This window comes from Phragmites australis, chromosome 5, assembly GCF_958298935.1.
Source record: "Phragmites australis chromosome 5, lpPhrAust1.1, whole genome shotgun sequence".
NCBI classification, from domain to species: Eukaryota; Viridiplantae; Streptophyta; class Magnoliopsida; order Poales; family Poaceae; genus Phragmites; species Phragmites australis.
In genome coordinates, this window is record NC_084925.1 from 45661795 (window position 1) to 45798148 (window position 136354).

Here is a 136354-nt window from a genome sequence, read left to right on the forward strand (position 1 = left end):
TCGGCTCCTCCTCCTCCTCCTCGAATTCTCCGGTTTCTAAAAAGCGACACACAAACAATAACACAACACACAAATAAATACAAATAAATTTGAAATAAATATGAGACTAGTATGAATAGATTGGATTTGAATTTAGATGAATATTGGTGGAAGAATCATCGAAATTGGAGTTGAAACGGATGAAATACGGGCCTCAAAAGTTTAAATCTAGGAAAAAGGAAAATATTACTATGCTGAAGTTACGTTGCATTTGGGCTACACCGTAAGTGTGCTTGGTCCGGCTACTGTTCACTTGGGCTTTGTGCTGAGTTGGGCTCCATAGGCCACTGGGCCGGTTGATGTTGGGCTGTGTGCGGCTGGGCCTTGCGGGCCACTGGGTTGTGATGGCCTAGTGTGGCCAAGAGGGTCTTAGCGCCCCGGCTGAGCGACGTCATCGCTCGATCGACGGCTCACGACGGCAGACACACCGGAGCCTCACCAGAATGGCCTTCCCGACCATCGTTCTCGAAGACGAGTGCACCAGGAGAGAGAGGGAGAGAACTGCGAGTTGATTTTGAGTGGAGTTTGGGCAAGGGAGGCAACAAGGACGACTGGCGTCGTGTCGTCATTGGAGCGGCTCAAAGAGCTCGTTGGGAGGCTGGAGAAAGGGAGTTGAGCACATGGGAGGGTGGAGGTGGTTGAGGTGGTGCTCTTGAGTGGCTCATTGGTGGGCAATTTGGCTCTGCCAAGGAGATCGATGGAGGGGAACTCGATGCCTAGCTGAAGAAGAGGGAGAGCAGTGTGGGAGAGAGAGGTGAGGGAGGAAGTGGCCAATGCTTGCCTTGAGCTTCGGCGAGTGGCGGTGAGTTGGAAGGAAGCGCGAGGAGGGGCTTTTATAGCCGAGCGAGGGAGACCGGTGGAGACGACGGTGGGGTCTGGCGTGTTGCGCGTGCGGTACGGCATGAGGAAACATCAATTGGAGTCATTGCCGGCAGTGTTGCATGGTGGACTTCGCACGGTGCGGGGAGGGAGAAGTCATGCTCAGCAGTCGAGGTGGCGACATCTTTTTCTTTGTGGTCGTCGCGCGTAGAGGAAATGGCAGTGGGACGGCTATGCTGTGGTGTGAACTGACGACTTCGGGGCGATACGAGGCGACGATGGAGGCAGGTGGCTGGTGGCGGGTGGCTTGCTGGCGAGTCCAGTGGCCGACGGCTCAGTGCAACCACATGTGTGAGTGGGAGCGAGCGCGAGAGGAAGAAGGAGAGAGAGGGTCGGGCTGGCTAGGTGAGCGGGCCGCGGGGGAAAATAAGGGAGTGGGCCGGTTGGAAAAGAAAATAGAAGGGAGGAGTGGGCCGTAAGGGAAAAGGTGGGCTGGCTGGGAAGAAGAAAAGAGGAGGGAAAAGGATGGGCTAGAAGAAGAGATTGAGTCGAGAGAGAAGAGAAAATTATTTTAATTTTTTTGTTTTTTAAATGATTTGAAACAGGTTTGAACCGAGTTCTTTTTGCAAAGTTTTTTGGAAATTCAAGCTCTGAATATTAAGATGTTACAAATATAAGGCATATTTTGTAGTAATGTAGCTAGAATAATTACCACGCTTGAACTGTACCAGGCGTACTACTTGAATATAGAGAACGCCCACACGCATCCCAGGTAAAATGTACGTACAGTAACTGCACTGCACGAATAATTGAAACCTGACACATCTTGGTGCCTACGCATAAACATACCGCTCAGCGTGAATTTATACTGGAGTAAGCAAACTCTAACACACGGATGCATCGAATTCATTACGATTACTAACTTCTGGATTAGTACTATAAAGCCCGTGAACGTCAGAATATTATCGGAGTTGAACACGCTTCTCGTGAAGTTGCTATAAATCCACGAGCACATTCCAGCGTTCTAAACGGATGTGGTATCAAATTCAATGTTACCTCCTTTAATTATAAATACATATTATTTTGAAAGAAAGGGTTGATCAAACTTTTAAAACTTTAACTAAAAATAGTTTTAAAAATATTTAGTTTGAAATCTTAAAATCATATGTGTATATTTACCTTAAAAATGCTTACATAATATCACAAATTCAATTAATCTTATAAATATATTTTAATAGAAAATAGTAATCAAATTTATGCATTATAGATTGTGTTTTATTCGAAAGGAAATGTATATTATGACCGGAGAGTATTTGTGAGCAGCACCATTGAATAGAAGAATATATATATAAAAAAAAACTAGTGCATTTTGTTCTTCCCGGATTGCTAAATCAGCGTGGGAATATGTTTGTGCTTTTGTGCCCAATCTGAGGTTTCTTCGCGCACACTCCTAAAGGCGTCCTCGGAGGCGTGCGGAAGTGGAGTTTTCCAGCACGAATCTCCGCGTGCTGGCGGATGCGGTGGCAGGAGGCTGTCAGGCCTCGGGAAGACGCAAGCGAGCGACGGAGACGGAGGGCCGCGATTCTCTCCAATGGGCGGGGCAGCCCGGATCAGACGGTGCCCTGCGCGCTGCCGGGGGAGCACCCGTCTGACCGCCGCCTCTGTGTTTCCCTGACCTCTCGCTTCTGATTTCACTTGGTTTCCAAGCAAATCTGATAGGCTGGTCCCTAGTCCCTAAGCTATACTGGAGAAGCGAGCACACGGGTTGAATTGAAGATAAATCAGCAGCTGCCAGAATACTCACGAGAGAAGCATATGGGATACTCTACTTGAGGCAAGCAACAGTGCCATCCTAGAATGAAATCAAACCGAAATAAGTTGTATGTTTTTCTATCAAGAGAACTGATCACAAGTTGTGTTAAGTACATATTCAGAAAATGCAGCACATTGAAGGAGCTACCTCTCGTTGCTATTGGCCAGTGACAACCAGCCGCCGGTAACTTCGACGATTTGACACTCATTCATCGGTGCACGAGAGCTTGCCCCTTGATATTACTGACATATGGCCAGATATCAATTAGACAGTCGTTACAAACTCATCCCTGGAATAAAGCTACTAGCATTTCTTAGATTCTTAGTCCATCTTAATCATATTTCTTTTATTTCATTCTCTTCCTAATTACTCTTTTCGTTCCCGTTCTCTTTATTTTCTCTCATCTCGAAAGAATTTATAAAAAGAAAGTAAAGAAACCCGTTTAAAAAAATGATTTTGAGAATCCCTTCATCACGTAAAAAAACCCGTTAAAATGCTGAAAAAAATAAAAATCCAATAGATCGGTCCACGAAGAAAATTGCTTGAGAATGTTCTTATGGTGGTCATCATCGGGATCGGGCTTTCGCCGTAGGCTGCCTGACAGGAATGGACGGCTCTGTAGCTCAGCGGCGCCCGCGCCTCGGCGATGCGGATGTGCTCATCCGCACTCTCAGCTGCGGCCAGCATGGGTATGGGCCGGGACGAATTTGATTGGCTTGTATGGCATGGCAGCTGGGCGCCTGAGATGCTGACCCGCTGTGCCACCAGAGCTCCCGGCCTGCATTTCCCATTGGATGGAAAAGTGAGGCGTCAGTTGAAACTTGAAACAGAAGGAAAATGTGGCTTCACGGACATCTCTCCATATGCAAAACAAATCTCTCCAAATGAACCCCAACCCGTATCTCAAGGTATCATCGTTACAGGTTTCTGTGGAGTGGACAACGCTTCAATGGGATCATACCTGCAAGACTATTAATCACAATTGCACAAACTACCGCTTTCAGTGCCACATAGATGAACTGAAAAAAAATTTGGCTATCAGTCAAGATTCTAGTGCTCTACCAAACAAGCAAATTAACTGTCAAAATTCAGATATAAGCCAGGAGAACTCCTTTGATCTAAAAAAACTGTGAAAATTAAGAAGGATAGGCTCGAGTGAAGGAGCGTCAATACTCAATACATCATATTTGCAAGGCTTCTGATCAACATTGCACGGTCTGATCTCACTGCTAGCAATTTCAGTGCCCACACAGAATAAACTGGAACAAACTGGACTAACAATCAGATTCATGTGCTCTACTAAACGAGCAAATTCGCTGTTTAAAAAATGCAGACGAACACCTAGTCGACATGTTTCCAACATTCCAGATAACCAAAAAGATCACCACCACAGGCAACTTGATCAGAGACACTGTCAGTTTTTGTCTTTGAACAGGGGGCGAGGTGAGGCGTCAGTTGAAACACGAGAAAAATGTGGCTTCAAGAGCATCCCTCCATATGCAAAACAAGCCAATCAAAGAGATTTAAACTCAAATCTCACCACCTTCAGATTTGCTGTGAAACTCTCCATAACCAAAACAAATCAGACGCTAACCTGTTTAAATTTAGAAGCAAACAATTCACTAGAACAATCTGTGTCACATAGCCAAACTAACACACACGGCTGGTCATCTAGGCATATTATCACAGGTTACTGCGTAGTGGAGGGCATCATATGATTCAAAGGTAACATCATACTTGCAAGACTACTGATCAAAATTGCACAATCAGATTCCACTGCTACCAATTTCAGTGTCCAAAGAAAACAAACTGAATCAAACTTGACTAACAATCGAATTCCCGTGCTCTTCTACACAAGCAATTTGCCGTTAAATTCAGACGAAAACGAACTACTCGACATCTTTACAACATTGCAGATAACCAAAAAGATCACCACCTGATCAGATACACTGATTGTCATGTACTTCTACTCAACCAAATGATGCAATCATACTGAACAAGATTACAGTACCATCAATAGAGAAGGTTGCTTAGGTCTTTTAACTTATATCAGTAAAGCACCAAAAACTTGATTACTCGAACGAAACTACTAGGGAATAACGGAACTACTAGGGAACAAAATACCAAAGGGACAGGAAGCCATGCGTATGAAACAGATGGCCGGGGGTCTAGATCTACTTCTCGGAGGAGTTGGGGCCGCGCTTCTTGCCGAAGCCGACGACGGCAGTGACGAAGCGGCGGTTGTACTGCATGCGCTTGTGGGCACGGCCGCGCGGTTTCTTTTTTTTATCTTGTTTCGCCACCTTGGGCGTCTGCCCCCGCACCTTCCCCGCGCGGGCCAGCGATCCGTGCACCTTACCTGCAGAGAACTAAACGCTCAGAACGGCGATTCATATACAACTGTAACGCGAGTAGAGAACGAGAAGAAAAGGGGATCATTACCCATGGCGGCGGCGGCGGAGCTGGGGTGTTAGGGCGATTTGGTAGGAGACGAGGGCGCTCGGGCTGGTGGCGGCGGCTGCTGCTGGTTCGGACGATGCCCTAGACGGGTGGGAGTCGTTATATATGCGACGCGTAACTGGGCCAGTTGTTCTTTTGGGCTAGAGTTTAGGGCCCATATTTTTGGGCTGCTAATTTTTCACTCGACTGAACTTCTAGATGGTTTCAGTCGACGATCGTGAGCCGTCTGATTACAATAGTACGATCATAACATCATCTTCAACCTCCGAATAACGCCGTCGTGACGCAGCCATCTCGCCCCGACTCCCGTCTCCCGCCATCCCCTGTCATGCTAACCAAGGGTGGCTTGATGCCCCCGCCCCAGTGTTGGCCCATAGGAATTCCTCCACATCCCGCAGCCAGCGACGTTACCGCTATCTTGCCGCCCTGCCCTTACGCCTGCTTCCTCCACCGTGCCTACCTTCCTCCCTCAATCCCATTTCTAAATCTGACAGCAATAACCCAACCTCGACAAACTCCCTAACCCTAGCCCTTGGCAGCTGTTGGCCGTCGACTAAAATCTTATAAATCTTTGGTCAACTGTCCAATAGTAAATACGATATCTTTAAGATAATTTTGGAATTTTGCCATTCTAGATGGGTAGGCCTGGGCTTCGCAGTTTTGCCACGGCATGTAGAATTACCACTCAACATTGTTATTTGATTTTTTTCTACTATGCAGTTTTAAAATAACATTTTTAAGTGTTTTATATATACTATTAATTGACATAACGACAAAAACAAAAAGGCAATGTTTGAGGGGTAATTTTGCTAAATCAATTTTTAGTATGACAAATCTGCAAAGCCATTCTTTAAAGTGGCAAAAATTTAAATCTCTATTGTAAGGCGTTTTCCTCTAGAATAGTGCAAAAGAATGGCCCGTTGCGGCCCATTAAAAGCCCACTAAAACGTGCAGCGGGAACCACCTCCGCGAGAGAGAGCCCTCGGGTGCACAGCGGCGTCGCGGCGCGCGAGCACACCACCCACCTCGGCGGCGGCGGCGGTTGCGCGCAGAGAGGAACCGAGGAGAGGGGAAGGGAAGGTAAGAGAGAGAGGGGATGCCTCGGCCGGAGGTGCAGGCGCCGCCGGACGTGTTCTACAACGGGGCGGAGGCCCGCAAGTACACGACCTCCTCCCGTATCATCGAAATCCAGGTGAGCAAGCGAAGCACCTACCCGTTTGATTTGAGCTTCGCCGATTTCGCTGTGCTCATACGAAGAATCATACCTTCTTTCAGGCGAGGATTTCCGAGAGGGCGCTGGAGTTGCTCGCTCTCCCCAACGATGGCGTCCCCAAGCTGCTTCTTGACATAGGTCAGCTTTCTCTCTTCGACTCCATGACATCTCGCGTAGGATAGATTGCGCACTAAAAAATGTGTTACTTCGACAAAAAAAAAGGTCTTTTTTGTTAGAGAATGCGTGACTTGCAATCGCATAGAATAGAACATACAACCCTACGTTGCTTTGATAAATGAAGGGGATATGGATATGGGATTTTATTTTGTAAATTCTTTACTTACGTTGGTAATTTGTGTGTTGTGATTGGCAGGATGCGGTTCTGGACTTAGTGGTGAGACATTGACAGAGCTTGGCCACCACTGGATTGGCTATGATATTTCAAAGTCGATGCTCGGTGAGGAAATCTCTTTGTTCCTTTCTTTTACTGCTTGTTTGGCAACAATTGGAAAGGAGAATGTGAGTTTAGAGGAGGGAGCTTTGTCAGTGTCTTGGTCTGTTGCCTGCTTCCTTTTCTACAATTTCGTTATTGTGCACAGATGTTGCCTTGGAGCGTGAAACAGAGGGCGACCTCCTACTTGCAGATATGGGCCAGGTATGATGAGCATTATACCAGTGAACTGGTTAAGAAATTTCAGTTTCAGATGTTATGTTCATGGTGTATGTTGTAAGCCTGCAGGGCAATGCTTGACTTGTACAATTCCTAATACTAGTATTGAGTCATATGTGAAGTGCCAGAAGTCATCCTTGGTAATAATAACATCGCGCGTCACTTGCATTATATACCATGATAGTTCTCAGAATCAAGTCTAATCACACTGTAGGCATAAAAGGGCCTTCAAAGTTCAATTTATTTGTGAAATGATAAAAATATTGAATCCAAGAACCTGAAAATTGTGTAATTGTCTTGTCGCATAAGCCTAAGTCTGCTAAATGGTTTTCTTTATATTGCACATGCTGGACTTTCTGAATTATGAATTTTATCATGTTTGTTGGTATTTGCTTAATACAACTACGCCACCTGTTCACAGTTGCTTCGCCACACTCTGTTATTTGTCGTACTTTAGGTTACTATATTCATATTAATTCATATTCCAGGGCTTGGGCTTGCGGCCAGGAGTTATTGATGGTGCGATTAGTATTTCAGCAGTTCAGGTAATCTTTAACCTTTCAGTTCTGCAACTAACTGATAATGTTTTATCTCATTCCTAATTCTTTAGTTCACAGCTGTGCCTTTTGTTTGTCTATATGTGCAGTGGTTATGCAATGCTGACAAGTCTTCTCACGATCCAAGATTGCGGTTAAAGTGTGTGTTTAAAGTTATTTTGTGATGTTTTTCTTATGTTGTCTGCAACCAATTTTTAACCTCGATGTGTGCATAATTTGCAGGGCTTTCTTTGGATCATTATACAGATGTCTAGCAAGGGGAGCAAGAGCTGTTCTACAATTTTATGCTGATAATGTGAAGCAGAGTGAAATGATTGTGACTTATGCCATGCGTGCTGGTTTTGCTGGTGGAGTGGTTGTTGACTGGCCTCATAGGTAAGGATTCAATTGCCTCATAGCACAGAAAGTCCTATATATTTCGTGTTTTTGCAATTATGGGCATGCCTTTCTTCTGACAGTTCAAAAGCGAAGAAGTCCTACCTTGTCCTCACTTGTGGTGCACCTTCTCTTCATACATCGCTTCCAATGGGTAAAGGTGAAGATGATGAGATGTGCAGTGATGATGACGAGAGCAATGACGAAGATGGCGACCGAACAGTAAGCTGGCACTTAACAGAACTCATTTATTGTTCATACATCACAGACCTATTTACTGTTTTGACGAATTCCCATTTTCTCCATTGTCTATTGCATTACTTGGCATTTTTATTCCGAGCTTCTTTCTTTAATAGAATCAGATGGTACTCTATGTTTATGAATGAAGCTCAGATTGAAGCAATCCAGTTAGTATGAACTTGCTACACCAGAAATTATTGTTACTTGATTAAACAGATCATATAGCCACTTGTGGATAGGAAATGTCAAATGTAGTCTTTGAAGGTCTTTCTAATAATCTATAACTAGCTTCTTTGGTATTACCTAGTAGTTCCTAGATGTTTAATTACTATAGATACCATTGTTGCCTTGGATGTGGTAGCGAAATAGTTGTGCTTGATCAAAGTCATCACAGGATCTCCTAGATGTTTAATTACTATAGATACCATTGTTGCCTTGGATGTGGTAGCGAAATAGTTGTGCTTGATCAAAGTCATCACAGGATCGTAGTCTTCTTGTTCTTCGCCATTTTATGTTACCATATCATATGATTGTTCTACCATGTGATCGTGCCCTGTTGTTTTACCAGCAATGAGCGAAATGTTAATCTTGATGCAGGTTGGCATATACGAAAGAAATAGGCCAAAGAAGAGACAAAAGACGAAAAAGAACGGCAAAGGAAAGGATTGGCTCTTGAGGAAAAAGGAACAGCTGAGAAGAAGAGGACATGATGTACCCGCAGACACAAAGTACACAGGGAGGAAGCGGAAAACCTACTTCTAACTCTGATCCTGTGGGATGCAGACGCCCGGCCGTGCTTGTTATGCCGAGCTGTGTACTGGTAGTTCATTAGAAGCAGCATGAAGGTTCTGTAAGAGTGAGGAATGTGTTTCTGGTGTACACCACATAGTTGTACCGCCGTCTAGCAGTTTTGACAATGTTGTGATAAACTTTCAGTTTTGTAGAACTTCTGTTGAGGATAAATGGCTGGTTGTTTTCACGAGTTTATGTGATATTGCCCAGTTTGTTTTCTTTTGACCCCAGGCATGATTCATCAAGTGCAGCAGTGCATTGTGCTGTTGGGTGGAATGGAAACTTTTGGGACTGTGGCTTAGGTGCTCACTGGTTGTCCTCCGACAAGGGTGTTGGGCTGGTGGCTCGGTTCTGGATAACGTAAACCAGCGGCGCCAAGCCATTCTTGCCTCGATGGCGGGTGCCTGCGCTGTCGCCGTGGCCAACTCCAACTTGGCGCCGCGCCACAGCTTCCTCCGCGTGAGCTGCCGGCAGAGCCCACGCGCGGGTGCGCCCGCTGGCGCGAGGAACCGCGCCGCCCGCGGCCGCGCGCGTCTCTCCCGGCGCGACCCCGCCGAGGCCGAAACGGAAGCGGGCGTGGGGCAAGCCCTGAAGGTCAGTACGGCAGTACCTCCTCCCTCCCCCGAATTCTCTAGCCTTCTCTCGAGCTCTCGCATGTTTTACTGCCTCCGCCTCCGTTCCCAAATCAATTCCAAACGCCTGGTATGCTTCACCTTCTCTCGCGGAGTGGCTTGGCTCTCAATTCTATCCGCTCGTCATCTATCGCACACTCGCAGTGGTTACACTGCCCATTCCATTTTTTTATACGCATAGGCCACAAGCCTCAGGTAAAATTAGGCATTCTCATGATTATGTAGCGCGAATTCGCACTCCAAAACAACCTGTTGGAGTCCTGACCTGACTGGCCCTAGGATCCAGGTGCCCTTTCCTTAAAAAAGATGGTGCATCTCACTGTATCTTGTGAGAATAGTTTTTTTTAACGGAAAACAGTGGGTGAATCCCCTTGTAAAGATTTTATTGAAACGAACGAAGCCAAAAAAAAGGAAGAGAAAGAAAACACAAGAAAGAAAAGAAAAGAAAAGAAAAAAGGGGGAAGAGACACTATACAATAATCTGTAACAAGGCTAGGAACAGAGAGCTAAGGGGGGCATTCATTCTAAGTTTGAAGATAAGCTGTCTCACGGAAACACTCCTTCCGTATCTTGTGAGAATAGGAATAGTTTCACCTGTTGGTCGGATTCTACACGGATGAGGCCATATTGTATCAAATAGGCACCTATCTAATTCGATAGCACCTATCTAAGCCAAAAAAAAAAAAGTGGGGGGATAGATGGCACTTTGATCTCTAGTGAGCATAGATCTCTGAAGCAACGAAATGTTTTGCTCGAGACCTTCAGTTTCAGTAACCATTCCCTAAAGTTTAATTCCAATTTTGTATACTAGGATTCCATACATTTTCATGCCCTGGTGCAGTGCTGCCTTGGTATGCAAACGGCAGCTTAAGGCTGTTGCTTATTGCCGTTCGTCTTCCTGCCGCCATTAGCGATGTTTGAATATGATGATATTTTGGCCTAAACTAAGCAAAGGGTCTTGACACATGTTTAAACAGGACTCCAGCTACCTTTGGACATTGCTGCTCGGATCCGTTGGTGGTGCCGCGGCTATAAAGTACGGAAGCATTCTGCTCCCTGACATCACGAGGCCAAACATCGTGCAAGCTCTGCTAATGGTGTCCCTGCCTGTAGTAGCTGCAGTCTTGCTTTTGCTCAAAGCGAGCTCCACTGAGGACTGATTCAAGGACTCCTTGTCCAAGTTTGAGATTACCGTAACTTCTTAGAGTTTTACTTTAATGGTATCTTGTAAGATGAAAATTTGAGACTAGAGTTGAGTAATATTTCGAAGCTGTTTGGTGTGGTGGTCATGGCCACAGCCCACAGTCAGTAAAAACACTTGATAAGTGCTGCATATAAGAAGCCTCGTCCAAATATTTCAGGGGTACACGGTCTCACCTACTCGCTTGGCATACTCACAGTAGGCGGCACTCTTCTGAATCACAAGGTTTGTGGTGCCATCCGACCAAAATCCCATGGAATTCACACCAAGTCGGAGCCATATCGCACCTGAAGTCCTGAGCCGATGCTTTTAGCTCGTACCTGAAGTCCTGAGGCCGCACCAGAAGGCAGTGCCCCACCCGCTGCACCACCGACTAAAAGCGACTTCGAGTCACGCATCCTTAGTAGGGCTGGACGAAAAAGCTCGCAAGCTAGTTTAGGTCGTGCCTGATTTGGTTCAAAATTTAACGAGTTGAGTTAGAATTTTAACTCATTTAGATAACGAGTTAGCTCGAGCTAGCTTGTAAGCCAAACAAGTCAGTAGGCAACCCATATAACATTATGCAGACTATTAGTTCTATTTGCATAACCAAATATATACCTCCACTCCTATAAACCATAATGTAGCAACCTCTTTCTATTCTCTCGCAACCACCACAACTAGTGCTCGATGGATGAGGTTTCGACTGCTCAAGGCATGGACACCAGGGCTATGAGACCCAGGTGCTAAGTCACCAGCTGCCGATGACCCGATGAGCGTCGAATCGGCAACCGCATCATCCCTCAATAGCAGTCCTCAGTCCCCCGGCCACAACGTCCGTACCGTCAGCCACCCAGATCCCTATCCACCTCGACTGCTTGGCATCATCGCGGACCTCTGTTCACGTCTCCGATAGCCCGTCCACGTCATCCTCCATCATGAGGTACCCTTTAACCCTTTCCGTCCCATCTCCCGTGCTAGTCCTACTAGATCTAGTGCAACAACTGTAGTGATTTGAGATACATATGGCTATAGAAAATTGTGTACCCGGTTACTAGTTCGTCACAAGCTGCAACAACAACAACATCTAAGCAAGTCCAAGTTAAAGTTGTAATTGCTAGTCGCCTTAGTGTCATGGATTAGAACTTATTGTTTGATACAATCAATTTGTATGAATCAAATACTAAACACTCATATACATGTACGAATATAGGCATATGATGTATGTCTATATACCGAGATGGTTGACTTGTATAATGATAAGCCTGTTATAGAGAAATAAGCATAAGTGAATTGTTATTAACTGGCCTGCGAGCCAAACGAGCTGGCTTGAGATTTTAATGAGCTAAGTTGAGCCAGCATTTTTGCTTGTTATATTAACAAGTCAAGCCGAGCTGACTTGTTATCCAGCTTTGACCCTAAGGGGCAATTAGTCGTAACAGATGGGGCGATTCAATTTTATCAAATGGGATGATTTAATTTTTTATTTGGTAGTATGGATATGCCGATCTAATTTCTTGTTTGGTTGGACGGATAAAACTTAGACAGAGTTAGGCAAAATTTTATAGGATATATGTATCATATATTTATGTTTCCATCAAAATAAAATCATGCAAGATCTTTTTTTTTATTTGATTACAATAAATATCGGATAGCAAATCAGATAAAGTGTTTAGAAGAAAATATCATTAAAATGTGCTAATAAAAATACATTTATTCTAACCAAACAGAATATACCATATTTGATAAAACTTATTCAGAACATAGATGAGTCTATCCGTTTTTAACAGATGAACTCATCCAACATCTAATAAAAATATTATTTCTAAATGATGATCTCATCCAACTTACCCTTTAACTAAACGCTTATAACGTCCTTCAAGTAAACACACCCGTGATAAGGCAAACCTTAAGATATTCAAATTTCGTCAGGGTCACGCATGACCCCGATAAACAGGGCTGGCTGGTGGCTCCGCCGATCTCTCCGCAATGTCAAATACTCAAAATGAACACCCGTCAGTCAAGGCGCCAGTGGGCCGAGGGTGACGGCTGCGGCGCGCGTGATTGCTTGTAGGCGACGTGACCCGAGAGGTCTGCCGGCTGCCGCTCACTGGAGCGTTGGGGCGTCAGAACAGAACTAGGAAGCAACTGCAGCCGTCTGAATACTGACTTGCCTCATCACAAGCGTCAGAAATCAGAATGTGAGTGTCCGTTTATTCTGAATTTTGTCAACGAAAAGCCTCAACAACAGTACCCGAAATTTCACGATGCACTGTTGCAGGAATCAAAAGATATATTTACAACATTGTGGCTTCTCTGCGTTTGATGTCAGCAACCCATGACTTCAGACTACTATATGCACTTGGAAACTGGAAGTAACTGCAACTGCAACTGCATCAAAAATCTTGTTTTACAAGAATGACGCTAAAGCATGGGCCAACTAGATTAGTTGACAAGTCTCAAGTCTCTCCGTTGCCACTGTGCAGACTGTAAACCTTAAACCTGTCCAACAAAAAGAATGAACAGCTCGTGGGGATCCCAATGAATAGAAGAATTGCAGATTGGACTACAGCAAGATGGTAATTGAAGATAGTGTATCCCGCAGTAAATATTTGCAGCCTACAGGTTGTCTTTCAGCCACTTTGCGATGCCATTGGCAATGGATCTGAAAGAATTCAAGAAGGAAGTAGGTCAAAGTACAGGAGATACCCCAAACGCAAATGTTTGATGAACCAAATCAATCAACCAAATTATAATGTTTAGTTACGTTAGTCCAAATTTCAACAGAAGCAAACATCTACATTCAAACTTCCTGTTGCTACACTTGTACTTTTCCCTTTTAATGAGTATTTGGAACTGTTGCTACATTCAAACTTCCTGTTGCTAACTGTTGCCATAACCAAAAATATAGTTTATGCCAGAAAGAGCACAGTCAAAGACTTTATACCACCAGAAACATGAAAACGGGGCATAGTACATCACCTATATGTTCAGCATAGTGGAAAACCATTTTCAGCATGTAACAATACAAGATCAATGAAAATAAATAAATGGACAGAGGACGGTTGTCACCAGGGCTTTTAAAAATATCATACAGCCTTCTAGAATGACACATGACCCAAACACCATATCAGCAATGGCATTGTAATGAAATCAAGTTTTTAAAGTTACCCTGCAAAATCTGGAACTTTCTTCAACCAGTCAGCATCTCCTTCATTAGGTTTATCTGTATCTTCTTGACTAGCACCAACTTCTTTCTCTTGATGTACGGCTGCAACACAGATGACAGATGTAAGTCTTTAGTTTCTTTTAAGGAGTTTTCATTCCTCATAAAGCGGTGATGACAAGACACCAACAAACTTCTGATAGAAAAAACCAAAATAGGAATGAATTCTTTGCTGTGGGGAGGGAGGGAAAGAAAGAGATCGAGTTATCAGCATGTGCATGTTTACTTTTTGGCTTAGCGGGTTTTGGTTTGGCAGGTGCACGAGCAAAACCACCATCACTCAAAGATGCAAGTTCCTCAAGTAACTCCCTTTCGCGCCCACTGGAAGTAACAACAAATTTAATAGTTCAAGAGATAATAGTTGAGTGATTACGTAGCTCAATAACTCCAGGGTACTGGTAAAGTATTTAAAAGGTAGGCTCAAGTCAGAAAACATATTTTCACCTTACACGTTTGGGTATAGTGACCTTAACAGTGAACAGATGATCACCACGTATAGATGGCTTATTCAATTGTGGAACGCCTTGCTTCGCTAAGGCAATTACATCACCAGGTTGGGTACCTGTAGGTATTCGAAGTTCACTAGTTCCATCAACAGTTCTGACCTGCTCATGAAAATAATTTGAAAGGAATGGTCACACAGATCTATACATCAAAAGAACCATTTCAGGGACAGTTCTTTTCTTATTTGAAAAAAACATCTAGCAGCAATTAGTCTTCTTTGAACCATCCATGTTAGTTAGAATGGCACAAAACTTGTATCAGTTTGAGCAAAAACCAATCAGTTCGTTTCAATGAACATTGTGAATGTAAAGTAGGCCAATAAGACAATATATACACCTCCAACTCCAATTGAAGTTTGCTGATTACATCGGAGCTGGAATAAGGCAACCAAGCTATTTTGCTTCAATAAGCTGTCTCAATTTTTGCATGTTTTCTAATCTCCAGTTATCAAGTGAAGTGAGAAGTTCCAGGCATTTGTTTCTGTTAGTCTATGGAGACGAAATAGTTGCTTACTGAACAAGCCAGTGAACCTCCAGTGAACTATCATTGAAACTAAAAGTCACAATTGTTTAGCATAATGAGAAGATTTTACCTTTTTAACAGTGCCCAAAATAGCTTCAACGTAGCTTATTGATAATGTTGAATACAAGTTTATGCCATCCCTTTTAATATCTGATGGCTCCTCTATATCGAGGCAAACATAAAGATCTCCCGGGGGTCCTCTGTTTTCCAAAGGATGAAAGGGTTAGGCATGGGGTTTATTTGGACACCCATGCAAAGGGAGATATAGAAGGCAGGAGATGAGGAGCTTGAACAAGACAAATTGCATTCAAGCTAAAGCAAGGAAGGACATGCAGACATAAAGAGATATCTGAACATATTTTTTGAAGTTTTTTCTAAACTGCAGTTAGCATAACTTCCTTTAATCTTATAGCCTCCTTGAAAATGTAAATTAACACATACACAATACAAATTTAGTCTGCATTGATGTATGCAACTGATGCAACAAAATATCTTCATGCAAAAAGCACATGCATAGATCTAAAATCCAAAATGACAGCAACCATAAACTCAAGAATCCAGCATACATCTTGCGTGCCTTCCATTGACAAGGTCTTGTTTGACCCTAATCAAACACCTCAGTTGCATGCAATTTACCATGCCCTCAACAAAAGTTTAGTCCAAAGGTGTGCAACAAATGGCACAATACAAGTAAGCCTAAGCATCGCAAACCAGTAGCGCAATACAGAAGATCCATTTAACTGACTCTAGGACCACAATGAACTCTTGCGAGTATTTCAAAATGTTCAAGTATGAAGATAAGCAAGTTATACATTCAGTTCTGAGTGCTTTGCTTACCCTTTTGGTCCCGCATCACCTTCCCCACGCACACGAAGAGTACTACCTTTACTAACTCCTGGAGGAATTTTTACTTTGATCTCCTTTCTAACACGAATACGCCCCTCTCCAGAACATTTCCTGCAATACTCTGAAATGACTTCACCCTCTCCTACGCAAGTGGGGCAAATAGAAACCTACAAAATAAGAAAACTTAGTTTAATGTAATCATCAGAAATTGCAAAAGATAATCAAACCGAACTGAAATTATTACATAGAAAATAGAAATACAGGGCACGGGCTACCCAAAGGCTATAAGCATAGTTTATATTCAGCTATTGTGATGAAATGAAAGCTGAGTCCTTGAGCCTGGGCAGTCTTGTACAAAGCATTATTTATATGCTAATGCTAAGTGGGTCCATACAAAGGAGCAAAATAGCATCTCAATATTATAACTGTACAGTTTCATCTCTCAGCAACCAATTATTGCTAGGCAATTCACGCAGAAGGATACCTACAGTGTTCTGAATTTTTTTTAGCATATATTATTTTCTTCTGGATGTCTTGACCATATGAATTATCCATTTTTAATGCATAAACAAAAATAAAAATAACTCTAGTAACAGAACAACCAAGGGGTTAGCAAAACTTGAACTGGTGCTAATCTCCCTGATGCAATGCCAAAGCTAGCATGCTTTCGCTTTGTTCACTATTCTAAATGGCAAAGGTGTGATCCTTCAATATAATTATATTTCAAAGCACTTTGTTTGTAGTATATTGCTTTTAGTCTTCCTTCGTTTTGCTTAATGTTGTTTATTTTGGTACATGAGACCTGCAAATAGTCTTGTCATAAGCAATTCATTGTTTCAAATGAAAGCTGACATATTGTTGCCAAGTCTTAATAGTTCAATGTAAATCTCTGGAATAACAGTATGAAATTAAATAGTCTAAATAGGGATGCTCCATTGTTACCTGGGAGAACAGACCAAATGGTGTTTGCTCAGTTCGCATTACTTGCCCTCGCCCACCGCATGTGGAACATATTCTCATCTTGGAGCTAGCCTTTGATCCAGAACCACCACATGTATCACATGTTTCCAAATGAGATAATATGATATCCTTCTCTGTTCCAAATATCGCCTCTGTGAACCCCAGAATCACATCATATCTGTTGAGGTAAGTTTGTGTCAGTTTAGAAATTGTACTGGTCCTGAAACAATTCTAGAGCACAAAAACAAACAATGTACCAGAACTACAACAGCAGTCTTTGATATATTGATAGTGCAGCAAAAATGCAAAAGACAAAGGGAAACACAGAAGTAGTTGCTACAAAGACAAAAGAACCAAACAGGGTTAGAAAAAAACTCAGGAACTGACAGCTTCCAGCCCATGCCAGGTTACTGGTTTTGGCCTAAAATTCGAAAGTCATTATTGTTGTTTTTGCATGACTCCAGAAGTACTTGATGAGATATGTTGTTTTCAGCCAAAAGTTGTAGGAATACGAGTGTACAGAAAAACAGACTACTAGTTGCCTGATTAGGGCTCAAACTCTGGTTCTCGCAAAAAAATGCCCCTCATTGTGTGTTCCCCGTGGTCGTAGCGCAGTTGCTCAGCGATAGCGTGCGGGTTGTAGCTGGCTTTCGAGGCCTTTTCTCGACCTTAATGCAATGCCTTCGGGATGTCTCTCCCTTTGGGTCAAGTTTTTTTTTTAAATAAAGATTACAATTTCATCATAGCGTACACTTCTGCCCAAACAACCTATTATCACCAAACAATACATATATATTACTTTCAGGTGATAACAATGGATCTCCAAGGTTTGCAGGGTTGATAAATTTAGAAGTTTGTATTAACCACAATAATTAGTAATCCCATTCGCACAAATAGCTTTAGCAAATCTTTTTAAATAGAAAAACAACTGGTCCTCAACATCATTTCACTTCAACATGTCTTGCAAGTAGCAACAAACCTGATGTCTTCACCCTGAACAGCAGTGCTTCCCCTGCGTGTCCTAAATGTGCTCTGGTCCATACCAGAAAAACCACCCATGCTTGCTCCAAAGAATGTCTCAAACAGATCAAATGGATTAGCCTGCATGGAGAAAAGGATCAGGGAAAGAACTAAAAACTTTGTTTAAGGAAAGAAATATGGGCAACAGTTAATAACACTTAGTATCGTTATAAGCAAAAGAACTTGAGTTAATATGCATATAATCAAGTTGAAGATTGTGTGCTGTAAATGCTAGAATAAAGGTGGAAAAGCAGTACCGCGTAAGCTCCACCCGAGCCTCCAACTGCACTCTTAACCCCAGCTTCACCATATTGGTCATACAACGCCCTCTTCTTTTCATCTGACAGAACCTGATGACAATGAGATTCAGTATTCCCAAAATGGGTGACAAAAGACAACAGAAAACCAGAATCGTTTTTTATTCCGAATGAAATCCATCAAATAATGGAGAGTCAAGACTCAAGACCTGAATGAAAATTGTAAGATAAATATTTTCATGCAGGCAATCCTTCCAAACTGATTATCAGGTTGGCTGGATAAGACCAGTAGCACAGCACTACAGGCAAAACAGTAGAAAAAGTGGTGCAATGCTGCATATTTGAACCCATCAATAGAGTGGCTCCAAACTAATGGGAAAACAATAAGAACTCTTCATGATTCTCAAGTAGATCGTGACTACTCAGTTAAAAACTGTACATTATCACATGGAAAATTCAAGTTTCCATTTTCCAATAATAGTATCACAGATTCACAATAAAATATGTCACTTAGTAGGTTGATAAATCGTGCATTAAAAATTTTAACCATCAAAATCTCCTGGGAATGTTAGAAACGGTGTCTTCGGCCCATTTCCGTAAGGGCCCTTCGCTACATTATGCTATAAGGCTAAAGCATATCATCAAGATAATCAGAACAGTAGAGGAACACGTTAAGCAAATACTACAATGAACTGCATACCTCATACTTTGTTAAAGAAAACTGCATACCTCATACGCTGCACTTATCTCTTTAAACTTTTCAGTTGCTCCAGGCTCCTTATTAACATCAGGATGATACTAAAAATAAAATAGAAAAAGAAAGATGTCATGACATTTTTAAAAAAGGCTGAATCTAATTTTCCATTCTGAGAGCATCAGCAAACTATTGATAGAGAAAAAGCTTGTCATTTGGTAGATTGACAAATCACACATTGAATTTGTTAACCATGAAATTCAGCTATGAATCAAAAGCTTGAGAGCCTGTCACAAAGGGTGCTTTAGGCCCATTATCCTAGTAGAATATAGGCACTAAATAAGATACTCTGCTTGGTCCAAAATAGTGCCTTTGTAGGCTTCTAAAGGTGTCCCAATACCTACAGTCCTTAATAAAAAATTAAACAAAAGGGGAATCCGGGTGCAAGCATATTATTGTTGTGGTCTGGCTTTATGCAAAGCATATTTTATCATCCCCTGCGCGTCCGCTTCAAGCCCTCATATGGTCCTATGTAACTTTGATGGTTCCGAAAATGGCAGTTGCAAGTGACACATGGATTGCATATGTAGCCTTTCCCTAAATAGTAGCTCTCTATGGTCCAGTCTCCTGGTGTGACAACAACCAGCAATGGTGCTAGCGGCTCCTGCATGGCACACAGATGTAACTGGGGGCTGGGTTGGAGCTTTCGCATAGCTGGAAGCAATCAGAAAGAATCCTGACCCTAGGAAGGGAATGAAGCACTTTGATGCTATGTCGAAAATGAGACCAGGAAGTTTTGAGTTTCGATTCAGACTCATCTAAGTGTAAAACTTATGTTTGTGACTAGAGCAATGAAGTACTAACTGAAACCTCCGCAAGCAAGTACCTGCCCCTTAGCCCCCTAGCATGTAATCCAGCATTCACCAACAATGCTATGGATTGCAGAACAAATGGGGCCTTCTACAATGGGTGATGGGTTGATCTAAACTTTCAACATTTTCTGTATCACAATATCGCCCACGCTACAAAAGTTAACTAAAGGCGTTTATCCACACTTTAGCCAAATAAAACAATGTCACTATTTGTTCGACTCGACGAACTCCAATCATGTGGTCCAACCTCGTGACATTAGTTTAATCTTAACGAAACATGTGTTCCAACCTCATGACATTACTCTTAAACAAACATGATAAATACTCGGTAGTCACATGAGACGAGTAAAATTGGGGTTCGGGTGGGAGGCGACAAGCGTCGAACACCTGGCGCGCAAGCTTCCGGTAGGCGGCCTTGATGTCCTTGTTGCTCGCGGAGCGCGGCACGCCCAGCGTCGCGTAGTAGTCTGCCGACGCCCAGACCACCAGGCCCACTCCGCGGCGCCGCCACGGAGCCCGCCCGCGATGCCGCGGCGCAGCACACGCAAGCGGGAGGACGCCGCTCCTACCGGCGGCGGCGAGGTGGACCCTACGAGGGGGTAACGCGGCGGGGGCGCGGGAGGAGAGCGAATGATTAGAGGGCGCGAACGGGAGCGTGGACAGCGCGAGCGCCATTAGCGAGGTCGGCGCCTTCTAGAACCTTCTGGCGCGGCTGCTCTGCGTCGGAGGCTAGTGTTATATGGTCCGCGTCGTCTCAGCTCCTGTTACGGATGCAAGGGGCCCTGCCTGTCAGTTTCGTCGGAATGTTTAGATCGTCTGTCACTCGGTTTGATTCCTGCATCTCCCGCATGTAGAAGTGGATACGTAATTTTGAAAACAGATATGTTTAGATTCAGAAATATGATTTTATCTTTGTTCGTGAGTAAATCTGTCGTCTGTTCGATGAATAAAGGGATGTATCTGATTACATATATAGTTTTACTTGTCAGTGTTATAAAATTATTTTTATATAAATAATTAAATATAATTATAATTTTTAAATCCACTTATACGATATTCGATTCAGTTAATTAAATAAAAACTTAACTTAATTTGTCTAAACCAATATAATAAATTAAATACTTTTTTTAACAAATATAATTTTATTTAGCCTATTTACTCTCAGCTAGTTTATACAATACAGCTTATAAAACTTTATTAAGAACAAATACACTATCAAAGAACTCTTCTAAGATAAAATGGTGATCAAGAAGATGGGAGCCGGCTCCAAATGATAAGAGGACGTATAAATTGACACGGATGATGCTTGTCCAGTACCGAGGCGGATGGGGATTCATAGCACGTGATAATCAGTACCTGCCGATGGAGATGTGAAGTCAAACGTCGTCGTCGTCATCAACAATGCCTAAGCAACCAGATAATGCAAGACACGATCGACCAAAAAGATAGTAGGATTAACGATCATTATTAGCATCAACCTGAGTAATTAAGATCCAAGTCCTAAGTCCTAACTCATGCAAAGGTGACTACTATTGTACTGATGCTAGACGAACGAGCCGCTTAAACGATTGCGCGAGTCAGCGCCAATACGACGACCTCGTCTACGTGTCTGCAACGTGCTTACGAGAACACTGTTACTGGTATAGTCGAGAGATTTTTCGTGAAAACAATTACAGAAAGAGATACGATATAGAGAAAAAGATTTTTTTTTATTCATCTATATTCTATAATGCGATATTTTATTTCGTATATATAATTTCAAAATTCCCTAAAAGATAAGAATCGAATCTTTTAAGAGATCGAGATAAATTCATATTCGATTGAAAAACTCTAGATTTCCTTAACACTCTCTCTGAGACACTTCTCGTGTAATGCATATGTTTCATCAAAACTCCCTGAAAATCTAGTGAAAAAATAGGAGAAAGAGTTCATAGCTCGCGACATGATTACACGAATTGTCTCATTAAAAATCTTATCATAAGAAACTTTAGAAAAACTCATTTAAGAGAAAAAGAGTACAATCTACATAAATACTTCACATAATCTTCATAATTAACTTTAGATATTTAATTTTCTTGGCTAAGGATTAATTCTTTGGATCGGTATTATGTGAAAATTCTCTCTTAAAATGTGCAACTAACTAATCTTCATCATCGTAATACTATAAACACGTCTTTCAAAACTAGATGCAGAGAGACTTAATAAATAAATCTACAAGATTTTTACATGATTCGGAATGCATTAACTTTATTTCATTCATTCTATGTAATTCATGAACATAAAAGAACTTAGTGTTAATATGCTTCGTTAAGTTACTTTTTACATATTCCGACTGCACTTGTGCAACACATGTAGCATTATCTTCATAGATAATGGTGGGGATGTTAGTAATGTTCAATCCATATAACTGTTGGATATGATTGATTAATTTTCTAAACCATACTCATTCTCATACGGGTTCATATAGAACTATTATTTTCGAGTGGTTCGTCGAAGTAGATATAAGATTTTGTTTTGACGATTTTCAGGATATTGCAGTTCCACCACATATGAAACATAGTCGATATGTGATTTTGCTGTATGCGAGTTTGACAGATACCCAACATCTATGTATCTAACGAGATTTAGGTATAATTTTTTCTGTTGAACATGCTCAAATCTTTGCTACCTTGCAAGTAACATAGAATATTCTTTACGTCATTCTAATGCCTTTTAGTATACTCTGTACTATATCATGCAAATAGGTTTCCTATAAATACTATATCCAGCATAGTGCAATTAGCCGGATACATCAGCGCACCTATTGCACTTAAGTATGGGAATTTCGGTCTCAATACTTCCTCTTCTCTTCTCTAGGTCTATAGGTATCTTGATCTGCTTTCAATGACCTTTCGACTGTGTGGGTTTTAGAGCGAAATGAATTTTCAAAACCAAACCGCTTTAATACCTTCTGAGTATAGTTTGACTGATGAAAAAAAATTCTATCTGTCATATGCTCTAACTGCAGGCCTAAGCAAAACTTGATTTTACCTAAATCTTCCATTTCAAATTCAAACTTCAAGTACAAGATTGCCTTTTCACTTTCTTCTTCTGTACCGATGATATTCAGATCATTTTCATATACATAAATTCATTCTGGGACATAATTGTTTCAACCCATATAACGATTTATTCAATTATAGCTATAATGATATATATTTCTTCTATCCTAATTTGACAATGGTGTTACTTCAGTTACCTTCATATAAATGTTCGAATCAAAGCTCCCACAAAGATATGCGATCACAACATCCATCAATTTTATTTTCAACTCTAGGTTAACTATCATCGAGATTAAATATCTAAAGGTAATATCATCCATCATCGGAGAATAGGTTTCTTTATAATCAACGCCTGATTGTTTATTGAAACCTTATGCAACTAGTCGTGTTTTGTACTTCACAATTCACTCATTTCATTCCTCTTATAAATAAAAAACCCACTTGTATTCTACTAGTTTGATGTGGGGAGGGTGTGGCATACTGACTCAAAAACCTCTCTTTTATTCAGGAACAACAGTTCAGCTATTATTGTCTTCTGTCAGCCTTCCTAATCTGACCTCATTCTACATTCAGAGAGCGATACAGGCTCAGGGCCATTATCTATAATTGTGGCAATTTTATTATAAAGTACACATCAACTATTGTGGTTGCTCTATTCCAGGATTTTTCTGAATTAACATAGTTTATTGCTATTTCATTATGGGTTGCAATTTCAGGTGCTTCTTCATCTTGCTATTCATTATTTGTTTCAGTGCACTTTCAGGTGCTTCTTCATTATTTCTTACTATGGGAGCAAGGTCCTTTAGTTTACTAATATCAAATTCAGCGTACATATTTTTGTTGGTTTCTTACTACGTGGGAAGATTCAAATCTAGTATGCTTATTTCCTTAGGTTCCATACCATTGTCAGGTCTCAACTATTCTCCCATTCTCTTTCCTTTAAGGAATTTTTATGATTGGCTGTGGTAAGCTCTCATTTCCCACTTTCGTCAGATGTCTTCGGCTACTTGGGACTCGAGGAACTGAATTTCTTATCTTTTTTTTTGAGCTTCTAGGATAAGATGAGGGGTACCTTCTTTTGGTACTTTCACCATCTCCGATGTATTTTATGCAGACACATGTGACTTAATCATGCTCTTCAAAAATCAAAAAATGATTAGGTAGATTGTTTGCTAATTTCTGAAAATTGATAATTTTCTATACTTCATCATTTGCTTTACTAGTGCGAGAATCATGTGGCGCAATTACATCCGCCTGCTAAATAATTTCCCGATATTCTTCATCAAAGGATATATTTCCTCCACCTAATGACGAAAAATTATTTTCATCAGATATGCAATCAGCGAAGCGGGCCATATGCAAGGTCCCATAGCGTTTCGCTGTGGTGGCAGTATTGGCACATAAACAATATATCCAAATTCGCAAGAGGATGATCTCTAATTGAGAGTTGTTGTATTTAAGACTACATGTCTCCAACATGTAGCAACTAGATTACAATGCTACAATAAAGATCTAGCAATGAATTTTATTCTTTTTATCAGTGATTTGGCTACTCCATTCCGAGTATGGACGTGCGATATAGAATATTCAACTTTAATTTTCATACCAGTGCAATAATCATCGAACTCTTTAGAAGTAAATTCTCCAACGTTGTTTATTTTAATGGATTTAACTCGATGGTCAGAAAAAATATTAATGATTTGTATGATTTACGAGATCAACTTTACAAATGCGTGGTTGTGGATAGATAATAGATATACATGCGACAACTTCAAGGATACGTCTATCAATACCATAAAGTACCGGAACAAGTCAGAAAGTGACTGAATAGAACCACAAATATCCACTAGATTCGGTCCAGGAATACAGGGATTTCACCTTGTATCTTCAAGGTATACGGTCTTATCATTAATTTTCCGGTAGCACAAACATGACATACTAAATCTTCATGATTCAGGAAATTCTATACATTTATGCTATGACCTCGTGAGTTATTAATTATGTTTCTCATTATTGTAAGACCATGTGACCAAATCTATCATGCCATAGAGAGAATAATTATACACTACAAAATACAATCTTCAAGGTAATGAACACTTCATGTGCTCTAATGTTAGTGTAGTATAAGCTACTGCTCATGGAGGGAAGTTTTTTCTAGTATTCTTACTTCACTATCACGCTTAGTGATGTGTAGTACTCCCTACCATCTTCTTCACCAGTTTCTACATGGAAACCACTAGCGCGAATATCTTTAAAACTTAAGGGATTTCTTGTAGATTCATGATACAATAATGCTTCTTTAATATGCAAAGTAGCTCCTGTATGTAGTATGAATATGACTCTTTCAGAATCTACTATGCAATTATCAGTACCAGTGATAGCCATCTCATTTCTAGAGTTATTTCTAATAGACTAAAAATATTTATTTTCTTTTAAGATATGGTTCCACTATCCATAATACACACTTCTTCTATACATATGCCACATATATTCTATAAATACCGAAAAAATATTATTTACAATTTAGCTTGCTCTTATTGAGCTTTCATTTATTCATTTAATCATTCTAAATTCAGCAACAAAATAAATGACTGATTATTCTAATTCTAGATAGAGTCTACAAAATATCCGGCCTGTCAGAGTATTGAGTAAGGGGAGCGTCATGGCTAATGGGCCCTACGAGGGATATGACGACTAGCGGGTGATATTTCTTGAACCCTGGCCAATCACGCGACCAGGTCAAGGCTTGCTCGACCAGCGCGAAACTTGCGTGACCAATCTTCTTACGATATATTGTGATTCCACAACCAGCCCTTACTAGTCACGAGACGTCCATACCTAACCTATATAATCGTATTTATTGATTTCTACTCAAGTGTTTTCCTTCCCAAGACACCTCCTTCAGTGAATAAAGTCGTAGCTAGCGTAGATGGATAGTGCCCCATCCCATATCATCAAATGCTATAGAGTGGGGTTTTTACGGACTGACTTAGTGCCGTACGACAGATGGAACAAGGTCTGCAGAATAACCAGGTAAGTGTATGAGTTCGTAGACGGGCTCACGGAAGGCTGGAACGTAATGACTTGGCAGATAAGCTTGCAGCTCATGACGATGGGATAGGCAAGGCTCCCGAGGTAAAGTAAAAGTGGAGGCATCAAAGAGTAAATGTGGGCTCGATAATACCACCGGCGCAAGGTGCAACACGCACGCTCCGCATGGTGATAGACTGAGAAAAGAATATCTAACTAGATATAAATCTACCGAAAGAGACCTATTTGTAAGTTCTCCTTCTCATGTATATAAAGGAGGTAGTAACATGTCTAGATTTAAAGGAGGAACTCATCTCTAACTAGTTCACAAACACTCATAAAAAATTTCTCTTTTGTTCATCTGTGTTCTACAATATTTTTTTTATTCTTATATATAATTAAAAACTCTTAAAATATAAAATCAAATTTTATAAAAGATCAAGATGAATCTACATTTAATTATAACTGTTATAAAACTCTCGGTTTCTTTAACACTTACGTCCCCGCAGACATCCCGCGGCCGCGCACGGGGCGGAGAGGCCCGGAGAAAACGCGGTCGGGCGCCGCGTGGGCTAGTGAGGCCCCAGCCACTGCAACTAACTACTGAGAGAGAGCCCAACGCCTTCTTGGCCCATCTTTCGCCATTCTCCTCCTCGGGCCGAGCTAAATCAACCTCCCTCCAGTATCGCGTCGCCTCTTCTTCGTTGGCGGCGGCGCAGTACATGCCCAAACCCTAGCTCCCGTCTAGATAATAGATGCCCTTCGTTGTTTTTAGTCTTTCAACGGTTCGTTAATGAAGAGTTGGTGGCTTAAAGAGCTGGTGAGGAGCTGGTTTCCAGTGATCTGCGTTCGACGGCTAGGGGCTTAAAGAGTTGAATTCTTTTGCCGTGTGTTGAAAATCCGGGGGTTTGGATTTTTTTTGGGTTCTTACTTGGGCTGGATACGTGTTGATTCTTTTAATGCAAATTCGAGGTACGCATTACGCTATGCTGATTCTGTTTCGTTAAGATTGGATACTCCAGTGATGACTGTATTCACCTCCTTTGTCGTTCCAATTCCGGAAATGCTGCGCATCGTGTCGAGATGAAGAGACATCTGAGGAGCTTACTTTGTTTTTTCATTGATTAATGTTTGGGAGACATTTGCTTGCTAGTTTCCTCTTTTACGCTGTGCCAAATCTTCTTCATTAAGGTTGAATACTCCGGTGATGATTGAATTCACCTCCTATGTCGTTCCAATTCCGGAAAGCAGCTCCTTTGAAATGCTGCGCATCGTGTCGAGATGAAGAGACATCTGAGGAGCTTACTTTCTCATGGATTAATGTTTGGGAGACATTTGCCTGCTTGTTTCCTCGTTTACGCTGTGCCAAATCTTCTTCATTAAGGTTGAATACTCCGGTGATGACTGAATTCACCACCTATGTCGTTCCAATTCCTGAAAGCAGCTCCTGTATCGTGTGGAGATGAAGAGACGTCTGAGGAGCTTAATTTGTTATTTCTTTTAATTGTTTACTGTTTGGGAAACAATTGTTCTGAGTTTTTTTTTTGTTTAATCTTCAAACTATTCGTGCTGTTGATATTTGGTTTAATTTGACATGTATGGAGCTTGTTTTAGTATTTCCTATAAGTAATTTATGTTTCCTGTGTGCAAGTATTACACCATTTTCTATATGGTTTCTGCCTTTTTTCTTTCTTTTGCGTGATGTTTGGTACTTTACTTTGCTATTTGGGTGCAGAGTCCGAACGTTTTTTGAACAATAGGAATCAAATGCAGATTTGAACCAAAAATGTGGATAACTCTGTTAGTTCAACTGATATAGAAACATCCAGCATTGAAAAGTTTGGGGATTGATTATCCGAACTGGCACGCCTTTTATGGATTTTGTTTTTGCAATCTTTAATTCATCATTGGGCAACTAACGTTTTCTCTTTTATTTTCCTTTTGCGCAGATGAGGGCACATTATGATAAAGAATGCAAAATGTGCACACATCCTTTTTACCATGGTTATGTGATGATTATTTCATTTACATCTTTCAGTTAATATCTGTGCACATTTTTATGTTACCTGTTAGTCCTAGTTGTTTAGTCATGTTATCATATTACACTGGTTGGTAAGCTTAAGTGCTTAACAGACAAGTGCGTTATAGATCACACACAGTGTATGGACCCTTCTGTTCCAGAATGTTTGTGAATATATATGTGTATGTATGTATGTATGTATATGTATGTGTGTGTGTGTGTTTATTAAGCATATATGTATCTGCATTAGTATAAATTCAGCACTTTTTTCTTATATTTGGAAGCCATAATTTGCAACTCAATGTGGTCCTGTCCTGTCTATACCCATCATTTGGTTTTCTTTTTCCTTTTTCTCCTGATAAGTCCATGAACTAAATGTACTGGTCTTCGTCTTGATTATAATTATGACTATCGAGATAATGTCTGATGTGTTTTTGCTCTACCATGTCTGGTCCATAAATTGGAGATTTTATGTTCTCATGTGCTCATCTTGAAGATAATCTTACAAAAATTCTATTCTCTGCAGAGTTAAATGACCCAGTTGCTGTTAAGCTCCTTAGATAGGCAGGTGAGATGCCATCCCTGTCACCTGATGATAAGAGGATGAGGAGCCTGTATGTGGTCAGATGCCTGAATAACCGAGTAGAATTACCAGGGTCAGTACCCTCCATAGTCCATACTAGCCACCTTATGGTGGTCAGATGGCTCTACCTCGGACGCCTTTCCCATTGCAGTGCCCTTCATGTCAGCCAGTGCTTGGTCCACAGCAGCAGTCACAAGCAGGTTCGTTGCAGCTCAGCAGAGTCAAGATCCTCCTGGGCAGCCACCAGATCAAACCTGAAGACTGAACTCGATTCAGACTATTCAGTTCTGCGATTGAGACCTTTCTCCCGATTGCCAGCGTGCTGGGACCTTCTGTTCAGATTATGTTGTCTTATAATGATGCTACATTGGAGAACGAATTTTGAACCTTCAATGCGTATTGCAATTTGCAAAGCTCCATTGCCAGCATGCGACTCCTTTGGGAAATGCAAGACTTATGAAGGCATGATTTATCTCGGTTATTCATCTATCTTATATGATATTTATTTTTCTTATCTATCTCTTTTCTTTTCTTTTACCTAAGTCTTCGGCAAGAATCTCAAATGAATAAGTCTAGTGAAAATTTGGCATTCCTCTCCCTCCCACCAAGGCACCAAAACGGCGCGCGAAAAACTTCCCTCCCGCGCTTCCAAGCGGTTCCTCTCCTGTACTTTCAATCACGCCGCGATCACTGATTGCTCCAAGCCGTCTAAAGCTCTCGCCGCCTCGTCTCCATTCCCCTCTCCAAACCTTGCCGATCCCCAGGCCCTCGTTCGGCTGCCAGCGACGTGTTCGGGGGAAAGGCCGGCGGACGATGTACGAGGTGAAGCGCGACGGCTGGCAGGAGTCGGTCCACTTCGACAAGATCACCGCGCGGCTCAAGACGCTCAGCTACGGCCTCAGCGCGGAGCACTGCGACCCGGTCCTCGTCGCCCAGAAGGTCTGCGCCGGCGTCTACAAGGGCGTCACCACCAGCCAGCTCGACGAGCTCGCCGCCATGACCGCTTCCCGCCCCGACTACGCCTCGGTGACCACTTAACCCATAATTGATCCGTCCACGATTTGTTTTAATCTTCCGGCGGGGCGATGCGGTAGTTGTTGACTGGTTTTGGCATTTCTATGCGCTGTGAAGCTGGCGGCGAGGATCGCGGTCTCAAACCTGCACAAGAACACCATGAAGTCCTTCTCGGAGACGTAGGTGGCTGCGTTTTGCTTGTATAGGAAAGTTTTATGACCCGCTTTGTGATTTGGTTGTGTTGATGTTTTTATGCAGGGTAAAGGTCATGTATACGCATTTCAACGCGAAATCTGGGTTGATGGTACCCTGATTGCGGATGACGTTTACGAGATCATCATTAAGGTGCGATGCACAGGCTAACAATGCCCTTTAGGCGAACATGTGTTACCTCTTCCCATTTAGATAGTTTGTGTGCTTCTACTATGTGTCACAAGGATATTGTAATTTGCCCTAAAAATACAAGGATATTGTAATTAGCATCTGATTTAGTTCTTCGGGTGCTTCATGTTATACACGAAAACCATAAAATCGGCCAAAAACATGTTGAACTCTAGCTACTTGCTGTCATAATTTACATCAGTGCATAGTACTTTATTTATTTGCATATAATGCAACTTACAGAACTTCTAAGAGTGCTCAATTTCTAATATATATTTCATTTCAGAACGCTGCTCGCTTGGACAGTGAAATAATTTATGACCGAGATTTGGACTATGATTATTTTGGCTTTAAGACGCTTGAGAGGTCTTATCTGTTGAAAGATGGTGGAAAGGTCGTGGAAAGGCCACAGCATATGTTAATGAGAGTTTCTGTTGGAATACATAAGGATGATATTGATTCTGCTGTCAGAACATACCACATGATGTCTCAGCGCTGGTTTACTCTTGCTTCCCCAACCCTTTTCAATGCTGGCACTCCAAGGCCCCAAGTACTGCTCCCTTCTTCCAAATAAATGTTCAGTGTGAGTGTTAAATTGTATCTTTAATCTCATCTTTTCTTATGCAGCTAAGTAGCTGCTTCCTCATCTGCATGAAAGACGATAGTATCGAGGGAATTTATGATACTCTCTCGGAATGTGCTGCCATAAGCAAATCTGCTGGAGGAATTGGTGTCTCAATTCACGATATTCGAGCTACTGGGAGTTACATTCGAGGAACAAATGGGACTTCTAATGGAATTATTCCCATGCTACGTGTTTTCAATGATACTGTCCGCTATGTTGATCAAGGTGGAGGCAAGAGAAAAGGTTAGTAGCATCTGTAAGTTAGACCAGACCTTATTTACATGATTGTCGAAAATTTCTTACAGATGCCTTACATTTAGGTGCATTTGCTGTTTACTTGGAGACGTGGCATGCCGATATCTTTGAGTTCCTTAATCTAAGAAAGAACCATGGGAAGGTAAAAGCTCTTGAACAATAACACGCTTTCTTGAACAATAACCAGCTGTGATTTGAATACTTTTTGGCTTTTGATTACTGTCTTCATTTTTCTTTTCTGAGAAAGGTTGACCTGCTTTTATAGAAAGCATATAACCAAGTCTTACAAACCTTACCGGGGTTACCAATTTGCCAACAAAAGCGTAACAAAGAGAAAACTAGAGAAACGACACCCTCCAGAATTACAAAAGAAAATTACCGTCTTCATAGTATACTGTATAAGAATGTGTGCTCAAGTGTTTGTCATGCTATTCTTTTTGATAAATTCTACGATTTACCATCGAATAACTACTGATTCTACAATTCGTCATCCAATAAATTCTGTTTACTTTTATACCATCGAATAAATATTTCAGTTACTTATATGCCGTTGTCTTCAGATACTACCCTCCGCTGTACTGTTCATGAACAGTACCCCGAGAGTAAAAAAAATCACAAAAAATATGTCGATTTTTGTGCACGCTCTATAATTCATAATCAACCCATTTTAACTGTATTCACCTAAAAATACTGTGTAAAATTCAAACTAAAATTTCTCAAAATTTGCTACTTTTGTAATACTGTGCATTACAAAGAACTCACTTTTTCACCGTGGGAGATAATTTTAGAAATTATTACATCACATTAGAGGAATATTAGTAAATTTTCTCAGATTTTTTGTAAATTTTTATGAGGCTTAAAAATTGCAAGAATTTACAAAAGTAGTACATTTTGAAGAATTTTAGTTTGAATTCTATATAGTATTTTTAGGTGAATACAATTAAAACGGGTTTATTATGAATTATAGAGCGTGCACAAAAATCGACATATTTTTTGTGACTTTTTTTATTCTCGGATACTGTTCATAATAAGTTGAACAGTACAGCGTACGGTAGTATCGGAAGTCGATGGCATATAAGGAACTGAAACATTTATTCGATGGTATAGAAGTAAACATAATTTATTCGATGGTGAATTGTAGAATCGGTAGTTATTCGATGGCAAATCGTAGAATTTCTCATTCTTTTTAGACTACCCCACTCTTTAGTTGTAAAATGTTCCTCGTTGTGGGCAAGTTACATGAGGAGCATCGTGCAAGGGATCTTTTCTATCTCTATGGGTTCCTGATCTGTTCATGGCAAGGGTACAAAGTAATGAACAATGGTCACTGTTTTGTCCAGTGAAGTTCCAGGTTTGGCTGATTGCTGGGGAGTGGGGGGCTCTAAAACACGGATACTCTAGTTTTGTGCCGTATCCGCAGCAAACATTGTACACGATACGGATACGTATCTATGGTGTATCCACACAAAAATAAATACTTATTAACCTGATACGTGGGTCAATACGTATTGGCTCAGTTACACGATATGGATCAGCCCACTTAGGCCGATATCCATGCGCACACTTTCTGCCCTAGCCGCTCGTACACACAGTAACGCAAGAGCGCAATGAGTCACAGGTGCGTAGTAGCAGTGCCGCCTCCACACCCGTAGCAACGACCGGTGGGCGGCGACTCGGTGGCGACACCGAAGCTTGAGGGAGGTCAGGCGATAGCGAAGCTCTAGGGAGGCCAAACGACGGCAGACGGTGGGAAGCACCGAAGCAGAGGAGGCGCTTGATGCTAGCCCACTACGATCAACGGCAGACCAGCGAGGACCACCACCATGTGGCTTCCATTTTTCCTTCTCCCCGTCCCCTTTTCCCGTGTTGATTGGCTCAACAGTAGCGATGTCTAATCCAACTTGGACCTAACCAACTTCCGACGGTGAGAACTGAGAAGATGGCGACCGAAGGTTCAAATAGTGGTGCTGATGCCAGTGGTTCTGCATCATCGATAGACATTAGGGGTAAGCCTTATCATTCAATCTCAATAGAGGTAAGCCTCCTGTGCGTGATGAACTCTGGATTGAGATTACCAAGCAAGCCTTGCTTCTAGAACTTTACCATCGACTTGTGTACTTATGCTTAGGCTATTGTAAATGAATGTATGACATCAGGGGTGGATCTAGTGCCCGTGCTAGGGGCTGCAGCACGGGTCCAGCCCAGGAAGCCTAGAGGAAGATATAGGAAAATTCAAAAATAAAATGTATTATTTTAGTCCACAAGCCCATAAAGCCTAGAGAAAGAAAGGAAAAATTCAGAAAAAATATATTATTTTAACCTATAAATTATGAATTTTGTCCAATAGCAAGAGACCCAGCACCCCTTGGTATTGGGCTGGATCCACCACTGTATGACATAAATGTATAATATTTGGGATCCGCGGTTCTATTAGCAACTAAATATATTTAAATACGATGGCTTGTAGTTGTAGACTCCTCTGAAATTTGTGCACCACAAGTTTACCATTTAGCTGTGCGCTGAGAAGCCTGTGTCGTACAGCCAGGCGTAGAAGCTACAGAGTCATTTGAATCTGTTATCCCCCCGCTACACTGTTGATCGGGTTTGGAATAATTTCGCTACAAACGATGGAGGAGAACAGTGTCTTGACCCTACCGGCGTCGGCCGCGTCGCCAACGAGCGCGCCGATGCGTTGCAAGCAGTCGCGCCTCGTCAGCATGAACTTGAGGCTCAGGCGCTCAGCGTCTCGATGACCCGCTTGCTCCATGGTGCGGACAAGAAGCGCGCCGGTGAACCCCGCAGTGGCGTGGTGCTGCTCCCCGAAGCGACGCCGGTGCCGCGCAGGTTGCCACCCGCCGTCCGAGCGATGAAGAGGTTTCCCACGTCAAGAAAGACGTTGGGGATCTCCGGCGGGCCACGGCAGGGACGTCCACCCGCCGCGAGAGGATAGAGGTCCTCGCGACGGAGCGGACGTACGTCGCCAGCCATCCCAGTATGTCCAGCACCAGCAGGACGTCGTGGCTGATCTTGTCCATCTCGCCGTCGACCGTGTTTAGGTACGTACGGGGAGTTTTCTCTCCTCTTAAACCTGCGGATCATACAGACCATCGAGAGCCAGCTAGCAGGCATCTGAGCATGACATTCTGAGCCTGTTGTGGCCATTTGCTTCTCCATTGGTAGGTCCTTCTATGAACCTTTTTTCCGATCCTTAAATGAGAGATTTGAATGACACGGGAGCTGGAAAAAACTTTTCTTTTTCGATTATCCTTAAGCGTGATTTACGCCAAGTGATGAATTTGAAGATATCACAATGCTGCTGTTTAATAAATAATATATATAGGAAAAATGAACGGCCGTTGAACTATTTGCTGTAAGCACCCCGCAAATGGGGGACAAGAATGAAAAGAAAACGTACAACAGTGTAAAGAAATATCGCTCTGCCTCTAACGTCAAATTGAGAAAACTATCACAGCATGATATAAAATTATACACAAATGGCACTACAGCCCAGAAGGAAAATTGCTGACTTGGCCTTGTTCCAATCTGTCCTCGCCATTCACCTTATAAGACATCCGGATACGCATAGCAAGCGGTTTCTGCTCGGCAGGATAGGGATAGCAACGAAACATCAGCTATAAGCACGGGGCGAGAAGATACACGCAAAAGCTGAACGGGAAGTGAAGGATGCAGATCTTCATATACCTGTCCATGTTGGTTATTGGTGACATTGAGCCCTTGTGTGACTGAACCATTTCCACTAGCTGGAACAGTGTTGCCGCTAGCAGGATCCAGTTTCAATTGGATGAACTGCAATATGGTTTTGGACAGTATAAGAAACATCACCATTATATCAACCAAATCTTTTAGCCTTGCTAGAACTTTAAGTCGATAAACAAAAAAAGAAAAGAAGAGGAAGCAACTACTCCCCATTAATCTGATGTGAAAAGAAACGAGTTATATATGCATTTGTATAGGGATCTATGCAATACAGAATAACTACAAATGTCAAGCCCTATAAATTTATGAAAGAACGAACGAATGGTCAACCGCATGGGTAGCTTATAGACCATAAAATACCCAAGTTATATGACACGGAGACTATCGTGGAGCATGATCATTGCTCATCAAGTGACAATTGCAAGCCACAAAACTAATGCGTGTCGAGAAAAAAAAACCCAACTTCAGAAAGGTGAAATATGAAATGTCAGATATAATTTGTAATGTAAACAGACAGATCAAACATAGAATACAGCACTAAGATGTTACCTTTGGAACAGCGGCCTGAAAAATAAAATCTGTAAAAGTACTAGATGTCAAATTTGTAAAAGTGGCATGAATTGCAGTCTCTCGCGGGTTTCCAGGCTGCCTTTTGAAATCGAAGGTGACCTTCAAGGTTGCACTCTGGAAAGCAGTTATTGATGGATGGGCTGTGTTCTCAAGTCCTGCTCAAATAAGGAGACTTAGACACTTCATAACTATGAACATATTACAGTTAGCTCTTGCTTGCAAATATCTAGAACAAAACTAACCTGAAATTGATGTACTTGGTGACAAACCATCAAGCAGATCAATAGCTTTCGGTAAAACAGGTGTGAATTTAGTCTCTGCTGCATCAGTGGTCGACAATCATCAATAGTTATAAACAGCAAAATAGGCAAATCATAAGGTCAATATTAAACCAAACTAACCGGAAACAGATGTACTTGATGGCAAACTACCGAGCAGATCAATAGCTTCAGGTACAACAGGAACAGGTTTAGTCTCTGCTACATCAGTATAACACAATTAGGCAACAGTTATAAATAGAAACATAGACAATCAGTACAATAAGAACTACTATTACCTGGACCAGGATGAGTAAAGTCTGATGCTGGCAGGCCATTCTGTGATGGAGATGACCCAATGGACAGAAGATCCATCAGAATATCTGTGCTTGCAGATGAAGGTACACCTGAACATAAACAGAGAGAAGTTTATGAAGTGCTAAAGGAAAAAAACCCAAACGTGCGGGAGAATTGCGTGTCATTTCATTAAAGAAGAAGAAGAACGAAGTACAACACTAAATCCCCACAAAAAAACTTAAAACAGACACGCCACAGGAAAATAAGGGTGACCATACAATCACTAGGAAACAGAAACCTAGACTACCCAGCTAACAGGACCCGAAGGTCCTTAGCTCCAGCAGCACACCAAATTGCGCCTTGGTCTGTCACTGCCTGTACCACCATTCCCACATCAGGAGCTCCATTGAACACGCAATCGTTACGATGCTTCCAAATTTCCCAAGCCACTAAAATGATTAGCGAATTAAAACCCTTCTTATGCTGCTTGTTGATCTGTTTCAACTCTTGGCACCACCAGCTTGAGAATACTGCCATGTCCGGCTGTGGAGTCACAGCCAGCAGACCAACTCGCTGGAAAATGTTAAACCAAATTTGTCTAGCAACCACACAAGAAACTAGCAGATGTTGGATGGACTCTTCAGCTTGATCACAAAGTGGACATGAAGGAGGATGTGGTAGACCACGTTTGGCCAATCTGTCAGCTGTCCAACAGCGACTAAGGATAGCAAGCCACATAAAGAACTTGCAATGCAGTGGCGCCCAGGATTTCCAAACCCGTTTCCAAGGAGCAAACCTGATTGTCCCAACAAAAAAGGCATTGTAGGCCGAATTACTAGAATAGACTCCTGATCCTGACAGTTTCCAAAAGTGCTGATCTTGCACACCTTGCTGAAGAGTCATACCATCCAGCAAATCCCAAATTTGGAGATACTAGTCAATTGCCTGAACAGAGAGGACCCCTTTGATGTCAGTCACCCATTTGAGCCCAACTAAAGCCTCTCCCACGGACCTTTGGTTAATTATCCTTCTTGGAACTAGCGCAATGAGATGAGGAGCCAATTCTCCAATGGATCGACCATGGAGCCACCGATCGGACCAAAATTTAGTATTTGTGCCATCTCCAACCAAAGTCACCATGGCCATAGAAAACAAAGCACGTGCATTTGGATGAGCCAGAACTTGCAACCCTGTCCAAGGTCACGAAGGCTCGGTCTTCTGAAGCCAAAGCCACCTCATACGAAGAGCCCAACCGAGGGTCGTCAAATCATGGATACCCAAGCCACCATACTGGAGGGGCCTGGGTATCCATGATTTTCTGATAACAAGTATAAAGATTGTAACAATAAATGCACAAAAGATAATAATTGAAGTACAGAACTCATTCATACATTGCTGCAATATATGAGATATTGGAATGTATACACCACAGCATCACTGGAGCTTATTGAAAAGGCAAAGGCAAATGTAATAGACCTTTTTGTGGGCAGAATACAAAATTTTGAAGCAGATCCAATAATATAGTAACAAAACTAAAGTTAGGCTAAAAGGATATATTACTCTTTAACAAGTTACTGAGCATGCAGTAAACTCAAATTGCAGAGAAGGTAAGAGTGCATATCAGATAGAGAGAAAATGGAGGGAAGGAGGGAGGGAGAGCACAATAGGTAATAAAGCACTATTTACTCTTTTTGTTACGAGAGAAGCAAACCTAACGTGGAAAGTACATGGGAACAAGAACGGAGATACTGAAAATAAATACCTGCCATTGATGAATTTGTCCCACCAATACCCAAAAGGTCTTGTAGAAAATCACTAGGTGCTGTAGTAGTAGTAGCGGCAGTAGTAGCTGACGCACCATCAGAACTCAAGTCAAGCAAATCAGCTAAAGGAGACGCGGTAGGTTTTGCTACACCATTTGGAAGCTTAAGGCCTCCAGGAGTGACTGCCGGAGCAAGTTTATCTGCTGAAATAGTTGCTTGTGTGGTAGTAGCCCTCTTCACCAGATAACTAGCTTCATCCAATACAGGCATACGTTCAAGCAAAGACGATCTGCACTTGTACCAGGTTTTCTAGGATCAATATTTTCCAAAAGTACCAGAATACCATAGAGATCTCTGGTAGAAACATCTAGAACTTTGGTAACCCACCTGATAGACTGATGTCTTTGTATAATGGAACTGAATTCAATTGATCTTTGCTGTAGCTCAAGCACAATATTCTCTTTATTCTGGCCAACTATTTGTTTTATCCTCCTGTTAAGACAGTAACACCATATTATTTAACAAACCGGTAATATATTATAAGAATCACCAGGTAATAGTAAACACTAGTTACATGATAAGTATTTCCACGTTACAAAAAGGCACCAATTGAAATTGTTGACACAAATAGGAAGTAGTTAGAGGTAGATATTAATCCAAAAAAACTAAGGGCAGATATATCAACATATGTCAAAACAGATGTGATAAGCCTGTAAAGAAGGTGCATTGAAGGGAATCCTAAGGATGAGGAGATCATACATGTCAGCGTGTCACCAATGACTACAATAATGTACAAACAAATACAGCATCACATAGTTCTTCAGGGAGCACAAGGAAAAATATTTCCTTAATTCAATGATACAACAAATCCAAAGTTCACTGGTAATAAGAAATAATACAGTTGCCCAAAATTGAGATTTTTAAGGAAAATTGATGGAATAAGTCCATTTTACCACCCTCATTTCCTGTCCAAGTCTGACGAGCACCCCTTGGTTTCAAAACCATTCACTTTTCACTTCAACGTCACCTGTATGTTCAAGTTTTGCTTGAACGCCAAAATGGATACCACACCCCTTCCTCCCTCCATTTATTGGAAAGAAAACAATAATATAAAGGACCCACATGTCAGCCTCTGTTGCCTCCCTTATTCCCTATTGTATTCTTCTTTCTACACTCCACAGAACAAACCAGACGTACACTCTCCCCCTCTCAATGTAGGCTTGCCTACTTGGTTGCAAAAGAACAAAAACCTTCAAATTTATTGTTAAAATCACTGCAGCTTTGAGTTGGTTGGTATTTAATAAAGTATAAAAGTTATGTAGCTACCGTATGAGGTCAAGTTGAAAGATATCTTACTCTGATGTCGATGGAAATCGTGAGGAGAGCTTCAAAAGAGCAACCAGACACATAGCTCGAGTTGTCACATCTGCAGAGTAGCGGTTAAAAGCGATCTCTACAGCATCCACAGCATCGGATTCTGTTACCTGAACGAGTTAACGTATTCCACATGACGTCTGACAAGTTACAAGTGACATTAAAAGGTACCAAATCAAATGCTTGTACAACAAATGTAAGCAAGTAATAGCCCAATCTGTTGTTGGAAAAGGGTCCTAATGCAATTCATTTCTCTTATAAATGTCTAAATTATAAATAAGGCCATGTTCCATGCATAAATATCCAAACGAATTATTTGCAATGAAATCCTGGAAATAATCACTGAGACCTTGTTAGATGGGCCGGGATGGCCATCAGCCGGGCCCATTCACATAGAAGTTAGAGCAGACAACAATAGAACTTGAATATGTGACAAATTCTGGAGCACTTCAGTCAGATGGAAGCATAATCGAGCTAGTTCAGAGGGTCAGAAAAAGAACAAAGCGTGGAATTATCCACTCACCGTAACTAGTTCCTCCCCTTCCAGCATGCCAACATTGTTCACAAGCATTTCACCATACTCACCGATGCACCAAACAGCTACTCTTACTAAACTTCCCTAAACAACATAATGTTAACAAAGTTACAAACATCTGATAGGATCAAATGGAATGTCACTATAAAGAGCATAAAATTTTCCCTAACCTGTTCGCCATATGCTTGTAAGGCTGTATACAATGACCTCACTGAGTATCCTTGAAGTTCCGATGCATTGCTTAATACAACAATAAGGGCATGCCATACATCATCCTTCACATGACTTCCAGCCTGTTGAACAAGGTGCAACATGAAGTTGGATTGTTTTTGCACGTTGGCCAAGGCAAGAGAACCTGGAGGTATTTCCCAATTGTAAATGCATGCATTATGCATCAAATAACAATGTGGATTACAATTCTAATTCAAACAATTACATGTTGATCTCCCAGCTAATTTTTCTCTTAAGTTTGGTATCCCCCACCGACATAATGGGTCGCAACATAACTATGAACATTGTCCAAAATACCAGTTGCAATATTTTTCCCCAGGTCATCACTGTAGCTGCTACATCTAAATAGATTTAAAATCACATGTAGCAATACAAGTTTTTGTGCAATTCAAAAAAATTCTTTACAAATGGACAGGCTAACGGATGTGCTAAGATAGCAATCTTCGTGTGGTTCAAAAGAGCTATGACGAATTACCTGTGATTGTGGTTGATTTCTCCGAAGTGCCAGGCATTTGGAGGTTGCTGTGTGCATATTTGTATACATGAGGTAAAAAAAAAAAGGCAAGGAGAAATGCAGGAGGCCCAACTATAAGGCAAACCATATTATCATATTAGCTATATTAGCAAACCATTACTGGAAGCTTCATTTCCCGCAGTTTCTTATCTAAGTGTGCGAAAGTGCCAATGCAGGTAATACCCTCACTTGAAATTTCCACTTTGTACGATGCATACAGACTTAAATTGTACCGTATTTACATGCATGCAAGTTGAGCAGGCTTGCTCAGAAAAAGGATCAAGAAACAACTAAGACCTAGTGGCTCCAACAGTGTTGCAGCAAAAAGATGTAAGGTTAGAAGTAAGAATTGCAAGAAACCAAAAAAATGATGTTCTGGAGTGCATACTTTTCAGATATAAAAATAGCTCCATGGTACTTAGGTACTTACCAGAGATAAAACCTTGAACATCTGATCAAGGTACCATAACTTCTCTTGAGAAAACCTATTAGAGATGCAACATGTTAAACGCTCCATAAGTTCACAAGCAACCAACAAGAGAAATAGATACTAACTTTTCAACTATTGAGCATATCTTTGCTGTGAGATCTCCTTTGAAGTCTGGATCAGCTACATTTAAGTAATCGACAAGCTCTTTAGTCAAAGGCTTTACGTTTGTATCATTGACTAACAAGAAAACAAGTTCAAGGGCCCTTTTGCGAATGGAAGCATCAGCGTCCTGAAAGGTGCACAGCAATTAGAAATGTTAAAAGCCAGATTAACAGGACTAGGGTGCCAAAAACAGTAAATACCAGTGTTGATTGCAGCCCGCAAAACTGTAAAATTGGTCATTTTGCAAGAGCAGTAACATACAAACTGATTACTCTCACTCTGCCCCCATATAATATGAATCCAGCTTTAGCAACTACAACAGAAGCTCTCTAATCCAAGGGTGCAGGATTAATGAAAGTACCGACAGTTCCTGGTACAATGTTAGACTAGATATGCCAACCCCTTTGCCACGTTTTTTTTTACTAATTCAAGGATTTTTGAAAGTTGAAACCAAAAGGTGGTTCTACACTGAGTTAGCACGATACAGGGGGCTTGCACAGATGTGAATGCTTAAAATCTTGAAAGGACAATGGCATGTTGAAGCTTTACAAGTGTGGGACTGTCAGGGTGAGGTAACAGCATCATTTGGGCAGAATGTTATCAAAAAATAACAATGAGAGTTCTTAGTCCAATACCGTACATACATGGACATGAATTAATCCGTAGTATAGTAAGATAAACACTCAGCATATCGGACGGAGTAACATGCATTCTTACCTTTACACACTCTAATATCGTTGTCCTGTGTCTCTGTACTGCTTGTGCGTCTACTGTAATGGCCCTCATAAGCATGTTCAGAGCAACATATCTGAAAGAGTGATAGAGACAGTAAATACAACTCCTATGAGCAGATGGATAAACCAATATGCACTTCATTAATCAAAAACAAGATAAATAACCAACAGCAACCAATTGTTCCATGTATCATTGCTAGAAAATAGTTACAGCTGAATCAATATTCATAAGCTATAGCTGCAAGCTCAATATAATCACCTATGACAACTAGCAGGTCCATCAAGAAAGGTTGAAGAAATTATTCACAAACACCTTGGGCTAAAAAAAAGTAGAAAAAATAGGCAATCAAGACTCTAGAGCAACAAGCAATAGCAGATTGACCTTATATTGTTATCACGATTCGACAGGAATCTACCCAAAATATTGATTGCCAGAACACGTAAACCACTGGTAGCTTCAATACCCATTATAGTCTGAACACATTCATACAGAATGGCGTTTCCAGCATTCTTGTTTGACTCAGTTTTTGTTGCAACCTGTATAAACATAACAATGATGGTTAGTTATCCACTCTAATATACAAGGAAGCACTCAACTGCAAAAAAAAAAGGTGACCTATGGGGAAAAAACAGTAAATAGGGATGGACTTAGAATCCAACATATGCACCCCTTAAGGAAGGACCTCATGGAAATACATCATAGTGTAATCAGCAGAACATGAAATACATGAGTCATCTGTCTATGGGCTAAATAATGAAAAACTAGTTCTTCACAACAAAAAAAGGAAAAGTGCAAAACTAAGTTCACTGTATTATATATCGCGTCCATGATATTGTAGGTCTGCCCTGATTGGAAGGCAAATCACAGAGATATATCAGAAACCAGAAAAAGAGTAAGAATAATAAATACATGCCCAGACCTAATCATGCATGCTTTGCATGATGAACAATAAATGGCCGTGTTCTGCATGTGAAACCAAAGATACAGATTAATCAATCACCTGAGCAAGAATATCATTCATATATTCACTGCAATCTGCATCTCCTTGACCCAATATGCGCATAAGTTTAAGAGCTCGGATATGCAAGAATGGATCCGAAATGCCAGAAACGTCATACTCCGGAGCATAAGAACTATTGGACACATCTCTCAGTATTCGGACCAAACATTCAATGCAGTTCTGCGATGAAAAAAGAAATGTAAAAGTATATGAGGATAACGCATATCTCAACCTCTCAAGTATTACAGTAGTACCATTTTTAACATATAAAATATTAAGGTTAAATATTACAAACCATGACTTTTCGCTTACATACAACAAGGAGTAGTGACCAGCGATGCATCAAAGTATCAAATACAGAACATTTAGATCGATAGAAGAAAAACTTAGATAAAGAAACGATGATTTGGTTTTTTTGTGCGCTTCCGCGTGGTGCTATTGGTGATTTTGGGAGAAAATACATGGAACTAGTGGTGGAGTAGTTCACAAAATATGGTGACAGACTGAAGGCCACAAAACAGTTTCTGGAATGCTGCTTGAATTGTGGGCTGCTAAACGGTGCAAAATTCTCTTGCACAAACTTTTGGTACTAAAAACGAATAGTGGCCATTAGCTTGATCCAGTCATTTCAAAATGACCTCAGGTGTAAAAAAAATGAATGTCCTTACCTTCCTCAGATATTCCAGCGCATCTTTGCTGGCTTTACATAGTTCTGTGCTGAGCTGAATTGCAGATATCAGAACCCCATGGTGTTTTTCCTTCAACAATGAGGCGGCAGGTGCCATGAAGTTCTCCGCCAAATCTGGAACTTTTCTTACAATCCTTATAGAGCACAAAGCAGCCTAATAAACAGATAAAAGTAGACCATCAATAATGTCACACATAACTAATGTTTCCATCAAAAATAAAGCAAAGAACTCATTGCTAAAGATGAAAAGGCAAAACAAAATGAATGCGCGCCGTGTAATTTTTTGTAAATACCATCGAAAACAATTAAAAATGATCCAAAAGGTACTTGTTTGCATTGCATCCAAAAATTACTTAGATTGTTGTTTACATACAGATCAACGGATGAAAACGTACACAAAAGCCAATGATTTTGGTAGTTCCCATAAAATACGTAGTTTTTTAATCAACATACCTAAGTTTCATGACTGTTTGAAGCCCTTAAACACTACACATCAACAATTCACGTGACAGCAGTTTGTTTTGGTCATGCACTACTGGATTCACCCACTGGGATTGTATTACAGTGCGCAAGAAAGTACCTTTTTCTTTGTATTGACTTCCCTACAGAGCATCAACCTCTCCACTTCAGGCGCCAGATCCCGTGCCATTTCGGCAGAACAGATGTTCCCCAGCGCGCAGAGCGCAAGACCAACGATGAACTGGTTAGAGTGGTTGAGATCTCTGCTCCAAATTAAGCACTAACATTACTCAAAACTCAGCACAGCATTTGCAGAAACAACACTCGCAACAGCGACATTGCAGAGATAGAGTCGTGCGGGTGTACTGTTTGAGGGAGTTGGTGACAAGCATGAGCACCTCCTGCCGCTCGTCGAGGAGCAGCATGAGGCCGAGGTAGCCAACCCTCTTCTCCGGGAACCCCGCGGCGGCGATGAGCTTGAGGCACTCCATCTGGCCGAAGTGGGTGGGGTAGCCGAGCATGTGGATGAACATGAGTTTGGCCATGTTCCGGTGCCGGAGCTCCTGCTCGTTCTCGCTGATGGCCGCGCGTATTGCCGCGCACTCCCGCCGCACCACAGCGCGCTCCTCCGCCGCCGTCTTGCACGCGCGTATCGCGCGTATCATGTCCCTGCGGCAGCACACGAAGCAGAATTACAGCATTGTTCTGCAGAGCAACACGGATCCGGCGAGGGTTGGGGAGATTTGGGGCGCGGGGTCTCACCGGAGACGCGTGCCGGAGGAGAAGGGACTCATGGCGATGTCCGAGGCGAAGTCCTCGACGATCTTCTCGACGGTATCCAGCGTGAGATCTCGGGGAGGACACGCCGCCGCGCGGGGAGGTGGAGAGCGGAGAGCTCGCGGGATCTGAACGCCGAGGTGGTTGCCGCGTGGGGAAGGCGCGGCGCGGCGAGGCGACGAGGACGTAGAGGGCCCGGCCCGCCTTGGCGGATCTAGAGGAGTGGAAATGGGAAAATGCCAATAGGCCCCTGGTCGTTCGTATTTTTCTTTTGGGTCCATTTGGATCAGGGAATTTGGTGCGAATTTTGACAAAGTATGCTCAAATTTGAGGGTACAGTAAGGACATGTTCGAATGCAGGGTTTCCACTGATTTAATGATGGTGCGAATTTTGTATTGAAGTTCTAAAGCAATTTTTGGTGGATTTGTACAGAGTATGTCCAACTAAACATTCAATTGTAAATTTCAATAATGACATGGAATTTCATAAATAAAAAATAGTTCAACTCCTGTAGGATTTTGGAATGAATATTGTGATCCAAACAAGGACTTTGAGTGCGGGAATTTTCACATGTTTAACAAATGTGCGCAATGTGCAGTGAAGTTTTGTCATGTGCCTGTCCGATGTTGAAGTTCTGTCATATGCATGTACAGCCTTGAAACATTGCCACCCTTTTTTTTTGCCACGTGTCAATCTTGATGTAGTACTACTTTTATTATATCGTATATATCATACTATTGAATTTATATAGTTATATATTTGGATTTTTTACCGGATTTTTATATTTTCCAAGTGTACGTGTAAAGAGTTTACAAGGGTTGTAAGCCCAGAAAATGACCCTAACCAGCGTGCTACGAGAGACTACTCAAAACAATCGTCGTTGGTAAAGGCAAAGGACAAATAAATACTTCATTGATAAATTAGAAATGTGTGAATTACAGATCAATTACAAATCAGATGTTGTCCAGCCACAATTTGGAATTTCTAGACAAACATGGGTGCAAATTTTGAATGTGCGGTGCAAAAGGAACACATGGCGATTGACATATACGAAAATCTAATCGGATACCAACTCAATTGAGGAAAGTGTAGACGTGTACAAAATGGTACTTAGCACATTTAGCCATCCTAATTATTTAATTTATGTCACCTAAACGAACATGAATTTACATCATTAAAAAAACATTCATCTAAGTATGAATATGACAAGAGGATACGTATATTGTTTTTTAGTACAAATAAAAAAAGATCGTGTAAAATAACATGTTGTGCGAAATTACATATAGAATTCCCATTCAATTTTTGCATACAAAATCAAAAAGGGAATAAATTATTAGTTTTATTTAGGGCAGGGAGGAAATGATTAAGCAAGTGGCGATATTTAGACCATACTTATACCTATCGAATGTGATAGTCGAATAGCACTGACAACTCGTATCCATCTTACATTCCTTTTTTTTCTTGAAAAGTGAAGCTTTATTAACCCTCGTAGTCTTACATCCCTATGTAGTCTTAAAAAACAAATACTTGAATCCCTTTAAAATCGAGTGTTTGTTATAATTATGTAGCATTGTGAATTCACAGACACATGCTGACTGCTGTATGGCAGTTAGTTCACAGGATGTTGATCCCCACAATCATGGATACGATGCATAGCCATTCCTCCACAATCATGGAATTGACCAGACAGTGAAGCTACCGATGAATCTTCCCGAGCATTATCACTCATCCCAATGAACTGGACTCCGGTAGGATGGATGCATACCCAGCCAGATGAAGCTCGTCAGCCATCTCCAGGTGTTCTGTACAGTTTGCTTTTAGAATGAAAGGAACAGAAGCGGCCCTCTCGATGACATCTGGACTTGGAGAATTTATCTTTGACTGTGTATGGTTGATTGGTTATGCTGTTTCCTGCAGAACTTCAAGAATTCAGAAAGACGGATTTTGGGATTGTGAGACGTGCATGAATTTGGCATTCTAGTTTGCTCCAGGATCCAAGAATGGGAATGTAGCAAGTAGTAGCCTTACAGGGACAGTGGCACACAGATATATCTGCATCATGTTTTTTTTGGGGGTTCAAGATCTGGCCAGATATCTGCAATTCTGCATCATGTGATTTTTTGGCAGTTCAAGATCTGGCCAGATAAAGCGATATCCAGTTGAATGTTTATATGGATGCAGAGCGCAGACGGAAGCTCGGGGAGAATCGATCGAGCCGGACCCCTGCTGTGCACCACATGGCGTCAGGGAGTGCGAGAACGCCGACAAGTCGGAGTGGTTACGGGACAAAGCTGTCCGAGAGATCCGCCATGCCCGGCGGACACGCGAGATACGGTAGTTCCACCTCCCTTCTCCTCCAAGCCACCGAATACAACTATACAAATACAATCTGCAGGTTTCCTCCGTACTTTTTCTATGTCTACTTATCGGGGGCGGCACCGAGCACTGGATGGAGGCGAACATCTCGTGCTAGGAGCTTGTGCTTAAACAATGGCCGGTTGGTGGAGCTGGCGATCGTGTTGATCATGCACCCATGTCCCTGAGGACTTGGCATGTACCTGAACATCTGGCTCGGAGTTCAGAGTCTTCGGGCCGAACCGAACGAGCAACGCGGAACAATGCAGTCGGCATGTCGTCTGTTCCCGGTGGCACTGCATTGCAACGGCTGACACCCACCGCCACCGGCCGGGCGGCGGGGAGGAGGAGAGGCCACATGCATGTCCGGTGCACCACGCGCATGTGCCCTGCCCGCACCCCGAGTCGCCGACCGCAGCCGGCTTCCACGCCCGACGGCGCGGTGCCCGAGTGCCCCAGGTCGACGGAATGTCCGTGTTTCTTCAGGGTACCTATTTCGTAATACTTGTCACCTTTTAACTAAACACGCAAATTTAGGTAATGATTTTTTTAAGTGAATTAGAACTAAAATGAACCCTCATAACAGCACCAAAAAAGTACTGGTACTCACTAATGGTTTGGCTTGTTGCATTCTTGATATTTGTGCAATGACACAGTAGAATGATTTTTTCTTGGCATCATGGCTCCTACTTACCTTTAGTCCGAAATTTGAAAAGCTCGTCCAAAACACATTTGGCGCTTAAATACAGGAAATTCTGGTATCTTTTCCTAAGTCCAAAGGAGTTTTGAGAGCAATTGACTTGAATGTGGTGCCTCGCGAAGAAATGGAGCTAGAAGCTCGTCAAGATTATGGCCGAAGATTTCATACGGATATTGATTTGAATGTGATCCATGAGAAGAAATAGAGGAAGAAGTGTTGTAATACGTGCGATATAAAAAGCATATATATATATATATATATATTCCAATAAAGAAATAACTCGAGTGGAAGGAAACACATGACAAAAACATGAGTATGAGATGCATGACTGTCATATCATGAGCACGGAAAATATCAATCATGTATTTATAACTGAACTAAACTTGATGTGGTATTAAAATAGCTCTCAGAGAATTCTTGTCAGCTGGCTCCAGATCAATAAAGATCTGCTCCCAATGTGATCTATTAGTCATATCACAAATTAAACTAGGATATGAGATTACATCTATATAACAACCTTGATATACAATTCTCTGAATTCTACAAACTCCTGGATAGAATTACAAAAATATTATAACTGAGAATCAAAATTCAGCACTTCTGTTTTCACAAGACAGACGATCAGAACACTAGCACCTCCCTGCACAAGGACAAAAAGGAGTACAGAAGCTGCTCCAAGCTACAGATTGCAAAGCAATCTTCACATTGTGCTGAACTCAGAGACAATTACCACTCAAGTCCAAGAGTACAAGCAAATAGACAATGACAGATAACTAAAAACAGAATTCAGCTAGCAGGAGATCAAAGTCCACATAATCAACTGAAAAATCATATCACTGCCTATGCCAATTGCAAACAGAGAATAAAGGTTGTATCTATTGTACTCAACATCCTAATTCAATTTCAATGAAATTCATCATCACTGAGCAAGTATACCAGGCATCCAACAGTTCAGATCAGATGGAGAAGAAAGCTCACAGTGAAATATGTTGGAATGAGCTGGTGAGTGAGGCAAGGCACGGCTCAGTTGCCGCAGTCCCAGAAATCCAAACACCCGCCGTTGTCGCCGGATGGAGGGATGACGGAGATACAGTACCTCGACCGCACGGCCACTGCAGTGCGGGCGAGCCTCAGTAGCGCAGCTCCGAACACCAACAAGTCTCCTTCGCAATGCCGCAAAAGCTCCGACCAAATCACAGTTGGAGCCCGAGCTCCCAACCGCCAAAGCTCAAATCATAGAGGGAAGAGAGGGGAGACAGAAAATGTGAGATGCACAAGATTTCTCCTCAACCGAATCAAAGCACAGCCTCAGTAGAAAAAGGGGAAGGCAAGCAGCCGACTCACGGCACAGATGAGCCACCCCTTCGAACCCTACGCGCTCACCTTCCCATCAGGCTGCATCAAACGGCCAGCACCAGCCAAGACGACACCCAGCATAGCCCTGAGCGCGAGATGCCTGGAGAGACAGTTGCTGCCACCGCCATCCCTTTCCCCCCGAAGGGGATTTTTTCCTTATCTCTTCACCCTGTCAGCCGGCATCATTTAGGGCACACCAGACAAGGGCTTGGGTCCAAAACCAATAAGAAGGTCTAGCTGCAAATGAAATTTGGCTCAGAGAAGCAAATATCATATTAAAATTTTAAAAAATATACAACAAGAAGAAGGTGCTTTAAGGTGCATAATAGAGAACGCACACAACTCACTACATAGTATATAAATCTCTGCAAATACAGACGGTGTGAATAAACCACCTCGCACGTAACACATTTTGGGATTGCATTTTCCATCGATGAACGACGATCGGAGCATTTGAGTTTTACTACTGCTCCACACGGTGCTGACGGCAGGTCGGGCCGTATCTATCAGCTTTCAGCTTTACGCGCGCGGACGCATCTCGTGCGGTAACTGAAGCCTGCACTGAATTTGACAGAGCCCACAGACACGAATCCCATGGCAGATGAGTACTCCTACTACTTAGATGATGACACCGCCCATTGACCCCTGCCTCAGGCTGTCATTAAGCTGTTGCACTCCAGCACAGCACGAAAGAACAAACAGCACGAAACAACTCGATAGGCTACAAGAAACCAAGGCAAAGCATGGAAGCTTTTGGGCAGCCATGGATCGACAGACAGGCAGGCAGACAGACAGATTGGCCGCCTTTGGGTCCCCCTAAACCCCGACACCCTGCCCCGCCCCATCCAGGCATCGATTCTTCCTGATCATCTTCCGCTGTCAAGCACCGCACGTCTCTCTCTCTCTCTCTCTCTCTGTATATATATACGGGGCATCTCATTCTCATTCTTGCTCACGACTGTCATCTCATGTGAATTCCAAAGTTCTTCTCTCCAATCTGTTTAGCGCACGCCTACATCGCATCACAAGTCACAACTTGCCATCAGCGAGACAGCAGCTGCAGGAGGATCGATCAATACGACATGGAGCTGGAGCTTGGGCTGGCGCCACCGAACGCGCACCTCATGATCAACCATCTCGGTAAGCTCAGCTGTTCATCGGATTCTTCAAGCGAGAAGAGAGGATTCAGGGAAGCGTTCCAGGCGACGACTGCCACGTTGCCGCTTTTTGACGACGGCAGCAGCAAGTGAGTTGGCCTGGCCGCGTGCGATCTTCTTCTTCTTCTTCTTCTTCGAATTGGTCTCAAAATTTTGTTTTTGGAGCTAGTCGAGCTAAATCTTTGCGTGCTTGATCACGCGTGCAGGAAGAAGAAGCAGCTGGTCGGGTGGCCGCCGGTGAGCTCCGCGCGCAGCAGGGCGTGCGGCGGCGCCAACTACGTGAAGGTGAAGAAGGAAGGGGATGCCATCGGCAGGAAGGTAGACTTGTCTCTCCATGCCTCCTACGGCGAGCTCCTCGTCACGCTCGGCCGCATGTTCCCCGCCGCCAACAGCCAAGGTACAAACCATTATTCCATCAGAATTCAGAGGAGGAAATCATCCAACATATTCTGATTCCCAAATTTATTATCTTGGTGCAGAAGAGAAGGAAATCAGCAGCTCCACCAGACCTGTGGTCACCTACGAGGATGGGGAAGGGGACTGGATGCTGGTCGGAGACGTGCCATGGGAGTAAGCTCGTTGACTTCCTGTTTCCATTTGGAGCAAAGCTTATGTTTGGAGCTCATCTCATCCTTGTGGATTGGTGCTGACAACGTTCCGCTGCGAATTTTTCTTGCAGTGACTTTTTACGATCTGTCAAACGTCTGAAGATACTGGGGTAGTTACAGACCCACGCAATTCTGGCCGCACTGAGATAGTAGTACATGTTTTATCAAGTTTTTTTTTGGGGGGGGGGGGGGGGGTTGAAACCGTGAAAGCACTTTGGTGTCAAGAGGCAAGGCAGCAGTTTCCAGTAGGGTACCTCCTGTGACAACACGTATGTGACCGGCTCTTGGTTTCGAGAATATTTTCTGAGAGATTTTCCCATGTATTTTGCGCCGTTCATGCTGCAAATAATCCTGTAATATAATATAACTAGCAAGGTGACTCATATTAATAGTATGATGTTGAGGGATAATTTTTGATAATATATCCTAATATGTTGGATGATGAGTGCAAGATTAATGTTTTTGGTAGTGGTTGGTGTGTGTCAAAAGAATTCAAGAATAATAGGTACATTTAGGTTCAAATCTTTATCGGGATAATAGCACTACGTCCTATATATTTTTTAGATTGGATAAAGTTATCCAGAGTATCACCCTTACAAGTCCAATCCCTCCTTTATATAGTAGGAGGCGAGATGTACCGTGTATAAATAGGTACACTATGCCACATATGATGGTTACTCTATACCTGGTAAAATAGCTACTCTGAGGTCATCATTGATGGGATGGGCGGACACGCCTGGCCCGTCCACTAAACAATGTCACGCATGCTGCACACTCGTCACACTACCATGTCAAGCCATGTCGTAGCATTAAATGCTATAGGATAGGTTATACCGTCTCTATACCAGTCCACGACTTCGCCGATCAAAAGGTACCTCAGAAAAGAAAACACATGAGTATATATCATTAAATGTGATTAGATTGTTAGGTGAATACATACCTCGCGATCAGCAAGGGCTGGTCGCGGGATTTTCATCTGTGACCAAGGGACTGGTCACGTGAGCCCCGTCTGATCGCGTAGGGGCTATGATTTTAAAGTTATTAACTTCCAACTGACGTCTGCCGACCTGGACCCTCCAAACAAGTGATCTCATTATTCTTTACGTCAACAATAGCCCCTAAACTCTATTGTGGATTGGGTGGGCTGAGTGGTTCATCATATGGTTATGAGGTAGCCCCCAAACTCTTTGCTCACATATGCGAGAATTTCATTGGAGTTGAGCCATGTCTCAATCTCTTCCGAATTTTCTACTCAGCCTAGTCGATAACCAGACCTGCCACCGGGAGTTGCGGGTTCCATCTCTGCGACGGCATCGTGGATTCTTACATTTAGATGGGCCTCAAATCATCATTGTCGTGCTGGAGGGAGTATTGGTTCTACCTATTGGCATGCAACACCTTGGACAACATGCACGTGCCGAGCACACTGACGCTCATCACTGAAAACCGAGGGAGTGCCCCAAAGACAACTCCGAAGCTAATGATCCTCGCCACTTGGGTCAAATGACTTCGGAAAGCCGGGTTGATGGGATCAGACATCACTGTGATTTCATCGAGCGCTGATTATCCCCCTTGTGAAGGAGGGTTCATCCAGCATGCCTGTATACTAGGACTAACGACAACACTTGGGGGAGATCCATGGGTAACATTGTATCTATTTCTTTGGCATTTTTTTTCTAGACGTGTGACTCTTTACATATTCCTATTGTCCAAATCACCGATGAGGCCATCGATTCGCGGATCCGGATCCTAATGTTGGTTGCCCCTAGAAAGGATAGCCCTCCATGCAGCGCTCCTCCGCTATGTAAACTTCCTTCATTAGAGAATGAATGACTCATACCGGTAAGTTCGGCCTCTCCCTACAATCATCATCCTAAATCCTTATCAAAAGAAAAAGGATTTGTGATTTGGGCCGCTGCAGGGTCTTTCTGATGTTGATGTCACGCGTCTGATAGCAGACGAGATCATGGGGTTCATTTGGAACATCAATTTGGGCGCCCAAACGACCACCCTATCGCCCAACACCACTTTGTCAGTCACTAGACTGCTCGGAGCCAACCAGTGACCACGGGTGGAGATTCTAAGAGCGGTGCTGGATGGTAGAGGGTTGACCAACCCTGCCTCGACCAGACTCGTTCTGACTAGGTCAACACCAACCAGATACACTCTGACCAGGCCGAGGGCGATCAGGTTGTTGTTGGCCAATACCCTACGCCAACAGGGAGGAGAGCAGTGGAGGACTTGGCTTCTGTGGAAGCGTCCAAACACACTTGTGTGTAGGATCAAGGAAGCCGACTAGAAGGAGTGAATTGGTGATTCTAAAATTTTGTGGTCTCGAAGACTTACCGGTATCCCCTAATCCAAGTTGAGTTGGGTTCAAGTCTTTAACCGCTCCTTTATAAAATATGCAATTCTCACCACGAGAAGAGGCTCACTACGAGCAACTTAATCTTAAGCCAGATTAATCCAATGAACACCTCACTACCTCGATTCCACCAGAGTTGCATTTTAGCACTTTGGCAAGCCGTGCATAAAAGCCTCTCACAATCACATCGGGCCTTCTCACAGGATTCTTTGAGAAGATCACCGGATCACAACACTACCGCGCCGTCTAGGTGTTGGCAAACAATAAGAGTAATAAGCCAAGATGAACTCTATTCTCACAAAGTGCTTAAATCTCAATCACTAATGCAAAAGCACTTAATTCTTGCCTCATAACCCTCTCTATGTGCAACACATACATAAACGTGTGGTGAAGATTTTACTTAGCTCAATGATGCTTAATGGGTGCAGGAGAGACACTCCATGTTGCTATACATGATGTATGTATAGACCACAACCCAAAATGTAGCCGTTGCCCAAAGTCTAACTTCTCTGTGCATCTAGCGGTCAGACAGCGGTACAACTAGCGGTTAGACTGCCACTCATCCAATGGCTCTAAAACTAGTCGCTACAGCTTTTTAGGCCTCCGCCGGTCAGACCAACCCTCTTAGCGGACATACCGTCAGCGTGGAACAGAGTACCAAAACTATCTGTTCCTTGACAGTCAAACTGGCAACACTTGGCGGTCAGACCGCCACCCGTTCTAGTGAGATAAAAGTTTTGTGCAAGCTCCAGTGGTCAGGCCATCCATCTTGGCGGTCAAACTTTCACTCTGTGACCAGCATATCTGACACTCAGAGAAACAACGATAACTTTCTAACCTGATGTCCGATTTATATGGTATTAGACTCTACGGAAAGCTTATTTAGAGGGCTATATATCTAAATTGATACCTTTGCAAATTTAGTGACATGCCATACAAAGTAGGAATATGGACTTGAGCTATTTGCAAAACTCGTTTATAAACTATAGCATCTTACCAAAGAGAGTATCCATATGCAAGATTGAGCTTATCAACATATGACAAAACTCAAGCAATCGTTTAGACCCTTCTTAATAGTATGTCATTTATCTTATTAATCCTGTTACTAGTTATCCTGTTGGACTTGACGAACACATCATCCGAGTCTCGATGTTTCTTATAGATTTGTCATCAACTCCTCACCCGAGCTTGATGACGATGTTCATCCTCGCTTCTCATCTCGATCTTCTCTTGATCTTCCTAAAACTTGATGAAGTTCATTTGATTGCTTCTCATGCACTAAGCATGTAAGACTTTTCTTTTCACATCATTTTCATCTAGTTCATCACCGAGGTTTGAACCGCAAGCATCAAGCACATAAGTTGTCCACAAAGTTTGTCTTGATCTTGTTTTTCCAACTTGACACATTGAATATCTCAATTCAATATTTGTCTTCATATGAAATCTAATCTCAACTTACTCTAAAGCACATAGCACATGCGTTAGTCCATAATATTCAATTGATAATTTAATACTTTTAGTTACTCGATTTCTACAAGTAACTTTTGTCTTCACACTTATTGTCAATATTCTTAAGATCATCCTCAAATTCCGATGTCTCTTCTTCTCTAGCTTCATATTAACCACACGAGCATCACTTAGAGCATAATAATCTCGATGCATATCTTTTGATCTCATGGTATTTCTCAAAAAATTCATACTTTATCACTTAGGCATCTCCTATAAAATAATCTACTAACAATCCTCAGCATAATTGTTAGTTCATAGGAATTATCACTACTTACCTGAGCATCATCTAGAGTTTATTCATCTTAACGTATTTCTCTTGATCACATGACATTCCTCAATTAATCTATGCTCAATCCTCTATGCATCACATATGCAATAACCTACTAATATTTCTTAACATAATTATCAGTATATATGTATTATCATTAATTACCAAAACCACATTTAGAGAGTCTATTTATTTAAATATTTAATAGAAAAAATATAAAAATAAAAAACTCAGCAACCGAAGCGCTGCAACCTATTGGCCCAGACGGCCGATAGTGGCGCAGCCCGCACCGGCGGAAAACAAAAAGAACGTACGAGCAACCGAGCGCGTGCCAGCACATCTGGAACGGGAGCCCTACGGGCCCAATAAGTTAATGGAGGAGTAAGCGGCCTGTGGCCCGTTTGGGACTTTGGGTTCGGCTCGGAGCTTGCTCTCAGTTCAAGAATGGCAGCCTGTGAATTCTGTAGCCTTTTTGTTATCTCAAGTAGACGGTCAGGATCGAGCTCGATCGATTGATTTCGGCGTCCGGGTTTGAAATCGCCGCTCGTTGCCGTAGTCGAAAATTTTATCAACGACGGCAATTTCAATTCGTCGCCAGAAACTATATGATTTTTGCCGCAACATATGACTCTTCGTCCATTCTGTGTGGCTTCGAATTCGAATTCAAATTCAAACGCGATTGCATACAAAAAATCAAAATCACTGGAGGGAAGGCAGGAACTGGTGCACGCAGCGAGATGGCGGGAAATGCCGGGAGAGCAATTCCGTCTCCCGCCTCAGTTCCCGGAGTGCCCGCGGCCCGCCCTTCCCAAATCACAAACGCAGGGACCACCGCCATCCCCGTTTCCCTTACCGACAAGTGGGGCCGTTCCCACAAAACCACACTGGGACCCACCTGCCAGGTGAATCTTCCAGAGCAAGGGAGCGCGAAAAATATTTCGCGGCGTCGGCGGTTTCCCCAAATACTATCTCCCTCCCTTTAGCACTCCGCGTCCCCAAATGTTTCCCTATTAATCTCCCCTTCCCCTTTCTCCCAAACCCCTCGCGCCCAGTTCCTAGGGTTTCTCGACCTCCCTCCGCCGCCGCCGAGGAAGCGCCGCCACGATGTTGGAGCTGCGGCTGGTGCAGGGGAGCCTCCTCAAGAAGGTCCTGGAGGCGATCCGCGACCTGGTCACCGAAGCCAACTTCGACTGCTCCGGGACGGGGTTCTCGCTGCAGGCCATGGACTCCAGCCACGTCGCGCTCGTCGCGCTGCTCCTCCGCGCCGAGGGCTTCGAGCACTACCGCTGCGACCGCAACCTCTCCATGGGCATGAACCTCAGCAACATGGCCAAGATGCTCCGCTGCGCCGGCAACGACGACATCATCACCATCAAGGCCGACGACGGATCCGACACCGTCACCTTCATGTTCGAGTCGCCCAGTAAGTGCCCAATCAGCTGTCACCTTTCATGTTATTCTTGGTGCTGCTTTAATGGCTCTGGATTGTGACCGTGGTGATTTTGGTGTGAATGAATAGAACAAGATAAGATTGCGGATTTCGAGATGAAGCTGATGGACATCGACAGCGAGCACCTCGGCATCCCGGATTCCGAGTACCAGGCTATCGTTCGCATGCCGTCGTCTGAGTTTATGAGGATCTGCAAGGATCTCAGCAGCATCGGGGACACCGGTACATGGATCTTCCTTGATGTGTTTTCGCAATATGCTTTTACTGTCGCACACCGATGGTCCTAGTTTTTGTGGATTGAACAATTGTCATTTTTTTTTGTTTTAGTTGTCATCTCGGTGACTAAGGAGGGCGTCAAGTTCTCGACCTCTGGAGACATTGGATCTGCAAACATTGTCTGCAGGCAGAACCAAACTGTGGATAAGGTACCTTCACCCTGTCAGTGCTGCAAAATGGAGCGAATCCCATCCTATGTATATTTGACGTGCTTTTGTAATCTGAAAATGTTAGGGATGGTGATACAGGGGTGTTCCTTCTTAGCTTCTTAGTACCTAGTTAGTATCAAATGTGCACTTGTTGTTCCTCGCCCAAGTCATCTTCTGTTCATCTGCAGTGTAGTCACCATAGTTAGCTAGTTCATGTAGGATGAAGAGCATACCACTTTAGAATTTCCGTTTCAGTATTGTGCTTACACACTTTGCTTGCTAATGGTACTGCTCCATGTTTTGTGTAGTACTAGTTTGATCTGTACAATAAGATATCTTTTTCAATACTATATCATTTGTTGGTTTGTCTAGTGCTGGAGCTAGGTATTTTTAGAAAGCAGAGCTCGTCTTCATTTGGTTATTGAATTGGTAGTGGTGACACTATCTTAATCAGGCATTGTATGTTGCTCACTAATTTTTTCCAAAGTAATAGTTGAATGAGGTTTCATTATTCTAGCGTGTAAGCAGGAATTTCCGATTCCTTTATTATAAAATAAGAAATTACCGATGAAGGATACTAGTAAAATTTCTAAGCATGATGTCTCCCGTAGTGCTTTTACCATTACCTCGTTAGTATCTGTGCTACTGCTTTTAGGAGATATTGCTTCAAAAGTGGGATGTTCTCAATAGTTAATGGATGCTGTTTGTATCAATGCAGCCAGAAGAAGCTACCATTATAGAGATGCAAGAGCCAGTTTCTCTGACCTTTGCCCTGAGGTACATGAACTCCTTCACCAAGGCATCCTCCCTGGCCGATCAAGTGACAATCAGCCTTTCATCTGAGCTACCAGTGGTGGTTGAGTACAAGATTGCGGAGATGGGCTACATTCGATTTTATCTTGCGCCAAAGATCGAAGAAGATGAGGACATGAAGTCCTGAAGACTTGTATGGATATTGTCATGTTTCCTACTTTTCCTGGTCTTTCAACCATCGTTTGCTGAGCTTGATGGTGTTTGTAAGCAAAAATGGTGTTATGCTTTTCTCTCAGGCCAGACTGCTTTAGCTACTTGTATCAGTCACTGCTCTGTGAATCCATGGATTTACAGTGAATTTAGATTAGTGGAATTGTCTTTGTGCATGTTGCTTCTGTTTGTCCTTTTCAATCTGGTCATTAAATTCTTGATTGGAAGAGCAAAAATATGCCTTTTGGTACATGTATTGCATGAAGTTGATGTATGATCATTAGTTGCGGGATAAGAAGCCATGTATTGTATGAACTAAGTTGCAGTCCGTCATTTCTGTATAAAGAAATGCTGATCCCTGATAAGGATCGCCATTTTTGTGGCTTGTTTTTTCCCCTCGGCTCGATCGGTGTTTGGGCCTGTGACTGCTGATCAGTGCGACCAACCCTGCGTTGTGATTTGTGAATGCCTCATTTCGATTCCCATCTCTTTGAGAAACATTTTAGGACGTGAAGTCGTAAGTCATTGAGCAGAGTTTAACACTAAAAATGGGGAGCAGGGCGCTCTATAGCTGTATGTATTCTTTATCGGCTCCACGCAAATGGCAAAATGCACAACAGAGTGCAGATAACCTAGATAGCATTAGTAAAGAGACTAGTTTGTTCCATCAGCGATATCGATAGTTTAAGTAGGTAATCCAGTATTCAGGTAACCAACTAGCCAACGGCATCCTCCGTTGCGTAGCATCACTTGACGCGTCGGCAGAGTGTAATGCCGTCGCCGACGGGGAGCTGGCAGATCTCGTCGCGGTCGTCGTCGGCGACCGTCCTGTTGAACTGGAGCACGAAGTCGCGGTAGTGGCGGATGTAGCTGCGCATCGGCGTGTAGTCGGGGAGCACGACGGAGCCGTTCCAGAGCGTGTTGTCGTAGCCGACGAGGCCGCCTAGCCTGACCAGCTTCATCAGCCGCTCGTGGTAGTTGAGGTAGTTGTCCGCGTCCACGAACACGAAGTCGAACGACCCCAGGTTCTTCTCCTGCGGGTGCGCAAATCATCGCACATCCTTCATTAGCAAGCGCCCAGCATCAAGTCGATTGACTGACCATTGATGAATGCATGGTTTCTGAAGGCCGGGAGACGTACGTCTTGGAGGAGGTCGAGGACGGGCAGCGCGGGGCCCTCGCGGAAGTCGACCTTGTGCGCGACGCCGGCCTTCTTGATGCACGGCAGGCCCAACTCGTAGTTCTCCCGGTTGATGTCCGATTGTCCGTGGCCAGGATCTGCAGGCACGAACTGCCATGAGTAAGCCTGTGATTTAAGGAAGGGAATAAGCTAAGAACGGGTCGCACTTCTAACCGTGCCGTCCTCGGGGATGGCGAGCGCGGTGGCCAGGAGGGAGTAGCCGGTGTAGACGCCGATCTCCATGGTCCTCTTGGCGCCGACGAGCTTGAGAAGCATGCTCAGGAACTGCTCCTCGTCCCCTGGCGTCGTCATATGATGTTCCTGCAAGAAACGGGGAATTTCGCAGAGATCAGCCACGGAATCAGAACCCTCGAACCAGTTCGGACGCGGGCACATCACGGCGGCCACGCACCACGCCACGGGGTGGTTGGCGGTGATCTCGCGGAGCTCCTTCATGCACCGCGGCTCGCGCGGGTACACGCTCGTCTCCAAGATATACTGCGAAACGCGAATGAAATCGATCGCACCAAAACCATCAGCTTGGAGTGGAAAAATCTACACGGCAGCATACCTGGTAGAGCGCGTCGCTCTGGAGGAGGCTCTTGTGCCCGACCTCCTGGTGGTGCCATGTCTGCTGCTCCCCGCCGCCGACGCCATCGCAAGGCGTCGCATTCGACTCGCCGTTGCAGCTGGCCATCGCTCTGTTTCCACGCTCGTGCGTAGCTAGCTGTTGTCTTCGGGACCCGGCAGAGCTGACCGCCGAGGAATCGTAAGCTTATGCAACGAAGTGGGCTAGCGGATGCCCCAAACACGTGAGCTGCTTAGGGGCTTTTCGGTGCTTGGTGGACTCTTGTATGCACTCATCAGAGATCACGAAACCTTTTGCGTTGGTTCGTGTCCCTTGTGTGCCGCCTGGGAGATCGCGCAGCCACGTAGCGCGCCGGGGCGGCGGGTTCCTCGGAACGACGAGAGCGCAGCTGCCGATCGGGTAGGTGATGCATTGCTAGGACGCGAGTACGTGACACGCCGTGCGGCGGTGGCGGTGGCTGCGGCTGCCGCTCGGGGCTCCGGTCTTCCGCTAGCGGGCATACAGACGTATGGTTTATCCGACTGTTCATTTACGGAAAAAATTGTAAGGTAGGAGAAAAAGTTAAAGACGAATGATTATCAGAATGAACAGCTGAGATAAACTACACAGACGCAATAGCGTGCGACAAACACCTCTGCCTCGCCCTCGCTTGCGCCAGGCACCCTTTTAGCTTGCCTTCAGGGGAAAAAACATATTTTGCCAGCATTTCGACTCTCTCAAACGACCATGCCTGGGCGTTGGAAAACTCCAGATTTCCCCAAGTTAAATCTGGCCAGAACTGGATTGGAGATCGGCAGATGGTCTTGCAAGTTGCAACCATTTATCCAACTCACATCAAAATGCGGTCACCCTATGGCCTTAGTAGCTATATACATGGGACATCCCCCTATCTCAACAGCGGATATATTTGCCGTTGCCGGCAGCAGATAGATTGAACTGCTGCTTTACAGACCAGTGTCAATTCAAAGTACAGTCCTGATTTTGCTGCTAAGTTGTAGACAAGGTGTACCTGATGATTGCAGGTACTTTCTTCTCCTAGTTTTCTAATCTTGCTTTGTCCTGCCAAAATGAAGCATCACAATGGGCAAATCATTAAGAAAAGAAATCCCAGCTGTCAATTTGATCATGGAAGCTACTTTGATCCTGCCCTCAGATCTGCTTCAGGGTCACCACTTTGCATACTGCCCAAGATTAGAAAGAGAACAAATGTCAACTAATGTGAGCTTATCAGGACCTTAAAAAGTAGAGGGATCAGATTTCTGGAGAACAGCTCTGCACGGAACAACCATATCACTTGCTTTTATCAGAAAGGAAGGAAATCATGCTGTATATCTGAACACTGGTTTTGTATCACTTAACAAACCTAACTAGACTGTTCCATGAAAATGGGAAAGCCCAAGATGGATGTGGAATAGTTTCAAGAATTCAGAGGATTAGGTTAGATGATTTTCTCGAACAAGGATTAGGTTAGATGTTGCTACTTTAATCTGGTAGAAGTTACCAGTAAATCACAATCAGTAACATGAACCTAAGCTCACGGGAGATCCTCACATAGGTACACAATGGCTTTCTCAGAATATGAGACAAGTCTAGCTTGGACCACGAAACCTTGCAGCAAAACAAGTGCTAGGTAAACATGCAGACTAATCCAAATAAAGCATTGACAATCATACTTCAACCCCCAACTTTGTAAAAATTTTACAATCAGAAGGAAGCTATTACTAACATTTTGTTTTCATTCTTTTAAATCCCACCTTAAAGAGAGAACGTTTATTTTTATGTGTCAAAAAGAAACTTACCAATGCAAGTATGGCATAAATAGTACACTTTCAGTGTTTTTTGGCATCATGTCTTGTGATTGTTCTTTCCTGAGCGAAATTCTATCAAAATGATCAGCATTCACTATGGATGTTTCCTGTCTAACAGACTTCACCTTATGTCCTATCGAAGGAGAGAATTAAGGGGAGGTCCGTAAGAAGTCAAATATATTGTGTCAAAATTGACAAGGCATTATACAAAATGTAGTATCAAACTGCCAACTAATGGTTATCTGAATGTATGATAGCTAACCTGGCACAGATTGGGTTTCTTGAGCTGAAGTTAGGTGATGCTTTAAAATCATATCCTGCTGGAAGATCATCTTCGATAGGTAAGGAAAGAACAAATCACAAACAATACATGTGAAGTATCGCTACATATTTGCAACAAAGGAATTCATGTCAAGCTTATGCTATAGGCACAAGCCAAGGATTACCTCAGGGGGTGAAGTAAACTCAAACGATTGAAGGTTGGACTGTGACAACTCTTGAAGGAACTGAGACTCTACAGTGGTTCCATTAGGAACACTTGGTAAGAAAAGCGGCTTATTATGCCTTTGGTCATGATTTGGTGGTTCAAATGAATGATGAGCTGCCGAAATTTGGTTCACAGGCAGCAGGACAACCCCAGAATTTGATGCCTTGACACCACTTCGGTGATGTGCGGCAACCATTTCCGAGGGTGCCAGAGGCTCAGGTGCTCCAGATAAGTTCGCTGGGGGCAGATAGAGGCCATTCCTCGTAGACAGCATCTGAAATGAGAAATACATAAATGGTGACTGGAATGGCTAATGCATGTCAGAGCTACTAGATTATAACAATTGAATACAATACAGCCAACCAATTTGTTTTCTTGTAGGGTGGTAAGCGAGCCTTGTAATCCCGGCCTCCCGGGTGTGCATACTCCAACGCTGGATGTAACAACACTTCACTGCATCTGTTACACCTCCTGATTACCACGACTCTAAAACTAAGTAGACCAATGTGATTGAAACTGGAATTTTTTCACAGGAGACATCATTTTAGGCATAATTATTGTAGGACTCTTTTCTCATACACATAAGCTAAAGCAATGGACTTTTGATAAAAAAAAACATACGATTAGCTTTGGAGTAAATTTTGAAAGTCTAGCTAAATCTACAATGTAGCACTGTAAGTTTTTCCCTACTTGTTTATTATTAGTATTTCACTTCATGCCTTCACACTTTTGCGGAATATTAAACTACTTCACATATGCATTGTAATGCCCCCAGATATTTTGAGAAACTCAATGTGAATATTATGAAAATAGATCGTCGGCTGAGCAAGTATCTAGAAGGCAAAAATTTGACTTTTGGATTCGTAACTCGGATGGACAATTAGAGACCACGGATATGTAGAGCTCGTCAAAACGAATCCGTTTGATTATTCACGCATCCCATTTGGACACCAGGTGAATCCATAGAGAGACCAATAAATTTAGACAGTTGGATGAAAAAGAATAATAATAATAATAAAAGGAACAACCGAGTCCACATCTGCCTAGATCGATCTGTTCCTGTTCCCGTTACTCTCCATCCTGTAGTCTCCGCCCTCTGCCCTAGCTGCTGCTGCGGCCGCCTCCCACCGAGTCCACAGCACGTCGCCGCCCTCTGCCCTAGCTTGCGTGGCGTGCGGCTGGGTCTGCCTGATCTGCTGCGTTGTCGCTGCGTGTTGCTCCTATGCTTGGGCTACTGTTGCTTCTACGCTTGGCTACAGTTGAGCAGTTGCTGCTGCTATTTTTGGTTGCGTCTGTGCAGTAGCTGCTGTTGTGCTCCTGCTGCTACTGTGTGACCAAAGGAAAAAGACAACAGCGAGCAAGAAGAAGGAAAGAAGAGCAGAGAGAAGAGAAGAAGGGGATTTTTTTTTTTTTGGATTTCGTAAATTCATCAAATTTCATCGGTGATTCATCTTCCTTGCAGTGCAGGTACATCCTAATTAGTCCCTAGATGATGGTAGATCAAATTAGATGGAAGAAATAGCGCAGAGGTTTGGGATTGGTTGATCCGATTTCCTTGCAGCAACTTAATTTTAAAACTGAGAATGATTGGTTTCAAATTTAGCCATAAGATTAAACAAAAGTTGTAGGTCTCATTGATATCTTTCTAATGGCGCCAGTCTTGTTCAATTTGGATAGGCGGTTTAGGAGAGAAGGTCAAAACAGTGCTGCTGACAAGTTAAGTTTAATCTGTGTAGTACTTTGTTTAGCTGTTTTTAACATAGTTGGAGAAGGATTTTTCCAAAAAACATAATAGCAAAGTTGTAGTAAATTCCCTTTAGATTCCCTAGATGTATTTGTTTGCAGCGATCGGTTAAGTGAATTAAAAGATATGAACAAAACAGCGAGCAATGCTGAAAGTTAGATGAACTTTCGAATAAAACGAGATTGGGGGTTTTTAGGGTTTTCTTGAGAAATTAGTTCGGGTATTCATTACTTAGACTCGAGGTTATCTTGGGATAGTTCCTAAGTGTAGTTTTGCTCCTCAGGTTTGGAGAGTTTTGGTGCCGACGGAGGTTTCCGCCAAGGTTAAGGCAAGTGCATGATGGACTTGTGTGTGATGCTATGGTTTGCTCATTGGTTGATTCTCTATGGTTTGCTCATTGGTTGATTCTCAACTTGTTCGATTATGTTATTTCAATTTTCATATCTTCTGTGTTGGTTTGATTCAAGTTCCCTGGTATTGTTCCTTTCAAAGATGATTCAAGATTCAAGTTGTTCATTTCATATGATTCATGTTCCAGGGGTTTTTCCAAAAACACCGAATGTACAGTTTGGTTCTTATATTCATGTTCCTGTGAGTAAGTGTCGGTCCCACTTGCTCGTTTTACCGGTAAATGCTAAGGATGTATACAGGTGTTGTCCGTTTCAGACGGAAACTACTATTTCTTGATGTTTTCAAAAGACAAGGAACAGTTCATTCGATTCTGCTTATCTATTCGATCATGATTCACCATTTGTTCTTCCAGTTCTATATTGTACTTACTGAGTGTTTTTACTCACACTTGTGTTATTTTGGTTTTTAGGTACATAATGATTGTGACATGCATGGGATGGGAGTAGTATCACGATGGAGCTCACGCACATCCATAATTAGTTTATTCCTTAAAGCTTTGAAATGATATTTGCCATTTGGTTGGTTAAAAGGTTAATTGGACAAGTTGGTCATGCGTATCGGGTCTTAGAGTCGTATCGAGTCACTGGGTTGTGTCGGAATCTAGATTTAGGCTGTGATGTTTACCTTCTGCTCATAAATATAATGCATGTGAATTTTATGAAATTCTTGTTTGTCTAGGAAAGCGACAACAACAAGAGAAACTCTGCCGAAATTTCTAATAAATTCCAAACTTGGTGTAAGTTTAGATGAGAGGTGGTAGCATCCAGGTTTGTAAAAATCCAGGGTGTCACATGCATACGTCGTTTGCAGCTAATACTATCAAGTCAACGGCCATGTGAATTGCTAATCGTTTAGCCTTATGCAGCTACAAGGCTTTGCTGTTTTTGTTAGCCTTCTGCAGCTACATCTAGTCTATTCACATTCGCTGGATGGTACTTGGTAGTCCAGCATATCCGAAATTGTCGGTAATCATAAGCGAACCGGTAGCAGTGTAGCATCAGTTTGCTCACCTGCACTTGGAGCTGAAGCTGCTTCAGGTACTCAATGGCATCATCAAGCATGGAGGCCTTGTCCGTCTGCACTTGCGAAATCACCCCACAAAAGAAGCACCACTATTAGCTTCCGATAACGCAGAACTAACCCACACAACAAGAATCAAGAATGAATCACGAAAGGAGAGGTCTTGTGACCTTGCTCGAGTTCGGTACGAGGTTCTGCAGCGCCTTCATCTTCTCGTTGATCCTGCTCCTCCTCCTCTGCACCAATTTCATCGGCGTCAGAATCATCTCCACCTAACCAACCTGTTCAACTGGAAAGATCGTATCGAAGGAGTCAAAGAACCACGCACCCACCTTCTCCGAGAGGTTGTGAACCTCGGCGGCGCGGCTCCTCTTACCGCGCGGCCGCGCCGGCCTTGCGGGCTCTGACTCCGACGACCCCAGCGCATCCTGCACAACAGCCAACCAACTCAGCATAGCCCGTGGACCAACCAATCATAAGCAAAAAAAAAAAAAAAGCAACTTCCGTCCGATGCGCAGGCAGCCACCTCGCTCTCGCAGATGTTGGCCTTGCTCTGGTGACGCATGATCAAATCCAGCCGCTGCCCATCCATCCCCCGGCACCACCACCAGTCGACACCACGGCAGCTGAGGCTGCAACAAAACGCTGCGATGCGAAGTACTACTACGAGCCAAGCCTAAACTAATGTGAGTATGCGAAGATGGCGAGAGGAGCACGCGAGGACTGGGAAGAGAAGTGGCCGGCGCTCCCTGACCCTAAGCTTTGAGCCCATGCCTCACTGCCGCGAGCATGCTGTCACCAGCGACAGCGCCTTGCTCACTTTCTTGCCTTCTCCATCTCCGATGCCTTGTCTCTCCTCCTCTCCTCGAGTAGTTTTTTTTTTGGCTTTTCTTTGGCCCGAGAAAGCTGCAGCGCAGCAGCGCAGAGCTTTTGAGGACCTTTCAGTTGCTGCCTGCCCTTCTCCTTGCCTCGGTTCTCTCCCCCGGCCGCGTCAGTGCGCTGTCCGCCGGCCCGCTCGTCCGTGTCAGCATCAGCGAGCGGCGAGCGCGAGGACACCGTCTCATCCGGCGGGCGCATTTATGATTCGGTCATCGGTGATGGTTCGCTGGGAGGTGCTACATGTCCTACATTTACGCTGCTTTTAATTTTATGGCTTGGCGTGTTCAGTTGAGCCTCCGACGCACCCCGACTCTCAATAGCGCGCCCTGTGACTCGTATCTTGTTTTTAAAAAAATATTAAAAGTATTTTTTATTGTTAATTTTACTTACAATACGTCGTTAATTGTTATAAAATCAGAAGAAAATTAAAAATAATTTGAAATATAAATGTATTGAGACAACTTTGGTATATTAAATATGTATTTAATTTAACTAATTATCGATCAAAATTTATAAAATTTGATTTTTTTTAAACAAAATACACGTTATATGCGTTATATTACTGGACGGAGGGAGTACTTGCCACTACTCCTAGTTTGGGAACGCGAGGAACAGGTACAATACGACTGTACATGATACGTACTCTTGCGTACATACATAGTACGAGGGTGGAAATATGTACACAGAGCACGTACACGTAAAGGATTGAGTACTACTCTATCCATTGAAATCTATTATATATATTAAAGGGCCAAAAAACCAAAGTAATTCTAAGAGTTAAATTACTGTAGCTGCGGTTTACGTGCCTGCATATATGTACCATATGTATACGTGTATATATAGATGTATATGTATCTATATATATGTACGCATAATAATAGTTATATTGATAAATCGGCAGAAATACTCTAAAATACATAAAAAAATATATCTAAAACTGTTGGTTTGTATTACTGTCGTCTACATGTTAAAAAATTATGTGCATACATGAAAGTACCATTGTTTTACTCATAGTTAAATGAATGTATTAAATATTGATAAATTTATAAATAAATATTGAGATATTAAAAAATAATAAATTCAATTTTTTAATTTTATTTTGTCATACTCTATGAAAAAAAAAGCTTGGCGTAGACCCACCGATCCGACTAGTTTACAGGGGATGCGCCTCGATCTCGTGCGCTAGGATGCTCGTCAACCTATCCGCCCGGCCATCCTGGCCTCCAGCAAAATTGTACACCGGAAGGCCAGCTGAAACACCCGCCGCCGCATCCTCAACAGGCTTGTGGCCTCGACACTCCGCTGTACAGGCGCTTCCTTGGCATCCTGGCTCTCCTGCGATTAGACAACACATGCACGGGAGCCAGCATGCACAACCTGAAGCCTCCTGCAAATCATGGATCCAAATTAATTGGATGAGCCATGCACTTACCAGCAATAGAATCTAATCGTCCACGTGCATGGATGCATCGGTTGTAGAAGCTGAACAATTTGAAACCTGTAATGGCGATAGATCATTGGATCAGTGCAGCCTACATCGCATGGGGCACACAATCACAACAAAGAAGACGAACAGTTATCTGATTCTGAGAAGAAGTATCATGCTGCGTGATTGTTATTCTCTTGTGGCTGAATTGATGTGTATGAGAAGCAAGGACGATGTGCAAGGGTATATGCAGGGAGAAGGAAGGGACCAAAAAAACTGACGGAGAATGGCAGGGACTTATTGAGACAGGAACAGAGAGATAGAAATGGAGAAAGGTTTATAACTAGTACAGGAGTTTGCCAAAAATAAGGATTCGGTTTAAAGTAAACATACCAACCTATATGACCACGCGAGTCATATAGCTTTTGTGGACGAGAACTGAAGGAAATGCCTCGATGCTTTCCACAAACTGAACAGCAACGTTTATTTTGTTCAAGCTTGCTTGCCCATCGTGGCCATTGACCAGCACCTGTGACTGTGCATAAGTTTGTGGGCTCTGGACTGACAAGAAATGCCAAAATTATGAATTTCATATCTCGTTGTTAGTTTTTTTAAATGCCAAAATTAGCTAGGAGTTACTAAGATTATCTCCAGCAGCTACTTTAAATTTTCATCCTAAAAATACTATTACAACATCCTTTATTTTTTCATCTCCAGCCGTTACCCTATTTCCTTCTCTTTTACTACTCTTTTTCTCTCTATAAACAGTACTGATACAGTACATCTACCGTGTTTCTCTCACTCCGGATCCGCTGGCAGCATATGTGAACAGTATTGCGTAGTGCTACAGTAGCCCCCGAAAAGTATAGCTTTGTACCCTCTCCGTAACACTGTAGTAGTGCAGTGTTGTACCACTGAATAGATATCTGCTGGGAACACTGTAGCACTGAATTTGCGGATTTACAGACAGCGCAGTACTGCTACAGTACATAACAATATTTTCCTCCCCGAACGCACTATCACGATGATTCCCTAGTGCTACAGTACCGCAAAGTACTGTAGCGCTAGATTCTGCGCTGCATGCTGCTCGAGTTGGGCTAAGGTTTTTTTAGTATGGAACATTGAACCTATCCCAACATTGGAAACGCCCATGCACTAGTACAAACAGATTGGCTGAGCATTCTGCCCTGCTCGCTATCTGTTGCAGGATGCCATCGTTATATTCTACAGCATGGCTGTTCATGCGAGGAAGAAGACAAGCCCTAGCAGTTCGACAGATTCCACGGCGCGCCCGGAGTTTCCAACAAGCACCTCTCCTATGCTTCACTTCGATCGCTCCGTCCGCCGAAAGCCACATGGCAAATGGCACAGCCGCGATGCTCGATGCATTTCTCTATAAATAGGCACTCGTGTCGTCCTTTGCAAACTCCCCCAGCCTACCCATCTCCACTACCGGTAATGGCACCATTTGATGAATAGCACAAGGACAAGCAGCCAGTAGTTGGGTAGTACCTGGTGCAGAAGCGGAACCATGGGCACCTTGCATGGTGACATTGCGACCTCCCCGTCCTTCTCCAGCACTGGGAGCAGCAGCAGCAGCAGCGACAACGTTGGCGGCGGCGGCGTCAGGATATACGCGTGCTTTGCGCTCGGCGGCTCCAATAGCCTCGAGTGCTACGAGCCCGGCGCCAACACATGGCACCGCGTGGGCGCGCTCCCGGATGTGCCTGACGGCCACATACTGAAGGGCTTCGCCGTCGTCGCGCTTGCCGAGTCAATGTATGTTATCGGCGGCCGGATGTGCCGGAGGGAGAGTGGCGCCGCGGCCGGCGAGTACCGCGACACCGACGTCAGCGTGAGGGCAGACGTGCTCCGGTACGACGTGCGCCGAGGGGAGTGGCAGCACTGCGCGCCGCTCCTCGTCCCGCGCTTCGACTTCGCGTGCGCGCCATGCCGGGGCAGCATCTGCGTGGCCGGCGGGCAGTGCTCGCTGTCCGGCGCCCGGGGCACAGCGGCGGCCGAGGTGTACGATGCGGAGAAGGACCAGTGGTCGGCTCTCCCCGACATGAGCACGCTGCGCTACAAGTGCGCCGGCGTGACATGGCAAGGCAGCTTCCACGTCGTGGGGGGCTTCGCGGAGAGCACGTTGTCGGCCGGTGACGCCCTTCTGGCGCCGGGAACCACAGTGCCGCAGTCCTCGGCGCTGGAGCGGAGCTCGGCGGAGGTGTTCCACTGCGCGAGGGGGACATGGGAGATCCTCCCGGGGATGTGGCAGCTCGACGTGCCGCCGAACCAGATCGTGGCGGTAGCGGGCCGGCTGTTCAGCTCCGGCGACTGCCTCAACAGCTGGAAGGGCCACGTCGAGGTCTACGACGGCGAACTCAACATCTGGAGCATCTTGGACCACTCGGCACTGCCGGACCTGTCGCTGCTCGCCAACCTCCCGCCGTCAGCGCAGCGGCTCTACCTCACCATGGCAGTTGTCGACACGCAGCTCTACTTCCTCGCCGGCTACCAGGTGCCGTCGGCCAACGATGGCTTCAGGACAGTCTCTCTGGTGCACAGCTTCAACACCAGCGCTACTCCAGGATTGGTGCCGGCATGGAGCAGCTTCCAGCCTAAAATGGATCAGGAGGACGTCGAGGACGGTAGCAAGGAGCTGTTGAGCCAGTGCTGCTCGGTGCAGCTCTCCAGCTAATTACAGACTTACGGTCCAGTCCAGTCCACATCATATGCATCATGGTTTTGATCATAGCATCGTGCATTATGCCTCACCTATAGACTATTAATCTGTTACTTGTGCTCTGATGACGAATATGCTTGAACCATATAACACGAATCTGCATGGAGAAAGAAAAGGTGATCTCCTTTCTTTAGTTCTTTCTGGAATGGACTATGGAGTAGTAATTCATAAGGCATCTTTAGTACATATTTTAAAAATTTATCTCTTATAATACTATTAGAGTACTTTTTATTTCTATTTTCAGTAGCTATCATATTTTCTATATTTTATTATCTCCTCGTCCTTTCAGATTCATAATCATCCTCTATAAACAGTATTAAGAGAGTGGAAAATACCTCAAAATTTAAGATAACTCAGCCCACCCGCAATACTGTAGCTGCTGGAGTGCAACAAGACAAGCGGCAAAAGTGTCTGCTACAATAATGCAGGTGGCGTTTGCTAGCTCTGCTGGAGATAGCCTTAACGTAAGCATGTAACGAAACGAGTAGGACTAAAAGCATGATACACAACAGTCAGACAATACATCATCTGATCAATAAACCAAATATTCAAATGTTTAGACATCCAAGTCAGCAAATGATGCTGAGCAGGTGCAGATAACTGGCTTAACCAATACGCCCGCCACTTGACAGGAGGAAGTTGAAAAGAATCAAATCAGTTAGTAAACGCATGCACAGATGCTTTTCATGAACAAACACCTATACAGAATTACATATGCCATCGATGAACAAAAGCCAGCAATTTGTCAATCTCAAGAGACGACTTGTTTATGAGCAGACAAGCTATTACTACCCTACATGCTGCACTATTACCCCTCGTAGTCATAACAGTACTGAAACGAATATTTAGAACAAGTCTCCAAGGCAAATGGGAGCTGAGCTACCTGTACGAGATGTCGAGATATCAGAACATAAGGCGACAAAACGGATTTGATAAGAGGGTAAAACCAACAATTATTTGTAAAACTCACATTTGCATGCTATGAACAACACGAGGCCATTATCTGTAAAGATCTTATTGTTTGGATCATAGGGTTGATGAGTTCCAGCTTGCATCAACAGCATCTATGATTCTCTGATGAAGCAATGCTCCGGAACAAGCTATTATGCCTCTATCTAGACCTTCCAAGTAAACACCCCTTGAGAAGTCCAATGGGCGGCCTCCAGCATCTGTGACCACTCCACCAGCCTCTTCAATGATAACCACTCCTGCAGCATGATCCCATATCTTCTCCTTATATCCAGCTCTTGCAAATTTCATGAATATTTCTGCATCACCACGTGCTATTGCAGCATATTTCACCATGCTGTACACTCGCAGAGGTTGCTTCCTGGACACAAAGCACAAGGATATGAATTAACAGTATAATCAGAAGTCAAAACTACTTGCAATTCACATACACCAAAGATGAGCAGGCACGACTGTACAAGAGTAAAATTTTGGACATCATTCACTCTATTTGAAATGTTTGTCAACTGGTAGATGCCGTTGAGATAATATCAATTGTATGTCAACTGGTAGATGCCATTTGCAAATGTATGAACAAATTTTCATGCTGGTGAAATAATATCAGCAAGGTTACACGGAAAATGAAAGTAAGAAATGACCTTAATCCCACACTACGAGCAAGTCCTGCTGTGAAGGAATGGCTTGAGTTCGTTTTCTCAACAGGTTCACAGAATGTTGCTGAAACTGGATCACTGATTGACGATACTTGGATCTCCCTTGGGTGGTGCCAATCAAGCTTACCGAAGTCATGAACCAATGGCTGCATCCAAGCTTGGCCACAACCTTTCTGAGCATACATCACACAACCCTTATGCCAGGATCCCGATGGAGGAGGAGCAACATTAGACATTAATCTGTAGTACTTTTGGTGATAATTGAGCCATTCCTTCTTCATTGGATAATTTGGGCACCCAAGCACACCAAGTATAACCTCTCCATCTTCAATCAAGGCTAGAGCAATAGCATATTGGTCCCCTCGCACAAACCCAAGGGTGCCATCGACAGGATCAAGCACCCAAAATCTTCCTTTTGGACCTCCGGCAGAGCAGCATTTCCGTATGGCTTGAATAACATCATGAGCTCTGAGCTCTTTCTCTGGGGATCTCAGCCCATACCTTGGAGCTTCAACCAGGCAACCATTGACAGCCTCAACAACAGATTCAAGCAAAGCTGCACCATCGCTACTAGATAGTGTCTCATCATCTTCTTCAGCAACAATAGATACACTTTCATCATGAAAGGAATCTGAGAGCAACCAGCTTACTACTGCTTGCACACCCCAATCTAGCATAAGAAGCAAAACAAATCTCACTACTTGCAAATTACAAAGGCAAAAACTACTGCACCCAAATATCAGACAAAGTTGCTCCTAAACAAATGGAGCAATCATTGAACCAAGTTGTGTTCCATCAGATTTATGTCTGAGCTACTACTAGTATCCTGGAACAAGGAATTTGGTTTCACTCCGATGATTCAATCAAGCAACTAGACAGCAGTCCATGAGATAGCATTGTAACAGGTCAGCTAGTTCAAGTGCAAATATATCATCGCCCTTATCAAATGTTAGATAATTGTGTTACACAGAAATAATACTGCAACCAACCGAAAATCAGTGATAAATTGATAATTAACTGGGCAACATTCTATTTACAACTGAGAGTTGAGACCAAGCCATCATCTATCCATTACCAGCACACTTTTTAATTTTATATTGCAGTGCAGTTCTCGTTTACGGTTTACCTAATCCTCATTGCTAATCGAGTAATCGTGCGATAACGGAGTGAGTGCTTGTAAGGGGAGGAAAACTCATGAATTAGCAGCAGTACGAACCGGCGACGGTGACAGGGGAGAGGTCCAACTTGGAGTGGACGCGTCCGGCTCCGGCGCTAGGGAGGAGGAGCGAGTCCTGCACCCGCTGGCACAGGGTGCAGGCCAGCTGCACGACGCGCACCGCCACCTCCATCTCCCTAGCGTAATCCCTCCCGCCACCGCCTCCGATGCCGCCGCGGCAATCCCACAGCCACTCGTGCTCCGTCCCGAACCGGAGCCGCCCCGCGCCGAGAGAGGACGCCGACAGCGGCGCGCAACGGGGGCGGGCTTGGCGGCGGCGCGCGGGCCACTCCGGCGCCGCGGCGGTGGCGGACAGCGAAGCGGAGAGGCGGAGGCTGCCCATGGCGACGGAATCCCGAGCCCCGACCCGACCCGACCCGACCCGATTAACCCTCGCCTCCTCCCTCGTCTGATGTTTGGGTTGGGTCGATCCAAATACTAGCGGGAATCTGATTGTTCCGAGATGCTTCGCTTCCCACCGCTTTTGTTAGCCGCCGGCGGCGCCCGCGAAGCAGTGCAGCAGGTGCAGGGCCCCGGCCGTGAGTGGTCGCGAACTCCTCCATGTCGTCATCCTCTTCGCCGTAGGGGTGGGTGCTAGATACGCAAGATATTTATGGATTTGGATGCGAAACCTTTTTTCTACGAATGTTTGCCAGAATCCGTTTGTCCAACTGAAATCTGTACATGGGTTATACACTCTCGTGCATGCACTCCACATCTTTCTAAGTAGTATCATTGTACCATCCGACAATTTCAACGATGAGGACGTGAACTCGGGGTAACAAGTTGCTGTTGGTTAGATCATCTCCAACAGCTACCTCAAATTTTTATCCTCAAAATACTATTACAGTATCCCCTATCATTATTACAGCATCCCCTATCTCTAACACTGTAGCAGTACTGTATCACTGGATAGAGGATCTGTTGGAGATTGATTTCCAGTGCTACAGTATACCGCAAAACACTGTAGCACTAGAATCCTCAAATTTGGAGACTCCGTTGGAGATGGCCTTAGCGTACTTCCGGTGAAACCTGTCTATTTAGATTTGAATCCTAGATTCAACATGAATGCTTATATATTTTTAAATTAAGTTCTAAGAATAAAATGGTATAAGTACTTATGGATTTGTTCAATTGTCAAAACAAGCACATATAAAATATGAGATTAGACCTGCAGCCTAGTTTAGAGTGTACTATGGTACATGTGAATGCGTATGTGGCATTTAAATTGTATCAGAAAAAGAGAGCGGCTATACCTACAACCCAACAGTCCGATCGGTACTTCTGAACCATGTACTATAGCGATATGGAGTCGGAACGTATCTGGACGTCCGGGTCGTATACATAGTATTTTAGTTAGAAAAATATCACCAATGACAATCCTTAGCACGCTAACTGCCGTCACCGCCGTCAACGCAATATGGCTTTATTGTAAGTGTATTGCGGTAAGTTTTTAGTGTAGGTGTATGTCCCCATCTTATCCTACAATAATAGCTTTTTTGATAGGACTATAAAATGCTAAATACCCCTAACAACAGAAAAGATACTTTACTTTTATATTTGAAAAAAAATACAAAAATAGATCATCATTTGGTGGTAGGTAAAAAAAACTTATCGTAGGATGACGGATTAAAAAATAAAAAATATTCTGTTCTATTGCTTTAAAATTCAAAACACCATTGAAATTGTCATAATTTTTTTTTAAAAAAATCGGTAGTGTAGAGAATACCATAATCCAGCTCTCCAAATTTTTTAACTCAAACAATTGCTTTTACAATGAGAAACAAAAAGATAATTTTTATTATACAACTTTTTTGTTTCTCATTGTATAGAACATATTTTGTCTGAAAAATATTAGGGAGCTGGATCATAGTATACTCTACATCCCCATTTTTTTAGAAGTTTCCATGACTATTTTGATAATGTTTTGAATTTAAGAGTAATAAAACATATTTTTTATTTATTTTTAAACTCATTGCCTGTTAAAGGGCGTCATGTTTGTTTTTTAAACTTATCACCTGTTGGAAGGCTGAAAATTGCCTGTCACCCTTTCAGCGGCTGACGATGGCCTAGTCCTATAATTTTTCAAATGGACGTCTATTTTTGTAATTTTTATTTTCGAAATATGAAAATAAAAAAATCTTGCCGTCCAACACTCTTGGGCTGGGCCAGTTGGAGCGGTTCATCCAGTTTTGTCGACACGGCCTCGGCCCATAGAGTCTCGACCCAAGAGCAGAGCCGTAGGCTTGTAGCACAGCGGGTGGAGTGGAGCAATCGGTCAAGCAACCGCAACCGAGCAAGCGGACGCGAGGAGTGAGGCGGCTAGCTGGAGGGAGATGAGGGCGGTGGTGATCACGCGCGGAGGCGGGCCGGAGGTGCTGGAGGCGCGGGAGGTGGACGACCCCGCACCGCTGGGCGACGGCGAGGTACTCGTCGAGGTCGCCGCCGCGGGCGTCAACCGCGCCGACACGCTCCAGCGCCACGGCCGCCACCCGCCGCCCGTCGGCGCCTCCCCCTACCCAGGGCTCGAGTGCTCCGGAACCATCCTCGCGGTCGGGCCCAACGTCCCCTCGCGCTGGGCCGTCGGCGACAAGGTGAAGTGAATCAACCGTTTGCCTGCCCGCCTCCGTGCTCCTATGGTGAACCGGGAACTGCTGCTGCTGTGATTGGTCTTGAGCACTTTGCTGTTGCCTTGCAGGTGTGTGCACTGCTAAGCGGTGGCGGGTACGCTGAGAAGTTGGTGGTTCCGGCGGGGCAGCTGCTGCCGGTGCCGGAGGGGGTGTCGCTGACGGACGCAGCCGGCTTGCCCGAGGTGGCTTGCACCGTCTGGTCGACGGTCTTCATGACCAGCCAACTCTCCCCCGGCGAATCATTCCTTGTAAGAAAAGCTCTCTCCATAGCTGTGTCCAAGAGAACCCAGTAGTCTGTAGATATGCATCTTCTAGGGAAAGGAATGGCATCACGATTTCTTGATCCCAATTTTATATACATAAATCAATAAGCATCACAAGTGATTTCTATGAGCTGATTATCCACTTGCGTATTTTTTTCGCCACAAGAAATTGACATGCCTTACTAGTTGAGACTGTGAATAGTAAAATCAAGTAAAATGAAACACACTTAAATAAAGGTACTAAAAGAGGCACACAATTCTTCCGTGGCACCCAATGGGCTGCGGAGTCTCTTAGCAATTACTTAACTGCCAGGAAAAGGTGCGCGCAATTGGTGTTCTTAGCACGGGATTAACAGTGACTTGCTGTGTCTGTTGCTGGTGACTGTGTACATTCAATTTCGCAGATCCATGGAGGATCAAGTGGAATTGGTACGTTCGCTATACAGATCGCGAAGCACCTTGGAATTAAGGTTTTTGTCACTGCAGGTTTGTTCATTATAACAGAAATAAGATATAGTCAAATATTCTTGGTAATGTCCCTAATAATTCTGTTAAAATATTCTAGGAAGTGAAGAAAAACTAGCAGCCTGCAAAGGTTTAGGTGCCGATATATGCATAAACTACAAAACTGAAGACTTCGTTGAACGTGTCAAACAGGAAACCAATGGCAAGGGTATATCCTACCACCTGATTATCTTTGGCCCCGTGTTGCGTTGTCGTACGTGGTATGTTACTGGTACATGAACCGACTGTAATCTGAAAATCTCTCCACCAGGTGTTGATGTCATTCTAGACAATATTGGAGGATTATATCTCCAGCGCAATCTGAACAGCTTAGCTGTTGATGGTAGACTTTTCATTATTGGCTTCCAAGGAGGCGCTGTAGCTGAAGTGAACCTGCAAGCTGTGCTTGCACGGCGCTTGACCATACAAGGTATGCTAGTTGCGTATGTCTATAGGAAATAACACCTGTTCTACATTTCCGTGATGCTTACCTGCTTAGTACATGTTGTTTTGCCATTTTGCTGGTTGATATGTTTTGTCAGTGTTTGGCTGGTTGCTTTATAGGTTGTAGGATTCTGAAATGTCATGTCCTGTTTTAGCACTTTGTTGAACTGTCATGATCTTGTGCAGCTGCTGGACTGCGCAGCAGAAGCCCTGCAAATAAAGCTCAGATCGTCAGCGAGGTGGAAAAGAATGTGTGGCCTGCCGTTGTGGCTGGTAAGGTGAAGCCGGTGATTTACAAGACTTTCCCGTTATCTGAAGCGGCTGAGGCTCATAAGCTGATGGAAGCCAGTTCCCACATTGGCAAGATACTGCTGCTCCCATGACTCTGCGTAGTGTTTGCTGTACTACTTTCGGGGGAGCCGGTTTGAACGCAACTGCAACTTCTGTAACGACCTCTATGTTTCTCTGGCGCGACATGTGTTTTTCCCTTGTAAATTTGATCCTTGAAGTGCTGATGACATCCTTCTGTGAACCGTGATGTAATAAATTTGGTGCATGGACATATCATGCGGCTACACCTGGTGTCTGTGTGTCACCAATTCATCGACACTTAAGGTTCCTGCCGGAAGTGAGGCAAATATATCGCACGTTATTCTGAAAGAAAAAACCAGTAGATATGACACAAAAATATTCTGAAGGAAAAACCTGTAGATGAATCCACTCGATCCACTAACGATATAAGATGTCCTTTTAATATGCTACCTATAATCCAATTTCTACCTTTCCGGTCAGATGGATTAGCAGGCAGGGGTAAGTGAAATATTGTACGTATAGGAAGCACACAGAAAAGGAACTGCGGATGACCGTAAATACAATGCATATTTACATTTACAGATACTGAGAACATCACAAGCTGTCAATCCATCATTACTCGAAAATTGAAATCCTTGCGCAAAAAAGGAGATAAGAGCCATCGCATATATTGTGTGTCCTACAAGTTGCATTGCTACTCATGAAGTTCCCAGGACCACTTCGAACGAAGTGATGCTCACTATACGCAGAAATGCTACAGTAGCCATTTCTCCAGTTCTACCATTCCATATCTCAATCTAGCTGCCATCCCTCCAGTTCAAAGACAAATTAAAAAGGAAATTATGTGTTAATCTGCCAAAGAAGCTAGAAACTCCTGTCTTGTCCTTAATCTTGTGTAGTGTTCAACGGAACAGTGCAATTACATTGTTGTCTCAATGACTCAGTCTGCCTCTTCAACATCTTATTATCCTGCAGCAATGAAAATGAGCATAAGCAGATATGCGCACATAAGAGAGAGTTAAACATTAAAATGAATGAAAAGGAAGCAGAAGCAAAGATCCAAAGGAGGCTTAGAGTTAAAGGATATAATAGTGAGAAACAATAGAACTTGATCCAAAATTACCTTTTGTAACAACTCAAGACGCTTGGTTGAAGCAGCCAACGAGGCCTTAACCTGTGAAGAAACAGACACGTGCATTGTAGATGGAGTGTTGAGGAGCAGAGCTGCGTACAAGTATATAGTAAGTAGACAATACCTTCAAAAGTTCATCTTGCAACTGCCTGTTTTTGCCGAATTCAGTATCATATTTCATTCTCCATTCGGCAGATTCATCCATTGCATCTAGGTTTGCCCGTTCAAATTGCCTCCTAATGATTGATGTGGAAAACAACATCAATTTATACAAAAAGAGAAGCAAAGCATAATCTTCAGCTAACATAAACCGGCTGTTAGCGTACATACGTGAACAGGCCTATGTGCCTTGGTCTCCTGTACATGGCGCCCTCCTGGCGACGTGCGCCATCACAGGAACGGCCTCCCACGATTCCAGCAGCCAGGATCGGATACGGCAACAGCCTAAGATTATTGCCATGCTTAGCCCTGCCATGCTTAGCCTTTCTCTGTTTAGCTTGCATGCATGCATGCGTATCACGCATTGCCTTGCCATGCTTAGCCTTTCTCTGTTTAGCTTGCATGTATGCATGCGTATCACGCATATCTCTCCTAGTCTGTTGCCTTCTCCCTCTCATGTAATCTATATATGTAACAGATCCTTAGCTAATGTTAATTCATTGTGTGAGCTATTCTATTTCTGCACGCTCTCATGGTATCACGAGAGGGTTCGCTTCTGTGGCCTCTCCGCTTCCGCAACCCCTAGCCGATTCGCCGAGCAGCACGGCTGCCGTCGCCGGCCTCTCCTTGCCGCACTGCCTGTACTCGCCGGTTTTCACCCACGCCATGGCTCCTGAAGATGACGCAAGGCTCCAGCGCGAGGAGGAAGAACGCGCCGCACGCGCGGCCGCCGAGACCGAGCGTGCCCGACTGGACGCGCAGCGCGCCGCGGACATGCGTGCTCTCGCCGTCGCCAATGCGCGCAGTGGTCTCCATGCTCAGGCCGTTGCCGTGCAATCTATCAAGACCTTGGTGCCCGTCGTCCTCGACGTCGACTCCGCCAACTACAGCAAGTGGTCGAACCTCCTCCTCAACACGCTCGGCAAGTACGCCCTCGACGACCACGTCCTCTCCGACGACAGCGTTCCCGACGACGATATGTGGTCCCAACTTGACTGTACGGTGAAGTCGTGGCTCTACGGCACGATTTCATCGGACCTCCAGGAGCTCGTCATGCACCGCGAAGCCACGGCGCGCTCCGTCTGGCTCGGCCTCGAACAACAATTCCTTGGCAACAAGGAAACTCGTGCACTCTACCTCGACGCCAAGTTCCGGAACTTCGTCCAAGGCGCTCTGTCCATCACGGACTATTGTCGCCAACTGAAGGGCATGGCAGACGCCCTCGGCGATCTTGGTGAGCCCGTGCCTGACCGGACCCTCGTCCTCAACGTCCTTCGCGGCCTCAATGAGAAATTCTCCTACATGACGGCACTCCTCAAGCGACAGAAGCCCTTCCCGTCGTTTATCGAGGTTCGTTCTGATTTGCTGTTGGAGGAGCTGACCATGGCCAACAAGTCTGCTGCACCTTCTGCCTTCGTAGCGGGCACGTCCCCTGCCAGGCCATCCAGCCGTGGAGGCCAGTCTTCTGGCAGCCCCGTGCAGCACCAGAACACGGGAGGGTCGCGCGGCAGCAACACCAACAAAAACCGTCGTCGTGGCCGTCGCGGCGACTCCGGCGGCGGCAACACCTCCTATGGCGGCAGCAACTCATCCAGCGCTAGCGCCAACTCCTCCGGCGACGCGCACGTTTGACCGGGTTGGCCCACAGTTTACAATCCCTGGACGGGATCCATCCAACTGTGGTCCGGCCCTTCTGCTCCTCGCCCTGCCTCTGGATTGCTTGGTCCGCGCCCAGCTCAGCAGGCTTTCGTCGCTGGCACGGAAACTCTCGGCGGCATGCAACCGCCCGTTCCTGGTAGCCACAGTGGCATGCAACCACTGGCTCCTGGCGGCTACAGTGCCATGCACGGCATACACCCGCACGCGAGCGGCATGCCGCCGCACGTCGGTGGATGGCCTGCCGTGCAGTCGCCGCTCGATGTTCCTGGGACTCCATTCCTCGGCTGGGACCAGAATATGTTGGCTCAATCGTTTAACACGATGACGCTAAATCCACCCGCCAACTCGGAATGGTACCTCGACTCTGGTGCGACTTCTCATATGACTTCAGACGCCGGTAATCTATCCGTTTCCCACCCACCCTCTTATTCCACACCCTCTAATATTATCGTTGGCAACGGTTCCTTCCTTCCTGTCACATCCACCGGTGCCACCTTTTTTCCCACTAACAGCGGCTCCTTTCACCTACGTGATGTTCTTGTTTCTCCGGATCTTATTAAAAATTTAATTTCCGTTCGCCAATTTACTACTGACAATCTTTGCTCAGTCGAGTTTGACCCATTTGGCGTTTCTGTGAAGGATCTTCTCTCCAAGAACGTGATCGCCAGGTGCAATAGCTCTGGGCCGCTCTACTCCTTGTGTCCGAAGGCGTTCCTTCCCCATGCCCTCGTCGCTGGCACCTCCTCCATCCTTTGGCACCGGCGTCTTGGTCATCTTGGTCATGAGGCTTTCTCCAAACTTGCGCATTCTGGTGACATTCCTTGTAATAAAGTTGAGCTAGACTCCTTATGTCATGCATGCCAGTTAGGCCGCCATACACGCCTACCTTTTGCTAGCTCATCATCTCGTGCATCTAAACCCTTTGATTTAATACATTGTGATCTTTGGACATCTCCTATTCTTAGTGTCTCAGGTTACAAGTATTATCTCGTTGTTTTAGATGATTGCACGCATTTTCTATGGACGTTTCCCCTACGTCTTAAATCTGACACCTTCACCACGTTGTCACATTTCTTTGCCTATGTCACCACCCAGTTTGGTGCCTCCATCAAGAGCGTCCAATGCGACAATGGTCGTGAGTTTGATAACTCTAGCTCCCGCACGCTCTTTATCACCCACGGGGTCCACCTTCGCATGTCTTGTCCCTACACCTCTCCCCAAAATGGTAGAGCCGAGCGCATCATTCGCACTACTAATAATATTATTCGCTCCTTGCTAATCCAAGCCTCTCTCCCGTCCTCATATTGGGTCGAAGCCTTGCACACCGCTACACACCTATTAAACCGCCATCCCACTAAAACTCTAGTCTTCTCCACCCCCTACTATGCTCTATATGGCGTCCCTCCCTCCTATTCCCATCTTCGTGTCTTCGGTTGCAAGTGTTACCCTAACCTTTCTGCCACCGCCCCTCACAAACTCTCTCCTCGCTCGACCCTATGTGTGTTCCTTGGCTATTCTGCCGACCACAAAGGCTATCGATGCCTTGACCTATCCTCCAACAGAATCATCATCTCTCGCCATGTCACTTTTGATGAATCTTCTTTCCCCTTCGCCGAGTCAAGCTCTACACCTCCTTCTTCTGACTTTGATTTCCTCTTAGAGCTTGACACGATCCCTTTAGCACCTGTTGGTTCTAACCCTCTTGCAGGTTCTCCTACAAGTGCCGGCCCTGCTGCCCCTGTTGGTCCCACACCTCAGGTTGTTGCCAGCAGAGCCGGCGCTGCGCCGGCACTCCCTGGTGCCACGATCGTGGGTGCCACTGCACCCCTGGGCACTCGTCGGGCTGCCCCTGCTGACCTTTGGTCGCAGGCTGCTGCTAGCCCGGCAACCTCTCCTGCCTGGGACACGGCTCTGCCACCGCCACCTGTGCAGGCTGGCCCATCCACCGCCGATGCAGCCTGGGACGTGGCTTTGCCACCGCCACATGTGTCGATTGGCGCCGATGCCGCCTGGGACTCCATCACCGATGGGTCTGCGGGGGCGCCCCCACACCACGTACCGGGCCACGTCTCCGGTCTGGGGCTGCCGCGTGGAGTCGCTGCACTTCCCGCTGCCTCCTCGCAGCACTTTGGCTCGGCAGCGTCTGGGACACCTCCTGTGCGCGCTTCCACATCCGAGGTTGCCTCTGCACCTCGGCCTGCTGCGGACACCGGACCACCAGCGCCACTAGCTGTCGTGCCTGCCTCAGCTGTTCCCATCACACCCGTGGATAATAACCATGTCATGATCACATGTGGCAAGGCTGGATTTCGTAAGCCGTTGACGCGCATGAATCTTCATGCTGATGTTTTGTCTCCACTGCCGAAATCTTACAGAGGTGCTTTGGCTGATCCTAATTGGCGTGATGCAATGATCGAAGAATTCTCAGCTTTGCAGAGCAACAATACCTGGGATCTTGTCCCCCATCCATCCGCGGCTAACATTGTAACAGGCAAATGGGTTTTTCGTCACAAGCTCTCTCCTACTGGTGATCTTGAGCGCTACAAGGCACGTTGGGTTCTTCGCGGCTTCACCCAACGGCCCGGTATTGACTTCGATGAAACTTTCAGCCCAGTGGTCAAGCCTGCTACAATCAGGACAGTTCTTACTGTTGCTCTCTCCCAGGATTGGCCTGTCCATCAGTTGGACGTGAAGAATGCTTTCTTACATGGCACTCTCACTGAGACAGTTTATTGTGCTCAACCCTCTGGCTTCGTGGATCCATCTAAACCTGATCATGTCTGTCGGCTGAATAAGTCTTTATATGGCCTCAAGCAGGCCCCTCGTGCATGGTTCAGTCGGTTTGCATCCTTCATTCTCTCTATTGGATTCACCAGTGCTAAGTCAGATTCCTCACTATTTATTTTTCGCCGCGGCAGTGATACAGTCTATTTGCTCTTATATGTGGATGATATTGTTCTTACTGCTTCCTCTGAGATTCTGCTTCGTCAGATTATCATTGATCTTCAGCATGAGTTCTCCATGAAGGATTTGGGACCTCTACATCACTTTCTTGGCTTGTCTGTCAGCCGCCGTGATGGAGGTTTATTTCTCAGTCAACGGCAGTACATTCTGGATATTCTTGATAGAGCAAATATGAGTGACTGCAAACCTTATTCAACACCAGTTGATACAAATGCTAAACTTGCTTCTGATGCTGGTCCTCCTGTGGCTGATCCTACACACTTTCGTGGGCTAGCTGGTGCTCTACAATATCTCACTTTCACCAGACCTGACATCGCTTATACTGTGCAGCAAGTCTGTCTTCACATGCATGATCCTCGGGAGCCTCATTATGCTTTGGTGAAACGCATTCTTCGATACCTGAAGGGCACACTTGAGTTTGGCTTGCAGCTTCACCGGACCTCTATCTCAGCACTTGTGGCATATTCTGATGCAGACTGGGCTGGTTGTCCGGACACTCGCCGCTCCACTTCAGGCTATGGCGTCTTCCTTGGGGACAACCTCATCTCCTGGTCCTCCAAGCGGCAGCATACAGTTTCTCGCTCCAGTGCTGAGGCTGAGTATCGGGCCGTCGCTAATGCTGTGGCTGAGACCTCTTGGCTGCGACAGTTACTCACTGAGCTCCACTGCCCGCCCCAGCGCGCTACCATTGTCTATTGCGACAATATCAGTGCAGTCTATCTCTCCACCAATCCAGTGCAGCATCAGCGCACAAAACACATTGAGATCGACTTGCATTTTGTTCGGGACCGAGTAGCTGCCGGTGCCGTCCGTGTTCTACATGTGCCTACCTCCTCCCAGTACGCAGATATATTCACTAAGGGTCTGCCATCTTCCCTGTTCACGGAGTTCAGGTCCAGTCTGAACGTCCGCTCCGCTCCCGCTCTGACTGCGGGGGCGTGTTAGCGTACATACGTGAACAGGCCTATGTGCCTTGGTCTCCTGTACATGGCGCCCTCCTGGCGACGTGCGCCATCACAGGAACGGCCTCCCACGATTCCAGCAGCCAGGATCGGATACGGCAACAGCCTAAGATTATTGCCATGCTTAGCCCTGCCATGCTTAGCCTTTCTCTGTTTAGCTTGCATGCATGCATGCGTATCACGCATTGCCTTGCCATGCTTAGCCTTTCTCTGTTTAGCTTGCATGTATGCATGCGTATCACGCATATCTCTCCTAGTCTGTTGCCTTCTCCCTCTCATGTAATCTATATATGTAACAGATCCTTAGCTAATGTTAATTCATTGTGTGAGCTATTCTATTTCTGCACGCTCTCACCGGCAAACGATATTGCTCATAGTTGCTCTTTTCCAGTGACATATGTTAATGATAGCCTTTTTTTATGGAAAGTGAATGGTAGCTTTGAAAATGTCCATATAATAAAGGTTGGCAGCTGTAGAATAAACTGGTCAAGTCTGGAATAAAACCAATGACTAGGAAGATCGATTTAACCTACGCCTGTCGTGGCTAATAAGCAGTTACCTACCTTGATCTCCCCCTTAAAGATGTAAGAGCTGTATGCTTAAATTTGAATTACTAAACTCAGACATTAGAGGAAACAAAAATCCAGACATTAGAGGAAACAAAAATACAACTATCATTACAGTGGCGTGGATGGAACCGGAAGCAGCTTGACTGACTGCAGGCAGGTTAGGTAGTCCAGAAAAAAAAAATGCACATCTAGATTCTAGAACCTTCTTTTGTGTATGTGGATCAATTTCAGTCATTTTTTTGGGACTCCACTTGGATCCATGGTCTCCTACACGCGAATGGATATGGCACTAACTTGCTCCTACCGATGCATTCTACAAAGAAAGCGTTAGAAACTCTGCACTCATAAATCCATTCATCAGTGATCAGAAGATTGAGCTAAAATGATCAGTAAAGTAGTTCCGTCCTATCTCCTGTCGTGAGAACGCATCAGGATATGGGAAAAATTAGGATTCGTGGTGGAAGAAAGAGGTGTAGAGGATTTGGGAGGCGAACCGGAGCTCCTCGCGGTCGTCGGCGGTGAAGGAGGGGTCGCTGGACTGGCGGGCCCAGATGCGGAAGTAGACGGCGGTGCCAATCAGTAGCGCCACCGCGAACGCCACCATCAGGGCCTGCCTCTCCTGCCGCCGCCCCACTCCTCCTCGTCCCCGCACCATCCTGCTCCGCTTCCTCCCTCCTCCCCGTCGCACCTCCTCTGCAACTTCAGACCCAACTCCGAGCAGGCACAACACAATACGGCCACTGCCTCTTCGCCGTTGCGGGTACACCACACAAAACCCGGCCCAGCTTAGCCCAAAAGCCCAATGGGCCGAACCATTTCGAGAGACAACTTTGCTTTACGGTTTCTTCATCTCTTCTACTCAACGGCGTTCATCGCTTCTCTTCCTCCCGGTGTAACCAGGTTTCAGTATCAAACTATCAACTCAAGAATAAAAAAAAAGACAGCAACAGGAAACATACAACTAAAATAGGGAATGAAAATAGGTATGGACCTCCCCTCCCGACTTCCTCAAAAAAAAAAAAAAAAAAAACATACAACTAAAATGGGGAACAATCCAGTTTCAACAAAATAGGGAACAATCAGTAGATGAGAGAATTGTATGGGAACCAAAAAATAGTTTAAGAATTACTGATCGTCCTGCAACGTTTATATACAGTTAATAACTCGGTACATGTGCGACCAAGAACTATCTGATAGTCGGCCTGGTAGCAGCTCGTTACAAGCTCTGAATCTGAACTAGCCGCGGTGGAGGCACAGGCGGTGGTAACGTCGGCAGGTACTCCTCCGACAAGAACACCATGAAACGGTGCAGGCCGATCGCGGCAGATGTGACTGAGATAACGAACATGTTCCAGCTCACCCTGACCATCAGTACGGGCTCTTCTCTTAACTCCCTCACAAACTTGGAGAATATGATCTGCATCCTGCGGTCTCTTACGGCCGCCTGGAATGCCATCAGGGTTGATGCTTCGTTGGACAGCACCAGATCTCCCTCGTTCCTTTCTGTGACCACGAGCTTCTGAGGCTGGCGCTCTCCGGCACGTTTTAAGCCTGTAACATTCTGCATCCACTGGCAGACGATGTCGGCGATAGCCCTACTCAGGAGCACCCGGAACATCGATGCATCTCTGGAGATCAGGTCACGGGCAAGAGATTTTGCATTCTGCACAACCAGCTCAGAAGTCAATTATTCAGAAAAGACACTCAGGTGGGTCTGATATAAGTAAAGGGGTGCGCGAATAAGAGGTTTATGCATACCGCGGTCATAATAAGTCTCCTGATCACAACGTTATCCCTTGACAATAAAAGCCTCAAACACATGTTTGCAATATGCAATGCCCTCTCTGGTGTCACACGGTCAAGCGAAGATGGATTACTGATCTCTACAAGGCTAGAGACATTTACGTCCTTTGTGTCAGGCAAAACTCCACTGTTATACTTGAAGTTGCTCCTTCACATATGAAAATAACATCAGTGGGCATATAAACCTTTGGCAAAAAACTGACTGCTTAGGTGGTCATCGGCGTGTGCATATCATAGTTTTGAACGACTGAAAACTAAGCATAGACAATCTTCCATGCAATTCTGTTGTTTCAATTTCTGAAGTACTAAAAAACCGATCTAAGTTCTGGTCTAACTAATAAACCAAGTAATTCTATCCACCAACTTGCCAATTTCTACAGAAATATTAAGAGGATGAAAAGGTTTTTTTAGCTGACACGATACAGAAGTATTCAAGCACCATAAAGAAGTTCAAATTTGAATCTTAAGTCCAGTGATAATATCAATACCTAACTAAGAAGAAGACACCACTAAAATTATTTAAATAATTCAAAAGAACATTAAAGAAGGTTGATGGAGCTAAGATGAAAAGAGCTATAAACTGAACCTTGATGGAGCTAATTCACAATCATTATCTAAATAATCCAAAAGAAGATTGAAAGAACCAACATACTAAACATGAAAGGAACCATGAAACAAACCTTGCTGAAGCTAATTTTAGAAACACGGCAATCTTCTGCCATTGGAACTCTTTCCTTTTGTTCAAAATTGCCTGTGTAAGAATGCTGATTGGTGTCAGGTATCACATGGTTTTCATATTGGTTGTTTTGTATGGAAATACTTCAAAAATGCAGTCTCATACTCTTATCCACCTCAAACACAAAATGCGGCCTCATGCATGGTGATTACAAGTGCAATTTCACACAACAAAAGTGCATGGCCATATTGGTCCATATTTGGGCTTAATGATTAAAAAAACAAATAATGAAGCATCTTGGTTTCACTCTGCGCTGTTCGCAAAACTCAGGTGACATCTGCTGCCGTTTTTCTAGGTAATCAGTAGTGCACAGCACGCGGCTGAACTTGCCACTCCTATGGCATGTTTTACAAACCAACCACTAGACTAGAGCAACTACTCTGCATATATTGTGCATAGGCCATGGGGCTAGGTAGCTGGGGTTGAAGCCAACAAGCCCCAGCTGCAGGCCCTAGCACCACATCTACCTCAGGCAAATTCTACGCACAGTAGTCTAAATGAGATAGTGAGTGATACCTGATTCAGAAGTCTCCTTGTCGCAAGTGAATTATCGGAAAGAAGCTTCCGAACAACATATGGGTATGCTGCTTGAAATGTTTTGAAAGTTTTGTCCGCTGCTACGGCCAGTCCTACCAATTACAAAAGAAGATAATAAGCCTCTGAAAACCAGTCACAATCAAAACAGACATCTTTTGAAAGAAACAAGCCATATATGCATATTTATTGAACTAGTTTGGTATCTCAGTTTCAACTGAACAAGCTAACCTTCCAAAGAGGCAAGTGACCGAAGGACCAGCGTGTAGTAAGGTGGCATACGGAAGTGATATTTAAGTGCCACAGACCAAATTTTTCCAAGCACCTAAAAATGTATGTAGCAATAAACAAGAATAAAAGCAATGTAAAAAGAATGTCACTAGGCATGGTGCTTAGTTTGAAATAGAAGATAGAGATGAAGACATCAAAACACCACTGTACTGAATTGAACCTACAAATAGAGCAAACTACCCACCCTACTAAACTTGATTTCTGGAATTCCGTCTTCAAAAGGTACCTCGCCCAATGCATCCTCCAACTCCTAACACATGAAATACACACTAATTAAGAACATCGACAAATTCATTGAACGGCATACTAAAGAACAGTAATATGCATATTATGTTATCAGTAAAAGTACATAAAGAAGTTCATTGAACGATGTACTAAAGCACATTAGTACAGGATATTACATCATGAGTTAAGAACTACTCTTTATCCAACTGGTAACAAGGGAGCACGCAGGATTGCAGATAGATGCATGCGCCAATCAATACCACGATCTATTTGCAAAAGGTCATGTCTTCTATATAACACTAGATAATGGTCCAAATAAGTATCAAGCTTGAAGGTTGACCTGATTAACCATCTATATTTATTATTTGATAATTTACTTCGCAAGTAAAAAAAAGTCCAGATCTGCCACTGTCAACTGGCATTCCTTTACTAGAAAAGCATTTAAAGTTTCTACATGCATTTCAAGAATACAAATGGCTTCTGATTAACTAAATATACTTCTGTAGCTTATTTGATTTATTGTATTATGTTCAATCATTTAATTTCAGCCAGTCATCAACATCACACCATGTAGGTGGCAATTCTCAAAGGAACTGAAAACCTGAAGTATATGATGTAACTCAATACGAAGAGAGGGACTAAATGACTGATCACCCAAAGCACCAAAAAAGAAAAGGAATATATGCAGCACAGCTGCAGTTTGATAAATTACCATTGTCACTCGGCGCAGATTCGTTCTTGGTGGAACTACATCCATTTCAGTCAAATCATAAACAAGAGAAGCCCAATCTCCATTTACTATGTGCACAATGCTTGCAAGCATAGCACGCTGATGTTTCTTCTCCATCATGCAAAGCAAACCAAAATCAAGAAACCTGATATATTGAGGAAGATGTTCTCAATAGCTCCAAAATATTTTATCACAATTCACAAAAGCTTCATGTCAACTATAATTCCACAAAAAGGAGCTAAATATCTCACAATCACGTGAAATATGAGTGACAAAAAACTCGAAAAGCAACCATGAACATATCCAGAGCGTGATCTATGGTTCTAAGATTACTTTAAGAATATATTTACTTGCAGTAGAGCTTACCCGACACGACCTTCAGGAGTATAACGCAAGTTGCCGGGATGAGGGTCAGCATGCAACAAACCTGTCTCGAGGAGCTGTACTAGTGATGCCTCGACACCTTTATTGACCTTAATGTAAGAGTAATTAACAAATATTAAAACATAGAGGCCAGCAAGCTCAAATTGAACTTTTGAAATGTACTAATTGTTCGCAATTTCACGCTACCACCACAGTAGGTATAGATTTATAGAAAAGACTTCAAGATTCAAGAGATGTATATTTTAAGCACTGCGATTCTGAAATAAGCACAAGATGGTATAGAACAATCTAAACTACGATTCAAAACAATAAAGAAGCTCTTTCCCATTAAAGAAATGCAATTCCAAATACTTTTTTAACAGAAAGCACAGGTTGGTTGGTAATAGCTTATTCAAATTATTAGTATATACCAGGTCAAGAAGGCGAGTTTTTGCTTCAAACTTCTGCTTCTCTGAAGCTTCAGTAATTTTGCTAGAAATTCCTCTAGACAAAGCAAGCAAGTCCTTGGGGTTCTCACCAGTCACCCACTCCATTGTCAAAACCCTCTTTCTAGTAAGTTGTTTGAGAACCTTAGGAACCAGCATAAATGGATATCTGGAATGGAATTCCTGTAAGAGTGGAAATTATTAGCTTAAGCACCAAACCAGACTGGACATAGATTAGCAAAAGCATGGGTAGGAGACAAGACCAAATAAGCACCAGAAATTTGGTAGCATTAGCAGCTTCAATATTGTAATCTAGCTCGCCGACAAAACCTCTACCCAACTCATCAGCATAGAGGGAAATGTTGCTCCTTCGTTTGGCTACCTTCCGCACGAAACCAAGCTGAAACAAATGGTAGGAAGTAAACAACTGAATTGAAAAGCACCATAACTCATAAGAATGAGACTACAGTAATAACAAATGCAGCGATGTTACAGTCATTGGCTCACTGAACTGATAAAAGCAAGTTCAAGAACAGGGAAGCTGAACATAGAGTTACTAGGGTGACAGAAAGACTATCCATAAAGGAAGAAACTATTGTCTAGTGTTCCTTGTGTCAGAGAAGTTTCTGACATTTATAGTAACAGTATTTGGAAAAGTTAGAGTTTGTTGTTACTGACAATTACCATGGACAAGACAATACAAACAAATAAAATCACAGATAGCATGTTAAGAAGCACCCACAACCAGGATAATGCTCAGGACCAGATGATGAGCAAGCATGTAAAGGGTGTCATAAGCACAGCAGAAATCACCCGATGACCAAAGAGCAAAAGCCAATGGAGAGATAGGACTATGTTTTAGCAAATAGAAATATAAATACCCCAAGGCGTAGAATATAGATGTCTCTCAATACAGAAGGAAGAAGATTCGGCCGCTGAACCTTTATGGCCACAAGAGCACCATCAACTGTACGCCCTTGGTAAACCTGAAGTGAAATTACAAGAGTTTTTTTTAGCATAACAGTACAAACCTATGGAGATTATAAAAGGAAAATGAATATGAATACATCTGAAATTCCAAATAACTTGCTCTAGGATAGCAAAAGCAGGAAGGAGGCTAATGAAGATATTTACCTGTCCAAAGGAAGCTGCTGCTACAGGCTCATCCGAAACGTAACTGAAAATGCGTGATACAGGGCACCCAAATTCTTCCTCGATGGTCTTCATTGCATCCTCTCTTTGGAAAGGAGGAACTCTTTCATGCAACTCAGAAAGGGCCTAACATTGTGTAGATATGGGCTAATTAATTTCTAGTGAAAGAATACATGTGGACCACTAAACTGTCAAGCAAAAACTGATGAAGCAATGGAAATGCAGAACAAGGAGTAATTTACCTAACCTCACAAATCTCCGAGCCTATGATATCAGGTCTTGTAGAAAGGGATTGTCCAACTGCATACATAAGAAAAGAGAGACGTGTCAAGAGCAATCTGAGCCATGTTGTCACCACCTTGTCTTAAAGCTATCAAGCATGACCGCCCGACCTTTAACAAAAGTAGGTCCAAGGTCAAGAAACGTCTCCTTGAGAAGTTGGCCAACCATGTATTGAGAAGCATCAAAGCCATTACTGCTGTTGCCACTGCTATAGGTAGCATCTGTGGTTAACTTGGCTCTTTTAGAAATTTGCATCTTTACTGAAGCTGAGACAAATGCAAATAGTATCTGCAGAGCAAAGATGGACAGCAAACGGGCCTATTAGCTACAAGAATTGGAAGCAAGTATATAGTAAAAGCAAAGGGGGAGATTAATCATAGTTAACCTGAATGGTGCGAAAGGCGAGGATATGAGGACGTGAGGCGAAGTACTGAGCAAGGAGGTCGGGATCGTAATGCTGGGGAAGCGGGGTAGTGAGGATGGTCGAATAGTAGTTGATGTACAGTTTGAGGGCTTCAAGATCGGCCATCATCAACTCCATACAAGATAACCCTACCAAAAAAAATCAGAAAATTAGCCAACGATGTGACAGAAGGAGCTTAATTTATACCAAATCTCGAGCTCTTGCTGCATTGTGCGAGAAACCTGGAGGGTAAGGGGGTGGAGGGAAGGCCGGCGGTTGAAGCATCTGCTGCTGCTGCTGCTCTGTGTGCTGTTCCTGCGGTTTGGGTTTAGGTTGTTGTTGAGGTTTTGGTTGCCGCTTGCTTCCGAGGAATCGCCGCGCGAGAGCGTGTTGAGAGCTACCGACATACACCTTGAGGGCTTGGAAATCCGCCTTCATCAGCTCCACGCATGACAGCCCTACCAACATCGGGAGAAATGTGGTCAGCACCAAGACGATGTGCGTGCAATGGAGTTGAATTGACATGCGCTCTCGTCACCGGTGAGCAACCTGGCGGGTACGAGGGAGGCGGGAAGTCTGGAGCTTCACGGGGAGGCTCCTTCTCCTGCTGCTGCAGCATCTGCTGTTGCTGCGAAGGTTTAGGCTTCGGTTTCGGTTGCTTCCGCTGCTGCTTCTTCTCGAGGAAGCGGAGCCAGAAGACGTCGCGGAGCGGGGCGCCGGCGGCGGCCTGGAGGAACTCGCCGTCGCGGCGTAGCACGCCCAGCACCTGGTCCAACGCTCCGCCGCTCCCGCCCGACTGCCGCGGCTGGTGCGGCAAGCTCTGCTTGCTCCTGCCCCACCACGACCGCTGCGGCTGCGGCGCCCACCTGTCCTTCCCTCCTCCGCCGCCGCCGCCACTCACGGCGCAGACGGACAGCACGGGCGGCCGCACCAGCGACGCCATCGCATCGACACCGGATTCCAAAAGCTTCTAGCTCTAGGAGAAGGACAGCGCGAGTGGTGGTGGTGATGCCGCATTGGTTCGGGGCCACCAGCGCGTGTGTAAGAGAAGACGACTGGCCGCACGCGCTCCGCACGTCATCTCCCTGGCCCTGCGCTTGGGGCCGAATGGATGGGCCAATCCGAGCTCCGCACTGCCATATGGGCGGCCCATCAGCACGGAGATGAGTCAAGGCTCTGTATTTCTGGGCCAATGACAAGGCTGGCCTGGCAGTTAGGATAAGACCCTACAAATAAGGCGCCAGATACTACGGGAAAATCCCTAAAAAAACATCTTATCAACCCGCGCACCACTCCGACCGCTCCGGTCTTGCTCTTTTTGTTTTTGTGCTGGCAGTCTGGCCCCTCACGCCTCCTTTCCCTTTTCGCGTTACTGTCCGTTCATGCTCTCTCAAACGTACTACCTTCGATTATAAATATAAATTATTTTAGATTTATATGTAAGATTATAAATATAGATTATTTTATTACCTCTTATTTATTCTGTATTAAAAAGGATAACTATTTATTTATGGGAATGATAGTATTTATTAAATAAGAATAAAAAAAATAAAAGATAAAATTTAAAAATAATTTATATTTAGAGAATAGTTAAGGAGGTTAAAACGATCTACATTTACGATGAGAGAGAGTATTAGATTTTTTCTCTTTTAAGTGGCAGCGATTTCGGGGCGAAGAAGGGAGAGGGTCGTCGGCCGTCGGCGAGGGGATTGCCCTTTTCATATATTAGGCTCTAGCAGCGCGAATCGGAGTTTTCACTACTAAATCATCCTCAATCTCGTGCGCATCATTGATTTGCTCTACTATCTCTTCATAGCAGTAGCGTCCTCACCCATTTTAGGGTTCTATAGTGTCGAATCAAAGGTATGCATAAAAAATTACTGAAGATTTTGTATCGATCTTCTCGTGCACCGATTTGTTGATTCATTCTACTCTCTTCAAAGTAGAGGCGGTTCCGGGGAGAGTCTGTAGTGCAAGGCGCGTCCTCCTCTGATTTAGAGTCCTAGCCTCTCAAATTCATGGTAAGTATCAAACCCTCTTCAATTTGTGTCGATTTCTATTCTCGCACGCGTCAATTTGCCGATTTGATACGTGTTTTGTCAATGGCAAGGGTGTAGGATTTGGACTTGAATACCGTTATTGATTTGATCTGTATTTGTATCGTATTGATTTGGTTTGAAATTTGGGCGAGATGCAAAGTACAAAGTGGTAGATGTTTTATCGATACATGTATGTATGCTGTGAAATCCAATGGATATGTGCAGGAAAATTGTAAAATATGCTCAGTGCTAGTGAGTCAGTTTGATTGGGATGCTTTTTCCAAATGTCGTGCAGCCATCTATCATGCCTATTGATTATTCCATTATGCTGATGCTAACTCCTTGCTGATAAATTTGTTTTTTATCGACAAAGTTATGCTGAAAGTGCTATATTGCAAAACACAAAGCACAACAGAATGTTCTCTCAAACTCTGAGTCATTGCATAGCTTTTCTTAAGACCTATGTGATCCTGTTGTGGTTTCGATGAGCTATGCAATGAACCCCTGGGCATTAGTGTTGACCTTGTATCAACTCCGCATCAAAGTGAAGTTTCCTTCTAGATTCTGAGCCATGTACATACTTCCTCGCTGGGGTACTAGATATTTGTAGCGCATTCAATGAGTTTCGTACTAAAATGGATGCTTGCCATATGATTGGGGTTAATTTTTTTTAGTAACACTTACCAAGTCTATCACAATTGGTTAAACATATCTGTATCAACTGTTTAATATTCAGATGTCGCACTATATGGTAGGAGGAAAGTTCATATGTTACAACTACAAGACACCAATTCTAAAGAGAAGTTGCGCAACATATATTGTAAGGTCTTATAATAGTCCATAGTGTAAGCGGTTGCCTGCTCGTTAGGTAGAAACTTCAAGATAATTGAATGGGAAACAAACTTATTTAAAAAGTATACATGATATTTCATTCTGTTTTTTGTCAATTAATTATGTGAATTCAATTTGGTTCAATGATTCTCCCCCCTCTCCCCTGCTAGATCAATGGCTGGATCAGCATCAAGCAAAGAATTGGTTCATTCTGCATTTGATAACTCTTCCCTAAGCAGAAGTATTTCACCTGCAGAGAGCATTGAAGATGTATGTGTTTGATTTTTGGGTCAACCTTTTTTCTGAATTACCCAATGTTATGTTTGATGAAAATTGTTAGTCTCATGAGGTGTATTTTATATTTTGTTGTTTATAATGTTGTAAGTGTCTTTTATTAGCTATTTTTATGTTTATCAGTGTATCAGTTTAATGCAAGGTTGTTATTCTAAAGTTCAATGAAACACAATGATTTTTTATTTCCTTTTGATTTCATGTAATAATGTCAAAATAATGGCTAAAACCATTGTTTATGTGTGTTAAATTATATACTTGCATGCAGACATGCTTAGTTAATCATTTTCCTTTTCACATCAGAACAATGGCTGGATCTACATCAAGTAAACGATTTGATAATTATGAAGATGTTATCTATTCTCTAAGGGACAATTCTTCATCTGCAGGAAACAGGGAAGATGTATGTGTTCATTTCTTGTGTTTTATTGCTATATTTTTTCTGTGTGCATTCATCAGCCATATTCTGATAATTTGTTTTTTTTTATATTGATCCATCCATCATTTGTTTCTTGTTGTACATGAAACAAATATGGACATGAGCAACTATGAATCATACAATATTGATGATTCGTCGTACCCGTCATCTCTTATGACTGAAAGCAAGGAGGTATATAAATCTGACTTGTGCGTTTTGTAATCTTGTTTAGTGTATGCAGTGGTCCTTCTTCTGATATGCTTTTTTTTTTCCTTTTTAGGGTTTTTCCTTGCAACAGAAAATTTTCAGGTTGGAGATCAGCTACACAAAAGCTTTCAAGACATGTGCATTGGATGTCTGAAATAACATTTTTCTCTATTCTTTTTTTTTAATTTGTTGAGGCGTGGAATGTGGATTTAAATATGTGTTTTGTAACAATGTCATTTATCAAGAGGTAAGACACATTATTCGGAAACTCATACAAATGTGTTTATATTGTATTTTTGTTCTTTATTTTTCTAACAAAGTTTTTCATGCGCATTTATCTGAACATGATAAGGTTCTAACAAAACTTATACCGAACATTATATACTAAAAAAAAGTTATCCTCAATGAGTTTTATTTTGCATAAGTTATAATTTATTAGTTATCGAGATAACTTATGTTCGAAACGTTTGTGGTAAACATTTTGTGGATAATTTTTTTAAAACATTTTCAGTAAACTTATCTCGAAGAAAAGTTATCTCCAATAAATTATTCTGAATAATTTTCTATCTAATATTTTAATTAAGTTATCTAACAAACTTAGACAAATAAGTTATATCGAATAAGTTATCAACTTTTAAGGTTTATGGATAACTTTTTTTAGATGTTATCTCGAATAAGTTATACAAATAAGATTTCTCGAATAAGGTATATTCCAAAAATTATCTTGAATAAGTTTTCTAGGTAATGTTTGCACCGATAAGTTATCTGATAAATTTATATTAATAAGTTATATCGAATAAGTTATCAACTTTATGGTTTATGTAAAAGGTTTTCTAAATAACTTATATCGATTAAGTTTTCTAGATAACTTTGTTTGTAAAACTTTTCCTATTAACTTTGTATTTAAAATGATATGTTAAATAAGTTATGTTGAAGCATATTTGAAATAAGGTATGTTGAAAAAGTTATATCATTCTTTTTGAATAAGTTATCTCTGAATAAGTTTCCTATATAACTTCTAGTGAATGAGTTATATCATATTTTTATAAGTTTTCTTTTTTGTTTTTTTACTTCTGTATCTAAGTTATATATTTTTTTTGTTCCTATACAGGTTTTGGAGAAAAAGCGTAGATTAAGAAGACATTGTTTTCATTTGAACTATGTTATAGTTTGAAAGAGAAATTTTGCTTGTTGCACTTCTTTTTTGTTTTACTTTTCAATTTAATGCACACTGAATATTATTTGTAATATGAAATTGGATATACAAACCAGTTGAAAGTGTAATTTTACTCCCCTACCTTTTTTTCTTACCCTCATATCCCACGTCCTAAAAATGATTCGCGCTTCGCGTAAAAAGAGAAGTTGATAAAAGTAGAGCACAACAACATACACACACGCGGAAAGAGAAAATGGCCCGAGTAATTAACATAACACAATACCCAAAAGGAAATTGAGGGACATGTTGTCTTTCCTTAAATGGTTGTCGTTTTGTTGTCTGAAGTCGTGTGTGTGGCTCCCCTAGCGCGCGCACGAATTAGCAACATTCGAGAACACCCCTAGCTTCTCAATTAGGAAAATACCTAATTTTGAGCGTGTGTTCTGATCCTGATCGAGCGTTTTGGGTGGAGCGGGGCTCTCGCCGCTCTCTCTGCCTTTCCCGGTTCCCCTTTTTCTCTCCCTCTCCCATTTTCTTCTTTTCCTAGCAGTAATTTGAATAATTTCATTGAGATTAGGAAAATACCTACCTTTTCTAGCTTAAAGCAATTTAAGCTTCATGTACAGGCAGCTTTGTTATTACCTTTAAGAAATTACATTGTAACTGAAAAGGTAATTCTTTTTTAGTTTTTATCTTTTACCAATCCTTTTTTCATAGCTTAAAGTGATTTAAGCTTCCAAAACAAGCAAACTTTTGAGACTTTATGTGTTTGGTTAAATGAGAATGATTGCTGTCATTTTTTTTTGGAATTTATAGTTTATATTTGAAGCACATACTCATATTGTTATTTACCAACCGATTAATGATTAATCAATTAATTCAATTAATCACTGATTAACCAATTAATCCCTACTCCTCGGCCGACCAAGCAGCTACCAATCACCGATTTTTTGAACAATGAATTTTGGCAATTTTTGTCACATACTCCAAATGTAGGTGTGCATACTGGAGGTTTAATGGATGTCCTTTCAAAGTTTCAATCAAGATGTATAAAAAATATTCGAGCAGCCTTACCATCTGAAAAACATCAGAGACATCCACCGCTCGACTGACAAGCAGAAAGTCAGACTCAAGCGTGTGACAGAGGGGATCTATATTACCGGAAAGACGAAATATTTGTTGCACTGAAGATTACAGGTACTACCCGAGAAAGAGATATGAAACGAAGACAGCATATTCTTGTGGAGTTAACACTCACAACGCTGGTCCAGAGTCTATACATATCGAGGATACACGGGTTGATACTTTGTCAGGCTCCTAGGTACGTAAAAACGATGCTTCCATGGACTGCAGGATGCTTGCCGTGTCAAACCTGAAGTTTCTGAAGCTTCTACCAGGGCGGTTGTCAACATGTTGCGCATCGGATCCTGCTCTAGTAACAGGGTTCTCCACAGGCACACCACCACTTGAGGAATTCTTCGCTTTCCACACAGTACCTGTCCAACGCCATGTTATCATATAAGCTGTCATGAAAACTATAGGAGAAAAACTACAAGTTCGACTAGGATCAGTCTACAATGAGACATCTGTTCCACAGAACTGTTAAGGCAAAATCTGTTCGCGAATCATTCAAAGAACAGTTTTCATTTTTGTAATCCTGAACACAATGGATAGACAAGGAGCAGAAGAAACCTCTAGCGGATGCCTCTGATTTCTGATACGGTGGGGGAGGATGCGTGGCAATCCAAGCCTTTAGACCCCTGGAAAAAGAACGAAAAGGTTAGACACAAAACAATGTATGACTAACAAATGTACTCTTAGGAAAAGTACAAGGAGATAAAGATGCAGAATAAAATAAGCACATTGCTTGTTCCCCTCTTTTTGAAATCAATATAACAGTGGCAATGCCCATAACAAAATATGTCCAAAAAATAATATAGAATGTGGTTTAGAAAATACTGACGTAAAAAATGGTGCAACCATGTAGAGCTTCAATCCATTCGCTCCACGAGATATAGCATCATCACTAGCTGGTAAGAGCTCATCAATTCTGTGCCATGAGATTTCCTATCAAATATGCAGAGGATGGAAACTCAGTGGTGATCATTTCATAATTTTTAAAAGGAAAATAGATTTCCTTTTAAAAAATGAGATTTCCTATCAAATATGCAGAATTGAGATTTCCTATCAATTCTGTGCCATGAGATTTCCTATCAAATATGCAGAGGATGGAAACTCAGTGGTGATCATTTCATAATTTTTAAAAGGAAAAGAACAGAAACATAAAAGGTATAATGAAGGAAAATCAACAAATGCAAACAACAATAACTTACTAAACGCAAAAGGTAGTAAACAAAAGGGACAGAGTGACATCTAATAGTTTTGTGGACCAAGATATCGCAAGCAGTTTGTAGAAAACATTACAAGATAAAGCACTGCAGTTGCAAGCAAAGACCTGGCATGCAAAACAATAAGATCTGTGGAACAGCTTTTTATTCAGCAAGGAGCTAACTTTACTGCATACTCAGCAAACGCGAAGGTTTCGTACATTAAGCAACTATGCCGTCAGCTTTGTGAACAAAATATCTTCGGAACACACAGATAAAGCTAAGCTAACCAGCAATAAAAATTAGAAAAATGCCTTCTGCATACACTGATTTCCTTCTTGGTTTGAGGATGAGAAAAAGATTTAAAATTTTGCATACACTGATTTCCTTCTTGGTTTGAGGTGCAAACACAGTATCTCTCTTAACACCACTTATGATATAGAGCCGAACTCTTTGTTGTCCAATTGAAACTTCAATGTAATCATCCATCTTTAAAAGCGTAGAAACATCACACCCAGTTTCCTCCAGAACCTGCATTGTTATGCAAGTAGATGTTACTTAGTGAAAATTAGTTATGTGCTGAACAAGAGGAACGGCCAAATATGGGCACAAAGAGCTCCATGGCTGAACAAAAGCTGAAATGCTATCACTATAGATCTTCAAGGAGCTCATGCAATGAGCTGACTACAAAATATGAAAAACTGTCATACTCAAACCAAGTGTAAGACTGTTGCGGAATATCTAGATTCTAGAGCTATGAAATTCGTACCGAAGAAAAGTAAACAATCTGTAAACTCAAACCAAGCAAGAACTATAATTATAAAGAAGCAGCAAATGATGTTCAATAATATCTAAGAATATCAATTTCCTTGCTGCAAGTACAATATGCTTGAAAGAAACTGCAGAGCACAACATGATACAGGCAGAAGTTTACTTCTCTAATAGCACAAGTATGATCTTCCTCATCTTTATTCCTCTTTCCACGAGGAAAGCTCCAGCTGGCCCCAGCCTTCCATCCCTTAACAAGCAAGCACTGTAGAGAAGGGGCAAAGGTGAAGTGACCTTGAAAAGTGACAAAAATCCCAACAAAATTGAGTTCTAAATGGGTCAAAGAACACAAAGCTGGAAGTTTATGTACTGCGCCTAGTTTAGTGTAGACCAGTGTGTGAAACTGAATGTTTTGAGGCAACTTTATAATAGACCATCTATAAGAGATTAGCAGTGAACATAGCACATCTTAGCATTTGAAGTTACGGTATTTCCCATAATTTATCGGACTATAAATCAGACACTGATTTAGGTCATAAGCAATTCCATGTTTGATACAGAAAAAGCTTTTGGATCCTAACATTCCCACTCCTAATTCCTAAACCTCAATTCAGGAACTCCTAAATGCAATAGGATTGTGGTAAAACAAAACAGTAAATTACCCTCTCATAGGTCTCATCCAGGATGATGGCACCCGAGACGGGGACGCGGAACTTGTAGTTGTTGAAGTCCTTGTAGATATCGTCCAGGTGCGCGATGTAGGGCCTGAGAGCAGTGCAACTCTTGAACACTGTACACACCACCAATCCAATTCACCACAACAGCGCAACGACAGCGGCGTCAGCGATCAATCAACGAGGACCTCCGGTGGGGTTCAAGGACTTACTGAGGGAGGTGAAGTCCTTGAAGGATAGGGACTTGAGGTTGGGGTTGTGCTCGACGGAGTTGTCCTCGTAGAACCAGTGCGCCTGCTCCAGCAGGAACAGGATCCGCTCGAACGACTCCAGCTCCTCCTTGGGAACGTTCAGCAGGAAGCGGCTGCAGAGGCGAGGCGGATTTGGTTTTGGATTGATCTGAGCGAAGCCCTGCAGAGATGGAGTTGGGGGTTAGGGTTACCTGCATAGATCGTCGAGCAGCTCCTGCGGCGGCAGCTGCCCCCTCGACGAGGACCGGTTCAGTCCCCCGCCGCCGGCCATCGTCATCCACCGGCCACCGCGCCCTCTCTGCACCCTCCTCTCCTCTCTCGCTGCAGGCAGCACTGCAGCAGCGCAGGGCACGCAGGGTTCAATAGAATAATCGCGACACCAATGGTGGGCTTTCTGCAAAAAATGAATCGCGATTAGCGATTATTAATCGCGATCAAAATTAGGGGCCTTTTGCAAGAAGTCGGATCCATGTTAGGGGGGCTTTTTGCAACAAATGGATCGCGATTAATAATTGAGATCCAAATTAGGATCTTTTGCAAAAAAAAATGGATCACGATTAATAGTCGCGATCCGAGTTAGGGGTCTTTCTAAAAAATCTGCAGACCTTGTCCGACCGTTGGATCAAGGTGAGCGGACCAGATTTCCCATCCACCCTCACGGCCTCACCCCCAGCTCCCTCGGCCCTCGCAGCGACGGGCTGCCGGCGCTACTACGCCCCCGTCATCCCGCTGCGCCCGACGGCGGCCAACGCTCGGCCAGCCGCGCCCGCACCCAACAGCGGGCGCTCCGCCCCAGTCTTCCCTCCACGCGCGACGGCCGGCGCTCCCTTATTTTCAGCCCCAGTCGTGTTGAAATCCTAGCTCCGAAATTCTTTCACCGTTGCCGGCCGGCGAGGAGAGGACGTAGAGAAGGAGAGAGATGCCACACCGAGCGAGGCCGATGACGGGGCTGCTGGTGTTCATGGGCGTGAATCTGGTGCTCGTTAACACCATCTCCCCCGTCTACGACTTCGTCTGCTTCCTCCCCTACTGGGAACGCAGGGTATTCCACTCTTTCTCCTTCGCAGCCTTCCCATTGCAAAGATTAATGCTTTAGCCTTTAATTCTCCTTTCACTAGTAGCTGTAGTGCCATTCTTGCTGAGTAATGTCTGGTGCCGCCGGTCTTAATTGGTTCCTGCGCGTGCTGATCGATGTTGTTTGGAGTGTGCGCAACAGCTCTTTGCGGAAATGCCTCCGTGACCAGCGAGCGGGCTTGGGGTTGCTGGGTTTTCCCTTGACTGGAATTAAATTACCGTGCAATTCTCAATTGCAAGCCAAAAGTCTGTGTTGCTTTAGTTGGATTTATGTTCTGGGTTTCCTGTTTCCTGTTTCCTGTTGCTGTTGCATAAACCAACTATAGTTTTGATGGAGAGGACAATATGCCTATGTATAGTTTGCGCGTTGTTGTAAAGTTGTAGCAGGCGTTTACTGTAGCTCTAAGGATTACATCAGGAGTTGCATCAAAATAATGCCATTTGTTTGGGAAACTTTGGGAAAGATTTTCATCAGCGTATTGTTTCATGACATAAACTTGTTATGTCTTTTAACTTGCCCTTCCACAATAACTTGCCCTTCCACCAAATATCGTTTCAGAAACATACCTGTTTCTTTTTTCCCAGCACTTTTCAATGATGCAAATGCACATTTTAGGTCATCTATGCATTGTTTTCTTGATTTCATATATGCAGGTTGCAAAGCTGTGTCATGCATAATCTCTTCATGCACATGATTAAATTTTAACTTTTTCTTGTATAGTACGTAACTTTATGTCCCATTTTATAGAGAGAACGTCGCCAAAAGGATCATGAAGCACTGCAAGTGAGAGGTTCTCTAAAACTAATGTTCTCACTTTGCATTGATAAACTGGCATCATAGTGTCTTCTGTCATATGCCAGAATTTTTGCATACCTACACCATTTCTAAGTCCGGAAGAATGAAGTTACAGTTAAGAGTCAAAACCTTCAGTATCTTCTTTTTTTTTTTTTTTTTGCAAAATAACGAAATGGACATCGTGGATAATCTTCTGAAACATGCACTTTTGGAATCCACCATCATATTCACCTGGCTCAAAGAGCAGTATATCAAGTCTTCTATTCAGTTCATCAGGCGCTCCAGAGTGATCAGGACTTTCATGACCCCCTTAGACCATTACACACACCATATCTAGGTGTATAGTTGAATATGAGGGATAAAATATGCATCATGGACACATCCATGTTTCTCTCAATTCACAAGTACGTACTGCATAATCCCCTGCGATCAATAGTACACTTGTACACAATCATTGATGAACTAACTTGCAAAAGTAGCTCCATTTGCTTGTTTGAACTGCTATGCTCATTACATTAGAGGTGCTTGGGTATAGGACTAGGTCTCGCCTCTTCTCGTGGTTCGTTGGCTTGGCTCCAGCTGTTCCTTTCCTTATAATTATCTCGATGGATCCTAATTCTGCATATTTTTTTCCAGATCACATGAGCAAAGTTGATGATATCATAGCTCCTATGCTGTATTGCATTGCATCTGTATTATGTCAAGTAAATTTACATATTATATGTTCCTTACGCCGTCAGAGCCAGCATCTGAGATGACCCCCTTGATTTCCTTAGCGTCATACAAGTCTTGCTCAAGCTCTTCTTTTATAATGTACCTGTGGGATATATGAAATAAAGTTGCATTCTCCCACAATATTTTAAGTCCAAAATTCAGGAATCTCAGCTGTACTGATTTGGACGCTTTGTCCTTGTCGAAATACTGGAGTATTGTGTAAAGGTGCTCCTCTATCCATTTTGTTAATGTGCACCGTTGCTCTCAATCCATCAATCTTCCCCCTTTGTTTCTGATGGGGTGATGGAAGCATTGAAATGGGTTTTATTTCCTGGCATAGTGGCATGCACGTACACCTCACTGATACTACTCTAAAGTGTTAGGAATTTTTTGTCAGCTGAATGAATATGATTTGTATAAGTGAAGGAGCAACTCATTGCAATTGTGCATTTTTGCTCTTGCACCCATAGAAGATTTTTCCAAAAAAAATATATTGAGCCATAACCTTTTGTTTTCCTGGATTAATATGTGTTGATAATAAAATATATTTACTTCTTAATTTGCAGGTTTGGTGGGAGGTAAATCCACATGAGTGAAGATGTTGGTTCTGTTAACCATGCTCTGATCCGTGATTATCAAATGGAGCAATTTGGCGAAGAGTTAAAGCAGTCCTCATAGGAAGTCGTCAAATTGATAATTTGGATTGCTTTCTTATGTGATATCATGGGACTACATAATTTTGCATTTTACTTATTTTGTATGTTGGGACTTCCGTTTGCCTGATTAATCTTAGCAAAAATGTTTGTGCGGGTATTAGCCATGGGCTGTACATAGTCAGTAATTGTAAATTTTTAAAGATGAGCTATTTCTTTGGCTACTTCCGATGCTCGTGAAGTTGCTACTAGCACGCTGCTGATGTTTTTACTGGCAAATCGCTGACGACACAACTTGTGTAAGATAAAAGGAGGCAGGACAGGCGTCCGGCCTCTGCTTGACATCAGAGCGGTGTTGAGAAATTTTTCAAGGTACATTTTTTTATTTGCTATTGTAAATGCTCATAATCTGAAAAATGTCATCGCAAATTGGCTAATCCAGTTTGTATCATTGGGTCTGCAAACATTGCAGTTAACTCCGATAAAATTTTCGGTTAACTTTCCTTGAAAATGCTGGTTGTGACATTGTCTTCTTCCTCCCCCTCTAACTCTTTCTCAGCTAAAAAAACAGAAAATAACTTACAGCTGGTGTCACTCTCTGATTCTGTTTAGCACAACTAAAATTTAAAGTTTTTTTAAAAGCTGTTTATTTGAAAAGTTATTTATGACTTTTGAGAATAGCTGCTTATGAGTTTAAGTTTTAGACTTTCAGTACACTAATTTTTCAGAAAAACTTATCTTAACTAGCTTATCAATTTTTAGTTTATTTCATCCGATATCAGCAATAGATTTGATGTTTATTTTAACTTATCAAAAAAGACATAAGCTAGCAATAGATTTGATATTTATTTTGACTTATTAGCTTTTAAAAAAACAAAAACTGTCGATAAGTAGAAAAACAAACAGCCCCTCCGTTCCCCGTGTTCCTCCCATTTCTCAGCTCGGCCTGCCGCGCCACCGCCGCAGCAGCATCCGGGCGTAAATTGGAAGACAAGGCGTATTTCTTAACGCAGTCGAGCTCCACATTTTTACGCTAACGACATGAGAAGACAGAAACTAGTCGTGAAGGCTTGCTTGTCAGGCTGTGCTTGCGCTGAACAATAGCTTTACAATAAAAATCGGTGGGGCGAGACAGCGAAGGAGCGGAGCGGAGGAGCCGAGGGGGAAGGATGATACCGCTGGCGCTGAGCCTGTCCCGCTCCCCGGCGTCCTCCGTCTTCTCTTTGCCTCTCGATGGCGCCTGCCGATCTGCCGCCGCCGTCCGGCGCCACGGCCCGTCCTTCGCCTACAAACCTGCCGCAGGTTCCCCCACACATTCGCACCCATTCCAATTCTGCAAATCTTGACCTTTATTCACTGGTTGCAGTTACACCTGTAACCCTATGTACGATTAATGGATTGAGTTAGCCCGGAACAAGATACTATTTTGGCTATATATAATTCGGCATCCTTTATATGTGCCTCCTGATTGAGAATGCAGTGGTTTAGTGATACCCCACAGAATTATGTTTGATGAACACATTGGTAATCCTTCTGATGTATTCTATGAGCTCATGCGCTCAAATCTGTTTTGGCAACGGTATGAGCGCCAAATTGGGTAATTTGGCTTCTTAACATGGTCGATGCCTGCCCCCTGTACTACCGCGAAATGAACCTAATTTGGCAAATTGAACCCAACGCATTTCCAAATTTAATGCGTTAGGAGTGTATATTGTTCACATAATGCAATCACAGCTTTATTTTGCTGGGGGCATCCTTTGTTTCTTAACATCATCTTTACCATCGGTTATCTCACCTTGCTGGTATGTGGTCATTTTCCTTGACATTTGTTGATTTCATTTGCAGGAATTTGCTATGCTAGCCAGGCGGTTGAATTGTTTCCGTCATTGTATCCAGAGATTGTTGTTCGAGATGCACGGCTGGAGGACTGTTGGGAAGTAGCTGACACTCATTGCGGCTCTTTCTTTCCGGATTACAAGTTCCCATTGGACCTTGTTCTACGGATTGATCGTTACATTGCTCTCCTATCTGGATTTTCAGTTCCACCTGGGTGCATGAGGACTTGCCTTGTCGCGGTCAATTCTAATTCTGTAAATAATAGTTTCAGCAAGTGTGGAGATCCTAGAGATGCCAGATTTCAGAAATACAATCTCAGTAGAGGCTCCATAGCTGGTATTCTTACAGTTGACACGGTGGCAGACTATCTTCCAAGAAGGGGACCTCTGAAGCAGAGAAGGTACATCTTTAGTTAATTGAAGCATATTAAAGCAAGTCTCATCTAGTCTATAGGTGTTCAGATTGTTAAAACAGAAGGATGTGAGCTATAAATTTTCCTATAAGACCCACGCCATCAGTATCATTTCTTACTTTTCCAAAGCTCACCTACTTTATCCTTGCTGATATTATGGTATATGCATTTGCCTTGTTTGGCTTTGCTCAACGGAAGTGATTACTCACCCGTTTTGGCCTTTAAATGTATAATTAGCAACTAATGAAGTTCAACAGGGCATATGATGCTTATAAATGACAAACCTGTCATAATATTGCAATGCCTTTCCTGATCTGGAGGGCACATAGAGAAGTAAATATTTATAATTCGATGTGTCTTGGGAGAAACCAAAGAATGTGCTTGTCAAGAACTTAATTTTATTGTGCAATTTAAGGCAGTAACTAATATCACCTTCTGCTCTTGATCTATATGGAAGGCCAGAAAACAGAATTGGTCATGTTCAACTAATTGCAAGATTGGGAAACACTTAAATGTGTCTTGGGATTTACCAGAAGGTGATAAGACTAATTTGTCGGTACCGAAACATTTTTCAAGTTAAAAACAATATTACTATACTATAGCCTTTATACTTGCAAATATCAAAGGTAAAATATGCTTTGTGAAACTAGTTTAAGATCTTTCAAACTAGTTTAAGACAACATGGAAGGTTATGCTTTAACCTGGAAAAGGCTGAGCATCTGTTCTCGCTTTCTAGAGAAAACATAAAGTGCTCGTTGCCTCAAAATAATGATTGAAGGTTGTTGAATGTGTTTCCTTAGCCCACCGGAGGCAAGGATAAAACTCCCGAAGTATTCCATTTAGGGCCCTGATGCAATTTCATGTACAAAGCAAATGTTACAAATGGTGCAACCCTTTTTGAAAAAATGGACTACTTGAATCAAGATATACAATTGCTTTTGGTTCTAATCTAACTATGAATGCAAACTCCATCATTTTCAAGTGCTAATTTGTGTAGTATTCATCAATTCAATCTCCGTGGAAGACCTATCCATGGAACAAAAATCTAAGCATCTAGCTTTGCGTGTTAACATCAATGGATGGAGAAAATTGGCATGACCGCATTGCTAGTTCATGTTATTTTTTTGTAAATGATCAATATAATCATCTTCTGCCCATCTCAGTCTTCTGGTAGCCCATCTGGTGAGCTCCCAGGTGACATAAACCTACACTGCTATACACACCATACATTGTATCAGCTACAAGTCTACAAATTACAGAATTACATTCTTAAGCATAATTACCTGCAATCTGGTGTCATTTGTGTTTCTTTGCAAGATTATGATAGCCAATTAAGTTGTAGACTGTAAGATAACACAAATTACACTTCATTGCCTTAAATCAGGATGCAGTATTATATCAGCTAACTTGTTACTTTGTAACTGTGCGTCACTCTTTCTTGTAACTCCTGTGGGTCATGTCATGTTCACCTAACTCTTGGGGGAAAATGAAGTTATTCAACCTTGTGGAGATGCTTCTACATGGCATCTCTTCTTTTTATGGATGGGTTAGTATTGGGTTGGGGCATCTCATATACTTTTATGTTTGCTTGACTCCCTTTTTATGATTGACTCAGAACCAACTGGCAATCTAGGACTAGACAAAGGCAACTTTTGCACAACCTTTTTTCCTGTGTTGGCAGTCCAGCATGGCTGCCAACGACACAAATTTCTTGAGTAATGTACTTGCAGACGATCCTTTCCTTTATTGGAAATAAATAACATGGTTCAGGCCATTCCTAGTTATATGTGTAAAGTATGAGAAAAACTCGATCTACCTACACCTTCTTAAAGAAAATGCAATAGCCAGCCAATTTAGTGGCAAATAAAACAGCACATTTTTGGTTCATTGCTGCTCATCAACAAAGTCCTTGTGAATAGTGAACTGAATTTGAATTTCCATTTGTAGGATTAGGGGCGAAAACATGTGCTTTATCACCATTGACCAATTTTGGAGAAGTAAAGGTCTTAAAATGCACAGGTAACTAGTGGAAACGAAAAGGAACAGTTGATCTGATCGATGAAATCTAACATAGTGAAAACTCTTTGTGTAAAGTATTTGAGCCGTACTCTTTAGTCCCTCTGGGAGTCTATTCAACACAATGAAAGTTTTAGTTCTATTGACAGTTTGTTTTTTCTGTTCAATGTTACCTAATTGAACATTTGCCCCTTCACATTTCATCTACTGTCTAGATTTACCACAGTATTCAGGTTTCTTTCATACATCAGTTGCCCCCACATTTACTTTGTAGCTACTGGAGTAAGTATAAGCTCCTTTCCTATGTTAAACTTTAGTGTATGAAATACTTGTGGGGCCACATGCGCTGTTCGCATCTTCTAGAAATTTCAAGGGCATGAATCCTCTTCTGACATCATCAAACACAATTACTTGAGTCACTTCACATTCTGAAACTATCTTGGTAGAGTACTTTTGGCTATAATATGTAGTGAATGAGTTGTATTTAGTTGGGTACCAATCAGTTTGTGTCATTGGTTGTGCTGTGCTTCAATTTTTTTGGGAAGTCTAAGTTTTTTGTTATTGCATTTCAGACAGTCTTAAATGTGCAGGAACAAGTATCCCCCCCCCCCCACCCTTGATGTCACTTAAAGTTAATTTCAAATTATGCAGAACAGGTATTGCATATATAGCAAATGTTGCAGTCCGAAAGGAGGAACGTCGAAAAGGAATTGCTAAAATGTTGGTCCAAGAAGCAGAGGCACGAGCAAGGAGTTGGGGATGCCGGTCCATTGCATTGCATTGTGATGCAAACAACCTAGCAGCCCTGCGCCTGTACATAAATCAAGGTTTCAAGTGCATCCGTGTACCAGAAGGAGCTAAATGGCCAGAACCTAAGATAGCTAAAGGAGTGCAATACAACTTCATGATGAAGCTAGTCCCCAAGATTTAAGCTGTATAAGATCTGATCAAAAAAGAAGTTTAAGTATGTAGATACCACACAGATGCTGCAGCTTCTCCTTTCACATGTACAACAGTTGGTATATAGTGGAGGCTACTTTGTAAATGGTATATAACAGCTACTTATTATTCCAAAGTGGTGAGGCTGTTCTCACTTCTTCACATGAACTGACCCAGAGCTCCTGACAGATCCTGGAGAACTAAAGAAAAATATTTCAATTTCAACACTTAAATCTCTTGTGTTCTTTCCAGGTACGCTCATTTTCTTTTGTAGTTCATCTTTTACTAAGAATCTTATGAAGAATGTATACACAAAGAGAATAAGAGATTCAGAATGCAATGTTGCGGTCTCACTGGTGATTATTCAAATTTATTTCACTGGTCTGTGTCATGGAATCACACTGTAAGGTAATGTTGGCTTGGCGTCGCCTTCAGGTACATGCACTCTACAGATTTTCAGTTTGGATCCATGTATCTTTGGAACTGCAATTTCATCAGGCATTTTCTGCTCCTATTTCCTTGTCAGCTGCTTAACTAATTGCTCGTATAGTCATACAGTTAGACAAAGCTTGGATCCTAAACAATGAAATGCACCCTGAGACTGGTGCATGCTAACAAGAGGGTGGTAGCCAGGGTTGTGTGGTGTGGTCTTTGATGCTGGTTGACACCAACCTGGTAACGGCCTTTCTGAACCTGCTGATAACGTTTTTCTGAGAACCCGCGATTTCATTGAGGAAATGAAGGGATTTTGCTGTTGAGTGGGTGGGTGGGTGAGACAGGGAGGAGAGTGGGAGAGGAGCTGAAGATGAAGAACATCTCACATGGGATGCATACATGCCTTGTCCTGGAAGCCCTCCTCTCATCATCTCCACACCAAAATGGTAGCTAGATCTGTGCTTAATGCATGTGACTCAACAAATTTTAACATCATTTTTGTCTCCCTTTTGCAACCAACATTATGCGCTCACTGCACATACATGTCGCCTTTAAGATTCAGATCGGCCAAAATTGTTTTCTATAAAGAATACTCCGCAGTCACATGCATTCTCTGCATGCTGCTAATGCAAGAACAGCAGATGAGATCAATTGTGAAAAATTGTTAGTCCATCAATTATGAAAACCCGTTCCTACGCCACTGTTGAAATTTATTACTTGATCGTTTGTGAAAAATTGGTGCTCCATTTTCTGATTGGACAACATTTTGTTTAAAAGAATTGGATTGAAGTCATCCCATTTTGTCATTATCTTCCTCCTTGACTTCTCATTGTAGTAGTGCATGCTAGCTTGAGAAGTGAGCACCGAAAATGCTCTCATTTGTCGAGCAATTGTATACTAAGAACCACGTCGTGAGTATCTATTCTGTTTTGTTTAAGATCCGGCAGCAACTAAAATAATTCAGCTGCTAATGTGGTTGGGTGGGGGTGATTTGACCAGGACCATTTGACATCTCTGCTTCGATGGAAATCCCGAGGCAAAATGTGAATAAATCAATTTGGCGAAGGCTCACCGGCGATCGCCGGTGCTGGATGCAGGCTGCAGCCGGTGGAGTCGCCGTGTCGGTGGCCGACGCTGGGGCGCATGGACCGGTGCTTGGAACGGATCGTACAGTACATAGGTATCATCACCAACGCCTGGTTCACTGCACTACAGTTTAAATTTTGTTGTATTATAGTATGATTCTTCAACGAAATCAATCAGTGGCGTGTTTAGAATATACTCCCGTACCATCCCCACATGGCCGACGACGCTCCCCTCTTTCCCTTTCCTATGCTTTGTCTTTTTTACTAGTTGATCCATATTAGATCTATAAACGTTAAAATAAAATAGTTCAAATATCTATTTTTAGTTTAAAATAAAAATAAGATAGCTAAATTTAAAAAATTAATCTATCCACAGCTCAAACTCTAAAAAATTCTAGAGCTAGAGATAGCACCTCTAAAATTTTTTAAACTAAATCTCTACCAAACAGGCATATATAGATCAATTTATAGAGTTCGAAAAGTCGATTCAGTCAAAGCAATAGTTTGAGAAACACTGTAAAATTTTGCAAGTGCTCGGTGTACGAACGATACAAAGATTTAATTTGAAAGTGAGAAAAAAATGAATAGATCGTACCAAAACCGCACTATTTCACATTGATTGAACATGCTTGCAAGGTAGACATGTTTACTAGTGATTGTTCGTGACGATTTTGTGAAGCTAATGTTTATTTAAATTTTGCATTTGTAGTAGTGGTCCGAATGTTGTGAGGGGTGGTCAACCTTGCTGTATTAGTATTTCTCTTTTCTATTTTTCAAAGTTATTAGAGAAACTTAATTAAAGGCTAAAGTTTCTTCTTTAATCGATTCCTTTGTACGCGCAACAAACCTATTTTAGTAGTTGGTCGCTCGGTGTAGAGTAGGAGTCTTGCTGCACATGCAGGCATCGTGATCCCATGTTTTCTATTATTCTCCTTTCCCCTTTTCCTTTTCATTTTAGCATGCAATTCCAGTATCCCATCTCAAATTCCATCACCTAATACTCCTAACTAACTGAAATTGTATTTGACAATGATGAGCCAGCCGTATATATCTTAGAAGCAATACTAACTTTCTAGTCGTCACAGAGCACAGGTACATGCAGAAAGAAAGGTACTTGTACACATATCCATCCGTCCATCCATACTAAATTTCTAGTTCAGATTTAAATTTATTATAATTTTTATATACTCACAGACGACAATCTATTTACACCTAAATAGGCTCTTAGTGTGGGTACAGTCCTACAATTAGTACATGCATGTCTACATGTGTGTGTGTGATTATGAAGTCGCAACTGCTGCTGCCGTGACTAAAGGAACACTAGAATTGAAGCAGCTTTATTGTTCCGGTGGTTCATCGATCAGTCCTACGTGGCGACGGCGACAGCTTGTCAGCTTGTGCGCGAAACCAGCTGGGGCTGCAAGTGGCACGTCGGATTCAGGGGCGATGCCAGGTCAGTGTTACAGGAGCGTCACCGGCTCACAGGCTGGCTGGCTGGCTAAGCATGCACTAGCATAATACTCTTTCCGTTCAAAAACAGGAGTTTTTTTTTTTTGAAAAAAGTCAAACTTTATATATTTTAATTAATATTTAATCAAATTATAAAAATATCTAAGTATATAATTATATAATTAGATTCATAATTCAAAATAATTTTACATTATATAGGTTTTGTAGCTATAAATGGTATATTTTATGAAAAAAAAACTTAATCAAAATCTAACTTTAAAGACCGAGACTATAGAAATGTGTCTACTATTTTTTAACGGAGGAAGTACAATACTACATGAAACGGAGTGGAAGTGGGCAGGCAGGCTTGAGCTTTCGTACATTTGTACGGGTCGCCATCAGCAGCCGACGGGGGAAAGGTAAGCATCCAAAAGCCCCTACCTAATTGTCACGACCTTGCATTTGTGCCAAGTAATCCGATCCCCATCGGTTTGGTTATGAATATATTCCATGGCATTTCATCAGTCCAGGTCTCTGCACCTAACTCACAGTATAATCAACCGTGAGAGCGATGGATCAGTGGCTGACCTGACCAGCTCGACGTTCGTCGATCTCCTGTAATTACTTTATTTTTAGGTGCATTCCCCGCGTCTGGCCTGTATCAAATTCAAATTCCGTGGCTTCGATATCTCATGTTAATCGTCCGTGCAATCTGCGTTGCCTGACAAAATAATCGAGTGACTAAGACTGCGTGATCGAGAAAATCGATCGGCGTTCCAATTTCCTGTTGCAATTAAACAATCATGAGCTTCTGGGTTGCTTTTCCAGTTAAGCTGTTGCTTTTTGTGCTGACTGTGGCGTGATGTGGCAAATTAGCGGTGCAAGTAAGCATTCTATTCTATATGACTTGAAAGTCCATGTGACAAGAGGAATTATTGGTGAAAGCTGTACGAGCCAGCTGTGGGCTGTGCATGAAGATGGACTGGACGCCAGCGTCACGTACCTGATCGGTCGGTCGTCTGAACCCGATCGATCGCATAAGTTCAGCAGCACAAACAATGCTCGAATCCTGTCTTCTAAGCCAATGCTTGCCTTTGTAGGACTGTCGTGTGGCCCCCCAGCATGATTGGTGCGTGTATGATAGCTCCACCTGTCACTCACTTGCGTCATGTCATGTCTGGAAGACCTCCAGACTGAAGAGGAGCTGAGCTGAGATCACTGCTCGCTCGTGTACGTTGTTGCATTGCACTCGATCGGCGCAGATTGAACCGAACGCTACGAGTAATATGCACGCGTCGTCGTTCGCGTTCACTCGAGTTGGGTACGGCTTAGTTGCACTGATTACAAGCCCGGAATTGACCTGCTGGGGCGGATCTAAGTGAGGTGCTCGAGCCCCTTGCTGGCTGCCACTCTTTTCCTCAAGCCCCTCTCTATTTTTGGCAAGAGAAGAATGCGAAGAAGAAAAGGATGAGGTGGAGAGGAGAAGGAAGAAGATCAGACCTTCTCCATCACTTCGTTGCGTCCGGCGTTGCTACTGATCATAATCATGAGAGCCGATCGACGGAAACTCTAGTGAAGTCCACTCGCCGACGCGTGATTCCTGCACTGAACGAATGGGTCGTCGCTATTTCGACTTCATCCTTTTCGGCTCCCTTCAATCTCCGCCCGTCGGATCCGCCACCGGCGGCGGCGGTGGCAGAGAGCCAGAGAGCGACGCGGGGCACGTACGGCACATGGGAGACGGATAGCCTGGCCCTGGCGCGCCGGGTCACGTGCCGCCGACCGCGTTGCTCCCCTGGGTCCGGGCGCGAGCTGTGCCCCGCTGCCTCCATCCCCTCCTGTTCCATTCTGCCTCCCGGTTAACTTCGTGATCCCTGCGTGCTCCCGCACCACTCGCTCACTCGGCTCGAGCAGCAAGCTGCAAGCATAAACGCATGTGTGTGCGTATCAGCAGAGCAGCTACGCATCATGCGATCAAACCCTTCTGTTGTACTCCCCCCATCATAAATAATACCGTTTTAGATAATATATGATCTCTGATGTATAACTTTTATCACTATTTTTTATTAAAATAAATTATTAGAATCTATTAAATTTATAATATTATAAAACTATTTTTCAAGATAAATCTACATAGGTGGTTTTAAAGTTTTCAAATTAAATATTTCAAAAACTATCATTGGACAAAGTTTTAAAAATTTGATCAAAACGATATGTATTAATGGTCTGAGGGAGTAGCATTATCATCCTTCACGGTGGGACCCGGCTGCAGCGACAGAAGAGCGAGTTGATTGGCGGCAATCAAGTTGGCCTGGATGGATGATGCATGGACACGCACAGTGAGTAGTGACACAGCTAATAAAGTAGCTGGTCGCAAAGCGCCCAGCAACGTGCGGCACGCATGAGGGGTAACATGCGTTGGTGAAAGCAAAGTGGGCTCGTACCTGCAGCCACGTTCTGCTTCTAGGCCTCTTCCTCTCCGGGCCAATGGTTTCCTTTTTTCCTCGTCTCCATCTCTGTGCGCTGGAGGTGCATGCGTGTACTTGCACCTCTTGCTGTACCCAATGCGCGCGGCATAGATCGGTCCGGCCGAGAACGGAAGTAAATTCGGTCCTAAAAAAATCATCTCCACTGTGATAATATATACCTATTTTTTAATCTTTTCTTCAGCTCAAATATTAGATCACATTATATATAATATGGATAGGATTTTATGAGAATATTTTTACATAGAATTCTATAAAATTTGCTTTCCTCATTTTGATGTCACTCAGTTCTAGTACGGTAGTTACATGCCATTTTGGTAACATGACCCAAGTCAAATCGTTAGTGCTCCTACTTACTTGCTTATCCAAGTACAGTATGATTGAAATCCATGGTTGGGATTTAACGGGGAAGATTTCTGTGGATCGGGCGGATTACGCCTAATTGCAAATACAATTTTTTTTGGTTGCTGGTTCGTGGAATCTAAGTTAGTTAGAGAAATATTTATTATTTTTATTGTAATTTTTGTCTTAAAAAATATTTGCAGCCAGCAATTGCATTTGGAAATAGAAATAAATAAGTACTTTTAAAAAGCACGCAGAAGAAATAAATATAGTGACATTGGATCTTCTGAACCAGCCTTCTCTGTAACGTAAAATTCTCTCAAAGAACGTTATTCACTTTAATCTTGTATTTCACCTTTACAACACATTTCATAATTAAATCAACCCACTTTAACATATCTCAACCAAAGAAAGAAAAAATAAGTGAAAGGAAAAAAGGGTGACGAAAGACGATGTACATCCTCGCAAAAAAATGATGCACATGGCGTGCATGCATGGGTTACAAACTCATGAACTAAAACCCACGGATCTTACCCACTGGAAGGAAAATGCAACGCGCATGCCGCATACTGTACAGGCACAGGTTGGAAGAATCGATCAACCCATGAGTAATTTGACAAGAACAACACCACGGACCAGCAGTCCCTGTTAATATTACCTCTTCAACATTTTGACAGAGTACAACTAGCTCGGTCGGGGTGAAACAGAGGAACCAGTCTCGCTCTTGCCTGAATGCAGTTGTTACCTATGACGGTCAGCCTCACTGCCTTTTGTTTACAAGACAAAATGAGGCAGTGACCGCATGATAAATTACAGACCACTGAAGTTAACACGTGCAGTTAATCACGTGGTGACCGGGTAAAAAAATACACAGTGACAGACGAGGACAGCGTTTACATTTTGCGGCGTAAGTTGACATCTATTTGTCAGATATTTATATCTCTAAATTCGTAGGGCTAGATATTTCTAATTCTAGAAATTTGTGAAGGCAGAGCCATAATACATCGAGAGTATTTGGATGAACCATTTTTATTTCTATTTCAATCTAAAAATAAAAACTTAAATCACCGTACTTAATATACGAACTCAAGATTTCATATGAAGAAGTTAGAGCCATACCAAATAAGGTCTCAGTTAGATCAAGGCAGGGCCAGTCCGGAGGGGTTGAGCGGTGCGACCGTCCCGGACCCTCAAAATTTAAAGGCTCTATATGTATATATATATACTGTGTATATCGATTCAAAAGCAAACTGAAAAAATTAGATCTGAATAATTTATATTTAATAATAAAATCTTATTTTTAATCTCGTCTCGAGCCATCAAAATATCAAGACCAAGCCTGGATCAAGGGTGGCAGGTAAATAAGTGGGCTGGCATCAACCAAGCTCAGCTGGTCAATGTAACGATCGAACATGGCATCAACTACTGTCACTTGCACTGTGCGGAGTAGAATATAATAGAGGCGAGGCACATGAGATGATACTACCTTTGAATTGGACCGTATCAAATGTTGCGCTTGCATGCGCGCCCGCGCTGACCACGGGTGGCAACACCAACATGGGGGTGGCGTGGTGAGGTCAGATGGATCGGCATCGATCCATGCACGCAGGCAGGTGCTGCAGCAGCTAGCGACCGGGCAACCAACGCCCGGGTGAACTTGCAGCCACATGCTCGTCGCTCTGTGGGGACTCATCTCACTACTAGTCACTAGTAATATATATAATTCTTCCGATTAACAATTCAAAGCCTAGTTTTACCCCTGGTTGTTGTTTAATAACATCGATCCATCCATCAGTGTCAAACTGATCAGTGTTACGTCGGCCACTAGGGGCACTAGGGGTTGATCGATCAGCTCCCTTTGTTTATTTGCTTAATAGTTACTCATCCAAAGTCACAATTTGGGCCATCTGACCATAAATATAGGTTTCCCTGTCTCCCAACTCCGATCCTGCAGACATGAACATGCTTTCTCTGACACTTTCTTATATACATATGAGTATATTTTGATTAGAGGACCTTTATGTTATGGTGCCCAATACTACTTTGTAGGGAGGAACTAGTATAGATCAAATCTAACCGTTGATTTGTTATGATATTTGAGGGCGTTGTAAAGGTCCTCTTTGATTAACCTCAAAACTGGAAGCAAGGTTTTTGTGGTATGTAACTCAACATTTTATTTCAGCAAATCCTGAGCAGCAACTAGGATGTATCTTTACTACATCTCAATGCAGGTTAATGATCTTCTTTCCAACTTCCTTCAAACAGTTCACTTTTTTTTTTGAAAACTTTTTTTCTCATCTGTTTATCTGCTCTTTGTTACACTGGGCCTACAGTTAATAATTCCCCCAAGCATGATGCATTTTACCAGGCACCCAGTTCTTTCAGCGAATGCTGATCAGTCAGTCTTGCCCGGTGGTTTGACGGATCATAGATAGGTGTCTGGAAATGTAAAATCGTATAGATTTGTGCACATACGGTTTATTTTAGTCATCCATCTTTCTCACCAAATACTCATATATCTCTTAAATTCCTTACCTACTACTCCTTCGTTCAAAAATAGTAAGCGTATTTTTTTGCCTCGGTCTTCAAAGTTGATTTTTGACTAAGTTTTTCTTATAAAATATATCATTTATAGTTACAAAACATATACAGTGTGAAATTATTTTGAATTGTGAACCTAGCTGTATATTTTTTATACATTAAATATTCTTATAATTTGATTAAATGTTAGTTAAAGTACACAAAGTATGACTTTTCCAAAAAAATACGCATATTATTTCTAAACGAAGGGAGTATATAATTTTTTTCACCTACTTTCTCAGCATAAATCTCAACACAAATAAATAGTCATAATAAATTATGCATGCGCATACATATGTGAAAATTTCCCAACCCCATGGGCATCAATTGCTTGCCACACAGCGCCATTGTAATTGTTCTGTCCTACCGGCCCCGCGCTTTTGGATCCGCATTCTCTGACTTAGATGCTACAACAATTCGTGAGTGTATAAACAGTAAAATATAGCTTTTCATTATAACACTGAAATCCTGACCATCCATTCGTGATCTGTCGGATGAGAAAACGCGAAATCCAAATGACTGTAGCACATCTGACGTTGCCGAAGCAAAGTAAGACGATGCGGATCCCGCATTTTCCATTTGACTATGGTATGTTTGATTCAGGGGATGGAGTGGGATGTGAAAGAGGCATCCTTATTTTATAGTGTTTGGTCTAGGAACAGCAGGGACGAGATCATCCCTCCTAGAGAATATTACCTCAATATGCTGGATAAAACTAGACTTCCAAATCGGTAGGACGAAATCATCCACATTTGGTAATCATACTGATTAGTAAAATGATTAGTGATATTAATACGTTGTATTATTAATACGTTGTATTATTAATCAGTATATATTACTATGAGATTAGAGTTTGTAAGGGTTAATGTGCTAATTGGTGGTAATTAATGAGCTAATTAGAGTATTATTAGGGTTAAGTAACATATTTTATTGTTAATTAGTAATGACTATTGTAAGAGTAACATTAATACGTGTTAGTGTAGGTTAATTAGTGTATTATTAATAATTATTATTTAAAATTAAAAATATAATTAGTTAATGATTCTTGTTTCATCCGTTCTCATCTCTCAAACCAAATAAAAAAAGACTCGTCTTATATATCCAATCAAACAAAAAAGAGAATTATCCTATCCTAAAAACCGTGATGTTTTTATTCCATCCTATTTTACCTCCCAACAAAACACACGCTTAGAAGAGAGAATCTTTCTTGATCGTTGTCTAGAATTTAACAGTGCTGCTGTAAGAAAATCATACAGAAAAATGCACTGCAGCTGGTACATTTGAATTATTGGCCTGCTGCAACTTTTACTTAGTAGTTTGTTAAACTAAACGGAGCACAAGAGGCATGTTCAGCAATCATAATTCCCTCTCCCTCGGGATCGATGCGGGGAGTTCTGTATGCCAGAATTGTCAGAGATCGGGTGCTTCCTTACTGATTACTGTTACTGCTGATAGCTGCAGCATCTTGCTAATCCAACCCAATCTAGGACAGCACAGCACAGCACAGCACAGTACAGCACAGCACAGAGGACATATCGTGACCTCTCCGGGAGAAGATCGTACAGGTGTTGGCTCGCTGCTAACAGCATACACCGAACGAGTAGTTAACGACTCGTGCCCTAGCCATCTGACCGGTCCCGTGAGCTGGTGCATTGATCTAGGCAAGCTCGCAACGAACAACTCCCTCGGTCCTAAATAGATTGTGTTTTGAAATAGGCACGATCAAACTTTAAAACTTCAATTCAATTAATAATAACTTTTAAAATATTTAGTTTGTAAACTTTAAAACTATATAGGTAGATTTGTCTTGAAAAATACTTTCATAATATTACAAATTGGTAAGTTAGTTCACGCTAATAGCATGTCTAGCCTCGTTGTAATATTCTGTTATAATAATCCTGAACTAAAAATTAGTTGTTTTAATTTTTTATGAGATTAGTGTCATTTAGTTACAAAACAGATAAAATTAGAAGGAGAAATAAAAATTATATTAGTATAAAAGAAAACTATTTATACTTCAAACTTGTACCCGAATCGTATACACGTATTGATTTGATTCGTATATATTGTGACCAATTGTCAAAATCGTGCGTTTGGTGTAGTCACCCTAACCAAAATTAGAATAGATTTGCATTGGTTGTGTGTTGTGCATGGTCTGTTGTCTGCTTGATGTGACGACGTTAAGTTATATATTGTTTCTTAATCTATTATCTTAGTATGAATTTTGAAATTTTGAAATTTTTATTATGAATTTTAGCTATTGATTAATTGTATTTTAGCTGGACTCTTTATTTAGGTATTTAATTTATATAATAATTTGATTTTTTATAAGACTATATTTGATATATATGCTTATTTTTTTCTATTCTAACTCTAATTTTAATTATTATTTATTTTATTTTATTTGGAATCTTTATTTTTAAATTTTGCTTCCCCAAACCATATGGCAATGGAACTGCTATTTTTCATAATTTTTAATTCCGAATTTAGATATTTATTAATTATATTTGATATGTATTTTTTCTGAATTTAGATATTTATTAATCGTATTTGATTTGGGCTCTTTGGTTTAATATAGACCGTTAGATGTTTATAATAATGAGTGGTCTAATCCTTTTATTTTTTTCAATTAATGTGGTAATTTCATTGAGTGGTCTAATCCTTTTATATTTTTTCAATTAATGTGGTAATTTCATGACCTTGAGAGTGAACGTGGTGGTTGTTTTTCCCCTTAAATAATAATATAACTAGCAATGTGGCCCGCGCTAATAGCATGACTGTAAGACCCCAACCCAAGATCTCCTGTGCCACCCATATTAGTCACTGGATCAAGTAGCTGATACGCATAGTACAAGAGTTATAGTATCACAGACAAACTTTGTACGTAAGTATTAAGGTTACAGAGTACAAAAAGTTACAACTCAAACTGTATATTACAAACCTAATCAAACGACCAACAAAAACATAGCGAAAAAGCAAGGACTCAAGCCACAAACAGCTAAGGTGCAAACGCGACTTCTATGACTATTCTTTATCTCGCCTTCGCCTCTGTCGTTGGCGGCGACTGCTTCCTCATCTAAAGGACAATAAGAGTAAATACAGAAGGTACTCAGCAAGCCCTATACTACTTTAGAGGTGTTGATATATGCATAAAGTGTTAATTCAAGGATAAAACTTTACGGTTTAGTTTTAAACGTAAAACAGTTTATACAGGTATTCAATTATATTATCTATTATTGACTTAAAACTGTTTAAATGGTTTAAAACTAGGTAACAAGCTTTATTTGAGAGTTTTTCGGTCATAGGAGGAGCTACATCTCGCTCCACAGTCCCTATTGTTATATCTAGTGTACCTCTAGGACCACACGATTTCTAGCAGATTGAGCCAAGAATATCATCATATGGATATCTAGTCCACACATTCACCCATCAAGACACACGCACCTGGAGTCTAGTCAAATGGGGTCATGCTTCGCATGTCCAAGACCGTTGACACGGCTATTCAAATAGATTTACATTCTACAAAGGTTGTACATTGTATCCACACGATATGTTCAGCCTCCAACCGTTGTAATTGGAAGAGTGAATCATACCGATACACTTCAATCACCTTTCCTACCAGGCTTTTCTACAAGATTTACCCCCAAGCGCGAGAGTCCATGTACTGAAGGCCAGCCCCTTTTTAAGCCTAGACCAGTTCTAGAAACCTCCAAACAGAGAGGCAGATGACCAATTGACTGCTCAATGCTCGATGCCTTCTAGTATGATGCTAACTCGGTTTGGTGAAAGAAAAGTCAAGTCATGTATATTTAGGACGTATGGTTGCACGGGGGGTGGCTAAGCATGTCGAGGCAATTAACTCGGTCCTTAAATGGTAGAGGTAGGTATCTTCCAGCAATGAACACCACAAAAAGGTGACTCAAGTCCCCAAAAGCATCCTCATCCAGAGTACTATTCCACCTACCTTCGTCAAAACAGTTTTTACCTATTTTTACACATCATCCTCCACATCCCACATGACATCAAGTATTTCACAACCATCATAGAATTCACAACCATCAAGGATTTATGGTATATGAGTTATCATTGATAACAGTAATCTTATCTCTGAGGAGAGGTGTTTTAAAAACGACGTTTCTGAGGAGATGTATTCAATCCTAAGCATTCTAGATATTAAGGCGTCATGTGTTATTAATATAGATAATAACAGCTAATCATAAGGTGATATGTATTTTGGAGAATAACATTTATGGCATGATAAGTGTTTAATAGAATTAACTACTACAAGCAGTTTGTAAACGCGCATTACAAAGCACATTTGATATAAGTCTAGTTTTAGTTGATTATATGAAAACATAGGTTCAATATGATCAAGGAGATAGGACTTGTCTTCTCCAGAGTTTTCTTTGAATTCTTGGTTGTAGTCGAGATCCTCCTCGATCCTGACACTTCTCGCGTAGAACTCGCAGAAATCGTGTGCTTCTGCAATTACAGCTACAATCAACAGCTAGCTATACTAGAGAAGAATCAAATAACACCAAATGGAAATTCAATGAGTCCTAATGGATATCACATTGTGACAGATGAGTAGATCTCGATTTTAGATGAATTTCGGCGAAAGAATCGCCAAAATTGGAGCCAGAACGGAGAAGTTATGGCTCCCAGGAGATTTAATCTAAAATTAAATTGGGAAATTACTAAATGACACTTTTCATATGTGGGACCCACAGGTGGGGCCCACTGAACAATAGCCTGAGTCCACATAAATAGTGATTTGGTGGGACCCACATGAATAATACTGGATTGGGCTGAATTGGTCTTAGATGGGCCAGTTCCGAGCCTGGATGGGCCAGGCCAAGCTTTGGGCTCCATAGTACCAAGCCACACAGTGCTGGCCCATTTGGGTTTGGGCCGAGTGGATTAGCAGGCGTGGAGCTGGGTCGGCCCACTAAGCGTGTGGCATTTGGCGGCTGGGTCGCGCGGCGCGCGAGCGACTGCTCGGCCAAGCTCGAGCATGCACGCATAGGCACACCGGTCGGGGCAGAGCGGCAGAGGGAGGGAAAAAACAGGTGGCGATGAGCGATTTGCGACGGCGCAATGCTGGAGAGCTCACCGGAGTTTGGATTCCACTGGGTTTCATGACGATGAGCGGACGTCAGGCTTCTATGCGCTACGGCGGATGCGGTGGGGGGCTTATCACCGGTGGCTGGTGACGGGAACAACACCAGATGACACCGAAGAGGGTGCAACAACGCGGGCAAAATGGGCAACACCTCCACTGCATTGGGAGGTGCCAACCTAAAAAGAAAAGGGGCATGAGGCCTCTAAGCATCACAACACAATGGCGAGCCACAACACAGAGCACAAGGCACACACCGGCAACGACCACAACACAGCGGCGGAAGGCCTTAAGCATAGCGGCGCGTGGCTACACAAAAAGGAGGTACAGGGGCAGCTACCAGCTACCTAGGAGGGAGCACTAGGGGTCCAGAGTACTCACCATGCTCGGAGACGACGACGGGCAGGGCAGCGGCCGACAACTCTTCGAAGGGGTGGCGGTGGTTCTGCTCGGCTCTGTCTCGTACGGTCTCCCATCGGGCTTCCGGCCAACATAGAGCGGTACTGGGATGGTGGCGCGGCCCTAGAGCTCCGTGACGGTGGATCGGCGATGGTGAGCTACGGTGGCGTGCAATGGCGGCGGCGGCAGTGAAAACAGGGAAAAGGAGAAGGAGAGGGGGTCGTGATGTGCTATTTATAGAGGAAGAGGGAGCAGTGAGGCGGTGAGCATGTGACATCGGGCGGACATCGACGGATAGTGCAGCCGCGAGGCATCGCCCACAACGTTTCCCACGGCATGAGCGCTCTACGCTGTCCACGCGTGGGACGGGTCGCGAAAGTCGCGCTGCATGGGCGCACGAGCATGGGTGGAGAGAGAGTGAGGGAGAAAGGAGAGAGTGTGAGAAGTAAAGGCCGGTCGGGGCATGCGGGGATATTTCCTGGAGAGGGGAAAACAACGACTGACGACGCGGTGAGGTGGAGGAGGTAGGAGAAAGAGGAGAGGCGCGAGGGCGCGGTCGGATGGGCAACACGTGGTCGGCCACGCTCGCGTGGACTCGCGCACGTGCGAACTGACCAATGTGTGGCGAGTTGGGCCAAGGGGCGTGGTGGTGGCCTAACACGGGAAACAAGGAGAGGGGAAGGAAAGAAGAAGACCGGGCTGACTGGATGGGCTAAGAAAGAGAGGGAGAGGAGGAAATCCGGCCTGGGAAGAAATGGAAGAAAAGAAGGAAAAGAAAAGGAAAAACGAGGAGGAAGTTTGGAATAAATTCAAATGGAGTATTTGAATTTATTTTTGACCCTGGAATAGGATCAACTCATTTGAACATAGTTGAACTATGATTTGAACTTGGATCTTGAGATTCTGAAGATGATTTGAATCAACAGATTTGAATTCAAAATGGATTTGAACTTAATAGAATCTAAGAGTAGATTTGAAATTGAGAGAAATTCGATTTCAAATCTCCACACAAAGAACCATAAAGATCTCAAACCAATGCATATTAACCAATTTAATGGAGGGATTATTTTGAAAGAGATTCTAGTGCACTTTGGAACACCTATTCAATTTAGTACAGTTAATATATATGAATATATACATACTGGTATATATATACATTCATACACTTATTTTCTTAATCTTAGTTAGCCTAATTAATCATACTTTTTTTAATTTATAGTGAAATTTGCAATTAATTAATATGTTTAAACTCATGATGTTACAATGACTAGGCTCACTGCAATATTTTGTCATGATAATCTTTGATGAAATGCATGAAATTATATTAGTGGAAGAGAAGATTATTTACAGTCCAAACTTGTAAGTGAATCATACACATGTATTGGTTCAATTTGTACGTGTTTTGATCAGCTACCAAAATCGTTTGTCAGGTGTAGATAGTCCAACCAAAATCAGAATAGGTTTGCCTTGCCTGCATGTTGTACGTCTGTTGTCTGCTTGATGTGACGACCTTGAGCTACTCAGTACTTTTTAATTTATTATCTTTGTAAGAATTTTGATTTTTTTTCATTATTGTTTTCTGAATTTTAGCTATTGATTAATTGTATTTTGCATGGACTCTTTATTTAGGTATTTAATTTTTTCTAAGGCTATATTTGATATGGATCATTCTTTTTTTCTATTCTAACCTTAATTTAAATTATTATTTTTTTATTTAGATATTTTGCTTTTCAAACCGCATGGAAATGGATATGCTAATTTTCTATAATTTATAATTCCGAATTTAGCTATTTATTAATCGTATTTGATATGGACTTTTTGGTTTTCGAATTTAGCCATTTATGAATCGTATTTGATATGAGCTCTTCGATTTAATCTAGACCGTTAGATGTTCGCAACAATGAGTGATCTATATTTTTTTCTTTTATTAATTAACATGATAATTGAGTGACTTTTCAAAAGGGATTTCATTGTCTGCAGGAATGTCTGAAATTATTAGTTCAATCACTAAAGCCAACTAAGATTCGCACAAAGTAGTTAAATGGGTGTGCATATGAATCTTTTCTTACGTTTCTGTTATGCTAATAGTTGTTTGCAATATTCTATTATTTCTTTTGCTCTAAATTGTTTATACGTAATTTCTAGCAAGCTATCTTTAATTACCACGTTTTGATAACCAAAAGACTGATGTTAGACTTCTGGAGCATATTCTAATTCACTATAATCCTCTTTGTTAAACAGGTTTGTGGAAGAGCACTCTGATTTTTGAATCATTGATCCATTTAAAAATATTTACCCACTGCTTGATCGTCTTCAAATTCAACAAATTCTAAAGTCCTAATCGTACTTGGTAAGTCACAATAGTTGAAGATCTAATAGTTATTATTAAAACCTAGGAATCAATGGCTTAGATCTTTCTCCTTTTTCTATTAGATGTTCATACCAATGAGTGATCTAGATTCTTTTATTTTTTTTATTAACATGGTAATTTTGTGACCTTAAGAGCGAACGTGGTGGTTACGTTTTCTTTTCAAATAATAATATAGATAATAAGGTGATCCATGCTAATAGCGTGGTTAGCCTCGTTGTAATGTTTTATCAGATAATCTTTAATTAAAAATTAGTCTTTTAGTTTTTATGAGATCAATGTCATTTAGTTACAAAACACATAAAATTAGAAGAAAAATAAAAATAATAAACATTATGTTAGTGGAAAAGAAAATTATTTAAGCTCTAAACTTGTACCCGGATTGTATACATATATTGGTTCGGTTATACATTTTGATCAATGGTCAAAATTTGAATTCCTACTTTGTAGCTGTCGCACAACTTATTTATGTGGGAGCCATAAATTTCTTGATCATATTTGTTGTAGTGATAAAGGAGGTGGGGTGCAAAGACAGCTAGGATATTTGCCTAAAAGCAACCACCCGAGTGTGTAATAGCTCACTGATCGAGCACCCTTGCGCTGAAGATGAACGGGGCTAAGTGATCTCTTTTTTTTTTCTATAGTAATATACTTCAAACAAAATAGAAATTCACAAAATGGAGAAAATCATTGCAGTCATTATAGGAAAGTTTAGGGACTTAGAGCATATCCTATTTGAAGGGCCCTTTCTACGCAGCTTAGGTGGAAGGCGAAGGAGGTCTCCTTCAGGGGGCACGAGCTATCAGTGAGATAACACTCTGGAAAAGCTCATTGGCATTCTCAAGGCCATAGAATGGAAGAGATAATTAAATTTATTAGACCTTGAATTTCTACTTTTGTTTAGAATTTAGGCATTATTTTCCCTTTGTATCAGGTGTAGGAAGCCTAATTAAAATTAGAATAGATTTACACAGTGCTTCTTAATCTACCTCTTAGTAATAATTTTGATTTTTTTCATTATTTTTCATTAGGGATTTTAGCTATGGATTAATTGTATTTTCCATGGACTCTTTATTTAGGTATTTGATTTTTTTTATAAGACTATATTTGATATGGATCTTTATTTTTTCTATTCTAACCCCAATTTTAATTATTTTTATTTTTATTTTATTTGGACTCTTTATTTATATATTTTCTTCACAAACAGTATGGAAATCGACCTGCTAATTTTCTATATTTTTTAATTCCGAATTTAGGTATTTATTAATCGTAGTTGTTATGAACTCCTTGGTTTTCGAATTTAACTATTTATTAATCGTATTTGGTATGTATTCTTTGTTTCTGAATTTAGCTATTTATTGATTGTATTTGATATGGTCTCTTTGTTATTCTAACCCTAATTTTAATTATTATTAATTTACTTTATTTGTACTCTTTATTTAGATATTTTGCTTCTCAAACCGTATGGAAATCGAACGACTAATTTTTCATAATTTTAATTCCAAATTTAGGTATTTATTAATGTTATTTGATATGGACTATTTGTTTCTGAATTTATCTATTTATAACGTATTTGATATGGGCTCTTTGGTTTAATCTAAATCGTTAGATGCTTATAATCATGAGTGGTTTAGATTTTTTTAATTAACGTGGTAATTTTGTGACTTGAGAGCGAACGAGTAGCTCCTTTTTCTGTTTAAATAATAATATAATAAATATATAGATTCAATGAATTTTATAAATATATTTTAATAGAAAATAGTGATCAAAGCTATACATTAGAGATCGTATTTTGTTCAAAACTATATGTATTTAGGATTGAAAGAGTACGGATTAAACCCCGCGTCTGCCCTTATTGCACACGCAGGTGTCTGGGCTTGTGAGGTGAGGCAACCTGATCTCCGGTGATCCTGCTGCCGCTGATAATGTCGTAGCTAGCAGTGTACAACTAGCTTCATTGCGATGCAGTTTCAGCAGGTTTCCTTTTTCTTGTGCTGCTTGCTGGGAGTGCAAGCGATGGATGTGTGAGATGGGATCGCAGCGGCAGTTGGGAGGACCTGCTGAGACTGGGAGAGGCGGGCAGGCATGTACAGATGAGTGATCCGACACCAACAAATTGAGACCGTACCTAGCCAGGCAGCCATCGATTGCGCAGGATAAACACGTCCGCGTCCATCCGATCGACGGGTTGGTAACGCCTGATGGCAACCTCACTCTGCGGTTCCGTCTTGTTGCCTAGCTCGATCACGAGTCCAGCTGCTGCTGTGAGCGCAAGGCTCGGTTCGGCCGGCCCCGTCGGTGGCCAACATATCACGCGTGCGTTTCTGCTGCTTCAGTTGAAAAGGCCCGTGCTTTTTATTGGGATCCATCGATCAGTTGAGCGAGCCTGGCCATCGAAAACGGCAGCAGAAAATTGGCTCAGATGGACGACATGATCGCTGCCTTTTCGATGCTGCCGTGGACTGACGGGCTCGGGCTGGCTGGCTGGCTATAGGTGGTGAGCGAGAGCGAGTGAAAGGGTGAGTAAAGCTCAAGGCATGGATGCAAGGAGTGCAACCCAAGTTTAGTTATGCTGCAAAAGGAGGGGAGGGCGGGTGGGTCCGTCATATGATTTGCGCCGGAACAACCATCGGTTGTGCGGTCACTTTACTCATCTCCCCTTTTCCTTTTTCTCCTCATTTAATCCATAGTTTCCGTGCGATTTCATTTCCCTGCAGCTCCTCCGCAGCTAACACCACTCCTTAATCACATGGGCAGGACAAGTTTTATCAGCACGCACCTGCGTGGCTGCACGCATTATATACGGTCGATCCGACCCGGATCACTCGATGCGATCGACTGGCTCTTGGTGGTATCTGCCAGTAGTAGTTTTAGGACAGATCAGGCCTAGTTTAACTTGCATCGTTTACGCAAAAAATAAATAAAAATAACTTGCATCGGTTCAAGGGCACGTAGCAGTAAGTTGGTAAACACCGACTGATCACATATACTCCATGGGTTGGGCAACATACCAGAACGGAAGTAAGGTTAGGCGAGCGAGCACACTGACTAGACTAATGGAGGGAACTGGGACAGGTCGACCACGCATCGTCTTTGGACCGGAGAAAACGAGCACGGAAGGCGGGCGGGTCCGCGTCCTCCTCAATCGCGGAGACAATTCCGCAGCGTCTCAGGCCGCGCGGCGACCGAGCACGAGCACCGGCAGGCAGGCAGGCAGGCAGCTACGGGCTACGGCCGAGACGCGGGCCGCCTCTGCCTTCGCCGCGTCGCTCGCTCGCTGTCGCGCAACTTGTATCGTGGGATGTGTACAGAATACGAGTCAGCGTTACGCACCAAAGGGCCGGGCGCGCGTGCAACACGGCAGACGACGACCGCGGCGGTCAATGAGGCGGCCGCGGGCGCGGATGGTGGGTTCCGTGGAGCTGCCACTAACCGCGACGCGCGCGGACGCTAGCGTGATCGTATCGTTCGCCGACGGTGGCCGCAGAGGATCCGAGAACGAGCAGTGGCTGTCGGCGGCTAGTTAACAGTGTGAAGCAGTAGCAGGCGGGCAGAGGCATGGTGGTGGAGGAGCAGTACGAGTGTCATCGGTTCTCTGTACAAAGTGATATGCAAGGGAGTAATTTGGTTGGATATATATATATATATATATATATATATATATAATTTTATAGATAAATATATTTGATTGTATATATATACTCTTATAATTTGATCTAGGATGCAAATGTATCCTCACAGTTTAGCTCACTGGATACAAGCTCCTAAACCTGCATTTGTTTATACAGACGAACTCACTTTTTAGTGTTATAAAATTATCTTTATATGAGCGACTAATCAATATCTTAACTTTTGTGTCCGCTTATACGATATCAAATTTAGTTTATCAAACAGACACATACTCAACCTATCAAACAAATATAGCTAAATAAATAATTTTCTTTTTAATAAATATAACCTGCGTTGGTTCCCCTCAGCCACACATATGGTCCGCAACACCTATACGAACAATCACACGCTACGAGTGTCCCCGTCGTCTCATGTGCGTGTGAAATGCCATGTGTACAGGGAAACCTGAGGTGCGTTTTCTTTTCACGATTTTGTTTTTTTGTGGGTTTTGAGGAAAAGAGATATAGAGAAAAAATAGGGGGAGAGAGAAGTGGGGAGGAAACTTCAACGTCACGACAGGAAAGGAGGGGGAGGACAGCTAGCAGTGAGGGAGGAAGGCTCACCTACCGTGTCCTCTCTATTTTCTCTCTCCAATTTCTCTCTCCATCTCCTGTTGTTGCTAGTGATGCAACAACTGCGGTTGCTTGCTGTTGCTAATTACCACTGCTAATTGTAACCCTCGTGGTAATTTGGTGGATCGATTAACAGTACTGCTCCGGGTTAGCAAGGGAGTGATTGACGGGCGGTGCACCGTGCGGCTCACTAGCCAGCTAGCTTGCTGCACAGCTCGTCTCTTTCGTCTCTGGCTTCCGTTCGGCCAGCTGCAGTGCAGCTAGCTCCTCCTCCTCCACCTCCTCGTCGTCTCTCTCTCCTCCCCGGTCGTGTGCGCGCGCTCAAGTGTAAAAGGGGAGGAGTGGATCGCCACTTCCATCGCTTCAACCTGCCGGCCTGCCTGGCCTCCAACGTTCAAAACCCAAGAGCTAGCCCACCTTCTTCCTTTTCTTTTTTCCTTTTCCTTCTTCCTGATCTTGATAAAGCTGTAGTGGGGTTTAGTTACCTTCCCTCACGTTCTCCACCCATATTTAATCTCCACACCCCCCTCCATTATTTTTCGCTCTGAGCTCACCCCGTTGCCTGTATAATATACTCGCCCCAATCTTGTTCTCTTTCTCTCTCCATCTATCTGCTTCTCTCTCTTAAGAGGAGGAAGAAGCCGAGGGCAGGCCGGAATTGAATTCCACCGACCCACGCACCTCTCGGTCACCTTTTCCATTTACCTGCACCTATATAGCTCCCCATAATTCCCACACCCTCCTCTCTCTCTTGGGAGTACAGTTCTCCATATAATTGGAGTTGTACAAGGCAGGCAACAACTTTCTTCTCCCTAACTCTCTCTCTCTCTTCATCGACGCAAACACACAGCTAGCCATGCAGGAGTACAACTAGAGATAGTTAGCTCGCAGCTGCTGCTCTTGATTCCACCCACCACCGTCCCTTATTTACATGCGTTCGTTCGTGATCAGCAACAACTAGCCATCAGCTAGAGTGCAGGAACAGCTAGAAAAAGGAGTTCTTTTTGTGCACCAAGCAAGAGCGAGGGAGAGAAACCACCAGCCAGCCGAGCTTGCGTTGCTTTGGGCTGATCGTTTCCGAGGAACAGAGCAATTCACAGGTGAGTCAATCGACGACGGTGCATACAATACCATATGTTCCCGTTCCAATTCCCGTTCCCATTCTCTCTGCAAATTAGCCATTTTTTTGCATCCAAGATAGCAAGAATTGATCACAATCAGGAGCACCCCTGCGTATTCTTCCATTTTGTGTGGCCATTTCTGGCTTTCTTTCTCTCTCTTTTGAATCCTCGAGTTGCCATTTTTGATAGCCGCCCTCGCTGGCGGCCATTTGTCGCCAGCTTCATTGCCATATATGATTTCATCCCATTCATTCATTCATCTTCCTGGGAAAGAAAAGACAAGGGAAAACAAAAAAAAAGGGGCTCCAATTTGGACTGTTTCTGGATTCGAAGACTGCAAATTGCTTGAGGAGGGAGGGAAGGGAAGGGAAGAGAAGGGAAGCTTCCAATTACAGGGACATGTATTGCTACTAGTAAATGGATAGACACGTAAGAATTGGAATTGACTGGGTGAACGGAGGATTCCCAGCCTTTTCCACAGCGTCCTTGTCTTTACCTTTGCACCCCCATGCTTTTGCAGATGTACCCACTCTTCCGGTCCGGATTCTCTGGAAGCAGAGGGGACAGACCAAGATGTAGAAAGAGACAATGCGCAAATTTGAATAGTTGAATTTCTGACTGGTAAAAATGCAGAGGGGTAAGAATCTGTAGCCAGATGTAGTACAGTAAAAGACAAAGAGGTTCCTTCCATTATTTCCAGCCAGTGTGATCAGAATCAGATCAACGCAAATGGTGAACTGGGAGAATAAAATCTAAAACTAGAGGCTAGGGAATTCCTCGGGGGTTTCACCCGAGGACTTGGCAGTAATTAGGCGCTTTACCGAGGGGGTGACGCGTCAGGGCCAATGGCGGTCCTCCACGTCACCGCATCTTTTTGACGAATTCCTTGTGCTGGCCGCTTTGACTTTTTCACCGGTACGCAAGCACTGCACCACCACCTTGGTGGTGAATCAATCAAACCCTCTCTGATTTTTCTCCCTCCTAGATATTTTTTTTACTAGCAGTATTTAATTGTTTTTCTGGTGCATGTACTGTACTCCATCTGGTCGCCCTTCTCGCTTCAGAATAAAGAAATCGCAAAAAATTCAACCCCGTCACATGCGCTGCTCACATGGTGCGTGGGCCCCGCATCATCATGCACCGCATACATATGGGGATGGAGCCCGCCCTGTCGTCACTTTGAAAAAAAAATCTCACACTCTCTCTCTCACTCTCTCCCCATTTGAATACAGTTCATACTGCATAGACAAGATCACATTTTGATTACTGCTATAGGGTTAGATTAGCAAGCTGTCTCGTCATCGAAAAGATTCATCCATCGACCATCCATTCTGCGACGCTTCATTTTTGAAAGGAGGGATTTTTGCAACGTCTCTGCCAAAAATACAAACAAATTCGCCCGTCCATACATCCTCCCATATATGCAATCGTATCTTTGGAATCAATAAATAATAGGTGAATAATCCGTGTTGTCTTAATTTGCTTCCATTTTTACGACGGGAGGTGATTAATGCATGCATACCCAAATCGATTTTGATTTCACATGAGGATTCCTCATCCCCTAATATTTATATGTGCGCGTCGTTGGGAACGCAGGCAGGCAGGCAGGCGATCGATCGAGGCAGATGGCGAGCGGCGGATTCGTGGAGGAGATGATGAGGGAGCAGAGCCTCCTGGAGGCGACGTGCGGCGACCTCTTCGACCACATCGACGACCTGCTCGAGTTCCCCAAGGAGGACTCCGCCGCCGATGTGCTCCTCCTCGACGCGCCCGCGCCCGGCAGCCCGCTCTCGGCGCGCATCATCGACGTCGGCGCCGCGCGCGGCAATGCCTCGTCGCAGCCGCCGCCCGCGCTGGAGCCGCTGATGGCGCTGCCCCTTCCCGCGCAGGACGGCGCCGCCTTCTTCGACGCCAAGAACGGCGGCCACATTGGCTCGGTGAGTCCCCACTCCGATTCCCGCGCGTACGGCTAGTTTTCGCGATGAGTTCGGCCGAATCCCGGCCTGGCCTGACGGGCGCGGCGCAGGTGACCGCCGCTCGCATTACCCTTGTCCGTCGTGCGACGCATTACGCCGGGCCGTGCTTTTTCTTTCATTTTTAAAAAAGAAACCATCTTGGTTTCTCGTGAAAAGTTCAAAACAGCCGGGCGCCAATGAACCCGCGCCGCCCCCACACCGCGCGCACAGGCTTCACTTCACCCGCCTGTGCTGCGTGATGATTTCTTGTCCGCGCGCGGCGGATGGTTGGGGGTGGTTGGCGCGTGGGTGGCGGAGCCGGAGCGGGCGGTGTCGGTGGTGAGATCGTGAACAACCTCTGTACCACGTAGGGCGGAGGAAGAGGGCGGTGTCGCTTTTGGTATCTCGCCCGCCCAACAACTAAACCTCTGTACCACTCCTAGTCCTGCCAGTGCTTTTTTTTTTTCGCGTCTGCTTTAAGCAACGAAAATTAAACCTCCTCATGAGTCATGATTGATGATGACCTGGAAATCTGATTTATGTAAACAGTACGGTAATAAAAATACGTAGGGTGAATTGATGATGTCATAGCAGATAAGCTGCGGTAAAGCTGAATGTGAACTTGCAGTCGCAGTGTCTGTGTCTGTACTTGCCCGAGTGGCGTCTGTTCCTGATCTGACGTGGCAATGGTCCTTTGTTGCAGTGCGATGACCTGGACATGGACATGGCGCAGCTGGAGTGGCTGTCGGGCCTCTTCGACGACACCTCCATCCCGCACGAGCCGGCCTTCCCGGGGGCGGCGGCCAACTGCGCCGAGCCCATCAAGAGCTCCGCGCTGGCGGCCAACGCCGGGGTTGCCATGCTGCCGGACAAGATGGAGGAAGCGCTCTTCCGCAGCTCCAGCCCCATCTCGGTGCTCGAGCAGAGCAGCTTCAACGCCAATAACAATGTGGGCTCCGCGTCCTCGTCGTCCTCCTCGGCGTCATCCTCCTCGGAGTCCTTCTCCGGGAGCGGAGGCCGCGTGTGGTCGGCGCCCCTGTCGCCGCGCCCGGAGCCGCCGGTGCTGCTCATTCCGGCGCGCGCACGGAGCAAGCGCTCCCGCGCGTCCGCGTTCTCCGGGGGACGCGCCGCGGAGGCCCCCACCATCCTCGTGCCGACGCCCATGTACTCGTCCACCTCCTCGCACTCGGATCCCGAGAGCATTGCCGAGTCCAACCCGCAGCCCCCGCCGCCCATGAAGAAGAAGAAGGCCAAGAAGCCGGCCCCCGCCCCGGCTGCCTCTGACGCCGACGTTGACAACGACGGCGACGCCGACTACGAGGAAGGAGGCGGGAGCGCCCTGCCGCAGGGCGCGGTGAGGAGGTGCACGCATTGCCAGATCGAGAAGACGCCGCAGTGGCGCGCGGGGCCTCTGGGTCCCAAGACGCTCTGCAACGCCTGCGGCGTGCGGTACAAGTCCGGGCGCCTCTTCCCGGAGTACCGCCCCGCAGCCAGCCCCACCTTCGTGCCGTCCATCCACTCCAACTCCCACAAGAAGGTGGTGGAGATGCGCCAGAAGGCTGTCCGGAGCGGCGACCCGTCGTGCGACCTCCTGCAGTTCATCCGCCGCCGGGATTGACGTCCCGGCATAGTCGGACGATCGGTCGGTCTCGTCCCCCTTAGCTATATATGTATACATGTTAGTATGTATGCATGCATGGTTACTTCAGTCGTCAGTTGTCGTCGTCATCATCACCATCAATCCATCATCGCCTGCATGGGTTTCTGTCAGCGTCCATCAATCGCCGGTGATCCTGGCGTTAGTTCATTAGGGCTTTTCTCCGGGGGTTTATTTTATCTTTCTTTTTTGTCTATTGATTAATTGGTCCCCCTGAATGTTTTTTTGTATGTATATATAGAGAGAGAGAGGAGGGTGAGGAGGGCAGGAGAAATAGATGAATCACAGTGGTTGTGGCATTGCAATTGCAGTTGCTTGCAGGTTAGGTAGGTGAGAAGGAGAGCTAAACAAGCAGCAGAAGGAGACAGATTTAGTGAGGAAACTTTGCAGCTAGTCAGTCAATTAGAAAAGGAGTGTTTATGCAAGTGAAGGGGAATTTGTTGGTTTGCTAATTAGAAGAAGATCCTGTCAGGCAGTAGCTATCAGGAGATGAAACTTGAAAGAGGGGGATATCCATCATATTCAACCTGTATTTGAGCTTTCGTGTACTGAACTCTGAAAATTCTTTTTGCAGTTCATCTATGTTTAGGGATTGATAAGTGTTGTTTTGTTTCTATACTAGTAGTGCTACCTACCTTTAGTCAAGAAATTATATATTGGGTCCCTTTTGTTTTCTCCTGCCTTGTTGCCTGCCTCTGTACAAGTTGTGATCATCCAATCTGAGGAATTGTTGTTAGTCCCTGAGCTCTTACACCTTGTTGTGGTGTGGGTTACCTCTGGTACTTACTGATCAGTGACAAAGAACATACCAGGCTCCTGAAAGACGCCAAACAAGAAATCTGAACATTGCAGTGCAGTTTCTGTGCTGAAGAATGTGAATATCTACTGACGTGTTCGATCACTAGGATATGAACACTGGAACTCGAAAGGCAGACTAATGCTGACAGACGACCTGGAGATATAGAATGGAACAGAGATAATTAACCTTCTGCTGCAAGGTGTGAGTTCATTTAACTCCACTACTTATTCAAGCCGTTCTTATGTGAAGAGTGGGATCCGTATCCGTGGAAGCAAAGTGATAGTGGGCTGCGGCCTGCTGTTAGGGAGCCTAGCATAGCAATTGTGAATGATAAAGGAGAAATACATGAGCCTGACGATGGGTAGAAAAAATGCTAGCAGAACAGCATGGTGTCCAACTAGCCTGCATTTTGTAGATGTGCAGCTCCCCTGCATTTTGTAGAAGTACATTGCAAAGATCATTCCCATGTTTACAAACGAAGTCGAAACAATATCTGCATTATTTTCTCTGGACACAAGAAAGGGTCTGAATACAAAGATAAGAGCAGTAGCATCGCATTTGATGATCAGTGATCAATCACATTAGTGTTTGGCAGACAGGAATAAAAGAAAACCTTCACATGGAAGATTGTTTTGATTTGGACTGCATTACCTTAGCACCATCAATCCATCACACCAAGATTCTCCAGTCAATCATACAACTAACAGGAGGATGGGCACAGGAGAGGGGGGATCAAGGCTGTACAGCCAGAACATGCCTTATTGTACTCTTCGTTCATGAATTGATTTGATTCTCCAACGATGGTCGATCGTAAAGAGAAGCTACTTTTGCCCTCCTCTTTGCAAATCATCCAATCCCACCAGGCGCAAAAACGCGCTCTCTGCTCCTTCGATGACTTTCAGACAGTGCTAAATGGTACAAAAGGAATCGAAATTACAAGATCAAAACTAAGTACAAGTACATTGTAGAGCTCATGAAACAAAGAATTGATCATGTGCAGACCGAATTGTAAGCAGATCATCCTGGGAATTAGCATGCATGCAAAGCAAAGCGATGCAGCCCGTATGTTGAAGTGAGCTGGCTAGCCATGTCAATCCATCTCAGAAGAGGGTGCAGTTTTTAGGCAAGCCGGTGATGTGATCGACGGCGAGGACCTCCTTGGCCTCGCAGCTGATGACGTCCTGGCGTAGCTTGGCGCCGGCAGCCTTGAGCCCCTTCATGGAGACGGCCTGGTTGAAGAGGTTGAGCACGGGCAGCTTGGACGCCGGCGGCATCTTGCCCATCGGCAGCAGCAGCGAGAAGTCGTCGACGACGAGTGGCACCTCGAAGTCCATCTTGTCGTGCTTGAGGACGTTGCCCTTGGCGCTGATGTGCGCGCCGGGCTCCATGTGGTTGGTGGAGAAGCTGGTCTGGTTGGGGAAGTTGGGGTACAGGCTCACGTACCCGCGCAGATACATCATGTCAATGAGGAACTTCTTCCACGACGCCTGCCAGCCGTTGGTGCGCGACCGCGGGATCTGCACGGGGTTCTGCTTCGCGTCCTCCGTGAACCGCGCCGCCATGTACGCGTAGAACTCGCGCCAGTGCTTGGGGAAGAAGACGGCGCCCCAGCTGCAGGGCAGCTGGTGCAGGTACGGCGTGTTGGGGTGCACCTTCTTGAAGAACTCGGTGGCGTTCCACCTGGGCCGCTCCTTCACCACCTCCACCAGCCGCGGCGTGTAGAGCGAGATGGACGACAGCTCCGGCAGCGACACGGCGGGGTCGTAGTGGTAGGCGAGCAGGGCGTACTTGACCCATAGGTAGTAGTAGGGGGACACCTCGATGTCGTCCTCCAGGAGGAGGCCGTAGTCGTCGTCGGAGGACGGGTACCAGCTCTCGCTCACGGCGCGGATCAGGCCGCCCTGGATGATGCGCCGGCGAAG

General features: G+C 43.4%; 18 protein-coding genes, 3 long non-coding RNA genes and 1 pseudogene across 37 annotated transcripts in view; 12 read left to right on the forward strand and 10 right to left on the reverse strand.

The window, feature by feature from the left end:
• Positions 1-4561: 4561 nt before the first annotated feature.
• On the reverse strand, positions 4562-5246 carry LOC133920025 (small ribosomal subunit protein eS30z/eS30y/eS30x). Its single transcript, XM_062364641.1, has 2 exons — positions 5114-5246; positions 4562-5030 (listed from the first exon to the last, which is right to left on the reverse strand). The coding sequence occupies exons 1-2, from the start codon at positions 5115-5117 to the stop codon at positions 4846-4848; spliced, it is 189 nt and encodes a 62-aa protein (XP_062220625.1). The 5' UTR covers positions 5118-5246; the 3' UTR covers positions 4562-4845.
• Positions 5247-6083: 837 nt separating this feature from the next.
• On the forward strand, positions 6084-9168 carry LOC133920023 (18S rRNA (guanine-N(7))-methyltransferase RID2-like). Its single transcript, XM_062364639.1, has 9 exons — positions 6084-6323; positions 6407-6482; positions 6718-6801; positions 6944-6999; positions 7503-7559; positions 7661-7710; positions 7794-7946; positions 8030-8168; positions 8784-9168. The coding sequence occupies exons 1-9, from the start codon at positions 6228-6230 to the stop codon at positions 8946-8948; spliced, it is 876 nt and encodes a 291-aa protein (XP_062220623.1). The 5' UTR covers positions 6084-6227; the 3' UTR covers positions 8949-9168.
• Positions 9169-9254: 86 nt separating this feature from the next.
• On the forward strand, positions 9255-10976 carry LOC133920024 (uncharacterized). The gene is made up of 2 exons (XM_062364640.1): positions 9255-9572; positions 10588-10976. Exons 1-2 carry the CDS (start codon positions 9372-9374, stop codon positions 10768-10770), a joined length of 384 nt encoding a protein of 127 aa, XP_062220624.1. The 5' UTR covers positions 9255-9371; the 3' UTR covers positions 10771-10976.
• A 2008-nt stretch (positions 10977-12984) lies between these two features.
• LOC133920026 (uncharacterized) lies at positions 12985-20529 on the reverse strand. The gene is made up of 11 exons (XM_062364642.1): positions 20079-20529; positions 18855-18923; positions 18126-18218; positions 17828-17949; positions 16831-17026; positions 15880-16055; positions 15113-15242; positions 14461-14621; positions 14243-14337; positions 13962-14061; positions 12985-13455 (listed from the first exon to the last, which is right to left on the reverse strand). The coding sequence occupies exons 1-11, from the start codon at positions 20364-20366 to the stop codon at positions 13410-13412; spliced, it is 1476 nt and encodes a 491-aa protein (XP_062220626.1). The 5' UTR covers positions 20367-20529; the 3' UTR covers positions 12985-13409.
• A 5842-nt stretch (positions 20530-26371) lies between these two features.
• LOC133920027 (ribonucleoside-diphosphate reductase large subunit-like) lies at positions 26372-31052 on the forward strand (annotated as a pseudogene).
• A 2891-nt stretch (positions 31053-33943) lies between these two features.
• LOC133920029 (AP-1 complex subunit gamma-2-like) lies at positions 33944-44372 on the reverse strand. Of its 4 annotated transcripts, none has more exons than XM_062364644.1 (20): positions 44135-44372; positions 43739-44041; positions 43494-43635; positions 42894-43067; positions 42226-42405; positions 41607-41761; positions 41208-41298; positions 40454-40617; positions 40329-40383; positions 39324-39446; positions 39142-39237; positions 38601-38728; positions 37632-37736; positions 37244-37533; positions 35484-35591; positions 35329-35403; positions 35170-35247; positions 34907-35082; positions 34343-34447; positions 33944-34236 (listed from the first exon to the last, which is right to left on the reverse strand). In XM_062364644.1, exons 1-20 carry the CDS (start codon positions 44164-44166, stop codon positions 34141-34143), a joined length of 2676 nt encoding a protein of 891 aa, XP_062220628.1. In that variant the 5' UTR covers positions 44167-44372; the 3' UTR covers positions 33944-34140. The 4 variants fall into 4 exon arrangements, with proteins under 4 accessions (XP_062220628.1, XP_062220627.1, XP_062220630.1 ...); XM_062364643.1 differs by having other exon boundaries at positions 35170-35244; positions 44135-44308; XM_062364646.1 differs by lacking the exon at positions 44135-44372 and having other exon boundaries at positions 43771-43904.
• Positions 44373-49493: 5121 nt separating this feature from the next.
• Positions 49494-50721, forward strand: LOC133920033 (auxin-responsive protein IAA9-like). The gene is made up of 4 exons (XM_062364656.1): positions 49494-49807; positions 49925-50115; positions 50198-50288; positions 50398-50721. The coding sequence occupies exons 1-4, from the start codon at positions 49644-49646 to the stop codon at positions 50438-50440; spliced, it is 489 nt and encodes a 162-aa protein (XP_062220640.1). The 5' UTR covers positions 49494-49643; the 3' UTR covers positions 50441-50721.
• A 4718-nt stretch (positions 50722-55439) lies between these two features.
• LOC133920031 (proliferating cell nuclear antigen-like) lies at positions 55440-57482 on the forward strand. Its single transcript, XM_062364654.1, has 4 exons — positions 55440-55891; positions 55988-56140; positions 56246-56343; positions 57062-57482. Exons 1-4 carry the CDS (start codon positions 55573-55575, stop codon positions 57281-57283), a joined length of 792 nt encoding a protein of 263 aa, XP_062220638.1. The 5' UTR covers positions 55440-55572; the 3' UTR covers positions 57284-57482.
• Positions 57483-57627: 145 nt separating this feature from the next.
• On the reverse strand, positions 57628-59751 carry LOC133920032 (caffeoyl-CoA O-methyltransferase 1-like). Its single transcript, XM_062364655.1, has 4 exons — positions 59058-59751; positions 58661-58807; positions 58448-58584; positions 57628-58340 (listed from the first exon to the last, which is right to left on the reverse strand). Exons 1-4 carry the CDS (start codon positions 59113-59115, stop codon positions 58053-58055), a joined length of 630 nt encoding a protein of 209 aa, XP_062220639.1. The 5' UTR covers positions 59116-59751; the 3' UTR covers positions 57628-58052.
• A 153-nt stretch (positions 59752-59904) lies between these two features.
• LOC133920030 (transcription factor PHYTOCHROME INTERACTING FACTOR-LIKE 15-like) lies at positions 59905-65656 on the reverse strand. 6 transcript variants are annotated; one of them, XM_062364648.1, is made up of 8 exons: positions 65072-65653; positions 64878-64973; positions 64716-64781; positions 64536-64601; positions 61330-61644; positions 61146-61215; positions 60875-61016; positions 59905-60256 (listed from the first exon to the last, which is right to left on the reverse strand). In XM_062364648.1, exons 1-8 carry the CDS (start codon positions 65135-65137, stop codon positions 60208-60210), a joined length of 870 nt encoding a protein of 289 aa, XP_062220632.1. In that variant the 5' UTR covers positions 65138-65653; the 3' UTR covers positions 59905-60207. The 6 variants fall into 6 exon arrangements, with proteins under 6 accessions (XP_062220632.1, XP_062220635.1, XP_062220634.1 ...); XM_062364651.1 differs by having other exon boundaries at positions 64874-64973; XM_062364650.1 differs by having other exon boundaries at positions 61146-61200; positions 65072-65652.
• On the forward strand, positions 61099-61890 carry LOC133920034 (uncharacterized). Of its 2 annotated transcripts, none has more exons than XR_009909992.1 (4): positions 61099-61224; positions 61335-61424; positions 61506-61667; positions 61752-61890. It is a non-coding gene; the product is annotated as an uncharacterized LOC133920034 (long non-coding RNA). The 2 variants fall into 2 exon arrangements; XR_009909991.1 differs by having other exon boundaries at positions 61100-61224; positions 61312-61424.
• Positions 65657-68293: 2637 nt separating the features above from the next.
• On the forward strand, positions 68294-69569 carry LOC133920036 (F-box/kelch-repeat protein At1g67480-like). Its single transcript, XM_062364659.1, has one exon. The coding sequence runs from the start codon at positions 68382-68384 to the stop codon at positions 69546-69548; it is 1167 nt and encodes a 388-aa protein (XP_062220643.1). The 5' UTR covers positions 68294-68381; the 3' UTR covers positions 69549-69569.
• Positions 69570-70101: 532 nt separating this feature from the next.
• LOC133920035 (PAP-specific phosphatase HAL2-like) lies at positions 70102-73104 on the reverse strand. Its single transcript, XM_062364658.1, has 4 exons — positions 72432-73104; positions 71201-71885; positions 70564-70923; positions 70102-70476 (listed from the first exon to the last, which is right to left on the reverse strand). Exons 1-3 carry the CDS (start codon positions 72772-72774, stop codon positions 70620-70622), a joined length of 1332 nt encoding a protein of 443 aa, XP_062220642.1. The 5' UTR covers positions 72775-73104; the 3' UTR covers positions 70102-70476; positions 70564-70619.
• A 1577-nt stretch (positions 73105-74681) lies between these two features.
• On the forward strand, positions 74682-76849 carry LOC133920038 (uncharacterized). Its single transcript, XM_062364661.1, has 6 exons — positions 74682-75025; positions 75130-75309; positions 75729-75810; positions 75890-75997; positions 76100-76258; positions 76459-76849. Exons 1-6 carry the CDS (start codon positions 74768-74770, stop codon positions 76653-76655), a joined length of 984 nt encoding a protein of 327 aa, XP_062220645.1. The 5' UTR covers positions 74682-74767; the 3' UTR covers positions 76656-76849.
• A 283-nt stretch (positions 76850-77132) lies between these two features.
• On the reverse strand, positions 77133-84859 carry LOC133920039 (uncharacterized). The gene is made up of 4 exons (XM_062364662.1): positions 84524-84859; positions 77841-77952; positions 77708-77758; positions 77133-77553 (listed from the first exon to the last, which is right to left on the reverse strand). The coding sequence occupies exons 1-4, from the start codon at positions 84682-84684 to the stop codon at positions 77470-77472; spliced, it is 408 nt and encodes a 135-aa protein (XP_062220646.1). The 5' UTR covers positions 84685-84859; the 3' UTR covers positions 77133-77469.
• A 265-nt stretch (positions 84860-85124) lies between these two features.
• On the reverse strand, positions 85125-92024 carry LOC133920037 (uncharacterized). Its single transcript, XM_062364660.1, has 17 exons — positions 91544-92024; positions 91237-91452; positions 90977-91143; positions 90702-90879; positions 90557-90609; positions 90292-90435; positions 90039-90143; positions 89432-89557; positions 89143-89340; positions 88715-88821; positions 88331-88493; positions 87578-87643; positions 87334-87427; positions 87085-87197; positions 86513-86583; positions 85788-85980; positions 85125-85692 (listed from the first exon to the last, which is right to left on the reverse strand). The coding sequence occupies exons 1-17, from the start codon at positions 91935-91937 to the stop codon at positions 85246-85248; spliced, it is 2835 nt and encodes a 944-aa protein (XP_062220644.1). The 5' UTR covers positions 91938-92024; the 3' UTR covers positions 85125-85245.
• A 603-nt stretch (positions 92025-92627) lies between these two features.
• LOC133917760 (uncharacterized) lies at positions 92628-96080 on the forward strand. 2 transcript variants are annotated; one of them, XR_009909722.1, is made up of 6 exons: positions 92628-92857; positions 92941-93015; positions 94035-94134; positions 94459-94765; positions 94854-95027; positions 95892-96080. It is a non-coding gene; the product is annotated as an uncharacterized LOC133917760 (long non-coding RNA). The 2 variants fall into 2 exon arrangements; XR_009909721.1 differs by lacking the exon at positions 95892-96080 and having other exon boundaries at positions 94854-95058.
• Positions 96081-97074: 994 nt separating this feature from the next.
• On the reverse strand, positions 97075-100353 carry LOC133920040 (mRNA-decapping enzyme subunit 2). Its single transcript, XM_062364663.1, has 8 exons — positions 100148-100353; positions 99918-100069; positions 99694-99821; positions 99198-99296; positions 98642-98794; positions 97900-98003; positions 97629-97696; positions 97075-97432 (listed from the first exon to the last, which is right to left on the reverse strand). The coding sequence occupies exons 1-8, from the start codon at positions 100231-100233 to the stop codon at positions 97254-97256; spliced, it is 969 nt and encodes a 322-aa protein (XP_062220647.1). The 5' UTR covers positions 100234-100353; the 3' UTR covers positions 97075-97253.
• A 181-nt stretch (positions 100354-100534) lies between these two features.
• Positions 100535-103417, forward strand: LOC133920043 (uncharacterized). The gene is made up of 2 exons (XR_009909993.1): positions 100535-100998; positions 103107-103417. It is a non-coding gene; the product is annotated as an uncharacterized LOC133920043 (long non-coding RNA).
• A 792-nt stretch (positions 103418-104209) lies between these two features.
• LOC133920042 (GCN5-related N-acetyltransferase 4, chloroplastic-like) lies at positions 104210-108560 on the forward strand. Of its 3 annotated transcripts, none has more exons than XM_062364666.1 (4): positions 104210-104495; positions 105039-105429; positions 107389-107460; positions 108114-108321. In XM_062364666.1, exons 1-4 carry the CDS (start codon positions 104363-104365, stop codon positions 108172-108174), a joined length of 657 nt encoding a protein of 218 aa, XP_062220650.1. In that variant the 5' UTR covers positions 104210-104362; the 3' UTR covers positions 108175-108321. The 3 variants fall into 3 exon arrangements, with proteins under 3 accessions (XP_062220650.1, XP_062220648.1, XP_062220649.1); XM_062364664.1 differs by having other exon boundaries at positions 104212-104495; positions 108109-108560; XM_062364665.1 differs by lacking the exon at positions 107389-107460 and having other exon boundaries at positions 104220-104495; positions 108109-108560.
• A 20409-nt stretch (positions 108561-128969) lies between these two features.
• On the forward strand, positions 128970-134311 carry LOC133920045 (GATA transcription factor 8-like). Of its 5 annotated transcripts, none has more exons than XM_062364670.1 (3): positions 128970-130000; positions 131622-131958; positions 132680-134311. In XM_062364670.1, the coding sequence occupies exons 2-3, from the start codon at positions 131647-131649 to the stop codon at positions 133592-133594; spliced, it is 1227 nt and encodes a 408-aa protein (XP_062220654.1). In that variant the 5' UTR covers positions 128970-130000; positions 131622-131646; the 3' UTR covers positions 133595-134311. The 5 variants fall into 5 exon arrangements, with proteins under 5 accessions (XP_062220654.1, XP_062220653.1, XP_062220656.1 ...); XM_062364669.1 differs by having other exon boundaries at positions 128971-130000; positions 131618-131958; XM_062364672.1 differs by lacking the exon at positions 128970-130000 and adding an exon at positions 130007-131524 and having other exon boundaries at positions 131618-131958.
• Positions 134312-135267: 956 nt separating this feature from the next.
• Positions 135268-136354, reverse strand: part of LOC133920044 (uncharacterized) — a 3313-nt gene continuing 2226 nt past the window's right edge. The window contains exon 2 of the mRNA XM_062364668.1: positions 135268-136354. This exon is cut by the window's right edge and continues 197 nt beyond it. Coding sequence (XP_062220652.1) covers positions 135533-136354 — 822 coding nt within the window. The 3' untranslated portion in view covers positions 135268-135532.

Bases quoted from the DNA above. Each gene is read 5' to 3' on its own strand.
- LOC133920033 (XM_062364656.1), top strand. From the start codon at position 49,644: ATGGAGCTGGAGCTTGGGCTGGCGCCACCGAACGCGCACCTCATGATC. The intron at 49,808-49,924 runs GTGAGTTGGCCT...TCACGCGTGCAG, and splicing joins TTTGACGACGGCAGCAGCAA to GAAGAAGAAGCAGCTGGTCG. The intron at 50,116-50,197 runs GTACAAACCATT...ATCTTGGTGCAG, and splicing joins CCCCGCCGCCAACAGCCAAG to AAGAGAAGGAAATCAGCAGC.
- LOC133920045 (XM_062364670.1), top strand. From the start codon at position 131,647: ATGGCGAGCGGCGGATTCGTGGAGGAGATGATGAGGGAGCAGAGCCTC. The intron at 131,959-132,679 runs GTGAGTCCCCAC...CCTTTGTTGCAG, and splicing joins ACGGCGGCCACATTGGCTCG to TGCGATGACCTGGACATGGA.
- LOC133920024 (XM_062364640.1), top strand. From the start codon at position 9,372: ATGGCGGGTGCCTGCGCTGTCGCCGTGGCCAACTCCAACTTGGCGCCG. The intron at 9,573-10,587 runs GTCAGTACGGCA...ATGTTTAAACAG, and splicing joins GCGTGGGGCAAGCCCTGAAG to GACTCCAGCTACCTTTGGAC.
- LOC133920036 (XM_062364659.1), top strand. From the start codon at position 68,382: ATGGGCACCTTGCATGGTGACATTGCGACCTCCCCGTCCTTCTCCAGC.
- LOC133920030 (XM_062364648.1), bottom strand. From the start codon at position 65,137: ATGGATGGGCAGCGGCTGGATTTGATCATGCGTCACCAGAGCAAGGCC. The intron at 64,974-65,071 runs GTGGCTGCCTGC...GCTGTTGTGCAG, and splicing joins CCAACATCTGCGAGAGCGAG to GATGCGCTGGGGTCGTCGGA. The intron at 64,602-64,715 runs GTCACAAGACCT...TCGCAAGTGCAG, and splicing joins TCGTACCGAACTCGAGCAAG to ACGGACAAGGCCTCCATGCT.
- LOC133920023 (XM_062364639.1), top strand. From the start codon at position 6,228: ATGCCTCGGCCGGAGGTGCAGGCGCCGCCGGACGTGTTCTACAACGGG. The intron at 7,000-7,502 runs GTATGATGAGCA...TTCATATTCCAG, and splicing joins TACTTGCAGATATGGGCCAG to GGCTTGGGCTTGCGGCCAGG. The intron at 7,947-8,029 runs GTAAGGATTCAA...TTCTTCTGACAG, and splicing joins GTTGTTGACTGGCCTCATAG to TTCAAAAGCGAAGAAGTCCT.
- LOC133920037 (XM_062364660.1), bottom strand. From the start codon at position 91,937: ATGGCGTCGCTGGTGCGGCCGCCCGTGCTGTCCGTCTGCGCCGTGAGT. The intron at 90,880-90,976 runs GTTAACTATGAT...TTTGCTCTGCAG, and splicing joins TCGCCTTTCGCACCATTCAG to ATACTATTTGCATTTGTCTC. The intron at 90,436-90,556 runs GTTAGGTAAATT...ACACAATGTTAG, and splicing joins TAGGCTCGGAGATTTGTGAG to GCCCTTTCTGAGTTGCATGA.
- LOC133920040 (XM_062364663.1), bottom strand. From the start codon at position 100,233: ATGACGATGGCCGGCGGCGGGGGACTGAACCGGTCCTCGTCGAGGGGG. The intron at 99,822-99,917 runs GTAAGTCCTTGA...TGGTGTGTACAG, and splicing joins CAAGGACTTCACCTCCCTCA to TGTTCAAGAGTTGCACTGCT. The intron at 97,697-97,899 runs GTCAGTATTTTC...TTCTTTTTCCAG, and splicing joins ATGGTTGCACCATTTTTTAC to GGGTCTAAAGGCTTGGATTG.
- LOC133920032 (XM_062364655.1), bottom strand. From the start codon at position 59,115: ATGGCACCACCAGGAGGTCGGGCACAAGAGCCTCCTCCAGAGCGACGC. The intron at 58,585-58,660 runs GTTAGAAGTGCG...TCGTGCCTGCAG, and splicing joins CCATCCCCGAGGACGGCACG to ATCCTGGCCACGGACAATCG. The intron at 58,341-58,447 runs GTACGTCTCCCG...GCGCACCCGCAG, and splicing joins TCCTCGACCTCCTCCAAGAC to GAGAAGAACCTGGGGTCGTT.
- LOC133920035 (XM_062364658.1), bottom strand. From the start codon at position 72,774: ATGGGCAGCCTCCGCCTCTCCGCTTCGCTGTCCGCCACCGCCGCGGCG. The intron at 71,886-72,431 runs GTTCGTACTGCT...TTCTTATGCTAG, and splicing joins CTCCCCTGTCACCGTCGCCG to ATTGGGGTGTGCAAGCAGTA. The intron at 70,924-71,200 runs GTCATTTCTTAC...CTTTGTGTCCAG, and splicing joins GCTCGTAGTGTGGGATTAAG to GAAGCAACCTCTGCGAGTGT.
- LOC133920042 (XM_062364664.1), top strand. From the start codon at position 104,363: ATGATACCGCTGGCGCTGAGCCTGTCCCGCTCCCCGGCGTCCTCCGTC. The intron at 104,496-105,038 runs GTTCCCCCACAC...TTTCATTTGCAG, and splicing joins CGCCTACAAACCTGCCGCAG to GAATTTGCTATGCTAGCCAG. The intron at 105,430-107,388 runs GTACATCTTTAG...TTCCATTTGTAG, and splicing joins GGACCTCTGAAGCAGAGAAG to GATTAGGGGCGAAAACATGT.
- LOC133920026 (XM_062364642.1), bottom strand. From the start codon at position 20,366: ATGGCGCTCGCGCTGTCCACGCTCCCGTTCGCGCCCTCTAATCATTCG. The intron at 18,924-20,078 runs GTGTTCGACGCT...TTTTATTTTTAG, and splicing joins ACCGGAAGCTTGCGCGCCAG to TATCATCCTGATGTTAATAA. The intron at 18,219-18,854 runs GTATGCAGTTTT...CATTGTCATCAG, and splicing joins AGATAAGTGCAGCGTATGAG to GTTCTGTCAGATGAAAAGAA.
- LOC133920038 (XM_062364661.1), top strand. From the start codon at position 74,768: ATGAGGGCGGTGGTGATCACGCGCGGAGGCGGGCCGGAGGTGCTGGAG. The intron at 75,026-75,129 runs GTGAAGTGAATC...GTTGCCTTGCAG, and splicing joins GCTGGGCCGTCGGCGACAAG to GTGTGTGCACTGCTAAGCGG. The intron at 75,310-75,728 runs GTAAGAAAAGCT...TCAATTTCGCAG, and splicing joins CCCCCGGCGAATCATTCCTT to ATCCATGGAGGATCAAGTGG.
- LOC133920031 (XM_062364654.1), top strand. From the start codon at position 55,573: ATGTTGGAGCTGCGGCTGGTGCAGGGGAGCCTCCTCAAGAAGGTCCTG. The intron at 55,892-55,987 runs GTAAGTGCCCAA...GTGAATGAATAG, and splicing joins CTTCATGTTCGAGTCGCCCA to AACAAGATAAGATTGCGGAT. The intron at 56,344-57,061 runs GTACCTTCACCC...GTATCAATGCAG, and splicing joins AGAACCAAACTGTGGATAAG to CCAGAAGAAGCTACCATTAT.
- LOC133920039 (XM_062364662.1), bottom strand. From the start codon at position 84,684: ATGGTGCGGGGACGAGGAGGAGTGGGGCGGCGGCAGGAGAGGCAGGCC. The intron at 77,759-77,840 runs GTATTGTCTACT...GTTTCTTCACAG, and splicing joins TGCAAGATGAACTTTTGAAG to GTTAAGGCCTCGTTGGCTGC. The intron at 77,554-77,707 runs GTAATTTTGGAT...TCATTGCTGCAG, and splicing joins GTCTTGAGTTGTTACAAAAG to GATAATAAGATGTTGAAGAG.
- LOC133920029 (XM_062364644.1), bottom strand. From the start codon at position 44,166: ATGAGTCCCTTCTCCTCCGGCACGCGTCTCCG. The intron at 43,636-43,738 runs GTACACCCGCAC...AATTTGGAGCAG, and splicing joins GTCACCAACTCCCTCAAACA to AGATCTCAACCACTCTAACC. The intron at 39,238-39,323 runs GTTAGGGAAAAT...TATGTTGTTTAG, and splicing joins TACAAGCATATGGCGAACAG to GGAAGTTTAGTAAGAGTAGC.